Below are 137827 nucleotides of genomic sequence, written 5' to 3'. Positions count from 1 at the left end.
CTCCTCCTCCTTCTCCTTTCCTCTTAGCCCAGGACCTCATCTCCAGGGTCACCTGGAGATGGGCACTGCTGGGCACAGGTCAGTGCCCCTGCTGCCCCTGCTGGGCACGGGTCAGTGCCACCGCCAAAGGCCAAGGGTACCCACAGCTTTCCCTCTGCACAGTGCAGGCACTCACAGAGGTGGGACCTCGCCACAGTCCCATGACAGGACCATCGCTCTGCAGAGCCAGAGCTCCCCAGCCCAGCCCATCCCAGGCACCCTGGGAGCACCAGCTGTGCTGTCCAAGATGCTGCTGCAGCCCCTGCCCTGCCTGGGACTCCCAGGCTGGATTTCCACACTCTGCCTGCCCTGCTTCCCTGTCTCCAGGCTGGAAATCCCAACCATTGCAGCAGAGCGCGTAGGCTCCTTCCAGCCCAGCTCCACTTGGAGCCCAGCCCTCCCCTCTCCTAGGCCTTCATCCAGCAAAGCACTTAAGTGCTCACTCCTCCCTGAGTGAAACCAGTGCCCCACTCACGCCTTTAATTCCGAGGCGGGGAACTCCACAGCCACTGGCTCACAGATGTCCCCGCCAGATCCTATGTCCTGCTCCTTGGATACAGGTCCTTGAGGACTTGATTTGGTTTTGTCCAATTTTTGCTTCGTCCAGACCCATGAAAACAAGGAAGGTGCAGGACCCAGCCATGGCACAACACTGAGAAGCTCAGTACAGCTTCCGTGGTCAGGCCCACGTATTCCATGCCCACCTCTAGGGAAGCCCTGCTTGCCAGGCTCCTGTTGCCTGGTTTCTGTGTTCTCCAGGTGGCTGCAGCCCTCCAAGGCTCACGGCTCAAGGCCCTACCCCACCCCATTTGTGGGTGAGAGCTGAGCTTGTCCCCAGAGCTTCTCCCTCCCTGTGTGCTGCCATTTGGGCCTGGGCTGTTGTGCCCCAGCACATGTTTTTCACACATGTGTTCCCATTCCCCTCGAAGCCAGTGAAGGAGAAGTGCCAAGACGCTGCAGTCACAGCATCACTGAAGCCCATAAACATCACGCTTGCCCCGCTCCCAATGTGGACAAGAAAGGAGCTGTGACTCGGTCCAGCCCCATTTATCCTTCAGACACACAGACTGTGGAACATGCTCCTACTTTCAGCCAGATGTTCCGAGTTCTGCTCCTTTTATTGTTTATTTCTTGAGCCTCTGAGCCGGTCCCTGGCTGTGTGTCATGCTCAGCACAGCTCCTTGAAACCTTTGAGTCAAGGCTTTCAGATGTGCTCGTTTGGAAAGTGTTGGGCAAGCAAGGGAAAATTACTGCCCTAGAGATTACATCCTTGACCAGAAAGCTTGGAGCGAGGTCAGGCCTGGTGTGTTTGCACAAGGCTTGGAACACGTGGCCTGCTGCAGCAGCACGGTGCTGCTCGCTCGTGGTGCAGCCAGGGAATGATGCTGCTTCCAAAGGGAAGCATTCCTGCATCCCAGGCAGGGACCCCCAGCCCAGCACCATCCACGGGGACAGTGTTTCCAGCTCCAGCAAGGAGGAACTGAATGTGGAAACCTCTTCATTTCCAGATGGGAATGGAGATGTTCTGAATGAAAGGAGTTATCAGGGTTTTAGCCCTATGCAGTTTGGGGTGCTGCCCTTCTTCCCTGTGTTTTTCCTGCTCTCTCCACTCAGCCACTGCCTCACAGATGTCCCTGTGGCCGGTCTGGCGCTCAGACCCTTTCCCTGCACATGGTGAGCAGGTGAATGAGATACATCTGTGCACCAGGAGCTGCTGCAGGGACAGTGCTGGGGGACTTCTGGCCGCCAAGAAGCCCAAGGTTACCTCATTCTTAGCCCTAATCCCCTCCTGCTGTTGCTCTGAAGGATCTGCAAGGGCCAGAAGTTGGGGGGGGGGCTGTGGCTGCCCCACTGCTGTTGTTGGATTTCAGCAGCAGGGACTGCCTGTCTTCGAGGCTGCAGCCTTGGTGTGGATATCGATGCATTAAGGGGTGTGGATGCCTTTGAGCGTGGAACCATCCACCCACATTCCAGGGCAGCCAGAGCAGGAGCCCGGCAATGCTGGGCGTGGACAGGAGCTCCCCAGGCTGCCACACCTTTCCCCAGCACTGGCTGTGGGAAGGCTGCAGGTCCCCATCTCCTGGGCTGCTGGGTTTCCCTGGGATCACAGCAGGACCATGCTGGTGCCCATCAGAGGAGGAGGAGGAGTGTCCCCCACGCTGATGGGCACTGGCAGCGAGACAAGGTGCCCAGTGAGAGAGCCAGCACTGGGCTGAGCAGGGTCCTGGAGCCAGCCATGGCACCTTGTTGAGTCTGCATGGTACCTGGAGGTCTCCAGCGGCTGAGTTACAACTTGTGAACATTCAGGCTCACACAACTGACGAGACAAAGGGCTGGAGCAGCGTGGGAGGAGCGTGTCCATGGCTGCAGCAACATCTGCACGTGGGCTTCCCAAGCCAGCAGCGCCTGACACACACACGGGGCTGCCGGTCCCACAGACAGCTGGGGCTCCCAGGAGCCACAAAACCAGGCTGCAGCCACCGGAGCAGGTGATGCTGGTGGGGCTGGCAGAGCCCTGGTCTGCACAGGGTCCCCAGATTCGCTGCAGGGCAGCACGGTGCGGAGCCCAGCCTGCACACAGCGTCTGGCACAGGCACCGGGTGATTCATGTCCAGCCCTTCCCCAGTCTGGAAACATTCTTGGCATGTGGCAGCTCCCAGCCACCCCTCTGGTTAACCCTGGTTTAGCCCAGTCTGGCAGGAGATGGGGTACACTCAACCCTTTGGTCTGCCCAGAGCCAGAGCCCTGCAATGCCCCCAGAGCCCTCACCAGAGCCCCCAGCTCTCTCCTCTGCAGCCCCCAGCTTGAGAAGGAGCAAGGCAGTGCTGGCACGGGTAAAAAAGCAGGAGGAAGGAGCTTTCCCAGCTCTCAGAGATCCTGGTGGGGGCACAGGGGTGCGGCTGGTCTCCTCTGTGGTTGGATATAGGACAGAATCATGAGACGGGTGTTGGGGTGAGCGAAGGAGGATGTCCTGAGAGAAGGCAACGTCTCGTTTTATCTGATTGCACTGGGAAAATGCTACGAAACAGGCACTAGGCCCGTGCCTGGGCTCCCAACAGTTCCAACAAAACCCAGTGAGACCAGCAGGAGCACAAGGGCCGGGTGTGCTGATGTGCTGCATGCGCTGGTCAGCAGCACCCACAGCCTGACCTTCTCACCCCACACCAGCGCTGGCCAGAGGGGACAATGACCCTGGGGTGAAGGGCTGCAGCACCCACGTCTGCCCAGCCCTCTGGGGTGACCTGCCCTGCCCAGGGTGGCCCCAGCACTGGGAGCGGTGCCAGCCCCACGAACTCAGCCCTGCGAGGCGTCAGCTCATCTCCCCACTGCTCACAGGGCTTGGCAGACACCTTCCTTCCTCCCTGTTTGGGATCCAAAGGGATGACCCCAAGCCCAGGCTGGTCTTTCTCCATCCAGCGAGGGAAGACAAGCCCTACCTGGCACCCCACGCTCCCCGAGCCCATCAGGGTGTGGGTATCTGCCCCAGAAGGTTCCATGCCACGGGTTCAGTGCACCTGCCACAGAGGCAGCAGAGGGTGAGGCTCCAGCATCCCTCCTGGACACGGTCCTGGGATGGAGAGGCCAGCACCTGGACAGACACCTGTGCCCGGGGCGGAGCTGGACATGAGCAGCCAGCACACGGACACAGCTCTGAGCCAGGGCTCCTGCAAAGCTGAAAGCAGAACGTCCAGCAGTGCTCGGGCACAGGGGACAGGTGGCCGCTGTCCCCTCCACACCGGCCAGGCCAGGGTGGCCGGAGCAAAGAGAGCAGCCAGCGCAGGAGGAATGTGCTGTTGCATGGGAGGGAGGAGATCACAGCAAAGGAATGTGCTGTGCCACGGCCAGGGCTGGGGGGAGCGCGAGAGAAAGCAGCAGGCAGGAAAAATAAACTCTGTCTCTCCCAGGGCTACGGTCCTCTGGTCACAATTTTTTTCCCTTCTCCCTCTTAAATAAAAATGACGTCAGCCATTGTTCTGACTGCACAAGGGCTGCCAAGAGCTCTGGCTGTTCCTCAGTGTCCTCCAAGCTGTGCTCACCTCCCCAGGCCAGGACTGAGGACATGAGGCCATTGGTTGGGGTCACCCTGTCTGCTGGTCCCTGCAGGTCATGGGGTTCAGGATGCACCAGCATCAGCCAGAATCATCAACCCACTGCCCTGTCCTTCACCTGATCCATGAGCACCACCCTACTGTGGCAGGACATGTCACCAGCACCATCTCCACCAGCCTTCTTCAGATCCTCAGCAAGCCCGGAGCCTCCAAAACCTCCCGAGCTGGTGGCCCTGAGTGCCGAGCTGGGAACACTGCCCGGGCAGGAGTGAGGGGGGAGCTTGGCAGGTCCGAGATGGTCCCCAAGAGACTGTGCCTGGCACAGGCTGCTCTCTCCTCTCTCCACCCCTGCAAAGGCATGGGGGCTCTGCAGGAGCCCTCATTGGAGCAGAGCTGGCCAGAGGAGCTGGCAGGGAGTCACTGTGACAAATTCAGGATGAGTACAAAGCCCTGAGTGTACTGCAGGTGGAAGGAGGATGTCTGTGTGTGTGTGTGTGTCTGTGTGTGTGTGTGTGTGTGGAATGGGGGGGCTGCTCCAAGATCCTGACTCAGCCATACACAGTCCCGCAGATCCCAGGCTGTGCTCACGGGGTTCAGCTCCTGCTGCAAACACAGCCCCTCTCTGTGCCCTGGAGGAGGGAGCAGCCATGTCACAGCCCCTGACTGTCACGCAGGGGCTGGCTGTCACACGTAGAGGGCCAGCAGCCCACTCGGAGCACGGGGTCAGCCTGGCCCAGGCTGCTGTGAGCGCTGTGGATGCAGCCCAGAAAGCCAAAATCACAGGCAAAGAGCCCATGGGGGGCTTGGCCCATCCCTCCCCTGCATGTCCACCCCAGCTCATCTGCCAGCTCCAGGTGGGTGTCAGGCAAGCAGCATCCAGCTCAGGAGCTTGGGATAGTGCCATAAGGCCTTCCCCAGCACAACACGAGGGCCACTGTCCTTGGGAGAAACCTGGTCCAAGGCAGGAGGGACTGGGGATCCTCCAGAAGCAGGACTTGGCACACATCCAAGTGAAGACCCACCACTCCAGGAAGGCTGAATGCAGCCTATGGCCACAGCAACAAGTCAGGGTGGGCAGGTGCAGGAGGGAACGAGGCAGGTGGGAGAGCTGGACCCTGCTGCACCAAGCACAGCAGGAGTGGGGGTGCACAGGGAAGCGATTAGGGGAGAACCGCGGGGAGCTCTGCCTGTGGAGCTCCTCAAGGCCAGAGATGGATGGAAAACGTGTCTGAAAACAGCTGGGACACTGTGCCACCCTCTGGGCAGGGCTGGGCAGAGACAGCCATGGAGCAGATGGCACTAGGCAGGCCAGGCTGGTGCCATGAGCAGGGGTCAGGACTGGGCCCCTCTGGCGAGTGAGACAGGCTGGGCTGCACGAGCAGGGGCTGGGCAGCACACCAGCAGAGGCTGTCCTTGTCACCAGTGGGACCTGTCACCTGTGGGTGCTTCAGAGCCCACTCTACAGTTGGGGCAGGGGTCAGGGTGTCCCTTGATCACATCCAGTTCTGCCCTGTGCTCATGGGCACGTGGGACCAGGCTGGTCCTGAGCCCCCCTCCACTTCACCACTCGGTCATTTCCACAAGTGCCACCTCCTCTTGCCTGGGCATTTCCTTAAAGAAAAGCTCCGTGACACCAAGGAATTCTGGACTTGCTTTTCCACATCATTATCCATGAGCTGGTAACGTTGATTGCTTCCTGTGCCAAGCCCACCCATGTGCTCAGGCAGCTCTCTCTCACCCACGGACACTTCTCTCCCTCTAAAGCCAGGACAGTTTTCCATGGCTGTCGTGAGCTGCACGGTCTCCTCCACCTGCTGCCATGCCACAGGGTCCCTGTCCTCCTGTATCACTCTCAGGGTGAGAACCATCGTCTTCAGTCCAGTAGCAGCTGGGTTTTGTCACAGTTTGTCTCCATCGCCTCTTTTTCATGCCTTGGCCCAGCAGCCTCTCCCAACACCATCAGCTCTGGGCATCCTTGACCAGGCTGTGTTCCCACGTGGCACTGAGCATCCTCCCTGTGCCTCTCGCTGCCCCACCTTCACCCCAGCATGGGCAAGGGACTCTGTGCAAAGGGGGGACACCCCCAAAGTGCCACCACTCCTGCCACCGCATCCCTGACCCATTTCCAGCACCTACAGCCAGTCCCTCACCCGGCCACTGCACAGGACAGGTGTCATGTTCCCTCCACGTTCCCTGCTCCATCACCACTGTCCCTGTGGGACTCTGGCAGGGAACAGGGACATTGTGCTGACCTGCCATGGTGACTGTCTCTGGCTTGCCACCAGATCCACAGCAAGGAACTGGGGAGCTCAGCCACGTCTGGGTGTCCCCTCCACAGAGACCAGAATGTGTCCCACACTTTTTCCCTGAGATTCAGTCCCTTCCAGTCCCAAGGGCTGTCCTTTCCGGCCAGGGAAGCAGAACATTTCCTTCTGCCTCTACTCACTTGTTCATCCCCGGCAGCATCGGGATGTGTGGGATGGATGCACAGCCAGGATGGCCGTGCAGGGCAGCAGGAGCCCCACTGTGTCCCCAGACCAGGACTGTCACCCCAGCCCTGCTCCTCCTCTGTGTCCCCAGGCAAGGACTGTCACCCCAGCCCTGCTCCTCCTCTGTGTCCCCAGGCAAGGACTGTCACCCCAGCCCTGCTCCTCCTCTGTGTCCCCAGGCAAGGACTGTCACCCCAGCCCTCTGCCTCCGCTTGCATAACTGTGGTAAACAACTCCCCACATGAAAACCGGGTGGGAAGCATGGAAAGCAAAGGGAGCTGTTTCCAATTCCAGGCCTATTAAAACTTGTCCTTCCTGGAATGAGAAGAAAAATATGGTCTTGATCCTGGAGATAAGGCCAGCAACAGTTAACATGTGAGAAGTCTGTGAGGATTTGGGGCCATCCCGGTGTCTGAAGGGGAGCGAGGATGTCCCCAACAACCTGTGCAGGGCAGCTGGGTGCTGTGCTCTGCTGGGTGCCCAGGGACACATCTGCTGCTGTCCAGGATTGCAAGGGAAAGGTGATGGGGTGGAAACCTTGTCCAATAAGTGAGAAATTTGAGCATGGGAAAGAGACCTGGAGGTGTCCTTCAGTGAAGAGGATGTTCTGCGCTGCCCAGAGGTGCCAAGCACTCCTCGGGCTCTGCCAGAGCTCTCCCAGAGCCTCTGCCTGCACACTGAGCACACACTGAGCAGAGCAAGCCTGGGGACCGTATCCTTCCTTCTTCTTCCCAGGATGGAGCATCTCCCAAAACTCTGCCTGCGACCGCAGGCTTTGGGGAATTAGCAGTGGGACAGCAGCACCACCGTGGGCATCCCAGAGCCTGGGGCCCTGATGTTCCTCACGATCAGGAGCCCAGCATGCTGTAGGGGGAGCAGATCATTTGCTGTCCCACCTTCACCCAACAGAGACGCTTCTCCAGAGCTGGAGAGAAATTCTGGGTGCTCTCCAGCGGCGGCACAATCCCAGCCTAAAGCAGATGGAACTCACTGCAGTGTTTCCCCACGTGTGGCTCTGCCAACCTGCTCAAGGCTGTGTTACAGGCTAAGAAAAGTGATTTTCCTCGACCTTCTTGGGATAACTGATTTTTGCAGAAACATCCAAAGTCTCCAGTCAGCCATGCTCAGATCAGGTCTAATTCTAAAGCTGAATCCATTGGCTCAAGGCTTTGTCCACAAGCAACCTGAACTGGTCTCTCTGCCAGGCCTGCACGACAGTTGTTGTGTCCTTCCTTACCTCCAGCTCCTGCTTGTTGCCCATTTTCCTCTTATTCTTCACTCCTGAGGAAAGTCTGGCTCTGTCTCCTCTGTAGCTTCCCTTTAGTCAGAGGAAAACACAATCAGATCCCCCTTTCCACCTCTCTCCTCCAGGTGGAACAACCTCAACTCTCTGTCTCTTCTCACACATCTTCCCTGCAGATGTTCGCCGTGCTTTGGCTACCACGGCACACCAATTGGCTACCACAGCACACCAGTTGGCTTTCCTCATTAGAAAAGCTCACTGCTGATTCATGGTCATCTTCCCTTCCCTGTCTCCATGCTCTGTGCTGCAGAGCTCATGCACCTCTGCTGGTTGTTCTCCAGGCTCTCCTGGCACGTGGATTGCTCCATCCCAGACTCAGGACTTGGTACCTTTCTGTCTCTGTTGGCCCTCGTGACTTTCCCACTGTCCCACCCATTGAGCTTGTCAAAGACTGTGGGACCTCAAGGTCCCTTTGAGTGGCTCGATCTGAACCTGGACGATTGCTCCTTCCAGCGCTGCCGGACTATTCCCGGGATCATTGCTGCTGCTGTTTTTGCAGACCAGTACAACATTTGCTTCACTCCAGACTTCTGGAAAGCAGTAGCTTCCATGTTAAATTGTCTGCTCCAGCAGACAGAGCAGCTGCTGCATTCCTGGTCTCCCCAAGCTGTCTCAGCTCCACCACGTGGATCTGGCAGTTTCTTTCCTAACGTCTCATTTTGTTCCAGCGCTTTTCCTTCTGCTACCTCAGGACTGAGACCCACGTCTGCTTTGCAAACATCTGGGATGGCTTAAGGACGGATTTCTGCCTGCTCGTGGGATGGATCATGGAAGCACTGCTTCTCTGCTTCAGCACAAATTCACCCTGGTTAAGCTGAACTGTCAAAAGGACACAGCTGGGTTTCCAGGTGCTGCCCTAAAGCAAATCTGGGGGGTGCTCACACATCCTTTTCTATCCCTGAAGCCGCTGACAGGATCTTCCAATGGAATAAGGAAGGAGGCAGAGGTTATGATTCCATTTCAGTGCAGGCCAGTGTTCAGCACTCCCTCTCCAGTTAAATCATTCCTCCCACCCCAGGGCCCTGGAGATGCTGGTTTCTCACCAGGGAAGCCAAACTAGAGGTGCTGGAAGTTTTCGGGGGATCTTGTGGATCCAAGTGGTGCCGCTGCTCCAAGGAGCCATCTCGGGCTCACAGTAGCTCCAGGATGCTCGTGGTCTTCCCTTGGAGGCACCGAGATCTCCCTTTGGCTATGGATGCCTTTCCCTGCTTCTCCAGAACCCAAGTTGAGGACTTCAGTCAAATTCAAGATATTTCTGGAATCCCCTGATATAATTTTTTCCCTGCTCATGGTTTCAAAACCTTTTCCCTGCTGACAGGGATTCCTGTTTCTGCCCTCTTCCTTCACTCAAATTTTGTGAGCCCTTTGTGACTTGTACAGATGTTGAAGCAGCATCTACATTCAGCTGGAGGACTAATTTAATTCCTTTTGTGCTTCAGGCATTTTCATCAGCTTCCTGATCCTCTCTAAAATTTCCCTTCTCCAGCTCACAAGGATCCCTCTCATTTTTCCCATGGTTTCTCCACAGAACCCTGACAGGACATTGGAGCGCCTGTTCCTGGCACTCGGGGCTCGTTGCTGCAGCACTGTGTCTGTAGCTGCTTGAATGTCATTCCTTGAACAACTGCCCTGAGTTAAGAATCAGCACTTGGACAGAATTCCCTGGATTTCTGCAGGTGCTGGGCAAGGAATGACATCCCAGCCTCTGCCAGGCATTCAGGTATTTAACTCCTCTTCTCACTGGGAAGCAGCGAGACCCAGACACCTTGGAAACCCTCATTCCTTGGGGCACATCATGGGGTGAAGGTTCCCTCTTCATCCTTTCCTCCAGAGACAAAGTCCCAAGAGCCTGGGCCAAGGTCACCTCTCCACTGGCTTAGTGTGAGCTCCAGAAACTTGGGCAATGATCTCCTTCAGCCTTGGAGCTGGATTTCAAGGATATTTCTGTATTCACCTCCAACAGCTCTGCCCCACCCCAATGATGCTGGCGCAAAGTCTTCCCAACATCTGACTCATTCACCTCACCAGGGCCTGGCCTTCCTTCTGCAGTGCCCATCACCCATCACCTCTCTGCATCTGGGCACAATCTTGGAGTCAAAGAGTGTCTCCAAGGCTGCAAGCTCTCCTCCTTCATTTCTCCTCTCCCAAAAACATGATCCACCAAAACCAATGAGCACGGGCACAGCACAAAAACAGGCAGGGAGAAGCTCCAGCGCAACCTGCGCAGTGTGAGCTCCCCTGGAGCTGGGAGGTGGGTGGGGGGCCGGGCTGAGCCCTCCTCTTGCTGCATGGTCTGTGCACAGCACTGACCTCCCCTTCACGCAAAAACTTACGGCTCTTTTCCACAGCCTCGTTCAACACCTGTTTGTTTAACTCCCATTTGGCACTGGCCAATCTCTTCTCGTCAAACACTCTTGGAAAATGCCCGGCTGTGATCCAATGCCCCTGGAGATCACCTTTAAGGATGTCAAGCCTCACATGTAAGAGCTGTAGTCCCTCCTCGTTTTCTCACTCCTGAGGAGAGCTTGTCTGGCTGAGCAACAGGCTGGTCCCTCACCGAGAGCCAGGCATGGGCTAAGTGCAACTCCTCCAAATCATGAAGCTGATTTTGAGCTATCTGACAGCTAGTAAGGATGAGAAAAATGTTTGAAAATAGGAAAACATATTTATTCTGATGCTTACATAACACAGAAACAGTCAAACAGATTTTGTTCAAACCATCCCCAAATAATTCTTCGGTTTTTTGGGCTGAGATCAAGCATGAACAAATTCAATCCAAAAGGATATTTTCTGAGCAATGTATAAACAACTGCAAACAGGGGTTTCGGCTGGAATGTGTGTCTCAGCCGTAGCTCAAGTGTTGCAAGAGCAGTTCGTGAGTGCTCCTCCGGGGAGTGCGGTTTGGCGGCGACGGGCGGGACTGAGCTCCGCAGTCTTGCATCCTCCCCTGTTGGAGAGGGCTCCTTTACTCTAAACTTAGAAGTATCTTATGGGATCTGTTCCACTCGTGATGGGGCCTCACTGGCAAGCAGCTCCAGTGTGTAATTGTCCCGTCTGGTAGAAATGTTCCCAATGTTTGACTCCGGCCTGGCCCCCGCTCCGTGCCAGCACGTTGCTGCGATACCGTCTGCAGCCACCCCCGTCAGCCGCGCCCGGCCACATCCTCGCAGCTCTCCTTTTCCACTCATCGGCTTCACATCTCCCTTCATCTCTCCCCTCGTCGGCCGAGATCCAGGTCCTGGCTTGCCCTGCTTCTCTGGTTCTTGGAGGTGATGCTGAAGCAGGCGGACGGGCCATCTTAAGGGGCAGGAGTTTCCCAGAGGCATGGGCTGCCTGGTTCCCTGTAGCCAGCCTGGTGCCTCTTCTGTCTCCTGGGAGAGGCTGTTGGCATCATGGACGGGGCTGAGGTGGGATGGAGGAGGTCCCAAGCTGTGGTCCCCTCTGAAATGTCCAAATGGTTGACCATAATCTGAGCCGGAGAGCCCCTGATGAGCAGGGAGGTCACACCACTGCCTCCTCAAGTCCTCCTTCATCCACTGCACCCCAGGAGCCGAATGCCTTCACCAGCCCCTCTGCCAGGTCAGTCCCTGTCTACAGCCCCGTGAAGGCCCTGGGCAGGGCCAGCTCCAGTGACCACCAGCAGCTCCCACAGCTGGCCAGGTGTTGGGGTGTTAGACACAACCGCTGCCCTCCGCACAGGCTGAGCAGGTTCCTCTGTGCCTTCCCCAGAACAAGCACAGAGCAGTCCCGGCCACAATATTTTGCCTGGCATGGACATGCTCTAGACGAAGGCGCTTGTTATTCCTGTCGGCTCATCCTGACTTTGTAAGGGTGACTAATGCTTTTTCTGGCTGTGAGAGGGTTTAGGGGCATGTTAACAAAGTGACTGGAAGGAAACGGGCAGCTTCTCCCATACCCCATGGCTGGCAGCACCACCACTCATCCCGTTTATCCAGGCAGGAGAGCTCCGGCTGTCGGGCTCGTTGCTGGACCCACAGAAGTGATGCTTTAGGGGCCACACGAGGACATGGCACCCCCAGGCTGGCAGCCTGTTCTGTGTGGGGCAGCCTGCCCTCAGCAGCACGTCTGGGCAAACACTTTGTTCCTTGTCTGGGATGTCTCTGATACATCCAAAGAAACCAAATGTGGTCTCAGTCCAATGCTGAGATGGCGCTGGAGCCACGGGCTGAGCACAAGGCACGTTCTATTCGTGATTCCAAGGAGAAACTTGAGGCACAGCACTGGAAAACTGCAAAGCTCCTGGAGCTGCCTCCAAGCCCCATGGAGGCAGCAAACCCTGGCACAAGGTGGGGAGGTGGGGAGGAACAGGAGCCAAGAGGCCGCGCAACCAAGTGACCCCAGGCCGTGTCCTCCCCCTGTGCTCCTGTCCTGAGCCGTGCTGTCCTGGCAGAGCAATGGGGACAAGGAGGAAAGGCTCATCCCAGCAGAGAGGGCCTGGTGGAAGAGGCATCCAGCTGTCAGCAGGTGTCCTGTCACAACCAGGCATCCCATCACGGAGGAGAGATCAGATTTTGTTCCCTGTTTCCTTTTGAGAACGACTCCTTTGCTTCCAAACCCATTTCCATTGAGAACTTGGCCTGACACAGTGACAGATAAACATGACATTTTTTCACTCAGAAGACTGCCCAGCACCACAGGGCAAGGTGAATTCAGATGAAATCCAGGAACGGGGACAGCAGGGTGTCCTCTGCTCCGAGGTCATGTGGAGGAGGTGGAGTTTGGGTCTGCCCACTTTCCAAGCAGAGAGGTGATCCTCCTGCATGGAGGGCAAGACAGATTTTTGCCATGTTTACGAGAGCACATCTCCAGGCACATACCATGGTCTGGTTTTGGACCCCTCACCCCAAAGATTTCAGTTGGCTGGAGGCCCCTCAACCATTGCTGCAAGAGCTGGATCAGGAAAAGCCAGCAAAAGCAGATGTTTCTGGATCATCTGCCAGGACCTAAAGTCTGGCCAGGGGCCTGAGAGTGACAGGGGCACCGTTGTCCTCAGGGTGCAGCCACGTGCCAGCTGCAGCTGTCCAGGTGCTGCTGTTGAAATCTCCTCTCTGGTGGCCACTCTTGCCCACTGGTGGCCACCTCACAATCTGCTTTGGACTGTCCCCAACATGTCTGGGGTTGCTCTGCTGTCAGTGTGGCCTCCACTGGCTCTGGATCACTGCTTCCATTCCCAGTTCCTCTCCACAGAGGCCCGTGCTGAACAAAGCCCTTGGCTCCGTGACTGCCTTGGGCTGTCAAGAGGTGCACTCCAGGACGTCAGGCCTGCGAGGTCAGGATCTGCACTGCTGCCTGATTTCCAGGGGTTTTGTCCAGGAAAGCAGCAGCCCCGTGAATGTCCCCATCAGGAAAACCTGGGAGTCCCCATTCAGCCGAACTCATGCTGGTCTATGCACCTCTGACTCAGAGCCTGTGGAAAGGGAGGTCCATCCCTGCTGTTGGAGACAACCCCATGCCCAGCCCTGCCAGCTTCTCCTCCTGGCACGTCACCCCGGAGCCAGCAGCCAGCCAGGCTGTTAGCACCTCTCTCCTCCCTTCAAAGCAGCCCTGTGCCTGGCTGGCTTCTGCTCTTCCTATCTTCCCTTCCAGCATCCCTCCCATGGCCCCCCCAGTGTCCCCCACTTCAAGGACATCAGCAGCAGCTGCCACCAGACCCAGCACATCCCTCTTGTACGGTCCCAAATAATCCCCACAGTGCTCAGCGCCATCATGCAAGGCCTCCACATCCACAAAAACTGGTTTGAGTTACTCCTTCCTCTCCCCCAATCCCCTTTTGGCACTTCCAGATTTATTCTTCCCATTGCAGAAGTGTTTGGGATTCCTCCTATCTCTGAACACGGACTGCATTCGTATGCAGGGGATGTCATTTGATTACATCTGACCCAAGCTCTAATCCCTCTGTATAAAGTCTCTGTTGTGCTCAGTCTGTACTGTTTTCCTGTGTTAGGATCTTTTCTGAGTTTCATTAGAGGAAAGACTTGCTTAAATAATTTGGGAAACAATTTGGAAATACTTATAAAAGCACTGAGTTCAGTGCTGTCAGTCGTGGATTTATATCGCCTTTGTTTGTGAATATCCAGATGGTATTCTCTGACTATTAAAATGCTTTTCATGATGTTCACAATGATTATGCACTTAGAAATTCCCACAGGAAGCTGAAAATCCACAATCTGTCAGTCTCCTGCTTGAAAAGCCTGTCAGATGAGGGGCTGAACCCACTGCAGCCCTCCAGGTGACAGGACTGCTGACATCCAGCAGGACCACACCATGCACCTTGCAGGGTCAGTGCAGGGACCATCCCCTGGGTGACCGGCACCACCAGGCACTCCAGACAAGAGCCACGGAGGTCGGGCACTCATCTCCTTCACGAATGCGTCCAGACACGTCCCCGGGGAGCCCCAGCCAGCCCTGCTGCAAGCTCCGGATGGGATCTGGCTTTTTGCAAAGCCTGGCCCGGGCTGTGGTGCTGAGTGCTGGGAAACCTGGCACTGAGCTCCTCGAAATCTGACTCTTGACACTTAATGACTTTCTCTCATCCGACGTGCTCTGTTGTTTAACTAGGAATAAAAGTCGGACGTTGACTGCCAGACTCTCTCCATCCTTCTCTTTCTGAAGTGCTCCGCACCACCATCCCTCCCACGTCCTGCTGCTTTCACCATTGCTCATGTTTTTACACAAGTGCAGCAGTCAGCTCCTCGGGCACGCTCTGTGCTCCTCCAGAGTCTGTCCCTGGTCTCACTGCGCTGTGCTGGGATGGGTCGTGCACGCTCTGCCAGGTTTGCTCCCTGGCAGCCTGCCTGCTGTCTGGGTCACGGCAAGAGCACCTCCATGCCACCCGCACGTGGCCGGGAAGCCCAGAAGATGTCACACTGTGCAAAAGCCCTATTTGCCCTCCTGAGCCAGGCATGAGGAGCTGGTGGGTGCCCTGACTGCTCCTGCCAGAGCAGGGGTTGCTTTTCCGGACAGGTCACCCCTGCTGATGTACACCAGGAGCCAGCACCTGCTGTGTCCTCGCACTGTCCACCTGTCCTGGCCCTGGAGCAGCAGCAGTCCCTGTGCCACATCACTGGCTGATACCTCGGGGCTGCCTTACCATGCCCCAAGCCCAGGGAGCCGGGAGGGTTTGGCCCAGCTGCCCTCTCTGTGCAGCTGCAGCAGAGCTGGGGGCCTTTCTCCAGGGTTACTGCGGTGCATCTCCGCCTCCTCTCCCGCTCTGTCCCGTCTCATCCCTCAGCCTGGGCTCAGGATGGCTGAACTTTCGCCAGTGCTGGAAAGCGGCTTCACCGCCACGGAGACGGCGTTTCCGCCTCCGCAGAGAGCTATAAAGCCATGAGCTGGATGCTCAGTTCCCAGCCTGGCCCTTTCTGTCCAAGACCCAGGTGTGGTGCTGAGATGCCCCAGTGCAACCTCCCTGCACTTCATCCAGCTCCAAGCATCCCTGGACCAGCCAGCCAACCCACGGGACCACCCTTCCTTCCAGGGAAAGTGACCATCTCAGCCACCACACGAGGCCTTAGATGCCTTGTTTTTCCGCAGGCTCTGCCAGGTTGGGAATTGGCTCCAGGTGTTTTTGCTCAGGTCTCGTGCTGGGAAGGGTCGGACTGTCTGCTGGGCTCAGCTGCTCACCAGCACCCAAACCCTCACACTTCATCAGCTCCCCAGGGAGTGCGGCACGGTGGGGAGCACCGGGGGAGCGCCTCCCCCTTCACACATCCCAGTCGGGGTCAGCTCGTGGAGAGAGGGAGCACAGATCACTGCCCTAGGAGCCGCAGTCACATGGGGAAGAGGGTGCTCAGCCTCAAGCGAGTCTCCAGAAGGAGCAGGGCTCCAGGCTGGCCACGCGACGGAGTGCACACGCACGTGAGCATGTGAGCACGAGCCTCCCGTGGAGCTGAACACGGGCCCCGTTACACAAAGCCACGGCCGGCCAAGGAGCGCAGCAGCACCGGCCCTGGCGTGCCAGAGTGAACACACACAGCGCCGAGTGCACCTCATTTACAAAGCACCAGCAGACACACACTCTAAACACAAACCACATGTTGGCCGCCACACGGCCTGCGCCTGCGCCCCGCCAGCCACGTGCGGCCCCACGCGCCGGGAGAGCACACACCGTGTTCCAGGGAGCCTCGAGTGCCTGGGGAGCCTCACCGAGCTCCCAGTGAGCCTCTCCGTGTTCCCAGTGAGCCTGGACATGTTCCCTGTGAGCCTCATGTGCCCAGTGAGCCTCATGTTCCCAGTGAGCCTCGCCACCACGCGGGACCATGTGCCCCTCTGATCAGCCCCATGATGATGGGGGACCTGCCCTCCACGTGGGGACATCTCCCCTCCTGTCCAGGTACCCCCCACTGGCAATGCCAAAGGGCCGGGACATGCCCTTGGAGGGTCCTGGCTGTCCCCTGCTCCCTGGTGTGGTTGGTGTGGGCAGGATGACCCCTCCCTGAGGTGAGGGACACCTGTTCCAACAGTTCCCAGGCATCCAGACACCCTGTCCTGCTCTGCTGCTCATGCCAGGAGTGACAACAGGGCTGAGGGACATCTCTGATGAAGCAGCAGGAGTTTGAAGATCATTAGGAGCTCTCAGCAGAGGAAGAAACCCCAAGTCCCTCTGATGTGGATGCAGAGGAGCTGTCACTGCAGTGGGAGGCTGGGAACAAACACCCCTCACCAGAGCAGACCCTGGCACCGAGAGCTGGGACTTGTCCTGCTGTGGACAGGGCATCTTGTCCTCCACACGTCCAGCACACCTCAAGGCTGGCTCTCACCTGCAGCTGAGCATTACCTCAGCTCTTGGGCCTTGTGCACACACTGAGTCCAACCTCAGGGCTCCTCAGGATTCACCCCACTGCGGGAAGGACTGGTGGGGCTGTTCGACTCCTCAGACACCCACCCCATGCTCCTCTCGTGTCCAGTTAGGGCTCCTCGGGGTGCCCAGCACTGGTAAGGGTTCTTCTGTCTCCTCAGACCCCAGGGGAAGAGTCTGGACCTGGGCTGAGACAGCACAGTCACACCTACAGCATCCCAAGCCAAGGCTGTGCCTTTGAAGTGTTTTTTCCTTCAGAAACTCAGCCAGGAGGAAAAGTGAGAAAGCCGCCGCACGAGAGTTGGTCAGAAACGTTTAGACAAGACATTTCTCCATCGGAATGTGCTGGCTCATCGAGATGTTTTGTGGAGACGGTTTGATTGCCGTCAAACACTGCCAAGAAACTGCCAGACCTGCTGCCTGGCAATGCTCCGCCTCCGGAGCAGCTGCCTGGGGCACGGGCAGCCGCCCAAGCGCCTGCGGAGTCTGCGAGCCCCAGGTCTCCGCTCACTGCTCCAGGAGAAGCTCGGCTCCCATGGCTGGCCTGGCTTTTGGCTGGAGGACAGAGAAGCAAGAGGAGTAGCATGAAGTCAGCGCTCCCAGGAATTCCCTGGACCTGGGCGTCAGGGCAGCCGGCTTCGGATCCAGGCGCTCCCACCCTCCCAGAAAAATCTGTGGACAGGACAAACTGTGTATTGGGTTCATTCTATGTCCCAACAAAACCAAAGCTCTAAAGGTCAGATTTTTGGGGGAAAACAGACTTGGTTTGTGCACCAGACCCTGAGAGGGTCTGCCTTGACCCAGCTGCTGTGAGTGCTGTGTTGGTACCAGGTTCCAACCACCCCAGCAGCTCCAGCAGCTCCATCCTCAAGGAGAACTGGAGGGACCTGACAGGAAAAAGCTGTCCCCCTGTCCCCCTGCCAAAGGAATGACAGTCTTCCCCAGACAAGCTTTGGGTAAAAGGCATGGAAAAGCTGCACTAAGCATCACTATGTGCAGAAATTCTTCCTTCTGACATGAAAGGAGAGGTCCGTATGTGGCTGTGGCAGTGAAACAGGGATTGGATCCCCCTCTGAAAGTGCTTCACAGCACAGGAGAAAGCTTCCCCTGCCCTTGGTAGGAAAACAGAGACTGCAGCTTGTGGCCAGGATTTGGGGTGTTTGTTCCAAGGCGAGCTGTTGACTCTGGAAGGGCCCCAGCGTGGGGGCAAGCACGGGAGGTGGGGCAGCTCCGGTTTTGGAGGCTTTCAAACCTCAGGTAGATAAAGCCACATCCACCCTGACAGAGTGCTGGCAACAGCCCTGCTGGGAATCAGACTGGTCTGGAGCCCTCCAGGGGCCCCCTCCCGCCAAATCTTGGGGGGTTGTGGAGATCCAAGGGGATGCCTTCAAAGCTGGACCTTTCCTGCCAGGAGATGCAGGTGCTCTGCACACAGGATGAGGATCATGTCTCAGGCATCTGCTTCTCCACAGGCGCAGTCCTGCCAGCTTGACTTCAGTCACGGGCAGCCCCAGAGCAGGCAAAGGATCGGTGTTCCCTTCCAGAGGGACGGTGTTCCGTGGCACAGGGGTGGATGTCTGAGGGCCGAGTGCGATGCCGGCGCGGGATGGGCTCCAGCAAACACGAGGGCTCCGTGATGTCACCGGAGAGGCAGTGGCTGTGTCAGTGCACGGGGCTGTTGTGGGACAGGTAATTCAATCTGACCCCAGATTTCGATCAGAGACTAAACAATGCAAAAGCCACATGGCACACGCGGAGAGGAATGGAGCTCTGGCCAGCTGACAGCTCTCAGAAGCAGCTGAGCTGAGGCCCATCACTTGCGAGAGAGTTCCCGCAGTCCCAGTCCTCCGCTGTTCAACACGAAGACAACATGATTAATGTTAGAAATGATTAATGGCTGAAAAATATGATTAATGTTGGCTGCAGATGGCACAGACTGCAGTGGGAGAGAGCAGCCACTGTGCCCTGGGAGCAGCAGCATTTTTCTAGCCATGTGTGAAGCCACTTTGGCAGGAGCAGGGTACGGACCAGGGGCTCTGGCCCAGTATTCCCAGACTGAGGGTCAAGATTCCCTTTTCCACAGGCTGGGACTCCATGCCAGGAGGCAGCTTGAGGGTCTGGCAGGTGATCACAGCCCCCAAAACAGCGACACAGAGGAGCTGGGGCAGAAGCAGGAGGGCTGTGAGTGTCCTGGTGTGCCCCCACAGGGGGCCGGGCTCAGCTCCCACCCATCACGGGGGAGGGCTGGATGGAAGGTCTGGGAAGAGCCGCAGAACTGATTATAGAGGGAAGCAGAGAGCATCAGAAGCCACGGAGCTATGGGGGACAGACACTTCGTGGTGTCCACAATGGTGTTTTAATGGGCAGTACATGAGGGTTCCATGCCTTTATTTGCAGAGGGGTGTTTGCAATCCTTTAAGGGACCGGGCAGCCCCTCTTGAAGCAGAGGAAAAACTCGGTCCCTGGGGAGAGACAGGCAGGGCAGGTCACGGGTACAGCAGGGTGGACAGGAACCTGTGTCCCAGTAGGAATACGGGAAGAGACAGCCCACTGTGGTGAGATGTCAGTGCTGGAACCCCCCACGAGAAAAAGGGGTTAAGAGGCCATGGAAAATCCTTTGAAGGACCAGCAGGACAAGGATTCAGAGAGCAACATCTGCCGTGTGAAACGCAGCTTTTTTTCTCCCAGCAGTGGTGCAAGGGCTGGAAACAAAGGGCTCCTCTCTGGCGCGCTGGTCGATCCCCGGAGGTGCCAGTGCCAGGGCAGCTGGGCTGGCCCTGAGCTCCAGGAGGGGCCCTGCGGCTGCCCTCGGAGCACAGAGCCCTGCGAGCGGCGGCCACCCGCGGCACGGACACATCCGAGCGCCGGCGTCGCCTCCCCGGAGAGCGAGCGGTGCCCGGTCCGGGAGGTGGCCGGGGGGATTAGCAGCACATTCCAGCCCGGAGCGACGGCCGGGTCAGCCCGGCGTGCATCAGCGGGGCTTTGCCGGCTGCCCTCGGGGATTATCGGGGCTCAGGGACACGCTGTCAGAAATCAGATTCCTCCCTGCAGGAGCAGCGAGCTCGGCCGAGCCGCGCCCCGGGGAAGGCTGGTGGGGGCAGCGTCCGGAGGGATGCGCGGCTACCTGGGAGGGGAAGGGTCCCCCGCCCCGGGACGTGCAGGGAGCAGTCGTGGCACCGTCCCCGAGGCCCCGGCTCCCCGGGGACGGCAGGGCTGCCAGCGGGAAGCAGATGTGCGTGTGCAGGGAGGAATGTTTGCTCGGGCAGGTCCAGCCCCGGCGCTATTTCTGGTCCCAAGAGGCCCCGAGGGAGGGCTGTTTATCAGGGATAGACTGTACCAGATGGACTTGGCATCTCTAAAAAAAACACAAAGCTCATTTTTGGGGGTAGGTGGGGTTTTTTTGGACAAGGCAACTGCGAGGAAGGCTGAAGGAGAAGGAGGTGACGTGGGACCATTTGGGCTGTAAGGGACAGGACAGGGGTGCTGGAGGGCCAGCAGAGCAGCCAGCAGAGCTCCCTGCAGTACGCTCGTGCAGCCAGGTCATCGGCATCCCTGAACAACAAGAGGCACAACAAGGAATACAGTGGTCAAGAGGCTTCAGGAGAGCCAGGCACGGGCGACACAGAGAGCTGGAGTCAGGAATCGGGCACAGTGGGATGCTGCAAGAAGGTTTTGCACTCAAGAGGTCCATGGGGCTGTGCAGGAAGAGGGGACTTTGTCTGGTGGAAGCCCCCAAGGCAAAGGCAGGCTGCAGGTGTCACCCCCAAGCCAGCAATGAGACACGGCTGTGTCAAAGGGTCAAGAGGACGCTGGAGGGACCGAGGCTGGGCTCCTGGGATCCTGAGGGATGGGATTCGCCGCCTCTGTGCTGCTGCCAGTCCACCACGTGCCTTTGTCCTCTCCCTCTCCTGGGAAGCACAGTCCACAGGCCCTGGAGGTCCTGGAGGCTGCCCACTGTCTCATCTTCTGTCCAGCTGCGTGCTGGAGTGGCAGCTGATGTTGGGTGGGAGATCTGGAGCACTCAGAGGAGGGGACAGAAGTTCTACATGGCCTCAGGTCACTGGAGGGAGCTGGTGGTTGGGGAGTCATCACAGTTTCCAAAGGAACAAGACCTTGGCTACTGCCATGGGAGGTCTCAGGTGGGGAGTAGGTGCCTTTTAAGTGCCCCTGCAGGACTTCAGGTGTCTCTGGCCCATGGGATGGGTTCCTGGAGGATTCACACTGGGCATCCCAAGCATGTGGCAGGGCTGAGACAACCTGAACTGCTACCTGGTCATGGGGAGGCTGAAACAGGAGACACCTTCTTTTATCCCACTGGGAAGGAAGGGTGTGTGATCCCACCTTGCTGCTGGGAGCCCCAGAGGCACGAGAAGGAGCTACAGGGCTCCAAGCTATGTGACATTATCAGCCACAGGACATCCTGGCTGGCAGGTACCCGAGCCTGTGCCTGGGACAGGCTCCCAGGCAGGGAACAGGGCCAGAGAGGCACTGGGACGGTGATAACGGAGCTCTGGGCCCCACATCTGCAATAGCAAAGCCTGGGCAAGAGCTGGGTCTCCTCTGGGAGCCGAGCTCGTGGCAGGGATCGTGGGAGCAAGCGGGGGACATGCAGGGACAGCAGCCACCCCAGGACAGCCCATGGCAGGGCAAGAGCTGGCACGGGGCAGCTCCTTTCAGGAAGGTTCACCCGTGCAGCTCTCCAGGACTTGTTCTCTGGCATCAGGAGCCAACTTCCAGGAACTCCTGGCTGCCTGGGAAAGCCTCGGCTGCCTGCATGTCCAGCCTTTTAAGGAGTTTGTCCTCCCTAGCTGAACTCCCTCTGCCTTCCCCGAGCACCCTGGGCGGCGTGGGCATGGCCGGCAGCGCTCCAGCAGAGCACGGGCACGGGCTGCCTGCTCTGCTGGCACCGCTGGCACTGCTGGCACAGGCAGGGTGAGCCTCCGGCACCTGGGCATCAGAGGAAGCAGAGGAGAAGAGTTCGGGCAGGGATTTGAGGGTTTCCAGTCCTGAGCACACGGAGAGGAGTCGAGGTGCATCGAGGTGGCACCACGGAGCCTCAGGACCGCTGGGCTGGGGCTCAGAGCAGGAGGGCACCCATGGGTGTGTGACCACCTTCTCCTCTGCCCACGTGGGTGGACATGGTGCCTCTGGTGCGTGTCTGGGTGCTGCAGTGCCCAGCCCCGGGGTGGCTGTGTGTCCTGAGGCAGGGCAGCACTCGTGGCTGCACTAACACAGCTCCGTGTGCCTCTGTCTGCGTGTGCTGCAGTGGTGGCCGATGCTGGGCAGGTGTGTGAGCAGGGACGTGCTGTCCCCCTCCCTCATGGGGCTCTGCCATGGCCACAGGAAGCTGGTGACTCTCGTGTGGGACGCTGGCCAGGGTCACCTGCACCCTGCAGTGTGCACAGCCAGCTCCCCACCGCACCTGAGCCCTCCGGCAGCTGCGGGGCTGGGTTTGGGGCAGGGAGGGCACAGACCTGCCAGTCCCCACGCGTGGCCTCATCCCCTGCCAGTCCCCACGCGTGGCCTCATCCCCTGCCAGCCCTCCCAGCAGCTGTCACTTCCAGCAGAAATCTCAAGGTTTGCTGTGGGACACGGCTTCCTCCAATTGTTCCTGAGCCACTGGGCTGGGCACGGGGCAGCCTTGGCAGCGGGGACACCAGAGCCAGCACCGAGCGAGGTGGGGCAGAGAGATAAGGGGCCCAGACACAAAAAATAGCAAAGCCAAGGCTGCCAGGGCACACGGGAGAGTTCAAGACCTGCACCTTCCAAAGGAACACCTTGTCCTTACAGGGAGGTCGAGGCCACAGAAGATCCTGGCTGTGGCCTGGCGCTGTTGAACACAAAGGGACAGTGGCCTATAGGGCTGCACAGCAGGGTTAGGGTGGCACAAGATGGTGGAGCTGAGAAGCAGGGAGAAGCCATTCATGGAATCACAGAATCACTGAGGTTGGAAAAGCCCTTTAGGATTGTTAAATCCAACCATTATCCAGCCCTGCCAAGCCCACCACTACACCAAGGCCCTGGTGCCACCTCCACAGGGCTGTTAAATCACGCCAGGGATGGTGACTGCACCTCTGTCCTGGGCAGCTGTGCCAGGGCCTGACCACCCTTTCCAGGAAGAAATTTTCTCTAATATCCACCCTAAACTTCCCCTAGCACAGCTTGAGGTTTTTTCCTCTTATTTCTTGTTCCAAGCCCGACCCCCCCGGCTGCCCCCTCCTGTCAGGGACTTGTGCAGAGCCACAAGGTCCCCCCTGAGCCTCCTTTGCTCCAGCCTGAGCCCCTTTCCAGCTCCCTCAGCCACTCCTGGGGCTCCAGCCCCTTTCCAGCTCCATTCCCTGCCCTGGACACGCTCCAGCCCCTCAGTGTCCTTTCTTTAGTGGGGGACCCAAAACTGTCCCCAGGACTGAAGGTGCCCCAGCAGTGCCAGCACAGAGGGACAGACACTGCCCTGGTCCTGCTGGTCTCTGCTTCCCAGCTTGTGGCACAGAGCCCAGGGGTTGGGCACCTGTCCCACCTCCTCGTAGAAGTGACCTGGAGAAGTCTGGTATTTGGGCAGCTGGATGGGAGGATCTTGTGCCATGAGGCTGCCTGGACCTCAGCCCCTGGCAGGAGCCACCACGCCATCCCAGGGGGAGCAAGGACACCGGGTGCAAGGCTGTGGGCAGCCCCCAGCACCAAGGGGGTTTGGAGGAGGGAGAAGGCGTGGACGGGCTGAGTCCTCTCCAGCCATGGGAGGACGGGAGGTGCACGCACAGCCCAGGTGCAGGAGTCCAGCCAGCAGAGACCACATCCCTCATGTTCAGAGGCACAACTCATGGAAAAAGTGACCTGTGGGCTCCAGGTTTGTTTTCTCACCACGTCTTGTGCATGTTCTGAGGTTACTTTGGATTTTGATCAGCAGTTGGGAAAAGAAAGTTACTGAAAACTATTTCATTGAAAACTGCTTGTTTTGCATGACTCGTTATGACCGAGCACCCGTGTCCTCAGCCTGTGACTCGCTCCACAGGACAAGGTTTTGGTAGAAGTCACTCTGGGTCTCCCACTGGGATTTTCTGTGAAGGGCAGCAGCAACTCTCCAGCTTCCCAAAGGGCTGCCCAGCCCTGGCACAGCTGCCCAGGGCAGAGGTGGAGTCACCACCCCTGGAGGGGATTAACTGCCCTGTGGATGTGGCACTTGGGGACGTGGGTCAATGGTGGCCTTGGCAGCACTGGGGATGGTTGGACTCCATGGGCTCAGAGGGCTTTTCCAAACTAAATGGTTCTGTGACTGGTTTTGAGGGAACCAAACTCTGGGATCCAAATCCAGGGCTGCCCCATCCTCAGAGAGCTGGGACCAGACACACCCCACAGTGCCTTCTCCAAGTATTTTCTGGCATTCCCATCTACTCCTTGCCGCCTCCCTCTTCATCAGCAGTGTGTCCTTTAGCACCTGCTCTTGTCTCAGCCCAACCACTCCGTGCTGGCAGAAGCTTCTTAGGGGGCTGGAGGTGGCCCAGCAGTGCTTGGTCCTTCTGGCACAATTTGGGCATCCCATCCCATCCCATCCCATCCCATCCCATCCCATCCCATCCCATCCCATCTTCACTTCCTCTGAACAATGCCCATCCTGTCCCATCCACTGCTGGACAGTTTCTCATCCACAAACAGCTCCTGATAGTCGGGGTGACTTCTGGGCAGGGAGAGCTTCCTGCAGAGCCAGCCAGGGGCCGTGGGAAGGCAGAGAGTCTGGAAAGACCTGTCCTCTTCCAGGCAGTTGTGTTTCCAAGGCTGCTGGGCCCCAAGGTCCCCTCATGCAGGTAGCAGCCTCCTCACCCTGTGTCCCAGCCCTGCTGCCCCAAAAGTACCAGGAGCTTGCTGGGGGCTCGAGGTCCCGGTCCTGCTTGTCAGAGGTCTGCAGGACCAGCCCTGGTGCAATGGTGCCCCCGGTGTGGAACCTGCCAGCGCCTCCATCCCGGCCCCAGCTGGCAGCGGGCCCGGGCGGGCAGGGGGGGAAGGCTGCAGGAACTCGATAAGGGTGTGGAGGGTGGGGACACGGGGCTGGCTCCAGGCTGCCTGAGGACAGCCCTGCTCACATCAGGGTCCCAGGCTGGCAGCAGCCGAGGGGTGCTGGGCTGGGGGGTGAAGGTTGGGAACAGGCACAAGCCTGGCTGCGGCAGGGAGGAACCACGGTGCCCTGGTCAAGCAGAGAAAGGGTCCCTGCAGCCTGGGCCAGCTCAGGTGCACCTGCACCAGTGCCCAGCGAGCAGCCTGTGCCCAAGAGATGTGAAAGAGCCAGAGCAGAGAGGTCGTGCTCTGCCCAGGCACCACCTGCACGTTTCTGTGCCCTCCTGCTCACAGGGCCCCACGGTTTGGAGCTACAAGGGGCTTTCACTGGAGTCTGATGGTCCCTGAGCTGTCTCAGACACCAGAGCTTCCTCCTGAACCCCTCTGAGCGTGCCCCCAAGATTGTCCCCACCCTGGTGTCACACTGCCCATGGGCAATAGCTGGCCAAGCAGTCCAGCAGCAGCTGGGAGTGCTTAGCCCTTCATGGGCAAGCGAGTGGACTAGCACCAGAGAACCGTGGAATCATGGAATGGTTTGGGTTAAAACAGAAGCTCATCCAGTTCTACACCATGGGCAGGGACACCTCCCACTGTCCCAGGCTGCTCCAAGCCCCAATGTCCAGCCTGGCCTTGGGCACTGCCAGGGATCCAGGGGCAGCCACAGCTTCTCTGGGCAACCCATGCCAGGGCCTGCCCACCCTGCCAGGGAAGGATTTCTTCCTAACATCCAATCCAAATATCTCCTCTTTGTCCCCCTTGTCCTGTTTCTCTCTGCCTGTGTTGAAGTCCCTCTCCCTCTCTTGTGCTCTCCACACTCCATCCCTGCTCGGACCATGGGCTGGTGTGTCCCAGCAGCTCGTGTTTCCCCACAGCACATCCCGGAGGGATGCGGTGCCGGACAGCGGCTGCCTGGACCCCGCTGCCCGCCGGGCCGTGTCCGTGGCTGCACGGCACCACCTCCGACCCGCTCCGGCAGCCGCCGCAGCCGCAGCTTCGGAGCCTGCCCGCCCCCTCCTGTGACCCAGACAGGCCCTGCTGCGAGGGAACAGGGGGTCAGGGGCCACGGGAACATCTGGAGGGAGGCGCAGCCCATCCCGCACCCGAGGGGCTCGCCCCCCGGCCAGGCAGCGCTTGGGGGTCAGGGTGCCAGGGCCGTGCCCCAGCCCCATGCTGAGCCGTGCGAGGACTCCCGGCAGCGGCGCACAGCTGCTCACCGGCCACATCTGGAAGCGCTCAGGCGGGTCCGGGAGCTGCCCACGGAGCGCGGGGCAGCAGAGGCAGGGCTGTCACTCTGCCAGGGCAGGGCAGGCTGGGGGCACTGGGGGTGTCCCTGCACCCCACTAGAGCCACCCCAGGACACGCTGCTGTGCCCACCCACTCCCTCAGAGAGGAGCCACACGAGGAGTGGCTGAGGTCGCTTGGAATGTTCAGCTGTAGAAGAGGAGATTGAGGTCAGACCTCACCGGGTGCTGCAGCACCTCCCAAGGTGCAGCTCCGATCTCTGCTCCCTGTGACAGGGACAGGACCCAGGGAACGGCTGGAGCTGTGTCAGGGAGGGTCAGGCTGGATATCAGGGAAAGGTTCTTCCCCCAGAGGGTGCTGGGCACTGCCCAGGCTCCCCAGGGAATGGGCACGGCCCCGAGGCTGCCAGAGCTCCAGGAGCGTTTGGACAGCGCTGCCAGGGATGCCCAGGGTGGGGTTGTTGGGGTGTCTGGGCAGGGCCAGGAGCTGCACTGGGTGATCCCTGGGGTCCCTTCCCACTCGAGATATTCCAGGATTCTGTGAATCTTTGGTTCTGTGACTCTTGCTCCAGACCCCCAGGATCTCGTCCCTTTTCCCCAGGGCTGCAGAGACTGTCTGAGCAGCAGAGCCAGGGCAGGGTGCCACAGGGATGCCACAGCAGCCACCCAGGACAGGGGGAACAGCCTGCCAGCACCCTCTCACTGCCCACAGGTGTCTCCTGGAGGGGCACACGGGAGCGGTGGGCAGGAACAAGGGACACAAGCAGGCTGAGCAGGGAGGAAGCAAGGCATGGGAAGGGTCAGCCTGAGCAGCCCAGCCCTTGCTGGAGCTGGATGTTTGTAACAGCCATCCCTCTGGACCTCAGCATCCTCCTCCCATGCAGCCAGTGCACTTCTCATGGGATTCCTGCGCAGTCCCAAGCGAGAAGCCGGGAAGATCCCAGGCAGGCTTTGGAGCATCTCCTGGAGATGGTGACCGTAGGATGAGTGGCACGTGAGTGAGTGGGGCCACGAGCAGAAGGAAAACCCAGCCCCACTCATGCCCAGCAAATCCACCAGCAGCCCCGTAGAGAGTCCCAGCACAGCCCTTCTCTCCACCACTCCTCTTTAGGCACCCTGCCCCTTCCCCTGGCCAAGACCTCCGGCCAGGCAGGGTCTTCCCACACCAGCCTCCATCAGGGGATGGAGCAGGTGACACCTGGATGCTCTCCTGGAGCCTGGAGGGCCTGTCAGCAGCTGCTGCCAGTGCCACAAGCAGCACTTCTGTGTCAGAGGGGCTAGAGCACCAGAAACGGGGCACAGACCCCGAGGTGATACCCAGCGCCTCCCCTGCCCCTGCATTTCACTCTCCAAGGAATGTCTGTCTGCTTTCAAGCAGAGGTTCTCCATCCAGGTGCTTTCCCCAAGCCACTTTGGGCAATTTCCATCCAGCTCCAGCCCAGGGAGGCTCCTGCCTGAGCACATGTTGGAGTTTGTGCTGCTCACAGCTGGAGCATCTCCAGGGCATCTGCTGAGCACCAGCCCCTCCCCAGCCAGGGGCGACCACCACTGCCCACCAACACTCTGCTGAGGGAAGGGGAGAGGGGGAGTGGTGTCCTGGGGCTGGAGTCTAAAACATCACTAATGAAGCATCAGTAGCTCATCAGGGGAAAACAAGGCTGTTCCCAATTAGTGCAGATCTAGATTAGGCAAGAGAGGTGAGTAACAGTGTGGGCTGGACCCATGTAAAGTTGTTGGCTCAACTAAACCAAAAAATAAACTGGGAAAAGGGAAAAAAAAAAAAAAAAGGAAAGAGAAGAAATACCATATTTGGGTCTGGTTTGTTTATTCAGAAATAGAGAAAATTAAAACATAAGTACTAGGACAAAATATGCCAGCTCTAAATTCTGCCTGAGATGATGATTTTATTAGCAAAGAATCTGGATCTCAAGTTATGTCTCAAAACAACACAAAACCAGATGCAGAGGTCAATACTCTCCTAATAACAATGTTTTCAGTGACATCCTTAAGGAAGAGATGGGCTCATCAGCATTGCAAGAGACTTTTAAAACAAATTTGGAGAGCAAAACAACAAGATTTCACTCTTAGAATCTGCAGTTCAAGTTGAGACAGAGCATAATGGAAGCTCTGTTCCAAATACAATCCCATGACATCACGAAGACTCAACAATTAACATCAGCTGCTTCCCAAGTAGTTTGAAAAATGGAGATGAAGTCGTAACTCATCAGCTAAAGCCATCGCAGAAGAAAAACCAGCAGTACTCTGAAAAAAAGAACCTAAAGCCATTTCCAAGGGGAGTAATAGCACAACTAGAAGGAAATAAAGTAGGTAGAGACAAGACAAATGTCAAAAAAATAAAACTCTTGCAGCGAAATCAAGTCCTGTGGAGCACTACCAACCAAGGAAAAGATATCCAGAAGGTCAGCAGGAGCAGAGCTCAACTTTCCAGGTTTGGAAGAGATTACCCGGCTCCAGAGAATAATGTGGACATGACAATGGTGTAGTGGGAACAGCAACCAACAAAGCCCTGGGGAAGCGGTGGAGTTACATCCCTGGAAATGTTCCAAAAACACGTGGGCGTGGCCCTGGGGACGTGGTTAGTGGTGGCCTTGGCAGTGCTCGAGGAAAGGTTGGACCCAGTGATCTCAGAGGGCTTTTCCAACCTTAGCAACTCTACGATTTTATGATGAAAAGAAGATACTCAAAAAATAAAGGACAAAGACTGTCACAGAAAAGGTTAAGAAATCCTGCAAAAAACACCCAGGTACGGGGGCACTGGCACCAGCTGGCATCTGTTGTCTGAAAATCTTGTCCTCATTGCCCTCGCTTGTGTGCAAACCCCAAGTGTTTTGCATTTAATTGCAAAACATTCCAGGAAGTCGTACAAGGGGATTGCAAAGTGACACCCAGAAATAAAAATGGAGACAGGGAAAGGAGGCTGTGTGTCCATCGAGAGCATGGCTCTGCACGGCTGTGACAGGGATGACTCCATGGTTATCCCGACGGATGCGAGCAGCCTGCGAGCGCTGTCAGCGGTGCTGCACTTTGCTTTAACCCAAAACTGCAATTCCAACCCAAAACTGCGGTCAGGACACGGCTCACGGCTGACAGAACATCTCCCAGGAGGCCTCCTTGGCTTTGTGTGCTGTTGTCTGTCCTGGAGGAAAATGTGATGAGACTCCACCACAGAAGAATGCCATTATCAGTCCCTGGCATTTGAGATCCCAGAGCAACACGCCAAGTACCAAGATACCGAGACCTTCTGGAGTTTGGAACAGACAAATACGGCACTAAAACCGTGATAAAGGCTCCCAGTGAGAGTGGGAACAGAGTAGCCAATGCCATGGGAAACCCTCTCTTATCTTTAAAGAAAGCTACAAGTACATGGCATTTGGCATTTTGGAGAGTGTTTATCAGCGATGCTGATGGCAAATAGAAGCTCCTTTAGCTATTGAAAGACAAAAGTGAAAAACCCCTGGTTCGGACACTTTGTACTTCCAGTCATGTTTTGCATTTCAGTTCTCCCACTCCAGCCCCTGTCCCGGGGCCTGGCTCTGACAATGCCCTCTCTAAGAGGAGCACAAAACCCAGAGAAACCTTTTCCCACTTTAGAAAAGCCCACTTTGCCTGGGGAGGAAAGGAGAGCCCAGAAGATGGGAGGTGATCACTGGTCAGGAGGCACCAGGCAGCTCCAGGGCACTGACCTGTGCTTGGCATCTTTCAGATGCCCCAAATTCAAGGCCATGAGACCTAAACATGGCTTGGACAGGAGGGGCCTGAGAGCATTGTCCTGTGACCATCGAGACCAGGAATGATCTCTTGGCTTAAGCCCCTCTGCAAGAAAGGCAGCCAGGCTTCCTACAGAGCAGAATTCAACCTCTGCTCTCTGCAATTAGTTCCAGTCACGGTCAGTGTTGAAATATGTGCTAATCCACACTTGAGCAGGTCTAGCTTTAACTCCCAGCCTTTGGGTCTCGTTATTTTAATTTCTGTGCTAAATAAAAGGGCTCCCAAGTACTTACTTGGTGTTTGGATTTTGCAAGGCTGATGCAATCTTGTGTCTGTACCTCATCCCTTCCTGGTGCATGAAGCAGGCAAATTTGAACAACAGCTAGTGGCTTTATGAGGGAGCTTTTAAGGATTTGGGCCAGGTCAGACAGGGCTTGGAGCAACCTGGGCTAGTGGAAGGTGTCCCTGCCCATGGCAGGGGGTTGTAGCAAGTTCATCTTTAAGGTCCCTTCCAACCCAAACCATTCTGTGATTCTGTAGTTTTTAGATTTTTTTTTAATTGGGCAAATGTGTGGCAGGAAAGACCCTACTGTTTCCTCTTCCTACCCATACCATTTCTCCAGGGAAGGATGTGAACAAAGCTTTCATTGGTGCCCACAGGTTTATAGAAGAGATGATCCTGGAGGGGATCCATTGCTCAGACCTCCATTATCTCAGTTAAAATACTGACCCAGCAGGAGACATCCCCTTGGAACTTTGTGCATGGAACAGGACAGCCCTGTCAGTTCCTTATCACCATGGATGGATGCCCCATCCTAATACTCCCACCCAGCCCAGCCACCTGAGCAGCAGCTGCTGGCTCCTGCTCCTCTGTGTGCTGCCCCTCGTGCCTTTTCCGTCACAGGAGTCACTTGTACCCCAGGGATGACCCCAGAACTCAGGGCCAGGCTCTCTCCCTTCCCGGGACTCTGGTGCCAGTCCCCACTCCAGATCTCTGCATGCATCACTGCTTTTGCAGAGGGGGTTTCCAGGATAAACAGTTGAGATGAACTCATGGAAATCTCGGGCTTGTCAGCGCTGGTTAACGAGCCCTGGCACGAGCCCGGGCACTGGGAACCCCCTCAGGGACAGGGTGGGGCTGGGGAGGGCTGCTGGGCACAGGGGCTGCGCAGGTGACCGGGCAGAGGGGCTGGCAGGGCTGGACGTCCTGTTCTCCAGCCCAATTAACAGCACCTCGGAGAATGAGGTCATTGGAGCGGCCAGACAGTCTGGGAAAACACTTCCACAGCTCCAGGAGGATTTCCTTTTTCCTCTTTTCAATTGTTCCTCTGTGCTGCCTCCCTCTGCTCCCCCCCTCCATCCATGTCCTCAGGCCTCCTTTGCACTCGGGCAGAGGCAGCTCCTGGATGCTGCTCTCGCTGTTCCCTCGGGGAGGCAGGAGGGGAAGGGCCCTGCAGCAGGGCCACCGGCGTGCTGGGGACTCTGCCTGTGCTGGCACGTGGCTGTGGCAAGGAGGGGGCCACAGAGCTGCTCCTGGAAGCCTCTGGCCAGCCCCAAGCCTGTCCCATTCCTGGGTGAGGTGGCAGGGATGGCAGCTCTGTCCTTTTCCTCCTCTTGGTCACCTGTCACACAGCAAAGTGTGCTCAGCATGGCCGGCAGGAGAACCTCTGTATTTTGCCACCAAAAATATGGAAGCCCTTGAACAGATGGAAATCTTCAGAGTAAATATTTATCCAAAAGCATCTCTTGCACCAGCATGTGCCCGGATTGCAGTGAGGTTCCCTTTGCTTCCCCACTGTAGCTCTAGACTTGTCTCTCCAGGTCCATCTGCAGGTCCCTCCTGAAGCCACCTCAGGAATCCTGTGACCACAGCTGCTGTTGTCTCTCCCAGGACTCACTCTCCTGGCTCTCCACACACAGTGATGCTCTCACATCCCCCCCAGCCCCAGCACAGCCCCGAGTCCTCCCTGCTTCACCAAAATCTCCTGGGAGGGACCTCAGAGTTACTGTCCTATGTCACAGTGACCATCACGTCCTCCACCCACAGAGGGCAGGTGGTCCCTGCCCTGAGCAGGTGATGGGCGATGCAGGACCAGCCTGGAAGGGAACTCCCTGGAAAAGACTCCTGGGAGGGAGACAAATTGGATGTTGGGAAGGAGGGAGGAAGGGTCAGGGTGTGAGAGATGGACTGGGTTGCAGAGCAGCACGGCGAGGCTGCCCACGTCCCAGAGAAGATTCCCTCTGCCCCAGAAGGCCAGGATTGGGCACTTGGAAAGGATCCTTCCCTGATCCATCACAAACTTGTCCCTCAGGTTTGGGACATGACACAGCACCCACAAGGTGGGACAATGTTTGGAGAGCCTGTGTGCCCGTGGCTTTCTGAGGGATCAGTCTGGCTTTGGGGCACGTCTTCATTCAGACATTTAAGGGCAGCATTGGATGAGCAAGGCACCAAGTGGGAGGCACCCTCAGGACCTGGTGTGTGACATTCACCCTGGCAGAGAACGCTCTGACGCTGCTGGGCCAGGCTGGCCTCCGAGGGGAGATGGCCTGCAGCAAAACCCGCACCCCACAGTCACCGTCTGATGCTCCATGAAGCATCCAGAGGAGGAAGGTCTCCAAATCCACTTTTCCAAAGGAGCTGCCAGACTTGTCCATGGCTCCACCATGGCCCCAGGCTTTTGCACTCCCAAGCCACCGCTGCCTCATCCTTTCTGTGCCGCGATGTTTATTCCTGTCAGCATCCACTGTCCCTCCTGGCTTTGGAAACTGCTCCCATGTGCAGCATCACCCTCCCTCGCCTGCCCCACGCTCAGAGGGGACTTTGCCAGGCTGCCTTAGACATGACCTCAGGCCAATGTGCAACTTGCTCCAGAGGTGCCTGTTTTCCTCTGTGGGGAATCCACAGAACAGGGATACACAAACCCATCTGATATGTTCAAAGAATTAGCATCTGCAAGGAGAGGGAAAGAAAAACAAACACACGGATAAAAGGATTCCTAGAACATGACAAAGAGGAAAGAAAAGGAGACAGGGATGAATAAGGCCACCCAGACAGGTCCCAGGCTTTTCTGGGAGCCCACCATTCCTTGATGAGAGGGACCTCAGCTCAAACTGTCCCTGCCTGCCTGTCCCCCTTGTTCCTCCTGCTGGGAACACACACTCGGAGGACACATGGTGCAGCTTCACAGAATCGTGGAATGGTTTTGGTGGAAGGACCACAAAGGTCGTCCCATCCCACCCCCTGCCACGGGCAGGGACACCTACCACTATCCCAGGCTGCTCCAAGCCCGTCCAACCTGGCCTTGGACACTGCCAGGGATCCAGGGACATCCCTGGTGAAGAGCTCCTTTCTGCAAATCATGGACGTGTCTCCTTAACTCCCAGCCTGTGCCCTGACCACTTGGAGCAGCTCATGGATCTGCAGTTATAAAATGTGCCCCTTTGGCGTCCACCCTGAGCAATTCCCCTTTGCTTTCTTTGCATGAAACACAGCCCAGGGCAGGCTTTTCCTGCTGTCCTTGGCACCAATGACATCAGGCACATCCATCCATTTTCCAGTCCTCCGGGGCTCACTCCACTGACATTCAGAAGTCTTCCACATACTGTTCCTCAGCTATTTTTCCCTGCCCCAATATCCAGCACATGGTTTCATCCATCAAAAAAACAATGTGGGCAACCTGTGACCTTCCAGAACAGCCAGAGGAGCTACAGCTCTCACTCTGTCCAAGGAGAGGATGCTGAGACCAGCTCAGATCCCTTGGAGATGTTTAGAACTGGTGTACACACTCCACGCTGTAGTGCTGAGTGGCCGGGCAGGGAGGACACCCCGTTCCTGAGCTGTGGGAACCCCCATGGTCCCCAGGAAGAAGCAGTGATGGGCCTGCAGGTCCCCAGGAAAGCCATGTTTGGCAGCCTGAAGTCCTGCTTGCCCTGGTGGATCTCCTGCTGCAGCTCTGCCTTTCCAGGGAGCACAATCCCTGCTGAGGGAGGGATTGGTGTCACCTGCCCTCGGGTGTTCCTGTCCCTGGGGTTTGAAGTCACTGCTGTTTGCTGCTGTGAGGATCAGGCCAGCAGAGAGGGATGTCTGGCTCACAGGAGAGAGGGATGAGGGAGGATGATCTCCTTGGTCCCCAAGACTGAACCAGCAGGAAGCTCCCAGAACTGGGTGTGATGAGACAAGGAGGTGCAGTTGGGGTGGATGGGAACCAGCAGGGAAACAGAGCTCTCCAGGCAAGGGAGAGAGACAGACCCTGCCAGTGGCTTCAGCCTTTGGACAGACTTTGATGGCTCATGAAACAAATCACACCGGGCCTGAGAAGTGTCTGTTTGGGATCAGGGATCCTGTGGCAGATGGGATCACAGCACCAGCACAGCACAGGAATTAAAACAGGAAGGGAGCAGCACCAGAGGCTCTGGGACATGTGGAGAGCTCAGATGCCCACGTACCACCGCAGGGCTAATGCCAGGTCCTGGTCCAGATCTAGGCTCATGTCCAGGTCCATGCCCATGTCCACCTACTTTGACCTCACAAAGGTGAGACCAGCCAGAGCTCTCTCCTGGGAGGGAGGGCATGGGGAGGAATCGTGCCTGGGTGGGCTGTGCCAGCACAGGGCACCCCGAGCACACCAGCCCCAGCAGGAATCAGGGCACGGGCGGCCCAGGCAGAGACTGAAGCTCAGTGGCTCTTGCTGGGCTCCACACACATTCTTGCTGCTGGGTCCCAGGCTGAGCTCTGGAGTCAGCGAGTGCCAGGACCATTAATAGTGCAGTGACAGTGTTTAAATTGGAGCTGCCACCAGTGCAGACACAATAACTCCTGGTGCCCGAGGAACTGATTAGCAACGGCCCTGGGCTGCATTTTCCATCACCCTCTGCAGAGTGAGTGGGGGATTTGGCCCGGGGGCAGAAGGGTGAGAAGTGGACCTCTGGGGCTTTGGTCCACCCTGCCATGACCAGGCCCTTCCCTGAGGCTGTGCCCTGTCCCCTCTCCCTCATGTCCAGCTGCTGGAGCCCCTTGTGCAGAGCTCCAGGGCTGCGCTGACACTTATTGTCGAGTGTTTACTGTCATTGCCGGGGAGACATTAGTTCAGATTATGTCAAAACAAAGTTATTCCAAGCTCAATCCTAGAGAAAAATATTATTGTAAGCACTGATTGGCGAGGGGCGGCGTGTCCACCGCCAGCAGTCCCAAAGCCCAGGGGGTGGGGGGGAGATAGGATCTTTGTTTTCCAGTCAGGCTCCCAGCCAAGAGCAGCCAAAGCCGAGGTAGAAGAGAGATTTTGTGAGGCAGCCAGGAATTCAGGTCAAAGCTTCATTTTCTCCAAAAAAAAAAAAAAAAAAAATCCTTTAAACTGTAAAGAGAAAGTCTTGTTCCAGCCCCAGCCTTGGCCAGAGAGCATATGTGCCATATTGTCCAGGAATTGAATGTAAGGAATCCAGATATGCCATGTTATCCAAGAATCACATGTAGGAAATCCAGGAGTGACTTGTTATCTAGGAATCACATGCTGGGAAGCCAGACACAGCTTGTTAGACAGCGATTGTATGCAAGGAATCCAGATGTGGCACATCAGATGGGGACTGGATGCAAGGAATCCAGATGTTACCCCAGAGCTGCAGGGAGGGGTGAGAAACAGGCAACCACACAGAGGCTGCACCTACTTTGGGAGTGCAGGTACCCAGCTGGCCCTGGCCCTGGCTCAGGAACAGATGAAAAGACAAAAACAAGCTCAAAACCAAGGGCTGCTGTTGGGGACAGGTCAGGGACACGCCCGCAGGGTGGGGGACCTGGTGGCCAGCATGGAGCAGGGCAGGGAGGAACTGGCTGGGGGTGGAGGTGGGGTCAGAGATCAGCTCTGGGGATGGGGATCAGCAAGGAGAGGGGCCAGGTGGTGGATGGCCCTTCTCACCCGTGCCGGACAATGGCCCCAGGGCCACCAAGAGAGGTCCAGGAAGGGCCTTGAGTACAGCTGGCAGAGGGAAGGGGATGCACCAAGCGGAAGAGGAGACGATGTAAGGGTATAAATGAGCCTAAAGAGGTGCAAATAAGGACAGCAAAACGCAGACAAAGTCTCGGGAGAAATTCCCAGACAGTGAGATAGAGCGGGCAGTGGACACCTCTCCTGAGGCTGGAAGGGGATGGATGGGAGCTGTGGAGCAGCTCCCCGGGGAGGTGCAGGGCATGGAGGTGAGAGCCCGAGCTGGGCAGGGCCCCAGTGCTGCAGCCCGAACCCTGGGGAGTTCAGCCTCAGCGGGTGGCAGCGAGTCCACCCCGGGTCCCGTCCCAAGCACAGCTCCCTCATCCAGGGACGCGGGCATGGTGGGAAGCTGCCTCTGCATGGGTGAGCCAGCACCGATGCCACCACCAGCCCAGCACTCCAGGAACCCTTTCACAAACCTGGCAAGTGCTGGGAGGAAAGGAATCTTCCCCAGCACTTGTCCCCTGGGGCCACCACCTAGTATGGAACTCTCCAGACACACAGTCCCTTCCCATGCCGCCAGGACATCTTCCCAGGAGCTGGGCAGAGCTTCAAAGCAGCTGGTATCATCTCCTGGCAGTCTGGTGCCATCTGCAAGGGATATAGGGAGTAGGGAACAGGGAGTAGGGAATAGGGAGTAGGGAGTAGGGAGTAGGGAATAGGGAGTAGGGAGTAGGGAATAGGGAATAGGGAATAGGGAGTAGGGAGTAGGGAATAGGGAATAGGGAATAGGGAATAGGGAGTAGGGAATAGGGAATAGGGAGTAGGGAATAGGGAGTAGGGAATAGGGAATAGGGAATAGGGAATAGGTAGTGCGTCCATGACCCCACTGCTGGGGTGATTCAGTGCCAGCCCACGATCCAGTGCTGTGGATCCAATGCCCGTGATCCAATGCTTCCCACGAAGTGTGCCCTGGGGCTCAGGTGTGCTGCTCTGACACATCCCCTCCCCTCCAGGACGTGGTTTCTCATCTGCTCTCCTCTCAGGGTCTATTTTCATCCCTCCCTCCGTCCTGCCCGTTGAATGAGTGCCACGGAAACAAAGCTCTGGATGGCTCTGGGGACCGGCCAAAGCACAAGCTGTGCAAATGGCACCAGGCAAAATGCCCGGCATTATTCTGGCATGGAAATGGCCTCTTCAGAGCCCTCCTCTTCCCCAGAGCTCCTGCAGGAAGGGGCACCCACAAGGTGGAGGAGGAACGTGCCCCAGCCACAGGGCTGTACAGAATTAGCACGTTCTCCCTTGGGTTCAGGGAGGATGGAGCAGAGGAGGAGGGAGTGGGCAGTGGGGGGACCACAAGGGTGTTCCCAGGCAGAAGGGCAGCAAGTATCCAACTTTATCCTGGGTGTCCTGGGAAAAGATCCTGATCCTTCCCATGCCATCTCCTGGGTGGTTCTGGGCAGGTGGGAGAACATCTCACACACAAAGTGAGCTCCTTCTGCAGACACACGGGTGGTGTCAGCGCCACCAGCTGTACCCTCGTCCCCGGCATCGTCTGCCACCTGTGCATCGCCACCCTTGGTGGCTGAGACCTCTATCCCAAACAGCCTCCATCCCTCTGCACTGTCTTGTCCATCTCCTGTATCATATCCAATGTCCACCACCATCCTGGTTTCATCGTCCTCCATGGGTGGCCTGTGGTCTGCACAGCTTTTTGGTGCTGCACATGGAACTGGACCCACTTTCCTGTGAGCATTCTGCTCCTTTCTTTGCTGGGTGCCCCCTACTAAAGGGCAAAGACCCGACAGGAGGGGGCAGTCGGTGGGTGAGGGTCGGGTTCTGCTCCCAGGGAACAGGGACAGGACAAGAGGAAATGGCCTCAAGCTGTGCCAGGGGAGGGTCAGGCTGGATATTGGGGAAAACTTTTTCACGGAAACGGTGATCAGGCATTGGAACTGCCCAGGGCAGTGGTGGAGTCACCACTCCTGAGGGGATTTGACAGATGTGTGGATGTGGCACTTGGGGACACGGGTTATGGTGGCCTTGGCAGTGCTTGGGGAACAGCTGGACTCGATGATCTCAGAGGGCTTTCCCAACCTCAAGGATTCAGTGATTCTGAGATTCTAAGGAGCCATACACACACCAGCTGGTTCCCACAAGGGCCACAAAGGAATGGGATGAACACCTTGATTTGGTCCTTGCCAGCAAAGCTTACCTGAAGAATTTCCCCTGCACCCTGGCCCGGAGCCTGACTCACAGAAAAACTTTGTGCAGCAGAGCTCCAGGCAATGGTGAATCCTCCCAGGATCCAGAATCTCCTCCAGTGCCTGGTGGCCCCCAAAGAGTGGGAAACTGCAGCTTGTTTCAAGGCTGAGCTTGTCTAAATTAGATTTGCAGCCAGTGGACCGTGGCGTGCATTTGTCAACACTGGCCAAAGTGTCCCCCATCAGGAAATATCTTCATGTGCAAGTACCTATAAAAATGGTGACATCACCACCCAGGCTCCTCCGAGCAAGTGGGACAAACCACGCCCTGCATGCTGCAGTTCATTCCCAGCCCCTGGGACCAGGGTCCATGACGAGTGGACAACCGCGTCCGGCTGCACGGCCCCTCCTGGGCCATCAAGCCCTGGCTCATGGCAGGTATCCAAGACCTCGGCGTTGTCCGGTCTTTCCAAGGCTTGTTCAATGTCAGTGTCAGCATTTCAGGGACTCTTCCAGCAGCTCATTCCCAGCTCCAGGGTATCAGTGAGCCGGGCCTGGTCTGCAGTTGCACAGCCTCCCTCGTTACAGATGTAATTGCTTTACCCCAGTCTCCCTCATTGCAGATTTAATTACTTTACCCTGCCAGGATCGAACGTGTCTCTCTGCTTTGACCTAGCACAGGGTGGAGTTGTTTGTTGAACACTGATGGATTTTCTTGTTAGGATTAGGCCCCATTTGTTTTACGTAGGGCTGGGACTTGGGGTTGGCTTCCCTTGGTTGTCCTAAATGTATGTTCTCCAAGGCTTCTCACTGCCATCAGCCAGTGACAGCTCACTGATTTCTTTGGCTCCCCCTCCTACCACCAACAGTTCTGTACATCGCTGGAGGCCTCCCTGTTCCTCATCCTCCCTGGGATGCTCCTCCTTCTCCAGCCCAAGTGTTGGACCCTGGGTTTTGACACATACCAGGCTCTCAGCAGAAACCTTCTCTGTGTTGGAGTTGTCTCCCCCAGGACAGATGGGAGTGTCCCATGGGCCAGATGGACTCTGCTTGAATTGCCAACCCTGGGCGTTCCATCACCACTCCTACAGCCTTCTCCTGTCTCTGTCTGGAGCTGCTCCCAGGTGGATGGAGCAGCCCAGCCAGGACCTGGGTGCTCTGCTGGGTCTAAGGCAGATCCCTCCCAAGGTCTTCACCAGCTGCTATCATCCCTCTGTCCCAGGACGTGCCACCAAGGTCTCTTTTCCCATCCAATGGCCGTTCAGCTCCACACCACCAGCCTCCCCACCATGTGACACGGCCTGTCAGCGTGAGTCACCCCTCCAGAAACCATGGCTGAGGCAGAAGGATGAGGAAGAAGGGAAGGCACGCTACCCTCTCCAAGGCAGCAAAACAAAGTCAACACCTTGGCCTTCGTTCAGTTCCTTGCCTCTGCCCCAGATGCCGGCCAGGCCCCCGCCTGGTTCCCACCTGCTGCAGCACTCGGGCAACGTGGTCCTCCCCCTGCAGCTGCAGGCCACCACACTTACACGTCCAAACCGCCTCTGACAGCTTCTTCCCTGGGAGAATTATTTTGGGCTATGAAATCATGGCTTTTGGGGCACTGTTGAGATGTCCTTGAACGAGTCCCAGTTTTTGCTAACACCTCCCACTCTAAATTTACAGTCCCAGTCGGCCACGCCAGCAATTGTTTCGAATTTTAGCAAACTGACCTTTCAGATGTCCAAATAAACACTCTGTTCATTGATGGCCAAGGCGAGCACAGGCGTGCTGCTCTCCGGTGCCTACGGATCCCCCGTCCCAAACCCAGGAATTCACCTGTCACCACAGAGCCCCCTCACTCCTTACCCTGACAGTCTCCAGAGCTCTGTGCACAGACCAGTTCTTGTCTGATTTTTAGAAACTCTGGAGAAGTTGTGCTGCTGACTGCACAGCAGAGCCCTTAAGCTTCTGCCCAGACTTTCCTTCCCAGAGCCCTTCCTAAAAGATGCAGTCACCTTTCACCTGAACGACTCTGTCTAATGAGAGAAGCCCGGCTGCCTGCAGGGCTGCCTTTGGAATCCAGGGCCATCAGCGAGGTGTCAGCTCCTGTTCTGCCCCTAGGCTGAGCCAGCACATCTCCCCGAGCCGCTGCTGCCCGGGGTCACAGTGCTCATCCAGCTGTTGCAGGGCTTGAACAGCCCCTCCTGGCAGCAGCATTTCATTCATTCCTCCTCCCATTTTCCCTCCTTGTGAGGCACTTAAAAACTTTACCTTTGAGGCTGGGGTTTTCTAATTCATTGTTCACCTCGGAATCCTTCGCCACATTTTTGGCAGCCCTGAATCCCTCCCAGCCACCTTCATTCCTGGAGCCGGTTTGTTAGCCGAAACTCGCGCTGTTTCTGGCCATAGTTTCACTGGACTGAGCTGCCACTACATTTGCAAGGAGTGTTGGGCAGCAGGACAAGCAGACTTTGTGTTTCTAAACCCAGCTATTTTTGAGACTCGTGCGTGGCACTGCTGTGGCTGAGGTCACCATCCCACCACGTGCACACCCTGGACACTCCCCTGCTCCATCCTGCCTCGTGGGACATGCTCGGACACTCAGGTGCCCCAAACCTGTGCCAAGGGGCTCAGCTCATCAGCAGAGGTCACTCACAGCAGGCACCACCCAGCCCGGGGTCAGCCTTCTGCCCACACCATGCTCCAGGGCCTCTGTGGTCTCCCATGCTGGGATCATTTGCAGGAGGAACCTCGACAAGGTTTGGGTGCCACACTGGCACACTTTGGAGGTGATGTGGATCATCCCTGCTTGTTGGTCACACCAAGATCTGCTGCTCCAGGAGGTGCCAGTCCAGCTCTGGCTGTCTCCCACCCCAGGTACCCAGCTGGTGCATCAGCAGTGGTGCGAACCTGGCTCCCAGCAGGTTCCACAGACCATTCCCTCTCAACACATCTCCCACAGCAATGGGATGACTCCATGGGGATCAGCCAGGGCAGGGGTGCGGGCACCTCCTCCCCGTGGAGCCACATCTCCAGAACGAGGGTCTACATCAGGCCAAGCTTCCTGCACGGTGTGGGAGGGGCCAGATCCCACCACTCCAAGTGGGCGTTGTTGAGAGATGTTCCCACAGGTGGAAGGACAGAGGCCATAGCATCCCTTGGATCTCCTTCCCATCAAGGCAGGGGGGATGGGAATGGCCACTGGCTCCAGATGGCCTCCTCCTGGAGAGCCCTTGTCCCATGGGACAGCTGCTTTCCCTCGGAGATGCTGTCCAATTCAGACCCTTGGAGGAAGACCCAGGTCCAGAGGACAGGGTGACCAGGGCTGTCCAGGCTGCAGAGGTGTCTGGGGGCCTTGTGGATCCTGACAGACACCAGTGCCAAGCTGAGCTCCCCATGGATGTGGAGCAGCTCTGCTCCAGGTGTCCACGGCAGAGCCGGCACGGAGCAGCTCCGGGCACCGCACGGGATTTCGGAGGTGCCGCCAGTTGGTGACTCACGGAGTGAGAACAGGCAGTTCTGCAGGACCGGGGAGCCCGGGGAGACAACAACAGTCTGAGATTTATTCCGCAAAGCAGCCTGAAAACAAACCCGAGGAATGTTTATTATTTTTCCTATGTGGCAGGGAAATAAAGCCTGATTGTCTCTCGCCTGGAAATGCTGGCACCCCCACACACAGCTCCTCCGCGGAGATAGCGGCCGCAGCTGGACACTCCCAGCCCTGAGTCAGGGCTGCCTCGCCGTGGTGAGCACAGCAGAGGAAGGGAGATTTATGGAGTGACCGAATCGCTGGGCCGGAGCGCACTGGGAGAGGTCACAGCGAGCCGCGGGAGCACCTGCCACAGCCTCGGACACCTGGGCTTTCCTTCCGTCCAGCACAGCCCCCGGGCTGAGTGATGGACACACACGAGGAGGGAGTCACCAGCCCCTCTCCAGAGCTGTTTGTCCCCTCCCCATGGGGATGCACTGGTGGCACAGGAGGGCTGGGACCTGCTGTGGGGCCACTCATGTCGAGTCCGCACTTTGCACCCCAGCTGTGTGCCCCCTTGACATTCTCACCCAGAACCGCTACCTGCCCTCTCCAGCATCCCCAAACACCCTCCCGGCTCCAGAAAGGCTGGACAAGGTGGCACTTGGGGTCTCACTGATCAAACACCCAGCCCAGATCCTCTGTAAGAGCAGCCAGCAGTGCTGGAGTCACTAGGCGAGATGTCAGAGACCATGAGGACTAGGACATACCCAGCACTGTGCCCAGTCGCCCCACAGAGAGCACAGAGGCACCCCAAAACCCAACTGGTGTCACCCTACACCACACCCCATCCAGATGCTCTCCTGTTCCTCCAATACTCCGCTACCAAGAGCTGCCAGCCTCCCTGGGGGTGCTGCTCCCAACAGAGCCAGTGCTGAACCATTCGCCAGGGCCACTGCCTTTCCTAGGAGCAGGAACATCTGCCCTGAGACTGGTGCAGGTGGCAGGGGCGTGGGGATGGGGCAAACACTGCTGGGAGCAGGGCCCTGGGAAGGGCAGGTGTGGGCAGCACACGGGTGAGCAGCTCCTCAGAATCCCAGCACATTTTGGATGAGCAGCTCCTCAGAATCCCAGCACAGCTCGTGCAGCCTCAGCGGGCCCAGGCTGGGGAAGCAAGGTCTGGGCTCCCCCGAAGGAGGAATTGGAGCCACTAAAAGTGGGTGGCAGCAAGGTGGAGTCACAAAGCTCCCAGGTGATGGGACAAAGGACTGTGAGCCCCCCAGCAGCCTCAGGATTTCATGGGTGGGCAGGGATGAAGGGGGCACTGTGGGCAGTGCCAGCCCATGCCCCCACTGCAGCCACCCCCAGCCCATGTCTTCCACGTCTGGCAGGGGCCCTGCTCTGTGATCCCGCCTTGCAAGTTTTTCCAGCTTTGACCTCAGTCCCACTGCAGAACACGCAGCCTCTGCAGGCTTGGGAGGGCTGGAGCCCATCCCGTTCCCTGCCCTGTCTCACAGGGCCCAGCCCTTTGCAAATCAAGAATGTTTATTTGAATTTTTTTTTTTTTAATGAAACAAAAAACCCCCTCACATACAGTTAGGGAAGCCCTGAGACAACAAACAAACATGAGTGTGATACAGAGCTTCAAAAGGGCAGGAAGAACCAGTCTGTGCCTCATAAAATAATGAGTGAGTATTAGGAAAAGATCCTTAAATACCACAGATAAAAAAAGCAAATGCATCTGGCACAGACCATTTGCAAAGAACATCTCTTGCCTGAGAAGCTTAATTGTTTTGTCAGGAAGAATTACTGGAAGAGGCCAATTAGAGCTGGATTTTGGTTCAGCGCCTGGCCTGATGGCCCCAAAGATTAGCACCCACACGCATCTCAGTGTCCCGAGCAGCGTCACACCAGCCCTGGCCCAGTGTGTGGAGCAGTGCCTGGGAACTGCCGGGGACACAGCGATGTGTCCTGTTTTGTGTGACCACCAGCCATCCTAGGAGGGGGTCAGGGGCCATTCCCAAGCCCTGGGGATGCTGGAACCAGAGGGGCTGGGCTGCTGTTGAATAGGGAGATGTGAGGGCAGCAAAGTGAAGCCCTTGAATCCTGGGATCCCAAGGGTGGTCCCTGGGGAACGTCCTCTGAAGGGTCTGAGAAACCAAACTGAGGGGATTGACCCTGAGATCAGGAGAGAACTGCGAGGGAAGAGGAGCCTTCACCACGATGGGGCAGCAGGCACCACATCTGGGATCAGCCTGACACAGCCTGCTCTGGCACGTGGGAGAGGCTGTGCAGTTCCATCAGCTCCAGGAGCCAGGACCAGCCTGGTGCCAGGTCAGGTGCTGGAGCCAGACAAGGGTCACATGCCAGGGAAATGTCCGAGCTTTGACCAGAGCCTGCAGTGAAAAGCTCAGAGCTCAGCAGGGAGGTCAAGGTCCCAGGGCAGACCCATTCTGCATCTTCTCCCCTCCTTTTCTGCAAACCTCCTTCATGATTTGGACCTTCTTCTACAGCCCTGCTTGGTGCCATCTCTCGGAGCCTTCAGCCCCTCAGGGACTGTCACAGGCATTGCTGTGCACAAGCAGAACATTCCAGAGTACCTGAGCTGGGAGAGGCCTTGTGGAGATGTCCGGCCCAGCCCCCTTCCCCCAGCGCAGCAGGTCTGAGGTGGTGATGCTCCTTGGGACCAGTCAAGGTCTGAAGATGTCCAAGAGCAAAGCCCCACCCACTGCTCCGCTCCCATGTTTTGTGACCACCCCAGGGGAAGAAGTTCCATCAGGACAAACTGAGGCATTCCCCGTGTTGCAGGCCACAGCTGTCACCTCGGGGCCTGTGGCACCCTGGCAAGCGCCGGTGAATCGGAGCAGCCTCCAGGGGCCCTTCCCTGTCCTGCTCCCCCTCAGCCCCTGTCCTGCTCCCCCTCAGCCCCTGTCCTGCTCCATCGTCCCTGTGCCTGCTGAGGGACAGGGGCTGCTGGGGCGCTCAGGCTCAGGGCTGCAGGTGCTTCCCAGGAGCCTTCGCCCTGCAGGGCCTGGGGCTCGGGGCAGAGGGAAGTGCAGAGGGCAGCAAGGGCACCACAGGAAGGGGGAGAGGGCAGAGGCAGGGAAAGCTTTGGAACAGCCCTAAGGGAGCCATCCATTCACTCACAGAGACCCCAGGCATGAGTGAAACCAGACCCTGGGGGAGAGATAACAGCACAATTACAGCCAAACTGGAATCCAGACTGTGGCTTGCCTGCTCTGCTGGGGAAAAAAGCTGAAAAAATAACAAAATACCTCCACAGGCACCGGCTCCTGCCTTCTGGACACAGCTCTGGAGAGCTGGGCCGTGGCAGGATCCAGGGGCACAGGGTCATGCCTACAATTGGATGGGGCTGCTGGCACTCAGGGTGCTTTTGTAGGGTCCTTATGGCACCCAACCTCTGCAGAGCACTGCCAGCCTGGGGGGATCCCACAGACTGGGGAAACAGGAGTCTGGGATCCCACACATCCCAGCATGTCCCACAACAGCTTGGGATGGGATTTTATTGCAGTCATGGAGTCCTGGCAAGATGCATCCCTGGTCACAAGAGTGGACATGAGGCAATTCCCTCTCTTGGGGTGCATCCCGTAAGTGCAGAAATCCCTGGATGAGCAGGAGGCTGAAGGCCCATCCAGGAGGGAACAGGACACCAAGCCCCGTCACCAGGGGCTAGCAGGATGGGATCTGGAGGCACGTGGAGAAACACCCTGTCCCACATCCCAGCGTCAGCCTCAGAGCACTCAGACACACAGTCCTGCCTCCAGCCTGTCCTGGCCTTCCCATGGGATGTCTGGCTGGGCACGAGGAAACCACTGCTCCCACCAGCTCAAAATACAGCAATGCCAGTGGCCATCAAGTCCCCAGTGCTTGCCCTTGCCCCCACTGCCATGTCCATTCCCCACCAATATCAGCCACATTTGCTGAGAGCAGCTGGGGACAAGCCCAGGGATGGCAAATCCCCTCAGTGACCCTGGTCCCAGCGGAGGAGCAGAGAGCCTGCTGGGCTGTGCTGCCCCGAGCTGCACATCCCAGGGGGTTTAGGCAGGGTTTAGGCTCTCAGGACACGCTCTGGGCCCTGCAGCCAAGTCCAGCAGCCCCAGCCTGGCCCCAGCCAGCAAAGGTGCTGAGCAATGGCCAGCCTGGCACAGCCTGGCATCCCCTGCATGAGGCAGTACCCCTCACACCCGCCTGGGAACAGGGCAGCAAGGGCTGCCAGTTTGGGATTACGGAGTGTAATCCTGGGATGTTGGACCCCCGGCACTCATCACGAGACTGAAAACATGAAGGAGTCCCTGGGAAATGAGGGGGGTCCCTCCTCGCCCCGGACTCCACCGGCAGCACTGGTGGAAGCTGCCCCTCTCTGCCAGGGTCAGGGCAGCTCCAGGGGACAGCGGCAGCCCCAGACACCCCAGTCCCTCTCTGCAGGCGGTGCAGGAGCACAGCATCCCAGGATGTGCCTGTCAGGAGCAGAACACAGGCCAGAAATCTTTCGGGCTGCGATGGGAGCTGGCTCCAGGCCACGTCCATGGCAGCCCCTCGTGCTCCCCTCGCCAAAGGGAACAGGCAGGGCACGGGGTGCTGGCGGCGCTGCCATCACACGCAATCCGTCTGCAATGCTGCAGCCTGGATTTGTATCAAACAGGGCCAAAGGTTGGATGATTTAATTTTTTCATTTTTTCTTGCAGTACAACAGGAAATAGCTGGGATAGTTACATACCTGGCGAGATGGCCAAGGAGCCGGGGGCCAAGAAACACAGAGGGTCTGGCACGGCCTGGAGCATCTGTGCTGCACACAGAGCCTGCAGGCACCCGGGGCTGGGGGCTGCACACCTGACCAGAGAGTGGGAGGTCACAGCAAGGGCCCCCACACTGGCCAAGGCTTCAGGAATTGGTGGAGAGTGACCAGCATGACCTGGGTGGCTTAGAAGCACAGAATCGTGGAATGGGCTGGGTTGGAAGAGACCTCAGAGCTCATCCATGAGCCATGGGCAGGGACACCTCCCACTGTCCCAGGCTGCTCCAAGCCCCAATGTCCAGCCTGGCCTTGGGCACTGCCAGGGATCCAGGGGCAGCCCCAGCTGCTCTGGGCACCCTGTGCCAGGGCCTGCCCACCCTCCCAGGGAACAATTCCTTCCCAATATCCCATCCAGCCCTGCCCTCTGGCAGTGGGAAGCCATTCCCCTTGTCCTGGCATAGAAATCTTCTCTGACACTGGTACTTTGTGCCACCTTGATCCCAAATCCTTGTCCTACCAGCAGAGCAATTGTCCTTCCCTTGCTGAGGCTGATCAGACCCAGTTCCTCCTCATCCTGATCCTCATCTTGATCCTGATCCTGCTCTCCAGCCTCTGTAGGGCTCCTCCAGTCCCTGCTCTCCACCAGGGTCAGCCTTAAAGTTTCCTCTTATGGCATCTCCCTTACTGAGGTGGGTTGTGGGGTGTCTTTTTTAGAAGATCATTTCTTCAACAAGTCAGGCTCACTTTGAGCTGGTCCCTCAAGGCTTCTCAGGTGGCTGTGGAGTGGCTGTGGAGTCTGTGGATTCCAGGGTGTTGAGGGTTTTGGGAACCACACCTGCACACACGTTATAACAGTGCAGGAAAGTCGTGGTCCTGTGAAACAGCCTCAAACCCCTTCCTGCAGTCACGGCTCGGAGACGCGTCCTTCCCAGCTGTTCCCTGCCTTGCCCTGCGCTGGGGGGGGGGCAGTGCCCAAGGCTCCCCTGCACCTCACCCCAACAGCAGAAACACAGCACCCACACAGGGTGACACAGCCTCAAATTCCTTCCCAGTTTACAGCACTTTTTATGGACCTCCTGAGCCGGAGCTGAGCCTTTGGCTGTGATAATCCCTGGTGGATTTTTCTTCCATGAACTCGAGCTGAACCCACCCTTTGAACACACGTGAGCTCCCCGTTTAATTGTTACTTGAGATAATCCACAGATGAGATTTCTTCAGCCAGTGTTCAAAGTGCTGTTAAGACAAAAGCCCATCATCAGGCTTTTGGGAATATGGGATTTATTCAAGCTCCCTGTGCTTCCAGCCCAGCCTAGGCTGAGCTCAGCCCTGTGGGAGAACTTTACCTGCACTCCCCACCCCATGTAGAAAAGGAAGGTAACCAAGCAGGCATGCCAGACCCAGCCATGGTCACACCTCCCCAGAACCACAGGGGCCACCACGGGTCACCAGGACCACCAGGGGTCACCTTCACCTTCCCTTTGGACCCTGGGAAATCCATCAGCCACCCCCAGCAGGCCGCGCTGCCTCTGCCCCCGCACTCCTGTTACCCTGTCTCGAATGATTTAAAGTTGTTTCCGCTGTCTGGACTCCTCCTCCTTGTTCTTGAGATAATTCCCAAGATTTCCATTTTGCCAGATTCCTGGCCTCTCCCTGAACTTACTCCCTTAGATCTGTTTCTGGAGGAGCGGGCGGCTCCCCGCGGGATCCTCCCTCACACGTGCTTCCCGGGAGCTGTGACGGAGCAGCTCCCAGCCTGCAGCCTTCGCTTTGCTGCTCTCCCTCCCTTTTCCATGACTGATTGCACACCCTCTTCCAGCTGCGACTGTGAGTTCGGAGAGACCCACCACTGCCTGCCTAACCAGGTCAACTGGATCAGCGCAGGCTGGAGAGCATTCAGAGGAGCGGCTCCGCCAGGAAATCCAAAGATGCAATCCTCAGCAAAGGGAGGGCAAGACTCAACAGCCAGGAGCGATGGGTTGACATCATTTCAACAACAAGTGAAGATGTCATCGAGCTCTAGGATGGATGAACTCAGGGGTGTGGAACGAGTTGGTCCTTAAGGTCCCTTCCAACCCAAACTTTTCTAGGATTCTAGGAACTCTCAGCCCATGGTCATCATCACCCAACCCACTGACACCTTCCCACTCCACTGCTCTCACTCCAAACCACTTGTGCAACTTCTCTGCTTGCTTTCCCTGGATGTGTGACATGGTCTAAGTCTGGTGATTCGGTTCCAGTTGGAATTGGCAAAGCTCAGCTCAGGTTCAGCTCAGTTCAAGAAAGTGATAATGGTTTGACCTTTTTTGCCTCCACTCCCACAGGGACCCTCCCAAATCCTCATTTGGGCAGGACGAGTAGGGGATGAAGCAGCACAGGGATTCTCCATCCCTCCTGCCAATGGCAATCTGTTGGGCTCACAGCGGAGCTGGGATTCAGGGATGCCCCGCAGAAAGGAAGGACTGGGCTCCAGGAAATACTGCAAGAGCCTGAGGATAAAATAAATAACAGCAATTGGACACAGCAGCCCATCCTCCTTCTTGAATATCCATAGAGTTGGGAGTTGGTGGAGGAAGTTACAAACTGCTTTTTAGGATTCAGATACCCAAATACCACCTCAGCCCTTGTGCAGACAGCGTTGAGGTGGCTTGACCTCACCACGTGTCCAGAAGTGCTTTAGGATCATCAGGATGAAGCTCAACAGGTAAGGTCCAGACTGCCCTGGCATCACCAGGATCACTTGGAGAGCAGCCAGCCTTCCCAGAAGCACTGAGTCATCTTTTACAAGTCACAAGAAATCCTCTGTTTATTTACAGCCACTAATCTACTCACTTATTCCTGCTCCAGTGAAAGTTTGCACCTTATTACTGAGCTGGGCTTTATTGACTTCAACTTCCACCTCCTGAATCTCACCCAGCCTGTGCCTTGCTCTTCCCAGGAGGTGGCAGTCACTTCCCAAGATGCAGGGACGGAACAGGAGAATCCCAGGGAGGAGATCTGGAGCTGGGCTGAGTCTCACAAGAGTGATCTGGGCAGCCAGGCTGGTGGCAGGGCAGGTGCTCGGGGGGGTTTGGGGCCGTGGGCAGGTGGATTTGCACGGAGCCGAGGGGTTGTGGTGCAGCCACACCTGGAATGCCAGGAGTGGCAGGGATGTGGCCAGGGAGTAACATTGTGTCCCAGGGCGGGAACAGGGAGCTCCTAGGGTGGACCTGAGGACACTGAGTCCCGAAGGTGCTGTTCCATGAAGGATGATGAGTTCAGAGGTGCTGTCCCAGGAGGGACGCTGAATCACAGGGCTGAGTTGTGCCAAGGTGTGCCAAGGTGTCAGTGATGTCATGGCACTGCCTGTGGGAATGGGAACGGGGCACAGCACCGGGGGAACTCACCTCGCTGTGGGAAGGGCTGTGAGGGGCAGGGAATGGGTCCGGGAGGTGATGGGGTGTGACCGAGCAACGGGGGACATGTGGCTGTGGGTGGGACCTGAGCTCCCACACTGGGAAGTGTGTTAGACATGGTCAGGGTGGGAAGTCCGCAGACAGGGGAAAGGAGCAGGTGACAATGGGGACTAGAGGGAACAAGGGGGAATGGGGACAAGGAGTGAGATCCATGAGCTGGGGGTGTGGATGGTTTGTGGGGCTGCTCAGAGACGAGGAAGAGGCTGAGCTCAGATGAGAACTGCAGCCAGAGCACACCCTGTGAATGGAGCCACTGGCATCTGGGATGGGGATAGGGAGGAATGGGAATGTCACCAGTGTGGGAGCCCCTGTGATGTGCTGGCGTGGGACTGCTGTGTCCTGGGGGGCAGGGGGGGTGCGGGGGCTCTGTGCTCCAGGAGCACAAAGGGGGATTGGAGCCCACGCACGGGAGGTTCAGGGAAAAGGAGCACCGAGGGTTGGGGATGCAAGAGGGATGGAAGCAGCACGCCCTGGGGGTGCGGGAGGGAGGGGAGCACCGCACACCGGGGCTGCAGGTAAGGTGGGATGCGGGTGACACGTGCACAGGCTGGGACTGATGCAGGAGCACGGAGGCCAGGGAATATTCTCAGCATGGCAGGGACGCCTCGCTGCTCCTGGTCCCGGGCACCAGCCATGGCCGGTGCCCTGCGGGGCGACAGTCACAGTCAGGGAGCAGCCCAGGTGCCGGGGGCCCGTGGAACACGGGCAGCGTGGCCCGCTGGAGGCAGCACAGCCCTTCCCGGCCGTGTGAGGCTCCTGAGTCAGCCCCGTGAGCTGCTCCCGCCACCCCGATCTCCGCCCAGCTCCGCGCCTGCAGCGCTGATTCACAGCTCAGCCCCTCCTTGTCACCCGGTCCGGGCCCTGCGGGCGGTGGGGACCCGCGCAGGAGGTTTGGTGACAGCAGCCCCGGGCACCATCAGCGACAGAAACACCGAGATTGACAGACTCAGAAGTAGGGCAGGAGCCCAGCGACCCAGGCGAGCTCCTGTGCCTGAGCGGGGTTCAGGGGGCAAAATCCACAGTCCTTGGACACCAGAGAGATGGGGGCTGGGGGAGAAGTGGACAAATTCCAGTCACGTTTGGATGCTGGGAAAGGAAAATGCTCTGTCCTCTAAGGATGTGAGTGCAGAGCAATCCCAGCCAGGGTGTGTGAAACCCCACCAGCCACCCCTGCCTTGTCCTGCCATCTGTCACCTCCTCGGCCATGGAAAGATCACAGAATCGTTAAGGTTGGAAAAGCCCTTCAAGATCATTGAATCCAACCACTCCCCCAGCACTGCCACGGCCAGCACTGCCCCACGTCCCCAAATGCCACTGCCACACGGCTGTTAAACCCCTCCGGGGATGGGGACTCCACCCCTGCCCTGGGCAGCTGTGCCAGGGCCTGACCACCCTTTCTGTGAAGAAATTTTTCCTAATGTCCAACCTGAACCTCCCTCCTGCCTCTGTCTCCCCACGGGGGCTCTCCAGATCCCACCTGGCTGTCACCCCACAGGGTTTTCCTTCCTTGCTCTGCCCAGGTCTGCACCCAGCAGAGCATTGTGCCCCATGGGATGGTTGTCTGTGCTCTCCCAGCTCAGGAAATGCAGCAGAGAGCTCAGGGGACCATGAAGGGCCCTTTCCCAGAGCTGTGAATGTCTTGGGATGCCCTGAGGACATTCCCGGGTGCTGGTGTGCTCCTGCACCACCAAGAAGCTACAGCAGGGACACAGAGATGCAGCCCATGACCCTGACAGCCTGCAGTGACAGTACCATGACTGTCCCCAAAGTCCTCTGAGCCAGAAGCTGCCAAGTCGGCAGTTGTCCCCCTCTAAGCATCTGTCCCCTTTCCCCAGGGAACACATCCACCCCACAGCTGGACTCACGGGCTGTGTGGGCCACCCAGAAAGTCTCTGAGGCACACAGGGCCATGAGACCGAGCATTCTGTCACTCCAGCCTGATGAAGAAGCTTAGAGACATTCCAACATCATTGGGATGTCCAGGGGGACAGCATCAGTCCCACCCCAAGGGCCAAGGACATGCCAGGGATGCCCTGCACAGGCCCTGAGCCATGCAAGCCCACCTACCCAGGGTACCAGTGCCACCACACTCTTCACCCAGGGGTCCAGGAAGGCTCAGAGGGAGGACCTGCAGGCAGGTTTGCTGCCAGGGGAGATCGCCCACCCTGGAGATGCCTGGCCCAAACCCAGCACAGACCTGGGCTCCCCCATCTCCTGTCCCAGTTTAGCGGCAGATTTGAAGGCAAGGGACCCACCTAAGCTACCCTTCCACCCCTGCACCAGCTCCTTGGGGAGGGAAGGCAGGCGAGGTCTCACCAGAGGTCTGTGGGCTCGGGGGGCTCAGCCCCTGCCTTGGGGACACATGTCCCCCCAGCTCCCTTTGAGGGGTGGTGGGGACACTCCAGCAGGGCAGCTGAACTGGGCTCCAGGGTCCCAGCATCCCATCAGGGCACAGACAGAGCCCTGTCCCCAGGCAGGGGACAAGGACAGCGCCCCAGGGAGCTGCGCCACAGGAACAGGATGTTCTGTGACCCAAAGGGAGCCCGCCAGCACCAGGCCACGTGTCAGGACAAAGTCCAGCCTCACACCGGCACTGGCCGTGGGACGCTCCAACCCGCCACAGCCTGCTGCCACCTCTGTCCCCTGCGGTCAGCGGGGACAGCCCAGGGTATCCAGAGCTGGCAGCAGGTCCGGTGCAGACCCCGGCTGGCTCCAGCTGGGTGGCAGTCAGCCCAGAGCCGTGGTGGCGGTGACACAGGGTGCAGATGTGTGCACAGCTGTGCTGTGACAGGGCCAGCCAGCCCCGGAAGGGGATGCCTGGGAAAGCACCGGCTAATTCGGGGCTGGGTCCGTGCGGGTCAAGGCTGTGGAAGGCAAGGCCCAGTGGCCCCTGGGGCCAGCAGAGACAGGGGCAGCGTTTGTAAAGGAAGGTTCAATTAGTGGTGGGAACCACGATGAGCTGTGAGGGCCGTTGTTGGAGGCCACAGCCCTCCCGGGGACGCCAGGCACGAGGGACAGGATTGGGCCCACGCTGGTGGCAGCAGAGGGGACAAAATGCTCATGAACAGTGGCAGGAGCTGCCACAGGGCTGCAGCCCCCTGGACGCCGCTTGGGAGCCATCCCGGTGTCCTCAGGTGTGGGGGGACGGTCCCCGCTGTCCCGGGGCCGAGGCCTTGCCGCCCCCCAGCCCCGCACTGTCCGCTGTCGCTCCGCCAGGAATTCTCCGAGGCCGTCCCCGGGCGTGACACCGGAGCCCGGCGGGGCCCGGGGTCGGTCCCGCGGGCGCAGGGCTCCCTCTCGAGGGCCCCGGCCAGCACTGCCCGCCGCGGGGCTGGGCTGGCCCCCCGTGCGACCGCGGGCAGGTCCCCAGCCACGGAAGGGCAGAGGAGCAGGAGGACACGGGGACCGCAGAGGAGGTGACGAAGCCACCAACGCGGCCTCGGGGCAGCCACCGGCTCCATCGGGGAACCGCATTTTCTTCCTGTCATTAATTAGCAGCTGAACCCGTCACTAACTAGCGGCTGGGTCCGTCTGTTTCGCTGCTGGAAACAGCCAGAGGCGATGGGCACAGCTGTGGCTTGTCCCAGAGCTTGTCCCTCGTCCTCGCTGCGGCACCAAAGGTTGGTCTGACAGGGGACTCCGGCAGTGACCTGACAGGGCCAGCCCTTCGGGAGATAACGCAGCTGGATGCGGAACGTGCATCGGGCATTCCAGAGAATTGTGATCCGGAGGGGACATCCCACCCCCCCTGTGCATCGTGCTGCTTCTCGGGGGTGTTTCTTGCTCTGAGCAAAACCCAAACTCCACGTAGATTATACATCATGGCACACCTCGGGCTGGAAGGGACCCAGCAGGGATCATCAGTTCCAACTCCCCGCTCCTCGCAGGAGCCAGAATGTGCCTTCTCCTTCCCAGCCACTGCCCGCTCCTGTCCCCTGTCGCCGAGGGGCAGCGCAGAATGACCCCCGCCCCGCGGGAGCGGGATGGGCAGGTCAGGTCAAGGAGGGCCTGTCCCGGCGGTGGGTGGCCCCTCCCCGGGGCAGTCCCGGGCTCTCCCTGCCGCACACGGTGGGACACGACGGGCTCGGGTGCTGGCCGAGCTGTGTGACGGTCGGAGTGGGGGAAGAAGATGCGGATGCAGGATGGGGCCGTGTGGGGCTGGGGCCCGGGGCCGGGCAGAAGGTGACCTGTCCAGAGCACTGTCACTGGGACATGAGTGACGCAATGGGAACTGACCCCTCTAAGTGACAGAGCAGCAGAAACAGTGGACACTGCTGGGAGAAAGTGGTAGCCCTTGGGCTCCTGGGGCCACCCGCCGTGGGAATTCGGTGCCACGCCCCCAGGGCATTTGATGTCATCGTCCCTGGAGTTGGTCATCCCCCCAGGGCACTTGACACCGTCCTGGGGCCCTTGGTCACCGCTCAGACACTTGGCCGAATCACAGGACACCCGGCCCTTCCCCCCCCTTTGCCCTGCGCACTTGGTCGCTCCCAACGCCCCGATCCCGCTCTGGGGGCGGCTCCGGCGCCCAATGGAGCGCGGGGGGCGTGGCCGGGGCGGGCGCTCGGAGCCAATGGAGGGCGAGGGGGCGTGGCCTAGACGGGGATCGCGTGTTCTGTGGGGGTGTGTCCTGGGCGGGGTCATTGACAAAACGCGCTTGGGGGCGTGCCCTGGGCGGGCGGAGAAGCCAATGAGGCGCTGGGGGCGTGTCTCGAGCGGGGGTGGAGCCAATGGGCTGCGGGGGGCGTGTCTCGATCGGGGGTGGAGCCAATGGGCTGCGGGGGGCGTGTCCCGAGCAGAGCCCCGCCGGTGGGCGCGGGGGCCCGGCCGGTACCGGGATGGGGCTGCCGGCGGCGCTCCGGGGCCGGGTGGCCGCGGTGCACCGGCGCTCGGCGCTGCCCGAGCGGCTGCGGCTCTACGACGGCTGGGCCGCCCGCTACGAGCAGGTACCGGGGACCCCGCGGGGACGGGAGCGCCGGGGGGCCGCGGCCGTCCCCGCTGACCGCCGTGTCCCCGCAGGATGTGGCGGCTCTGGAGTACCGGGCACCGCATCTCGCCGCCGCCTCGCTCTCCTTCGCTTTCCCCGCGCCGCGCGCCGAGGCGCGGCTGCTGGACGTGGCCTGCGGCACCGGGCTCGTAGCGCGGGAGGTACCGGCGGGACGGGACGGGGCGGGCCAGAGATAACGGGACGGGGCGGGGGTGACGGTGCCTCTGTCCCCGCAGCTCCACCGGCGCGGGTTCCGCTGCCTGCACGGCGTGGACGGCAGCGCGGGGATGCTGGAGCAGGCGCGGAGCACCGGGCTCTACCAGGAGCTGCGGCTCTGCGTCCTGGGCACGGAGCCGCTGCCCGCGCCCGCAGGTAACGGGAGGGGCCGGACCCCGGAGGGACCTCTCGGTGACACCCGCGTGTCCCGCAGGTTACGGGCCGGCACCGGGCGGGGGGAGCCCCGGAGGGCCCCCGGTGACGCCCCGTGTCCTCGCAGAGCACTACGACGCCGTGACGGTGGTGGGGGCCCTGGGAGAGGGGCAGGTGCGGAGCACGGTGCTGCCGGAGCTGCTGCGGGTCACCAAGCCGGGTAGGGAGCCTGTGTCCCCCCCCCGCCGCGACCCCCGGGGTGGTGGGATGAGGACACCGGGCTCCGGTGGATGTGGGTCCCCATCCCGCTGGACGCTGGACCCGTGGCCTTGTCCCTGCTGCCAAAGGACGGGCGATGGCACGGGTCCCTGACCTTGCCCACTGCCAGGTCCGGGCAGCGGGACAAGGTAGGAGGTGGCAGTAGCAGTGCTGGTGTGTGACAACCTGTGCTCAGGCGTGACATCCCGCCCATCCGCTGCCCACTGGCCCCCTGTCCTGCCCATCTCTGCCTGCTGTCCTGTCTGTGCCCTGCCCACTGCCTTGTCCATGCCCTGTCTGTGCCCCTGCCCTGCCTGTCCCCTGCGCGCTGACACCTGGCAGGCTCTCAGTGCCTCTCCGTGTCCCCACCCTTGCCAGGGGGTGCCATCCCCAGAGAGGGACACGCTGTGTCAGCGTTACCTGTCTCCTGTCCTGCAGGCGGTTTCCTGTGTCTGACGACGAGGAGCAACCCCTCGAACCTGCGGTACAAGGCGGAGCTGGAGGCGGCGATGGGGCAGCTGGAGCAGAGCGGAGCCTGGCAGAAGCTGCTGGCCCAGGAGGTGGAATACTGGGAGAGGGCCACCACCGAGGAGGAGAGCACCCAGGGCACCGGCTACATCTCCGGGGTGGTCTACATCTACCAGAAGTGCCCTGTGCCGCACCTGGAGGAAGGCTGAGAGCCAGCATGGCTCTGGAGGGGGGGTGAGCACTGGGCCCCTTGTAAAACTGAGCCCAGTGACCCCCTCCTGGAGCAGGGCAGCTGCTGAGGGGTGACAACATTTTGGGGGAGTTTCCCCATTCCCTTTCTTGGTTCCTTCTCCCCCAGGTCTGGGCTTGGGGCCGTTGTCTTCTCCTTGGCATGGGGAGGGTCTCCTGGATTTGCCAGGGTCACCGGGGCACCACCTTTAGCTCTGACATTCATGCATTGTCCCCAGCACCTCAGCGCTCACCACGACATCTCACAGACCCACATGGCTGCTTTCCAAGGCATGTCCAGTCCAGGATGTCTTCTCCCCACCTCACCCACCTCAGCACTCATGGTCAAAATCTGGATCCTCCTTCATCTCCCACCCCCAGAGTCTTTACCTGGGGACTGTTAGGGGTGGGTCCCCATCACTGTGTGCTGTGGCCTCCCATCCTCATCCTTCCCAGGGCTGAACCCAGCCCTGAGGTGCAGGAGCCTCCACATCCAGAGCCGGAGCAGCAATGCCGAGGTGGCTCCCAGCTGGAGAGGCTTTCCAAGTGCCACATCCGCCTTTCATCCCACAACAGCTGCTGGAATCTCTCATTTTCCCACAGCTTTGTAGTTAATGGTCTGGGTGGAAAATGAGTTTGGAAGGGATTTGGGGAGCTGGTGGCTGCTCCCCACCCAGCACTGCCTGCCCAGCCTGTTCCCCCAGCCCCTTGCTGGGCTGCCTCCACAATTCCTCCTCCACTGCTCCCTTGGGAAGTTTTTTACCCAAATTTCTTGCTAGAATATTTGGGCTTTTTTCATTTTTCCCTTCCCTCAGACCTGTTCCTGCTCATCCTGTTCCCATGTTCCTGGGAACAGGTTGCATCCTTCCCCTCAGGAGCTCTTCCCCAATGTGAGGCAATGGCTGTGTCTGTCCCTGTCCCTCACCCAGGGCATCCCACATCTTCCACACTCACCCTCCCCATGGCTCTTGTCACCCTTGTGCTTTGTCCCCCGTGTTTTGGGGTCCCTGTGCCCATCCGTAGCTGCCCTACTTCTCCCTCCCCATTCATCCCCTGAGCAGCCAGGGATTGTGGCTGTCCCCAGCCCTGCACTTGCCTGTTCAATAAACCCTGTCCCTGCTGTCTGCCTGCTGTGTGCTGTTCCCAGAGCAGGGGGAATGTAGACCCTCCAGGGTGGGTGGCCAGGAGCCCGGGAGGGGGGGGTTCAAGCCTTTCTCTGGGGTCCCCTCCCAGTCCACGGGGGCTGAGAGCCCCTGGTGTCCCCCTGTGCCTCTCTCAGCTCTCAGCATCTTCTCCCTGCCTCAGTTTCCTGCTGCAGGGAACACCAGGAGCTGATCCCCATGGGAACATGGGATGTTCCAGGTGCTGGAACACAGCAGCTGGCGGGGCGCAGCACCCCCAGGACGCGTCACCATCCTCCCCACACCGCGCTGTTCAAAATGAGCCCAGACAGCCTTGGTGGCACCAGGATGTTTATAGTCCCTGCCCTGGGGAAGGGCACACATGGGGACCGTGCTGGGGGTCAGCCAGCGTGGGGATGGGCAGGAGGAGGCAGTGCATGGGTAGGGGTGGCATGGGGACATGGGACAGGGACAGTGGTGCTCTGCCTTGGGCTGGCACCTGGGCACAGTGGCTCACACATAGTCCTTCATGGCATAGCCCATCGGGCCGCAGGTTTTCACTGCCCGGTACTTCTTGGGGTAGTGGTCCTGCTGGGACTGGGATCCCGAGCAGCACAGGACACCGCCACCGAAGAGCTGCAGGGCACTGGAGGCCCAGCCAATGTAGAGGGCAGCCCCCAGCTCTCTCTTGAGGGCCTCAGGCACCATGGGGTTGTAGAAGTTGCTGACGATGCTGTTGGCGGACCAGGAGACGGGGATGAGCAGCATGATGCTAGCCATGATGAAGATGACACCTGACACCGCAGAGATCCTGGTCTTGGTGCCATTGTCGTCCACGCAGCGGGTGCAGTCAGCTCCCGAGAGGGCCATGAGGAAGGCAAGGAAGGCCACGAAGATGGAGGTGACCACCAGGGCACGAGCAGCCTGCAGGTCGGAGGTGAGCTCCAGCAGGGAGTCGTAGGCCTTGCACTGCATCTGCCCCGTGCTCTCGTAGACGCAGTTCATCCACAGCCCCTCCCAGAACACCTGGGCCACCACGATGTTGGAGCCGATGAAGGCAGTCACCTTCCACATGGGCAGGGCACAGGTGAGGATGGAGCCCAGCCAGCCCAGTGCGGCCATCATCAGCCCTCCCATCTGCATGGTCATCATCGCCATCGGCAGCTCCTGCGGGACAGGGCACAGGTGTCACAGGCACAGCCCCCAGCCAGGGACAGCTTGGGCTTTGTTTGTATGTCCTGCTCCCCACCGGGGTGGGAATGGCTGCAGGACAGCATGGGGACATGAGTGACACGGGGACTCAAGGGACATGGGGGCATGAATGCCATGGGGCGGTGCTGCAGGACAGGATGGGGACACGTGTGGCTCTGAGGACCCAGGCCCCGAGCAGGCCAAGGTGCAGGAGCCCCTGTGTGTCACACTGGCCCCCACACTGTCCCCACAGCACAGCGCAGCCTCTGCCATTGCCCCTTCCCAGGGCATGGCAAGTGTCAGGGAAGGGATGGGTTTTGGGGAGTAGGATAGGGGGCTCGCTGTGCCCATCCCCCAGTGCTCCAGAGGGCAAAATCCCCACCCCACACTCACCCCATGTCACTGGCCAACCCCCAATCCCCACCCCATGTCCCACTCCACCACTGGTGCTCAGCCTCCCTGGCCCCGAGCCTCATGCCAGGGACACGGGCACGGAAGGCAGCCCCCCACCCCCCTCAGCAGTGCCTGCTCCCGGTTTGGCTTTGCCCTCACAGCCATGCTGCAGTGACCTTTGGACCCGGGATCTCCTCTCCAGGAGGAAATGGAAACGGATCAGAGCTCAGGTCTGCTCTGATCCCGGCTCTGGGTCTCAGCGCCTTCTGCGATACCACCCTGGAGCAGCCCCGAGAGGGCAAACCCTGGTGAGGGGCTATGGGATCACACAGGTGGTGTCCCTGGGAGAGGGGTGGCTGGTACAGGGACACATGTTGGACACACCAGCAGCTCCATCATGGTCACATGTGACCGCTGTGGCCCTGGCTCAGCCCAAACCCAGCTCAGCCCCTCACGGAGCAGAGTTCACCCATGGGTGCCTGCGCTGCGCTTGGTGGCTGGGACCAGACGGGTTTTTATGGCCCTGAGCTCAGCGGGTATCGGTTGTGCCTGGCACACCCTGCGGCTCTTGCCAGAGGTTTCACCATCATTTCCCCTGTCCCGGTTTCGGTTACTTCAGCCTCTCCTCTCCCGTTGTATCCCCACTCCTTCCCCAGCACCTTTCATCCCTCAGCAGCCTGATGGACACCCAGCACTGGCACTTTGCATCCCCTGGGCCGTGAAAGACCCTTTGGGCTAAAATCACAGTCCCTCTCCCCGCGCTCCAGGCAGGCAGGGGCCGGGATGATGGGACCCATCTCGGGCACCCTTCCCCAGCCAGCGGGACCTGGGCCACAGGAGACACCCAAACCAGGGTGTGTGACCGCCTGCAGGGGGACAGGTGGTGGCTCCATGGTTCCCCAGGGGTCCTCGAGAGAGCATTGTGCTCACATTCCCACCTGGCCGCCGGCACCACAGGGCTACAGGCACATTTTCCACCATTCCCGTGCCCCACGAAGGGACTGGGGCGCTGGGAGCCCTCAAGCCCTCAGATCCAGATGAGACACCCAGAGCCAGGCGGAGTCGCCCCTCGTCCCCACGATCCCCGAGGTGGGAAGGAAGGATGTTCCCAAGCCAGAGGAGCACTTGCCGTGCCCGAAGCGAGTTAGGCAAAACACCCGGCGCTGCCCACGCCGGCCCCGGGGCGCTCCCAGCCGGGGTTGTGGGGTGGCCCCGGGGCCAGCGCGCCCCGACCCGCCCCGGTCGGCGCCCGCCACCTTCTTCCTGCTCGGGTGGGAAGATCGCGGCGGGTCAGGCGTGGGACAGGCGTGGGACAGGCTTTGTGCCGTGCAAGCAGCCGCTGTCACCTCCGGGGCCGCTCGGGAGGGGAGCGGCGAGTGATGCCAGGGCTGGAACAGGCGGCGGGGATCTCACGAGGCTCCGAGGAGCAGATTTGGGTGATCTCTCAGGGGGGCGGGAGCCCAGGGCATAGAGCACCGGGCTGTCCCACCACCCAGGCGGGTGTTGGAGAGGGTAAAGAACACGAGGCACAGCAGGGTCTGAGCAGCTGCCGTTTAATGCGGGAAGGCTGGACACGCGGACGGACGGCAGCACAGCCAGGGGTACTGTGAGACCCCACTCCCGGCCCCAGGCACCCCACTCTGGGGCGATGGAGTCGGGTCCGGGAGTCGCCCCCTCCATGCGGGGGCACAGCCCCGCTCCGGTCCCACCTCCCCGACCGGTTCTCCCAGCCCGGCCGCTGCCTTCCCACTCCCAGGATAATGATGCCCCCGCCCTGGGGAGCTGCCGCGAGAAATCACACTCGGTACGGCCGCTCCGAGCCCCGAAAGTAGGTCATAGTCAAAATTTAGGGAACAGGCAGGTGAGAGCCCCTGTCACCCCTCAAGACCCTGCCGGGGTCTGCAGAGCCACCACGTCCCCGTGACCACGTGGAACAGGTTCGCTGTCCCTGCCAGCACCGACACCGCCACCCACCCCGACAGACATGTCCCGGGGAGCTCCACGCGGGGCGACAGAGCCCCGTGCCACCCGCGGGACGGGCTCCTGCGAGCTGTGTCACCACATGGCGCACCCCGATACCGGGAGCCAGGAAATGCTCGAGGAGGGGATCAGGCGGTGTCTCGGAGAAGATGCCTCAGCTGGATGCTCCGGGGGGAGCACTACTCCCACCGCGGGCAGCCAGGACAGGATCTCCTTGTTCCCTGTCTCAGCCGAGACTAAAGAACCGGCTTGAATCCCGGTGGAACAAAGGCGGCTCTGTCTGCCCTCCCTCGCACCGCGCCGGCGCCCGGCCAGTCCCAGCCGGGGAGGTTGAGTGTCCCGGGAGGTCCCCGCTCCCCGGAGCGGCCGGGGCGTCCAGGCAGGCGCGGCGGCTCCTACACGTAGTTGCTGGCTGGCAGCGAGCGAGCAGCCGTGAACTTGGCGGAGTAGGGCTTCTCTCCGCGGGGGGGGCAGGTGCAGCACAGGATCCCCCCCCCCAGCAGCAGCAGCGCCGAGGCCGCCCAGCCCACGTAGAGGGACGAGCCCAGGTCCCGCTTCTGCGAGTCGGAGACCAGCGGGTTGTAGAAGTCCTGGATGATGCTGTTGGCCGACCAAGAGATGGGGATGAGGATGAGGATACCGGCGACGATGAAGATGATGCCGGAGAGGATCATGACCTTGGCTTTGGCGGTGTCGTCCTCCACGCAATTGGTGCACTTGCCGCCGGCAACGGCCAGCAGGGTGCCCAGGATGGCCAGGACGATGGCCACCACCACCATGGCACGAGCAGCTTGCAGGTCCTGCGGCAGGGCCAGCAGCGAGTCGTACACCTTGCACTGCATCTGCCCCGTGCTCTGCACCACGCAGCTCATCCACAGCCCTTCCCAGATGATCTGGGCCACCACGATGTTGTTCCCGACGAAGGCCGTCTCCCGCCACATGGGCAGCGCGCAGCAGAGAATGGAGGCCAACCAGCCGATGACGGAGAGGGCGATGCCCAGCACCTGCATCCCCATGGAGGCCATCGCTCGCTGCCCGCTCCCCTGCCCGCCTCCCGCCGCGCAGTGCCGGCTGCCGGGACCATGGCAGGCATTATATGCCTTTGCCGAGGGAGGAGCGCCGCCGCAGCCGCCGGCCTGCCGCCGGCACCGGACGGAGGGGTAGAACCAGTTTCCCGGGATTCTTCCACTTGTATTTTTCCCTGCAGCGATGACACTTAATATCCCGGTTGCTCCCACGGAGGAGGATGCAGGGGACCGGGATCAGGCCACCCAGGTGCAGGAGTGCATCCCATTGCTGCGGGCAGGCAGGACATGCCCAGGGCAGTGCTGGGGCTCAGCCCGTGATACCAGAGGGGAAGAGCCGGTGTCCAGGCACCGGGATATCTCTGCCATCACTGCCAGCACCTTCTGCTCCATCACTAGTATGGGGTCCCTTCACGCCTTCATGCCTCAGTTTCCCTCCAGCTCATGATGACTGCTCCAACATCAGCCCGGCCTCTGGCCCCGCCATGGCCCTGTGCTGGGGGAGCAGCACATTGTCCTCCCTGGCTGCTGGGCTCTGTGCCCGGCAGGACACAAGCAGCCCTTGTTTGCTCCTTGGCGTCCGTACCAGCACTTCCCTGCCCTCCATTAGGCCTGGGGCAGGAGGTGTCACCGCCCAGACCCACAAACCGGTTGGAGCAGCTGCCGGTTCCCCACGAAGGAGAGACAGCACTGCCTGGGGCAATGGGGGGTGCAGACCCCAAACCCAGCCCACCGGTGCTCCAGTGCTGAGCCAGGGTTCACACAGCCACCCTCAGCCGCAGCTCTGCCCACGTCCCACTGCCTGCCGGGTGGGGCTGGGTGGGTTGGGGCTGTGAGGGGCAGATCTGGCCTTGCGGTGCCCCAGTGCCGTACCCACTGATCCCAGTGCCGAGGCCAGTCCAGTGCCAGCACTGATGCCATACTGCAGCTGACCTGTCCTCCTTTAATCCATGACTCCCACAGAGGTCCCCTCCCCGCTCCCTCCGAGCCCCTGCAGCACCTGCACAGGTGCAGCACAACACCAGACAGACGGCACAGACGGACAGATGGACATTGCACTGTTTCATCACCCCAGCTTAATCCTGGGCCTCTTAAAAGATAAGAGGCACTAAGATAATCTTAGTTTTCCCGAACTCTGGCGTTACCATCACGATCCAACCACTTGTGGTCTGCTTGGTATGACGGACTCTGGAGCTGCTGCTGCTGGTGCCAGGATGTCCCTGGGCATCACGTCCCAGTGTGCTGAGACAAGCCTGGTGGCCCATGCACTGCAGTGCCAGGAGGATGCCTGGGGACACCCCTGTCTCACAGCAGACCCCAGCCTAAGGGGATGGTCAGGGTCCTGTCTGCCTGACTTGTGCTCTGTCCTGCTGGAATGCCCGCATTGCTCACATACCAGAGTGTCCACCCTGCGGCCAGAGCCTTGTGGTCAAGGGCTCCCTTTAATCTACAAGGCTCCAGAGCATCCCCACCGGGGCCAGACTCTGCCTGAGGCTTTCACCTCCCAGCCAGCTGCTGCAACCACCACATTATTTGAGGTTGGAGAGAAGCACACGCCCACATGTGTGTGTGGCTTGCATGGGCCGTGTCCCCACAGACACGTGGGGACATGTCTCTGGGCTGGGGACAAATGGCAAGGTGGGGACAGGGACTCCCCCACGCACAGAGCATCAAAGCTTGAGCTGCTCATACTCCCCCTCGGAGGCAGAGCAGGCACCAGCACGGCCTCTGACAGCCAATTACTGTAATTAATGCTGGAACGTGACAGATATTCCAACTGGCAGCTGCCACACAGGGGCAGCCCCTGTGCCCTTCCCCAGTGACACACCTGCCCAGACAGCACCGCCAGCCCCATGTGCCCAGCACTGCCGGCCAGCAAGGCCAACAGGCACCGGCTCAGCACAGAGCAGAGGAGCATCAGCCAACCCCAGTGCCCTTGGAGCCTGAGGATGGTGCTGCAGCACAGGTGGGACCACCGAGCACCTCAGGACATGCCATCCAGGGCAACCACTCATGGACACCAGCCCCACAGCCCCATCCCAGTGCTCATTCCCAGTCCATCCTGCAGGACCCCAGTCCCAGCTTTGCCCCAGTGTCATCTGCAAGGAGCCATGGCACAGGCACATGTCCTGGTGGGACCACAGCCCACTTGCTCAGCAGGGAGCTCCTCCACCCCAAAATGGGGTACTCAACACACTCAACCCATCCCAAGCCTTCACCCCCCACCACCTGCCCCAGCACCCAGACAGGTGTGGATTCCCACCCCCAAATCCAGTGGGATTTGAAGGACATGTGAGAGCCTGGGGTCCCATCCCTGTTCCACTGCACTACGAGGACTGGTGAGGGCAGAGCTCCCATCCTGGCATATCCATCAGGAAACACCTTCGGACACCTGTGTGTCCCCATGTTCACCAGCATGGGGACACACTGCAGCCCCTCAGCTGGGCAATGAGGCCATTCCCAGGCAGGGAGGTGACACTAAACCCAGTGTCACCACAATGCCAGGCACTGCTGGGTGCACAGCAGAGGCTGTGTCACCCTGACCTTGCTCAGGGTAGAGGACACCCTGCAGAGAGAGAGGGCTTGGGGCATGAACCTCCTGCCAAAAAGGGTTTGGGGACATCCCCACCCCGGACACAGGTGACAGTCCCACCTCACACACCCCGTGTCACTGAGCCGAGAGCCCCTCATCCCCCAGGACCCACGCATGGACCCACCAACCCGGCTACCTCAAGGTCCCAAAAAGGCAGGTGAGACTTGCCAGCAAACGATATTCCACCGGGATCTCTGGCTTCACATCTGCCAAGCAAGGCACGGCCAACAGCCCTCCCACTCAGCCCGTGAGGAGCGGGGCAGCCTCTCCCCACCAGGGCCGAGGATTAGTTACCGGCAGCCCAGAGATTGAATGTTCCCAAGAAACATCCTTGCCCAACATAAACCCCTCCGACTGACTCAAATATGCACAGTCAGGTTGTTTCTCACTATGGGAAAGCAAAGTCTTATCGGGAGGGGAGCCGAGCGCCGGGACCTGCGGGGTCCCTGCGGGGAGAGACGGGACCTTCGGCCTGAAGTCGCTCTGAAAGTCAAAACTCTGTCCAATTTCTGAGCAACAAGTGGCTCCCAACAGGGACAACAGCCCCAAGCGCTGCCAAGGTGGTTGGCGAAGGGATGGGGGAGATGATGGATCAGGGAGGGGGTCACGGGCGGTGCAATGGGGGTCTCCCAGGGGCGATGCTCAGAGGAAGCGGGATGCCACGGCAAAGCCGTGGGGAAGCCGATCAGAGCTGTCGGGGTGGGGATGCCCCAGGCATGGCCCAACATCCCCCAGCGAGCCACCAGCCCCCTGCCACATCCCGCTGGTCCATGTCCCCCGCCGCCCCCCAGCCCCCGTGTGCCGCAGCTCCCTCCCCGCCCCGCCGGCAGACAGAGCTGCCATTGATGCTCGGAGCCGCCTCACCTGCTCCCGCCGCGCCGAAGGGGCTCCAACAATGGGCTGCCTGTGTGCCCTGGCCGGGGCAGAGCCAGCAGCCCCGCGCCTGAAATATAAGCAGCCGAGGCGGCATTTACCGGCCCGGCCCCGCTCCCCCGGGGGGGAACGCGCCGGAACTCCCGACCGCAGCGGCGGGGAACACCCCAGCCCCGGCGGGGAACACCCCGGCCCCGCCGCGCACGTGAGTGGGACGCGGCCCCGCGGCGCCCGGAGCGGTTTCTGCCGTCACCTCCTGCTCACCCCCGGGGTGCTGCCGGGTGCTGGATGCAAGGATGGGGGATGCTGCAGTGGGTGTCCCCCGTGTCAGCGCAGGGGCCCTTCCTTTGGGGCCTCCAAACCGGGGATGCTCCTGTGACCTTTGGGTCTGACATTTGTTTGGGGTCTCTGCATCACAGTGGAGCAAACCTGTCCCTGTGTCACCACTGACTTCCTGCAGCCACCACACTTTGTCCCCATCCCGAGGGACTCGGATACTCCTCATCCCTCCCCAGCTGTGCGGGAGTGCAGAGGGACCACACCAGGGAGGGAGATGCAGCAGCTGGGATGGGGGTGCTCCCAGGAATCCCCCAGCGATGCCGGCCCTGCTCAACTCCTCAGTAAACACCAGTGACTGGTTTGCTCACCACAAGAATGTGTCCTGCCGGGGGTGGCCGGCACCCCGAAACCCCGGTGATTTGCCCCTTCCTCCATCGTGAGTCAGGCAGCAGCAGCTGCCCCAGGCCGGCACGACACTGGACACAGCCTGTACTTTGGGCAATTTGGGATGATGAAGTGGGGACGCCGCGTGCAGAGCTCTGATTGCAGGGTCGGGGGCTGCGGTGTTTCGCTGCCCCGTCCCACCCCAGCTCTGCCCCAGTAGCTCCTACCCCATACACCTGCCTCGAGTATCTCACTCTTCCCCTGCCCCACAGCCCTACTTGGGGTATCCCCCCTGTCCCATATTCCTACCCAGAGGTATCCCTCCCTTCTACCCCCCACCCCTACGTGGGTTATCTCTCCTGCCCAGTGCCCTGGTATTGAGTATTCCCATTGTCCCACAGACCTGGGGTATAACCCTGCCCCTACCCCTGTGCCCCACAGCCCTGTCTGGGGTGCCACCCCCTCTTCCCCAGAGCCCTGTTTGGGGTATAACCCTACCCCAAAGCCCTGCTTGGCACATCCTCACACTCCACAGCCCTGCCTGGGGTCCCCCCTGCCCCAGAGCCCTGCCAGGGTAACCCCTGCCCGCAGCCCCGCAGCCACTTGTGCACTGGGTGCGGGTGCGGGTGTGGGTGTGCACCCACACCAGCAGAGCGTGCCTGCTCACCTCTGCCACTGTGTGTGTGTCTGAGTCTGTGTGTGCGTCCGTAAGTCTGTCTGTCACTCTGTCTGTCTGTGTCCATGAGTCTGTGTGCGTCTGTGTGTCTGGGAATCTGTCTGTGAGTCTCTGTGTGTCTGTGAGTCTGTGTGTCTGGCTGTGTGTCTGACTGTCTGTATGGCTGTGTGTGTCTGTGTGTCCGTCAGTCCACATGTCTGTGTGTCCGTCAGTCCACATGTCTGTGTGTGTGTCTGTGTGTCTGGCTGCATGTCTGTCCATCCATGTGTCTGTGTGTGCAGCTGTGTGTCCGTGTGTCTGTCTCTGTGTCTGTCCCTGTGTCTTTGTGTGTCTGTGCGTCTGGCTGCATTACTATCTGTGTGTCTGTCTGTGTCTGTCCATGTGTCTGTGTGTCCGTGAGTCTGTCGGTGTCTGTGTGTCTGTCCATGTGACTATGAGTCTGTGTGTCTTTGTGTGAGGTTGCATGCCTGGGCGTCACTGCCGGCAGAGGGGGTGTGTGTGTCTGTGTGTCTGTGTACATCTGTGTGTGTGTGTCTGTGTGTCTATGTGTCTGTGTGTGTATCTGTGTGTGTGTTTCTGGTGTGTGTGTGTGTGTGTTTCTGGTGAGTGCGTGTGTTTCTGGTGTTTGTGTGCATGTGTTTGTGGTGTGTGCGTGTCTGTATGGTGTGTGTGTGTGTTTGTGGTGTGTGTGTGTCTGTATGGTGTGTGTGTGTGTTTGTGGTGTGTCTGTATGGTGTGTGTGTGTCTGTATGGTGTGCGTGTGTGTGTTTGCGGTGTGTATGTAGTGTGTGTGTGTTTGTGGTGTGTGTCTGTATGGTGTGTGTGTGGTGTGTGTGTTCACCTGTGTGCCTGTGCACTCTGCACTCCGGGGCTGTGGGGACTCCCCTCCCTGCACACGTGGGGGCACTTGGCAGCCCAACCCCCCTGTTTGCTGCTGGCAGCCCAGCGAGCCTGGCCCTGTGCCCACCATCACTGTGACAGCACTGGACCATGGACACCCACCCCCAGGTGCCCCCGAGGGCCGGGACCCCCAGCACCCCCAGCAACAAGGGCACAGGACCCTGGGGGCTGCTTGCACGGGCTCCCCCCAGCAGCACAGACAGGGTCAGCCTCGCAACCCCCCGGCTGGCTGTGGGGATTTTGGGTGCCCTCGGGGGGTGATCATGTTACAGTGGGGTGGCAGAAGCTCACCCAGCCAAGTACAGGGTATTTTGGGGATGCTGTGGGTTGGCAGAGGATGGATACGGGGTTATCGGGGCGCCACCACATGGTGGAGGTCAGACATGGGGTGCTGAAGGGGCTGGAGGTCAGGCTGGGTGGATATGGGGTGCTGCGGTGACATGGGGTGACAACAGCTGACCCAGCCATACATGGGGTATCAGGGTGCTGTGGGGTGACCCCACTGGCTATGGGGGTTCAGAGTGCTGCTGGGCAATAGAAGGTGGCTCACCAGACACCAGGCATCAGGGCACTGTGGGACACCCAAATACAACCCCCCTGGCTATGGGGTGTTGGGATACTCTGGGGCACCCAAATCCAACCCCGCTGGCTGTTGGCTGTCGGGATAATATGGGAGCACCCAACTCCAACCCCTCTGGCTGTGGGGTGTCAGGGTACCGTGGGGCACAGCCAGGCAGTTGCAGGGCTCCCCCCCATCCCAGCTGCACGGCGCCAGCTGCCAGCATCCCACCGCGCTCTTGAGTAGTTAATAAGTTGTAGAGGAGATTTTTGGAGCAGGCAGGGAACAGGTAGGAGCAAGCCTGTGTCCAGCAACCACATTCCTGGGGGAGGGGGACTGAAAGTACTGGCACTACCCCCGGCATGCAAGGGTAGGGGGGGAAACATGCACCCCACAGCCATGGGACTCTTGCTGCCCGGCCTGAAGGGATTGCTCATGCCTTGGGATATTTTTCCCTTTGCCAGGTGCCAGCTCAGGTTGTCGGGGTGACACTGCCGGGGTGGTTACGTGCATTATCTGCTTCCTTCAAGGCCACAAGACTTGTGCAGGATGAGTAAAGATATTTATCAGTCAGTCAGAGGATCTCTGATAGTGCTCCTGGCCCAGCAGGGTGGGAACAGGGGGGCCAGGCTGGAGGGGTTCCTGCTGGGCCGGGAGCACCCGCAGGTCCCCTGGAATGGTGACACAAACCTCATGGCACAGTGAAGGGGTTGCACTTTGCACGGCGATGCAAAGGTGCCCAACGGTCACCGAACCCCAGTTAAACGTGAGCACTGATACCACGCTCCAGAAATCAACCAAACCCTGACCTGCTAGCACCTCTGTGGGGGAAAGGTAAACCCTTGCCATTTCCAGGTCAACAGAAGGGGTTTGGTGGGAATGAGCACGGTGGTAGTGCTTCCCGATACCCATCGGCCGAAACCAGGGAACGGCTGTGGCAGGTGGCGTTTCTCCTCCTCCCGCCCTTCTCTGGTTACCTGGCTCCATCTCTGCAAACAAAGGGGAGGGTGTGGGACGCAGGTGATGGTGACGGAGGAGCGGAGAGGAGCGTCCAGCAGAGGCACTGAAACCCCACCCCGGGGCCAGCCTGCATAAATAGCGCTGCGCACAGGTGTAAGCCGATCCCCCGGCTGCGAGTGGCGGCGGGTGACGGCGACGGTCTCGGTCCGTGGGTTCTTCTCCGCCATCGCCTGGAGCACGTCACTGAACCGTCCACCACCATGTCGATGGGGCTGGAGATCGGCGGCGTGGCCTTGTCCGTGCTGGGTTGGTTGTGCAGCATCATCTGCTGCGCGTTGCCCATGTGGAGGGTGTCGGCCTTCATCGGGAACAACATCGTGACGGCCCAGATCATCTGGGAAGGGCTGTGGATGAACTGTGTGGTGCAGAGCACGGGGCAGATGCAGTGCAAGGTGTACGACTCCATGTTGGCGTTGCCGCAGGACCTGCAAGCCGCCCGCGCCCTGCTGGTGGTGGCCATCATCTTGGCCGTCATAGGCTTAATGGTGGCCATCGTGGGAGCCCAGTGCACCCGCTGCGTGGAGGACGAGAGCACCAAAGCCAAGATCACCATCGTCTCCGGCGTCATTTTCCTCCTGTCTGGTGTCATGACCCTCATTCCTGTCTGCTGGTCAGCCAACACCATCATCCGGGATTTCTACAACCCGCTGGTGATCGAAGCGCAGAAGCGGGAGCTGGGCACCTCGCTCTACGTGGGCTGGGCGGCTTCTGCACTCCTGATGCTGGGGGGGGCCCTGCTTTGCTGTTCCTGCCCCCCCAAAGACGACAGGTACCCCACGGGAAAGGTGGCCTACTCTGCCCCACGCTCCGCCGTCACCAGCTACGACAAGAGGAACTATGTCTGAGCCCCCCAGGGTCCCCCGGAACCCCCCGACATCCCCCACCCCACCGACCCACCCTGGGACTCTCATCGCCCTCCGTGGGGCCCGGGGACGGCAGCGCCGGGGCGGGGGGGGGCGCGAAGGAAGGGTTGGGGACGGCCGCGGGGTCAGGGCCGGGCTGTGTAAATAGAGACAGTTTCGGTTAAACACGAGGCAGTTTCGGGTCGGCGGGAGAAGCGGCGCCCGGCGAGGTCCTGCCACGCCGACGGGGCAGGATGAGGACGGGATGGGGACGGGATGGGGACGGTGCCTCCCTGCTGTAGCCCCCCATCGCTGCTGGCCCGGCACCGTCTGTCCCTGTTACGCGTGGTCTGTACCGGTTACATTTGTCAATAAACGTGTCCTGTTTTGGTACCCGAGTGTCGTTGGGATGTGGGGCACGATCCAGGTGGGCACGGGAGGGGGGACACTGGGGTACAGCCCCCCAAGTCACCCTACACACCCTGCTACGGCAGCCCCCGAGTGGCACCGGGCTGAGGACAGAGGGCTCAGCCGCAGCCCCTCTCCCTCCCGCTCCGGGAGGCCCTGCTCGGGGTGCGGACCCGCTGTCCCCCTGCATTCCAGGGGCAGCTCTCCGGGATCGGTCGGGGTGGGAAGCAGCGCAGGAGCCGCTGGATGCCGCAGGGACACTCCCTGCCCGCAGTCCAAAGTCTGGGGCCGCCGGGGGGGCCGCGGGGCGCTTCCCCCGCCCGGGAGCCGCGCTGGGGCGAGGCCGCCCTGCTCGGCCGCTCCCTCCCGCCCGCCGCCACGCTCCAGCGGGCAGGGACAAAGGGGCAGGAGAGGCCGCAGGAGCGCGGGGCCGGTCCTGGGGGAAGCGCGGCCGGGGGCGGCGAGTGCGGGACTGCGCCGCCCGGTCCCGTTGTGCCTGCGGGCGGCAGCGGGCGGCAGCGGGCGGCAGAGCCCTGCGGAACCCCCGCCCGCAGGGAGCCGCCCCGCCCGGCTCACGTTCCCCGGGCCCCCACCCCCGTGTCCCGCCGCCCGCTCCGCTGCCCGCGGGGGAAGCGCCGGCACCGGCCCCGCCGTGACCTTCCCGGAGCGCGCACTGCCGCGCTCCTGCCGCGGGGGGGCGCCCGGCGGGGCGGGGCAGGGGCGGGGCCCCCGCGCACGTCGCGTCACGGCCCGCGCGCCGCCGCCGCTGCCGCCATGATGCTCCGCCGGCTGCCCCGCGCCCCCGCCCCGCCGCCCCGCCCGCGCTCCCGCCCGCCGCCCGCTGCCGCCGCCGCCCGCTCCGTGGGGACGTAAGGGCCCGGCCTTGCGCGGGGCGGGGGCGGGGGCGGGCGCGGCGGGAGCGGTACCGGTACCGGGAAGGGTCCCGGGGGGCACACCGCGAGAAGGGGCGTGTCCGTCCCACGAGGCTGGCCACGCCTCCCGCAAGCCGCGCCTCCCGGTCGCGCGGCCCCGTGCGGGCGGCGGGGCGGTTGTGACCACGCCCCCTGTGACCACGCCCTTCTCCGGCTGTGGCCACGCCCCCCCGTTCCCCGTCGTGCCCTTGGCCCGGCCGTGGTCGCGCTCCCTCGGAATCCCAGGCTGGGCCAGGCTGGAGGGGACCCCAGAGGGTCCCTGGTGCCACCTCCCTGCTCAGGCAGGGCCATCGCAGAGCACAGGGCACAGGATTGTGCCCAGAGGGCTCTGCAATATCCCCGCTGAGGGAGACTCCAGCCCCTCCCTGGGCAGCCTGTTCAGGGCTGGGCCCTGCCCAGGGCAGCAGTTCTGCCTCCTGGGCAGGGCAATTGCTGGGCTCAGGCCCTGCCCGGTGCTCTGGTGCCACTGCCGGGCCCCGGAGCAGAGCCTGGGCCCTGCCCTGAGCCCTCCCTGCAGCCAGGGGCACCCAGGCCTGAGGGCCCCTCTCAGCTGGGGCTCCTCTCGAGGCTGAGCAGCCCCGGCTCCCTCAGCCTGTCCTCAGGGCTCCAGGCCCTCCTCATCCTCACAGCCGGCGCCGGCCCCGCTCCAGGAGCTCCATGTCTCCCTTTTCCTGAGGAGCCCAGGGCTGCACACAACACTCCAAATGTGCCTCACCAGGACTGGGCAGAGGGGCAGGGCTCACTTCCCTCCCACCCCTCTGGCCATACCCCGTGCCCCTCTCTCCCTGCAGTGCAGTGCCCCTGGCCCATGTGGAGGTGGAAGGTCGCAGGGACCGGCCACCTCTTGTCCTGCTCCACGGGCTCTTTGGCAGCCATGGCAACTTCCAGACGGTGGCCAAGACACTGGTACGCCGTGGTAGCGGCAAGGTGAGACCCAGGGGGTGTGGGGAGGAGCAGCACCCAGGGAGCAGTGCAGGGTGCTCTGGCAGTGCCTGGGGTGACACGGTGCCCCTGCCCAGGCAGGTGCTGACAGTGGACGCCCGGAACCATGGCAGCAGCCCCCACAGCCCTGTGATGACGTATGAAGCAATGAGCCTGGACGTGCAGCACCTCCTGAGCCGCCTGGGCATCAACAAGTGCATCCTCGTGGGACACAGCATGGGGGGCAAGACGGCCATGACGCTGGCCTTGCAGCGGGTCGGCAGGCACGGGGATGGGAGTGGGGTCACAGGCTCAGGAAGTTCCAGGGGGGGCTTTAGGGAGGGGGTGGCACCTTCGGAGGCTGTTCACCGGTGCCAGCCTTGCCCCCAGCTCCACAGGGACTTGTCTGTATCAGGGTGGGTGCTGTGCCACACAGAGCTGTAAGCCAGGCTGTGGGAGCAGGAGTAAATCTGTGTCCACCAGCCCATGCTCTGCCCTGTCCCTCCAGCACCAATTGCAGGGGAGCTTAGAGATCTCTGCCAAGCACAAGGACTCTGGGAAGGGCATGTGGAGGTCTCTGCTGAGGCAGGATGGAGCTAAGAGCCTCCAGAGAAGCGGATTGGGAGCAGAGCCCTGTGCCCACTCCCACTGGGGAGATCTTGGGAGATCCTGGCATCTGATCTGCCCTGCTTGTGTCTCCAGCCAGACCTGGTGGAGCGCCTCATCTCCGTAGACATCAGTCCTGGCTCAACCACCTCCGTGTCCGAATTCTCCGCCTACATCTCGGCCATGAAGGAAGTGAAGGTCCCGGTGGGGCTGTCCCGCTCGGCAGCACGCCAGCTGGCTGACGACCAGCTGCAGCCCGTGGTCAAGGTAGGAAATCCTGTGGGAGATGGGGGTAGAGGGGAGGACAGAGGGTGCCAGGGCATCCTGCTTTGTTGCTCTTACTGAAGAGCGCACGATCCCCTTCCGTGACAGCTCCCACAGCTGAGACAGTTCCTCCTCACCAACCTGGTGGAGGTGGAGGGCCGCTACATGTGGCGGGTGAACCTGGAGGCTATTTCCCGGCACCTGGCAGACATCATGAACTTCCCTGTTTTCCACAAGCCATATCCTGGTCCTGCACTCTTCTTGGGAGGGTCCGACTCACCCTATATCAGGTGAGACTGGAGAGAAGTGGTTCCAGGTCTGACATCTTGTGCTCTTTGCAGCTGCCAAGGGTGGGAGGGGAATTCTCCCCCTGGGATGCGGAGGGTCCTGAGCAAGGGCTGTGCCTCCAGCCGCCAGTGACACCCACACACTGGAGCAAGGGGGAACCTGGGGGCCCCCCTGGGCTTTCCTAGCAGGGAAGGAGCCATACCTGGGATCACTCTCTGCTTGGGGAGGTGAGGGAAGACACCAGGAGGGACCTCTGACCATGGTGTGTTCCCTTGTCCTGCAGCTCCAGAGACTACCCAGAGATCCAACGCCTCTTCCCCAAGGCAGAGATCCAGTACATTAAAGGTGCAGGCCACATAGTCCATCAGGATAAATTTGAAGAATTCATCACTGCTGTCCTCAATTTCCTGCCACAGCTGTAGCACTGAGGACCAGGGTTTCTGCAAGGACCGTGTGGGTCCTGAGGAGCTCTGGGCAGTGACGCAGGGCTGAGGTTCTGAGGATGGGCTCAGCTGGGCCTGGTTGCCCTCACTGCAGTCTGATTCTGCCTGCAAGACCTTCTCCCATCCTGGTTCTCCTGCAGCCAGAGCAGAGACGCACCTGCATCCTGCTGAGACCTGCCACCTCGCAGGGACACGGGGTGGCACTGGCTCAGGACAGTGTCCTACCTGCACAGGAGAGTCAGGCACATGGAGGGGGCAGGAGAGCCCTCTCGTTTTCCTGCTGCCAGACCCTTCCATGGATCTGCAGAATGTGCAATAAAGCTGAATCCATGCAAAGGCAGAACAGGAACTGGACGTGGCCATGGAGGGCAGGGCATGTGCGGGGGGCACAGGAAGGGGTTCTCACTTGCCAGGAGGGCTGCTGGTGGAAGGTGACAGCTGGACTGGGCCCTAAAGTGACAAGCTGTGGAAGCAGTGCATGTGAGACACAGGTTTGAGGATCTTTCTTGGCTCCCAGGGGGAATTGCATCCTTGCTCTATGCCTGGGGCAGTGTAAGGATTGAGGTGTGGGGGAATCTGCCTCCTGAGCAAGGCGTGTGTCTGCCCAGCCTGTCCCAAAGACAGGTGTCCCTTTGTCCCTGAGCTCCTGACAATTTCTCCCCTCCCACCTGCTTTGCATCCTCCCGCGGCAGCATAACGCCCACACACCACGGGTTGGAGGCAGAGGAGCAAGGTGTCTGCTGCAAAAATCCCTTATTGGACAACTGGGAAATCCGGGGACAGGGCAGAAGGGACTAGGGGGGTGACAGATCATCTCTGTCACAGCTGGGGATACGCTTTGTGTGGGGACAATAGAGACACTAACCATCTCTGCTTCTGCTGCTCCCTGGGATGAGTTTGCTTAATTTGGGGTTGTTTAGAGGCCCCAAAAGGGAGGGAGGGCAGGAGACTCAGGATATTTTATTCTAGGTCTGGCTGTAGTTGCCTGGCAGAGTGGGCACCAGGGACTGCTCTGGAGATTTGTTGTGTTTCTGCAGAGCTGTTCTTTTCTCTTCCCCTTGTCCTTTCTTTTCCTTTTTCCTTTCCTTTCTTTTCCTTTTTCCTTTTTCCTTTCCTTTCCTTTCCTTTCCTTTCCTTTCCTTTCCTTTCCTTTCCTTTCCTTTCCTTTCCTTTCCTTTCCTTTCCTTTCCTTTCCTTTCCTTTCCTTTCCTTTCCTTTCCTTTCCTTTCCTTTCCTTTCCTTTCCTTTCCTTTCCTTTCCTGATACAGTGCATCTCAGGAGCTGGGCTGCACTGGCCTTGAGCTTTCTGCTATATCACCCTCAAATTCACACACTTTTGCTCTCTGTGTATTATTTGTTTCATGTGAAGAACATCAGACCAATAAGCTCCAGAGTCACTGACTACTGAAATGAGTTCCTTGGGTGCCACCAGCCAGCTGGGGGTGGGGTCTGGCCCCAGCTATCAGCACACAAGACCTTTGGACCGAGCCACAAGCTCTGGAGCCCAGGATCAGCGGGGGATTTCTCCCCACTCCTTCCTGCTGGCCAGGTACCAGGTTTGGGGCACAGACAAAAGGCTGCCACGAGATGCAAGGTCAAGAGTGTCACCATGGCAGGGCATCAGTGGCCTGAGAAGAGGTAGAGCTTCCAGAACGTTGTAGTCCATTCTTGTGATGGCATCTGCTGAGGGAACATAGGGAAGCACTGTCGGACCTAGGGTGAGAGATAGCAGGGAGAAATGAGTGCAGCTCTGTTTCCTGCATGGGAAGGGTGCAGGGAATCAAGAGACATCCCAGGGGCACATCCAGGCATGTGTCTGGTGGCACGAGGGATGCCATGGGCTGCACCAACACGCTGGGCTCTGTGCCCGTGGTGTCAGGGTGCTGATGCCTCCAGATATCCAGCTGACGCCCCAGGCAAAACCAGACCCCTTTCTGACAACCTGCTCCCTCCCAAGGGGCCTGCCAAAAAATGACCTCTCCCAGCCTGAGCTCTGCTCCAAGCAGGATTTCTGACCCTTGGCACAGCTGCAGTTAACCACAAACCCCGCCTTTAGGAAGACCTCTATGTGGCTGTTGCAGGCAGGGTTTCAAAACTGCTCTGTCAGGCATTGGGTAGAAATGGAGCCTGTTGATGACCTGCAGGACGTGGTATCTGGGGAGACAGAGGATGTCAAGTGTGACTTCACTGGTGTCCCTCACTGCAGCAGTGATTAATGCTGGGTGCCAGGCCTGGAGACTGGGGCACCTTCTCCAAGATCATTCTATTTGGCCCATCTGACCAACAGCATGGAAAAAGGACAGGGCATCCCAGGGAAGACACAAGTGATACGAATATTTTCTTCAAGGCTCTGCTCTCCTCCCAGCTGCCACGCTGGCATGGCCTGGAGCCATCTGAGACCCAGCAGGAGAAGGCAATTTCCACCGCGGTGGTTAGCGGGGGAGGTAAAATTGGCAGGAGGAGTGCAGGCAGAGCTAGGGAGGGCGGGAGCCCCGCCTCCAGAGAGGCTCTAGGGAAGGCGGTGACAAAGCTCTGGCCCTGGTGCTGCTTAGAGGGATCTGCAGGTGTCCTGAAGAGCCGTGTACCCTGGCGGTGGCGTTCCCTGCAGTTAAGGTTGGACTCAATGATCTCAAAGGTCTGTTCCAATCTAATTGGTTCTGTGATTCTGTGACCTCCTGCCCTGCTCTTGGTCGGCAAGCCCCTGGCTCCCCTCAGCACGCCCCTGCCTGCTCCATCAGGTTGGCTGGGCTATGCTCCTGCCCTTCTCTCGTCTACTCTGCCACAGCACGTGGGCTCCCTCTCTGTCCCTGATGCCGCAGTACTCACTCAGGGAGCACTGCCGGATCCACTGCTGGCCCTGGATACCAACGAGGGCCACGGGGGTACCTCAGCGTCAGGAAGGGCCAGTGGCACAGCAGACGACCCTGCAAGCAGAAAGCCCCTCAGTTACACTGGGAAGCGCCTGCAGCAAGAGGGGCTGTTGCAGGGCCCTTGGGGACCCCTGTTCAGCCCCACAGGGGACAGTCACCCCCAAAAGCTCTGTCATCACAGGGTGGCAAGGGGGTCTCAGAGCAGTGATACCCAACTGCTCCTTGCCTTTGAGCCCTGGACACTCCCCAGGGCTGGACCCTGCTCCAGCATCCCAGTGGAGGCTCTGGCCAGGAGCAGACCACGGCCCTTCATCTCTCACCTGAGTCAGCTCAGACCCAGCTGCTCCACCATCCTGAGGCTGTCAGTGAAGATCTGGCTGGCCTTGGTGCCCTTCTGGAGCACAATGTTTATGAGGAGTCAAGGCTTATCCACGTGCATCCTGCATTGATCCTGCACCTCTTCCACCTGACTGAGTCTTAGAATCCAGTGGGTCAGCAGGCTGTCCAGCAGCCCAGAGATCAGAGGGTTGCTCACATGCTCCACAAACTCTTCCTGCACATTCTGGAGGAGCTCCTCTTCAGGATGGCACCATCTGCCCCATGCCATAGCTCCAGCTGCCCCACCACTCCCTCCAGGTGCTCCCTCCTCCCCATCACCTCTCTACCTGCTCCCCCTGCCCTACTGCCAACCCAGGGTGTTGCCCCCTCCTTAATTTTCCAGCCCAGCGGCTTTCCATCACCCACCTCCCCATTTCCCACACATTTTTCCCAGAGAAATCGCCCGAAGCAATGCAATTGCAAAGATTCAGCATCCACGGGACGAGAAGGAAGCTCGCTCCTGCACCTCTGAGAGCCAGGCCCGGGACAGCTCCACTCGCAGCTGGCACCAGGCAGGGATGGTTGTCCTCTGTCGAGGACCAAAATCCCTTTGTCCACACCCCCAAACTCTCCAGGCCTGTCTGGGGCTGGGCTCAGCTCATCCTTTCCAGGGGATGCAGGGAGACACCGCCTCGGGCAGCAGCATCTCATCCTGGCAGCTGGGAGCACGGGAGCACGGGAGCACGGGAGCAGCTGCCCAGGGAGGCGCGGAGTCTCCCGCTCCGGGCACATTCCGAACCCACCCGGACGCGTTCCTGTCACCTGCTCTGGGTCACCCTGTCTTGGCAGGGGAGTTGGACTGGGTGATCCCCACAGGTCCCTTCCAGCTTCAACTATTCTGTGATGCAGAATGTAAAACCTGGGCTGTGAGAAAGCTTGGGATTGCCCCCTAACTCACTCCACTAGCGGGGCTGTGCCGCAGGGCAGGCTGAGGATGGCAGGGGTAGGAGTAACGCCACGGACCGGGAAACGCAGGCACGAGGCGGGGGGCAGAGGCCATCCAGCCCCAGGGGAGGCACATCCAGGCAGAGAAAAGCAGCAGCGGCCCGAGGCTGAGAGGGGCGGTGGAACGGGGAGGCCTCACGATCTCTCTACCATTCCGGTGGCCCCGCAGGCCGCGGAGGCGGCGACCCCGCGCCATCCTGCCCCGGCTGGGGCACCGGAGGCGACCCCACCCCCCCGATGGCCGCGGGCTGGTCCCTGCGCGCTGCCTGGGACGGCCGTCCCTCAGCTCCGGGACCCGCCGGGCGCTCCCGGCCCCGCGGCGCTGAGGGGAACCCGTCACCGGGCGGTCACGTGACGGGACAGCCCACCGTGCCCCCCCCGCCCCATTCCCGCCGCCCTTTCCTGCGGGGAGGCGCTGCGCGGGCGCCGATTGGCTGCGGCGGGACGCGCTGTGATTTCTCATTGGCCGCCGGCCGCCGGGTGCCGCCCCCTCCCGTGTCACGGGATAGGCCTGGCGGGAGAGCGGGTGGGCGTGGCCCGGCGGCCGGTGGCGCTGGGCGGGGACGCGTTCCTTCCGCTGATTGGTCGGTGGCGCCGGCGGTGCCGGGCGCTGATTGGCCGGGGCGCGCGGGCCGGCGGGGGGGGCCGGGCGGGAGCCGCACGCGGCAGAGGCGGGAGTGGCGCGGCCGGAGCCGGGCGGGACCCGCCGGGACAGGTGAGACCGGGGCTGCCCGGGACCCCCCGCCCCCGCTGCCCTCCCGCCGCCCCGGCACCCAGCGCCGCTCCTCGGGCCGCCGCCCGCCGCGGCCCCGCTCCTTCCCTCCGCCACCCAAAGAGCGCGGCCTCCCCGGGGCCTGTCCGTGAGGGGCGGCACCGCCCGGTGGCGGCAGCGCTGAGGCGGCGGGGGCCCTGCGGGCCGGGCCCGGGCCAGGCTGCACCGGAGGTTTCGCGGTGTCACCGGCGGGCGGAGGCGGGGTCGCAGTCAGACCGAGGAGGGGAGCGCGGGGCTCCCGCTGGGGCCGGCCCTGCCCGCTCCGGCCCTGCCGCGGGGCCTGAGCCCTTCCCCGGCCGAGGCTGCGGGCGCGGCTCGCCTCCCTCCCTCTGCCGTCCCCCCGCGCTGGGTCCGTGCAGATCTCGCCTAGAAGCGCCTGGCGGGTGGGAGATTCTTGTGCTGCAGAGAGCCGGGGTAGCGGCACGGAGCTGGTTCTTCTTCTCACTCGGTGGGGTTTGCCCGGTGCCCCGCGAAGGCCACACACGGCTGTGTTTGGAGCAGGTGCCTCCCCTCCGTGTTGGGTAGGAGCTGGTTCTGTGCTGGTTTGGAACGGCGGGTGGCTGAAGTTTGGTGTGGACATGGTGTTGTTGCAGGTTTGACATTTATTTAGAACCCCCTCAGCTAACTGTTGTAAACACTGGCTTCCCTAAAGCAGTTGCTCTGATGCCTTTGGTTTTCCTGCTGAATTAACTGAAACGGGATGAACTCCAAATAATCCATGTTAAATTGTGGGTCCCTAGAACATTATTGGCCACGTTATGTTAACCGTCTTGTAAGGATCCTGATGGTGATTTTGGCAATGACTTGAAGGAAGATGACAGCTAAAAGCTGAGGAAGTGTATGGGCAACTCAAGAGTGCTGATTAGAAAATGGGAAATGAGAATCTGACACTGTGGCCTGGCTAGTTTGGCGCTGGACTTTGGGGAGACCATGCATGTTTTACCAGAGAAAACAAACTGCAGGAAGAGTCCATAATGGGAACAGAGAAACGGGGGAGGGAGAAGTGGGTTCTGTCCTGGGAAGCAGGAATTTTTGCCTGGGTTCATGAATATGTTGAACACAGGCAGGCTGGAGGTGGTCTTTGGTGCCTCACTGAGGAGGAGGAGGAGAGGGAGTGTTAACTCAGCTCCCACACTGGTGCAAAAGCTGCTGTGCCCAGGTTTGGTGCCTGTGTGTGGTTCAAAGCTGGTGGAAAGCTGGGCAGAGTTTGGAGATGTATGAGGTGGGATTAAAGGTGAAAAAAGCTGCCATGTGGTGCCGAGAGAACTCCATCTGCTTCCTCCAGCAAGAACTTGAGAGAAGATCTGGCCAGTCTGCGTCTGCTTGTGGAGAACAGAGGTTGGACACTGGGAATTCAGTCTAGCTGGTGAGAGTATGTGTACATGGAAACCAAAACCTGTATCTTTAGGTGATAGAGATGCGAGCATGAGAAGAAACTTCCCTCAGTCAGTGATGACTTTGTATTGGTTGCCAGCTTTTACATGGAGGCTCCATATTTTTCTTTTTTTAATAAAAGCAGCTGGGCTCACAGCCCCAGGAGTTTGGGGGTCTGCTCTGCTTGGGGGTCTGTGAGGTGGCTGTGATGACTTTCAGGGAGTTTGCTGGAAGATGGACATCTAAGTAAACTGGGAAATAAATGTAAAAGTTTCGCTTATAAATTTCTTGGAACATCTGGGTTCCCCTTTCCTGTGCTGTGTTCTCAGGAATCTTTTTATCTGGCTGTGATGGTTATTTAATTTTTCTGAGAGAGCCTTTAGTGGGACATTTCCTCAGAGGTGTCATTGCTGTGGGTTTTGTGGCAGGATCCTTCCAGCCCATGTGTCTCAACAACAGTGTCACTTACCTGTCAGATTTAGTTGTAACAAGCTGAAAGAAAAAAAATCCAAACCCAAAACCCAAATCAAGGGAAGCTTTAGGGGCAGATCTTGCCACAGAGGCTTTGGAGAATGCTGCTGTGCCAGCTTTTATTGTGATCTCAATCTGCCAAATATGCACTGGCCTGCTTTTGTTTTTTGTTTACGTGGGGCTTCTCAAAGTCTCCCTTGTCCCAGCGCTGAGGGAGCGCAGGGATGATGTGAGCAGCCTTTCCTCGGCCTGGTGCCTGTGTCTGGCTGGGCTTTGCTCACCTGGAGGCAGGTGCCAGGCCTGGATGACTCTAGTCTGCTCTGTTTTTGAGGATTGCTCTGGGAATCGGGCCTTCTCCTCCAAGAGAAGTAGTTTTAGTCTGTGCTGTTTGAGTCAGAGCTACTTCCATTCTTCTTCTCTGTCCTCAGTTTGTTTTAGAGGCTGCTGTCAGTGGAGGGAGAGGGTTGTTCTCAGTAATACTTTGGTAAGTGAAGAAAAAGGAGGGTAGAGAGAACTGAGATTGTTTTGGGGGATGTGAGGTTGCACTGAGTGTGTGCAGTGGCGTTGGAAATGACTGAGCATTGTTTCACAGGAAAATCCAGCAGTGTCATCTAACCCAGGTTATTTTTATCAGAGAGAAATGTGAACAGAAGGAAAAAAATCAGTGTTGCATACTTGCACATCACACTCAGCTTCCCAGGACAGGTATGCTCCCCCAAGGAATTAATAATTATCAAACAGTTATGAAAGCTCATACCTTTCTCTTCCCCCTTCCGAGGCAGCTCCAGCCAACCAATTTCCCATGTGATTTTGGATATCAAGTGGGCTCTTACCATGAGACTTGTCGCTCTGTGCTGAACTAGATCAGGGCCCTTTTTAGATAATGATGAATGGAGATGAGAGCTATTTAAAAAATTACTTTGCTCTTAGCAAATTAGCATAACAGATTAATCCCTGCTCGTAATCCCTGGCCTGTTCTCCAGGAGGATGCTGGGGCTGTGATGGAGCAGGGAGGAATTTTATCTGGTCACTTAGAGCATGCTCCTGGCCGATGTAATTGCTTCCCGTCTGTTCCTCCCCGGTGCTCCCGCAGTTCCACGCACTCCCAACAGCCCCAAAGGATAGGATTTCCCTCCAGAGGGATCAGATGATTAGCTTATAAATAGCAAATACCTGCTCAGGCCTACTTTCCAGGGTGGTTTGGTCCCTGTCCTGTTTGAAGCAATGAGTACAACTGTGTCTGCACCTTGTGGCCCGGAGCTGAATCCAAGGAAAGGGGGATGCTTTCCCTTGAGATGGCGAATTTCTGCGCGGAAGGAAACTGCCCTGGTGCGAGGTGCTTTGGCTTTGCAGCCAGAGCCTCAGAGGGGGGGATTGACTGGGAGGCTCTGGCAGCAGCAGCGCACTGTGCTGCTAGATGTGCTGGCACGGCACAGGGAAACCGGCTCTTTTCTCTGGGAATGTGAGCTGAAATGGAACTGAAACATGTTCGGTGGCTGAATCGTGTTTGAGATGAGCCTGTGTTCCTGCCAGGAAGCCTGTGCTGGTAGTGGGGCACCCTTGTCTCAAAGCCTGAGCTCTTGGAGTCCTCTTTGAGTTGCACACATTCCCCCTTACCCATTTCCTTCCAACCTTCCTTCCTTTCTCTCTATTTTGGTCGGTCCTGGGCTGCTGAGAGAGTCTGACACACATCAAGGTTTAGGGTCTGTCAGGACTCCTTCCAACACAGCTTCCCCACAGCTCTCTCAAGAGAGCTTCGTTCGTGCTTGGCCTTCCTCGTGCTGAGGTTTGAAGTGCAGCCTCAGGTTGCTCTGACATACCTGGGTTTGCCTCGGAGCTGAGGAGCCCCTTCCCAGCAGGGTGGGAATCGATTTGTGGGGATAGTTTTCATGGGATTTGTTTTGCAATGTCGTTGTGCAGTGATTTGTGTGTGGTGGGTCTGGGAGCAGCCTTGGCCTTTCCAGACAGAGGTAACTTTAGTGGGACAGAGCATCAGCAGAACTAAACTGACAGTTCCCACTCGTAACAGTGGTAAGGCCTTTGTTGTTACTTACTACTTTGTCTGTGTTGCTCTTTCTCAATTGAGAGATACCCTCAAATTTCTTTTTCAAGAGGGAGAAGCCTGCCCAGGGCCTATCCCAAGAGAGGAGAGTTATGTGTCAGTATATTCTGTTTCAACATGTATCAGGTTTCTGGCCTCAGAGGTTTCCTTTTATGTTGTGAGCATTTGTAGGCGCTTTATTCCCTTCAGTCTCTGATGGAGAGCATTCCTGATCTGCCTTCCCTCGTGGATCCTATTGCTTAACTTCTAGGTGGAGTGTTTGCTCAGCAGCGTGTGTGCTACAGCTGATCTCAGGGCCTGCACACCCGAGAAGGTCGGAGTTTTGCTTTTGCCAACAATTATTTTCCAGGGGGACAGAAACACTGCAGTGTCTCTTGCAAGGGTGCGGGTGTGATCCCACCGCAGAGATGCGCACAGTGCTCACAGGAAGGATGGTAGTTAGGACTGAGGTTTTCCTAAGCCTTTGGAACAGGGTTTGTTAGAAATAAGATAGGTGGGAATGTTCTGATAGCAAAGTACAGGTGACATATTGGGTTCCTCAGTCTGTATGGTGACTCTTGCTGAGGTTGCTGACCACTGTCAGCTCCTCCCCGCTTTGGAGGAGCCTGTGCTGGCAGCAGGGACACAGGTAGACACGGCTCACAATTTATCTGCTCGGGGGCAAAGTCTTGTAGCTGAACTTAAGCCCAGAATTGCAGTGGGGTATTCTCTGGAGCTCAGCTTTCTGCCGTTTCATGCTGTCTGAACAGCACTGGCTGGGAAGCAGAGTCCTTGTTCCTTTTCCAACCTGACCAGTTCTTCGCTGAAAAATGAAATTGTGGAATTGTTCTCAGAACGTGCTTGGACATGGCACTGCCTGTGAGTGACAGCTTTATGGTAAGGACCCTCAAAGCATTTCTGCTCTACAGTCAGTTCAATTGCTTAGGCTCTGCCAGCCTTTCTCTGATGGTCCCTGCTGAAGCCGAGGACTGCTCTGAGCGAGCGAGGGCTGCAGTTTGCATTGTTCCTTCTGGAAGCTTCAGAGGGTTTTGTTGGTTTGTTTTATTGTAGAAACTTGTTGAAGTAGACAGCTTCCCCTGAGTGGATGAGTGCCTTGTGGCAATCCAGCATGAATCTATTCAGTTGTCTCTGTTGTTTCAACTGTGCTGCCTGGATTCATAATAAATTTTTTTTTTTAATCTTTCAAAGGATTCGGCGGAAGTCTCCTTATTGCAGGAGCATGACTGGCATGTAACACTCAGGGCCACCAGTGTGACAGAGCCAGGTGGGATCTGTTTCACTGTTCTAATGGGAATGAGAGCAGCCGTTGTCCTGTTTAGTAACTCGTTTATGAGGCACCTGCACCCAGTTTGGAGAACATCTCACCGAGGGTACCCTGGGAGAGCCTGGCTGGCTGCCAGCCCAGAGCCTGGGTCATGCCCATGCTTCCTGCAGCTCAGCTTGGCTGCCAGCACCACCTGGCAGCTTCATCACCCTGCAGGCTCCTTGTGACCCAGGGTGCTCAGAAGGAGTTTTAAGAGGATGTGAGGAGCCCTGGAGTTGTTGCTTCTCATCCCAGTCGGCACCGTTTGGGCTTATACTCACTTCTGCTTTCCAGCCAGACAGCACCCCCTTCCTGCCTCCCCCAGGTCAGGGCTGCAGCTGCCCCCGTGCCAGAGGCACTTCTGCCTTCCTTCCCAAATAGCAGACTGAACTTCCCAAAGGCTAAAATGTTCTGTTCTTGCTGAAAACTTCAGAGCAAGCCCATGGCATCTGGGCACAGGCCAGAAAGCCTGTGCTGCCCTGGAGGTCAAACTTGGGGCAGTGGAAATGAGTCTCTTCAGGCACGAGGCCTGGGGAGGCTGAAGTTGGATGTGGGACAGAGCAGCCTGTGTGTGCCAGGACAGAGCCTGTGTTTGGATGGGGAAAGAACAGCTGTGAGGTATTTGGGGGGTTGGTGGGAAGAAACACAGCAAAGTCGGAGTCAGTGAGCTCCTCTAGAAACACCAGAGATTTTTTTCAAGCTGCTTTACGTACCACTGAGGAGGCTGTGCCTGCAGTACATTCCCAGTGACCCGGGTGTTAAACTTTCCTCTGGCTGTGCTGAAGTACAGTTCATGGTTTGTGTGCTCTTGTCAGCTTTCCTGTGCCCTTGGATAGGTCTGGATCCTTGTCAGCCACACATTCCCTCTCCAGTGCCCCTCCAGGATGACTCCAGGGTTTGTCACAGCCTGAGACATTTATGTCCTCTGTATGTGGCATTTATTTCCTTTGATGCTGTAGTTCAGTGCTGCTTTAGTTTTTAAAAGATGTGGCCCTTGTGACTTGGGGAACTGCTGCTAACTTCTGGTGTGAGGAGTGTCTGTCTGCTGTGCTCTGGGGCAGCCACTTCCCTCCAGTCGCAGTGGACAGCGGGATGGCTGGGAGCCCTGCAGAGGGATTAACTCTGGCACCTCTTTCTGGGGTATCAGTTTTTCCTTCTGTGTATTTGGATCCTTTGTGCTCCTAAACAATGTGCCTGGTTCTCTCGTTTCCAGCCCTCTGCAAATGTCTGTCTCACCTGCACAGGGCTCTTCATTGCCTGTCTGCTGTGGAGGGGAGATCTGCTGCTCCTGGAAAGTGCCAATGCTTAATATTTCGCTGTCAGGAAATCCTGGCTTGTGCTTTTCACATCCACCCCTTCACAAGAGGTAATTTTTCTAGGAAAAGAAAGTTCCCTGTGTCTACACACCTCCTCTGACAGCCAGGTGATATCTCAAGACCATGGATGTGTGTGCAAACCTAGCCAGGGGAAATGGATACAGTGAGAGGGAGTCTGGGCAACGAGAATTCTCATCTTGCTTGCAGCAAGGAAACGTCTCTTCTAGACCTGGTTTCCATGAAGTGCCAGGGGCTCTGCCTGCTGCCCCTTTCCCTTCTGCAGAAAGAGGGATAACACCCTGTCTGGGAAGAGGGACAAGAGCTGAGGTCAGCAGTGGCTCTTCCCAAAGAAGTCGTAGCCTAGCTGAGCTGATTGGTAACCAGCTGATTGGGAATTTTGGTACTACTGATGCCAGCTCTGACACTGCCAGCCTTGGTTGATGCTACAGCTCAAAGGGTGCAGTGCCTTTATAAAGTAATTTTGTTACTGCATTGGGGGAGTTTTATCATACCCAGGATAACCACATCCTTCCTGCTCCCACTCCAGCTCCCACACTGCTGCCCTGCTCAGGGCCTTGCTGCCTCTTAACTCAGATGAATCTCAGGTGAAATTGCACTGGCCTCTGAATGTTTGTTATCGCTGTGCCCTGAGCTTTCATGTTTGGATATAGCTGCCTACGGGAAGAGAAAGTCCCTTGATTTCCAAGGAGAACTGCTTGTTTGTGCTGTGAAGTCCCTGTTTTCTGGGGGGCATTGAAGCTGTGGTGCATCCTAAAGGGCACATAATGGCAAGAATAGAGGATCTTTTCTTTAGAAGTGCTGTGGTGGGAGATTCCCCGGCACTGGAGGTGAGTGCAGAAATCCCCGAGCAGACACAAGAGCAAGTCCCAGACGTTCCCTGCAGCTTTGCTGGATTGCACCATCCCTCAGGGCCGTGTCAACGGCTCCTGCCCGCAGGGGAAACAGTCCCTTGAGCAAAGCTGTTGCTGCAGCAGCTTTGCTTTGTGACAGCTCCACTTCTGCTTCTCCTGGCGCTTGGGATCCTTGGAGTGGGTGTTCGCCGTGCCTGGTGAGAACAGTGGGGGGGAGTTCGGGGGCAGCATCTTTTGGAGGGGTGACCTGGGCACAGTTTGTCTTTGCCATAAACACTCACAGGGATGCTGGCTGTTTCTGTGTGATGTGGTGATACTGGGGATTATCGCCCTGGAGAGCAGATGCTTTGTTTGTGTCCCACAGCTGGCTGGGAGCACAAAGAACCGAAGAACCATGTTGGAGAGGAGCTCTGCTGCTTGCTGAAGGTGCAGGAAGGGGTAATTAGTGGAGCTGCCTCAGGCTGAGATTTGATGGATGTAGGGAGGAGCAGGGCCTGCAGAGAAACCTCTGCAGGACTTTGAGACAATACGTGATCAGAAGAACTGAATGAACGGGCCTGCTTTGGCCTGAAGAATTGGTCACGTCCTTTCTGCTGCCTGTGGCTGACTCATACCACTGAGCGTTCCTCAGGGAGCCGGTAGCTCCCAGCATCCAAGGTACTGTGCTCGTTATAGGGCAGCCTGGAGACATATTGCAGGCAGCTGCCCGAGGGAATGCCACGTTACCGGCAGGCAGCCAGCACAGGCTGGATGCAGATCCATGGGGAGTGCATGCCAGGGCTGGGATGTGCCAGCGAGCAACTCATATCCCTCCCTGCTGTCCTTTGCACTTCCTTGGGCTGGCACGAGGTCTTGTCTTCCTTACCCTGTTCTTTGCTCTTTCCCCTTTCTGGAATTGGAAAGTTAATCTATGGGGACTCTCCAGGGAGTGCCACTCTTCCCAGTATGCCAGTGAGCAGATGGATCCCTCTCTGCTGCCTCATGTCTGCATTTCCAAATGAAAGTGGGTAGCTAAGCACCTTTGGATGCTGCATAAGATGATCCTAGACAGAGCCTGTTTTGTTCAGCAAGGAGACCAAACTGAGATTATTTTTTAATGTGAAACTCTTGAGTGCAGAGGTTCTGTGCAGATCTGGCTCATTAGGAAACTCTGCAGAGCTTTTGTTGCCATTGCTAAATGAGGCAAAAGAGGAAGTAAAAGTGGTTCTGTTCTGTAAAGTGGATTCATAGTTTTGTTTTATAATAAACCACAGACTTAGTGACAAGCGAATCTCCCACCTCCCTCTCTTTGTTCCACTGCATCGTTCTTTCCTCAATAGTTGTTTTTACTAGAGGAATTCCCAGAAGTATGAGAGGAACTGTTCTTCCTGTAAGCTTGTCTTTTATTGAAACATAAGAGGAAGTTCCTTAGAGTTCTGTGAAAAGGTTCAATAGGTCTCGTGGCACAGGAAGTCACATTTTCAGCATGTTTTACTAATGATGAAGTACTCAAAACTGAAGCCGGAATGAGCAGCCGGTTCCTCTGTTGGAATTCCCTGGGGAGCAGCAGCCCAGCAGGTGGGATCCCACTGCCCTTGTGCTGCCGCTCCTGCTTCCTCTCACCCCCCAAAATCCCACAGAAAAGGGCTGATACTGGAGCGATAGAAGCTGGGAAGTGGGATGTCTCACTGAGTGCTGCGACTCCAGCTTTCCATTCTGCCTGTTCCGGAGCTGGGGGGCTGGAGCCCAGGATGCTGGCCTGCATGGCAGCGTGGGCTGGAGTGAAAACACAGTGCTGGGGAAAACCTGGAGTCAGCTGGAATTGTTGATAGAGCTGCCACTGGTTTCGGTGACCCTGGGGTTCCATCTGTGTGTGTCAGTGATGCACTGTCAGGAGGAAGGGAACTGCCTCGTGTTTGGGCAAAGATGATAAAAATCCCAGTGCTTCCTGAGATTTGTCTTTGTGTTAGAGTAAGTCTGATGCATTGCAGTCTTGTCCTAAAACTTGTAGAGGTAGGAATTTGATCCTTAATGAGTTTTATTATGGTCGGTTATTAAGCGGAAGAAATCCCAGGCTGTGTTCCCTGTGCGAATTGCAGCAGATGAGAATAAATCCTCCGGCTCCTCTTGGTACCGAGCTCAGCATGTGGCCACCTTCATCCCTCATCCTATTGGAAGCTGCCAGCAGGGAAGGGACAGTGTGTGTGAATTTGAGCAGCTCTTGCTGCTAGATAAGCTGGGGACTTGCTATATATATCAAGTTGCCTTCTCTTCCCTTGTATCGATTGGCTGGGGATTTCCCTTTCTAAGAGTGCCTTTGGAGCAGCCAGCATGGCCAGCGCTGTTTTTAGAAGCAGTTAAGCTCGTGCTTAGGGAGAGCACGAGATGGGAGCACTTAAGCTCAGCTGAACTTGCTGACCTGCCCACATCCTTTGAGGTGAGGTTACTAATGAAAGCAGGTCAGTGTGCGAGGCAGTACCTTCATGGGATTTTCCATTGCTGAAGTGCAAACCAGTTTTGAAGGCTCTAGATATCTGGAAATAAAAGACCAAAGGCTCTGGTTTAACCCCCTTAAGCTTTGGGGGCTTGGGGTGGGAGAAGGGGTTTGTTAAACACTAGGTGAGGTATTGCTTGGTTTTAGGAGGGATACCACCTCCAGAAAGGTTTCATGAAGGGCAAGTTTCCACGTTCGCTGCCTGGTTGTGAAGAACAGCAGTGGCAACACAAAGCCCTGAGAGGGTTCCTTGGGAAGGAGGATGTCGAGGCAGTCAACATAACAAACCTCCAGGACAGTGCCTGCAAACCCAGGGTTTCTATGGGAGCCAACAGCTCTGACCACGCTCAGGTTGGACATGCAATCGAAAGGGAGCTCTTAACTTATTAATTACAGCTCTTAAGGGTTTTCATCTGCTCTTGTGGTCTTCTGTAGCTTGATGGTAAAAACCCTGAGCAAATGTTCATTGCTCTGTTTTAGGGGTTCTTCCTGTGAAGGGGGGAGCTGGGAACTTAATGTGATGATGGCACAATTATTGCAAGTTTTGGAGAGGACCTGGCTTTCCCCCAGGAGCGGGGAGGAGTGTTCAGCAGAGCCATGTGTTCCCAGCCACGTTTGAAGGGTCAGTGCTGCAGGGCCTGGCACGAGATCCTCCTCGTCGCTTGTGAGGAGGCTGCTGGGGAAACTGGGCTTGGTTTGGGTGAGTCAAGAGAATAAATCCTGGTGCTTCCTTGTCCTCTCAAACCTGCTGGTGGTTTCGGTCGTAGCTTTCTCACATACATGCTTTTATGTGGGTTACTAAAAGACGCTTCATTTTATTCCCATGGAAGAAAACTACCCTTGGAGAAAACAGGCTCTCCTAGAAATTTTGCCAGTGGTGAATATAGTGGCACTTGAGCTCTGGCCTGGGGTCTGCCTCCAGCCAGCAGGACGTGGTTCCAGAGGTGAGGAGCCTCAGCCGGAGCTGGAAGTGTGGCTGTCGCAGGGCTGTGAACCCCAGTAGTGTTACAGGACAGTTACAGGGCATGTGATCACCTGGAATAACAGCAGTATTTTTTGCTTTCAGACACTGTTTCTATTGACTGTCTGCCCCAGGAGAGATTCCAGATCCTTGCAGGCAGGCACCACTTTAGATGCCCAAGGTGTCCTGGCTGCCCTTTACCAAGGGCTATAGTTCCCCCCATCTACCCTGTCCTCCGGCTACAGGAACATGCCTCAGAAACCTTAGGACTCCTAAAGTAATACCACATGGGTATGTTTATGCACCTGTGTAAAAGAATAATAGTTATATTTGTAACAACAACAGGGCTGAAGTTGTGTTGCTGCTGTTTGGTTGAAATTATTTTAAAATACCCACATGTTGAGTGCCAGGACATGGGTGCTTGGGAAAGCCCTGAGCTTGGCTGGGAAAAGCTGTAGTGGGGTGGAGAGGGGAAGTGGCACACTTCAGGACTTTATCTTTGGATTTCAGGGCCTTCTGGTGCATTTGGGTCACATCTCTCAGGTTTTTTCTGCAGTCGCAAAGATTGCCTTTCAGAAACAACTGGCGTCAGAGACTGCCCGAGTTGATGGGAGTTAAAGGTGAGTTCTCCTGGTGCATAACGAGAATGGAGTGTTTGCACAGAGACCAGTTTAGACAGCACTTCTCTGGCCTGGAGACTTGGGATGTGACCTCAGCAGTGCAAGCACTGTTTCCTTGAAGCTGCTGCCTTCCTGAGACTGAGTTGAAGTCAGTGCACGGTGCGGAGGGAGGCACCAGGGCTGCCAGGGCAGCATGAGAGGGAGCCCAGCACCCACACATCCCTCCCTCCGGAGCTGCAGGGCCCCCAGGAACCGGCAGGAGCCTGGACTGCAGCTGGGATGGGTCCATCTGCACTGCTTTGGGTAGGGACCAGGCAATTGTGTGTACTTGAATAAAGGCTTAATTGTGACTTGAAATGTCCCAACTGCCTTTTTAAAGAAAAGCAAACAAAGCTGGAGAACAACAGGCTGGAGTTACAGGGAACTTTGGAAATGTTTGCCAAAGCTGTGCTTCCTGTCTGTGTCAGTCCGATGGTTATGGAGTTCAGCTTGGAGCCTTGCTTTGAATTCCTTCTCTGCCAGCTTGGGATGAAAGGCCTGGAGGGTGGGCATGGCACGGGGGCAGCAGGGCTCTCTCGGTCCGTGGATCCTCCATGTCCCTCTCTGCGGCTGCCTCGGGCTGGCAGGGATGGGGAATGATGGCAGCGCCTCCGCCAGGCCCCGCTCCTGTCCCCGCTCCTGCCGGCGGCTTCGGAACATGGAGGAGGAGAGGAGGCAGACGCTGACCTGGCAGGGGACCATCCCCGGGGTGCTGCTGCCACCTGGTGCCACCGGCTGCCCCAGCCCCGTGCCACCAGAGCCACAGCCCTGGGAGGAGAGGGGAGATGAGCTGGGAAACTCCTGCCTGGTCCTAGCTCTGCTTCCTTCACCATCAGTGTGTTCCCCTTGAAACTCCGATTTCACTGTCATTAATGTAAAGAGCAGAGTCAGCTGGCAGGCAGGCAGGCTGCTGAAATTAATTATGCTTAAAATCATTGCAGAGATGGATAGCAGTGCTTGTTAGGGGTCTGGCAAAGTGCCGAGCTCTGCTCTCTTCCCTCATTATCCCGTACACCTTGATGGCATCTCGGTGACACTGCTGGACCCTCCAGCTGGGGTCTGTCAGAATCTGCCTGTGTACCCCCATCTCACAGAATGCCTGGGTTGAAAGAGGCCTTAAAGATCATTTTGTTCCATCTTGCAAGTGATATAAGCTGTTTTCTGGCTCCTCTGTGGATCCATCTCTCCTGACTCCTGGCTGAGCAAGATGTGGCAGAGGAAAGGATGGGACAGACAAAATGCTGCTGGGGACATGGTCCTGCAGCTTGGATGCACCATAAGGATCTCCCCCTCTCCTTTTTCTTCACTCTTCTGCAAAACAAGTTGTCATTAGACTGCTTTTTTAGTCCCCAGGCTAAGCTGTCCCCTGAGCCCGACACAGAGGTGGCTGGCAGGTCTTGGCTCCAGGTGCGTCCCTGGCCCAGCCTATCGAGTTCAGCATTTTTTGAATTCTGGTGGTGTTTTCCTCCCCCAGGCTCTGGTCTTGTTTGCCTGTTTCCCCCCCCCCCAGCTCTCTCCACACCCTATTCTACATTCCTGCATCCTTCTGTCCATGGCTTCCACTGTTCCTTCCACCCGCAGCAGGCCTCATTTCTACACTGTTCAGCAGCACGAACCCCCAAACTGCCTGTACCCCAGTGCTGCTCCTGCCCCGGTGACCCCTGCTCAGCTCAGTGACCCCTGTTCCCACCAGCAGCTCTGCCCCAGGTCTGCACTGCTCTTCCCAAGCTCTGTGATCCCCAGCCCATCTCTCCTCTTACATATTTCCTTTTCCAAAATTTCTCCTGTTTGCTCTCCCTTTTGGCAGTGTGCATCCAGGGCAGCTCTGGGGTCTGGGCCTGCCCACAGCCGTGCGGGCTCAGGGCTTGTGGCAGAGCTACTCTGGACTTTGCCAAACCAGAGCTTTGCTTGTATTGGGTATTAAGCCTGTGGCTGCTCCAGGCACACCTCTGATTTCTCCAGCCTTCTTTCCTCTTCTTTTTTACTGCAGAGGGCCTTGTTTCTTTAGAGGGGAAAGGACAAAATACGGTGTCAGCATCCCCTCCTGCCTCTCTGCATTCCTTCTGGCACTCTGCTCCTTTCCCTGTACCAGGCACAAGTTCTCCTCTGGTTTGTCCTCTCCTCTCTGCCTCTGTGCTGTCTCTTCCTCCCTGTTGCACTATTCCTCTTCCCCCCTTGCTCAGTTTCTCACCTGCCTCTCAGTCCTTCCCCGTGCCATGTACTTTCTGCCCTGTTAAAAGCAAAGCTCACCTCTGCTCCTACTCACCTCCTGTGCCTAATTTTTTTTCCCCACTTCCAGGATAAGTCCCTTGGACACAGCCCAGTCAAAGTGAAGTCCCTCATCTCCTCAGCCTGGAACTGCTGCTGCAAAAACCCTGAGCTTGGCAAAATCTCCATGTTATTCTCCCCTCCTTCACCATTTGGAAGGTTTGACTCCGTGGCAGTTGTGCTCCTGAAACCCTGAACTCGCTCTGCCCATTCTCTCCTTTGCTCTGCTGCTCCTCCTGCATTTCCTTGGGCATTTGCTGTCCCAGCAGGGCTCTGGTTTCTGTCCTGTTGCTCTGTGTAACCTTATCCTCACATGCATCCCCAGCTCTCCTTTGCAGCTGGCACAGGCATATTCTGTCCCTCTCCCCCTGTGCCTGGCTGTCAGTCACAGGCCTGGATAATCTGTCCCTGTGTTCCCTGTGTCCCTCCGTGGCTGATCCCAGCCTCCAGCATCCTCCCTGTACAGCTGTATGGGCTTGCCCTGGGAATAGGCACGAGGACCAGCCCAGCACTGGCCACATGTGGGTGTGTTTTTGAGGGCTTTTCTCCTGTAGAATGGTGCAGTCAGGAGCATTCCTGGCTATGGTAGCTTTCCCTGAACCCTGCAGTCCTGCAGAGAGCTGACTGATGTGTCCTGGCCTGAGCTCTTGGGAACAATCCCACATTTGAAACCTAGCTGTTCCCACCTGGAATGCTACGGGAGCCTCATCAGCCTTCAAAGAGGTCACGATTGCTTTTAAATATGAAATGCTTTCAAGATACTTTAATCATGACCTGACTCTTCAGTTGGACAACCAGGAAGGGTTTGCAAGCTGTGACCTTCTCCTGGTGGCTGTGGGTGAGGCGGGGTGGGATGTGGTTCTGTGCCAGGGCTGAGTGAGGCCATGGCCATGCCTTGCTCTGTGTTGGCCTGGGACCATCCCCTGGGACTCAGGACGGGCCATGCAGTGTGATGGCAGGTGGCCCCCTCCCCTGGGGTAATTCCTCTTGCCCTCCCCACATCTCCCAGGTAGGATAACTTTGAACATGAGACTCAGTCTGTGACCCTGAGCCCCTGGTCCTGGGAAGAGCAACTGGAGGTTGGGGTGTGCTGAGGGCACCGAGGGCAGCTCTGCTTACCCAGAGCCTGTGGAGATTCATGTATTCAGACCTGGACTAAAAACAACCATTTAATGAAGTTTTAAATACTCCAAGCAACAAAAAGGACAACTTTTCCCATAAGCTTGATGGAATTTATTCCATTCTGAAACTTCATCTACCAGTAATTGGTTTGAGATCTGTCCTTTTCAGGGACTGATACTTTGCATAAATAGTGCAGTATATTGAAGAATTCTTTTATTATCTTTGGGTTTTTAAGCTGCATAGGTGAGCTGGTTTTGCTTTGGATCAGTACATGGGATTGGTCTTCCTGCTCCAAGTGTGCTGGCTGAGCTCTGGCAGTTGTAGCCATGGTCCCAGCAGTGCTGGGGACAGAAGTGCCACCAATCTGTCACCTCTGCCATCACTGCTATTATATATTTTTGCAGTAGACTTATGCCAGTCTCTGTTGAGCAGCTCATGTGGAGGTGCCTGTGAGATCCTCTAAGCTGCACTTTCAGCAGCCCTTCATCCGTGGGTAATTCTGCATCTTGGAATTCAGCCCTTCCCCCTGGTTAGACCATAAATTATGATCCCTTCATGCCGCAGAGCAATCTGAATACTTTGGCAACTCGTCACCATCATCTGGTATTGCTGTGACATTCCTGGGCTCTGGTAGCCCGATCTTTTCGTTTTAATGGTTAATCAGCAGCAAAGGAGTTTTGTTGTTGAAGAGCAGCTGGTCGTGGCCTTCATTAGAAACAGCCCTCTGAGCTGTAATTTTGTTTAAAATAACAAAGACCGGCCCATACAATTTGCTTTGCATGTAACTGTGGGGTCTGACAATTATATTTTTAGCCTCTAATTAGTCGGGAGGCTTGAGATGGCTGTTTCTGTTTCGTTTGGGATCACAGTAAGGCTAATAGGTTTCCTGGTTTTTTCCTTCTAACATTCCCTGTATAATATTGGACTTATTCTTCCCCTTTAAGTGCACCAGGACCAACTCCACAATTTTAGCTGAAGTTAAAGCAGAAATCTCTGCCTGGGGCAGATGCTGAGCGCAGAGAGCTCTGCTCCAACTGCAAACAATTGCTGGAGTTTTATGAGCAATTAAAATCGAGTCTCCTAGCAGGGAGCGAGGAGGTGCCAGGGGCCACCCACCTCGCCTGGGGCACCCACGACACCCCTGCAGCTGGGAAGCCTTAGCCAGCTCTTGCTCCTTTTCCCAGCTTTCCAAAGCTCCATGTGTGAATGTGCCCCGATGGGCATCCTCCCTCCTTCCCACAGGATCTCTGCTCCGTGTTGTGCTGGCAGGAGCGGGTGCTGTTCCTCATTATTCCGTGTTCCCTGCGCCCAGCTCACCATTCCTTGTTGTTCTGTGTTCCCTGTGCCCAGCTCACCGTTGTTAATCCCACTGTGCTGGAGGCAGGACTCCCAGCTTTTTTCAGAGGTTCCCGTAAATCCGCAGCCCTGTGCTTTCATGGCACCTCCGTGAGAGCTGGGGAGGCGGAGGGAGAGGAAGTGATTCTCCTGGGTTTTGAGAGCCCGGTTGTTTGTGTGGATTGCTGGGATTCCCGGCTCCTGTTGCATCCTGGCTGCAGTTGCAGCTGAGAGGGGACCTGGGTGTTGCAGTCCAGAGCTGCAGTTCGGAAAAGGAACAGTCCTTTCGTGGTGTTTGTGACAGTCTGGCTGGGGCCAAGGCTGAGCATCCTGGAGGATGCAGGCAGAGCTTGGTCCTGGCCAGGTTGTTCCATCAGCCTCTTCTGCCATCTGCAGGAAACGGGGACAGGGGTTTGCAGACACTGCTCCAGTCCCTGCCACTGTTCCACACCAGGAGGGGCAAAGATCCCTGCAGGCAGTATCGTGGTTGCATAAGGAAGTGTGGTGTGAGTCACATGAGCAGGAGGCTATGGGAGAGCAAATGAAGGGTTTTACGAGTGTTCTCAACTCTGACACAGCTTTATTATCTGAGGGCTTGGCTCCCAGATCGAGAGTTCCAGAGGAGGTTACAAGCTATAAAAATGCTCAAGAGGAGTGAGTTATTTTCTGTACTTCCCCCAGCCCAGGTGTGTCAGGTGGCATCACCTCACCAGCCCCACCAGCAGCACCAGTGCTGTCCTGTGTCTCCCTCCAGCGAGCGATGGGGAGGGCAGGCAGCTGCTGGCCCCACGCTCTGCCCATGACTGCGCAGCAGCAGAACAGCCTGAAGCTCTGGGCTTTGGGGTGACTTGGGGCTGAGAAAACTCAACATGAGCTGTCAGTGTGCACTGGCACCCAGAAACCAGTGAGGGGACAAGGGGGAATGGGGTCAAACTGAGAGAGGACATTTAGGTTGGATATATTGGGAAGGAATTCTTCTCTGTGAGGGTGGGGAGGCCCTGGCACAGGGTGCCCAGAGAAGCTGTGCCTGCGCGTGGATCCCTGCAAGTGTCCAGGGCCAGGCTGGACTTGGAGCAACCTGGTCTTGCCCATGGTACGGGCTGGAACAAGATGAGCTTTAAAGTCCCTTGTAACCCAAAGCATTTTGTGATTCAGTGATTCCATCTGTGTGTGAAAGGCAATTGTTCTCTTTTATCTTCTTTCCAGTGCCATCCTTTTTGTCTTTGCATTCTCTATCCCTGGTCCCCTCTTCATTTAATTCTGTAGCATCAGCCTCCACCTTGGCATAGCAGGTGGCCAACCCCAGCCCATCCCCTGTGACCAAGATTTTAAGGGGAGCTTCTGACCTGGATTTTGGGGTAATCCAGCCTCCTGCATGGGAAGCAGCTCCTTGAGCAGCTGCCAAACCTGACTTCCACAGGAGAAGTTGTTGGGTCCAGCCCAGAGAGGTGCTGGACAGCATTGCTGTGGGCAGCTGCCACCTCTTTCCCAAGGGCTAGAGACCCTGGGCTGGAAGCCACAGGGGCAGAGCCAGCAGCCAGTGGGACATGGCAGCCTTTGCAAAGAGGAGGGCCATGGCCAGCCCTGAAACAGGGGGGTGCATCTGAGGTGCCAGCACAGGAGCACGTGGAACTGCACTAGTGCTCGAGCGAGGCTGCCTCCTTGGGGTAAGGCTGCAGGTCCTCAGAGGTACAAGCAACACTTGGGGTTTTGTGGTATCTCCTGGCTTTTTCTCACCCCATAAATCCTCAGGAACCCCTTCAGCTTTGTCCCTGCTCCCACAGGAGGAGGAAGGCCCTGGGGACACAGGAGCAGCAGCATTCCAGCAGGCTGAGCTCATGGGGCTGGAGCCCCTTGCCTTCCTCTCGGGCAACTGGCTGTCCAGAGGAGCTGGGGGATGGGAGCGAGGAAGAACCTCCTCACCCATGATGAAGCCACAGAGTTTCAGTTTCTGGTCATTACTGACTTGTACAAGGAAGGAACTGAGGAGCTGCACTGGCCAGTAGCAGTGATTGGATGCATTGGCACAAAGCACACTGCAGGAACTGTACTCCTGTTGTTCAGAGTTGTCAATAACTCAAGTATCTTCAGATTCAGTGACAAAAGCATATTTAACATTTTTCTTCCCCACAAACTAATTGTGCTTCTCATGTCACTTGCAAGTCACTAGTTAGCAGTAACTCTCCTGGTGGCTCCTGCTGGAGGCTCTCCTCTGTGAAGGCTGATGTGTGAGATCTTTTGCAAAGTAGTGGGAAAAAGGCTTTTACAGTTCAAAAGGGCCAGACTGATCTGGGTTTGAAGGGTGATAGTGCAGTATTTGGCTTTTTCTGTTTTCATTGAAAATTTGATTCCCAGTGTGGGGGTTTTTTTTCATAGTTTCCTGGAACTTGGTGGTCTGCTTTTAAATATGACAGAATGGTTTGGGTTGGAAGGGACCTTCCAGACCATCTCATTCCACCCCCCCTGCCATGGGCAGGGACACCTCCCACTGTCCCAGGCTGCTCCCAGCCCCAATGTCCAGCCTGGCCTTGGGCACTGCCAGGGATCCAGGGGCAGCCCCAGCTGCTCTGGGCACCCTGTGCCAGGGCCTGCCCACCCTCCCAGGGAACAATTCCTTCCCAATATCCCATCCAGTCCTGCCCTCTGGCAGTGGGAAGCCATTCCCTGTGTCCTGTCCCTCCATCCCTTGTCCCCAGTCCCTCTCCAGCTCTCCTGGAGCCCCTTTAGGCCCTGCAAGGGGCTCTGAGCTCTCCCTGGAGCCTTCTCCTCTCCAGGTGAGCACCCCCAGCTCTCCCAGCCTGGCTCCAGAGAAGAGGCGCTCCAGCCCTGGGAGCATCTCCATGGCCCCATAAAGATAAGAATTAAATAAGAGATATATTGCACAAGTCTGGAGTCCTTTCTGGCCTCCCATTCCTTTCTCCTGTCCTTTCCTGTTGAGTGCATGGTGGGATGTGAGAGATGAACTGAAAGGCCAAGGATAAGGATTCCAACCTGGGCACGGCAGCAGCAGGGTGGGAGCAGCTGTGTCATGGTGGGAATCACATCTCAACAATGACTCCTCAGTGCTGGCATTCAGCTTGGCCTTCTGACATGTGGGTGTCAAACCTGACTTAATTCTGGGCTGGGAAGGAAATCCCTGAGCGAAGGAAAGCCTTGGGCAGGTATTCAAAGCTCCTCTGTAGCCAACAAAATTCCTGAGTGGCGGAAGGAGGGGGATTCCCAGCTGGGGTGTGTTGTGTGAGATGTTTAGATAATCTTCAGTTGCACATTTGTTGGCATTTGTATTTCATCTGAGGAGGAAAAAGGTTAAAATTAATGGTGGCAAAATTTATGGAAGACCTTGAGCATTCCCAGAGCTCTGATGTGCTACAGGGGACTAGCAGAAATCAGGCTTGGTTGGTGAGCTGAGCCATCCTTGAGCTACACCAAAATACTGAAGATCCCTGCTTAAAATATCATTGTATTTAAAAAACACTGGGACACACATGTGCAGATTTCTGTGCTGCTTCACAGAATCCCAGAATGGTTTGGGTCAGAAAGGCCCTTAAAGGCCATCCAGTGCCACCCTGCCATGGGCAGGGACACCTCCCACTGTCCCAGGCTGCTCCCAGCCCCAATGTCCAGCCTGACCTTGGGCACTGCCAGGCCAGTGAGAGGCTGCTCAGGCAGGTCAGTGGTATCAGGACAGGAGTGCCCAGGGCTCAGCCCATCCCTGGTCCCGGTGTTTAATTGTGGATAATTCCATCCCCTGTGTGGGGCTGGAAGAGCAAAGCAGAGGCAAAATGTGGGCAGATGAGAGAGATGTTGGTGATCAACTGATTTTGTATTGGAGACACCTGAAAACCTTGAGGAAGGGTCTCTTCCTCCATGGAGCTCCCAGGATCCCCTGTGGGACCATCTGGTCCTGTTGGGAAAGATCTTCTTGGAGCAGGACCTTGTTCAAGTCTTGCTGTTTGGCTTTTCCCTTCCTACAAATGCCTCCTGTGACCTCCCTCGAGCGGGGAACTGCTGGTTTTTCCTGGTACTTGGAGTGTTTGCATCCTGCCCCACCTCCCAGGCATGACCAGATTGGATTTTAGAGGTGTTTTCCTCCCACGACCACAGAAATTTTCTCCAAACGCTCAAGTTCCCTGTGAAGCATCTTCCACAGGTCCTTGAACCACAATGACCAAGTCTGTCTTCCTTCAGCTCCCTCCTGTGGGCTTTGTACCTGTGGGCCACTGGATGCTGTGTGCTTATGTGACAAGTCCTGGGTGCTGTGTTGGTGAGTGACTGAAAGGATTTGGTGTCTCCCCATGATGCTGAATCTGATTTCCAGCAGCTCCTGGAAAGGGCACGAAGCAGAGGTTGGCAGGGATAGGTACAGACAGGGCACTGGCCTCAGGGCTTTTGATTTTTTCCCCTCTATGTTCACACTGGAGTACCATTCCTGTAAATTAAACTTCTAAACTAAATTCCTGTAGGTTAAACTTCTGCTCTGGGTTGTCTCCTCTTTGCTGCAGGTGAGACTTGTGGAGGAACAAGAAGAGACTGAGCTGTGATTGAACCAGAAGGCTTTGGACAGTGTCTGAGGATGGTGAGTCCATGTCCTCTCTACAGGATGGACCCTGAGGGGCTGGAGCGTGTGCAGGGCAGGGAAGGGAGCTGGGAAGGGGCTGGAGCCCCAGGAGCGGCTGAGGGAGCTGGAAAGGGGCTCAGGCTGGAGCAAAGGAGGCTCAGGGGGGACCTTGTGGCTCTGCACAAGTCCCTGACAGGAGGGGGCAGCCGGGGGGGTCAGGCTCTGCTGCCAGGGAACAGGGCCAGGAGGAGAGGGAACGGCCTCAGGCTGGGCCAGGGCAGGCTCAGGGTGGGCAGCAGCAGCAGGAATTTCTTCACTGAAAGGGCTGCCCAGCCCTGGCACAGCTGCCCAGGGCAGGGCTGAGTCCCCGTCCCTGGAGGGGTTTAACAGCCCTGTGGATGTGGCATTTGGGGACATGGGGCAGTGGTGGCCTTGGCAGTGCTTTGGGGATGGTTGGACTCAATGATCTCAGAGAGCTTTTCTAACCCAAATGATTCCATGATTCTGGTCTGCCTCTGTCCTTTGTGGGTGGTCTTGTTCTTTGTGTGTCCAAATCTTGTACTGCAGCTAAACGTAGAAGAAATACAAGAATGAGCAAGAAGGGTGGAACAGTATTGTGTATTATATGCAATAATGTAACAGAGAGGATTTATCACTGTGATCGAGATGCTGTTAATAGGATACATTTACCCCTAAACCTCTTATTGGAATATATTGGGAAAAAAAGTTAATAAGACTGGAACCCCCTTCTGTCTCCCTGGACTACTGACATAGTCATCCAGTTTTTGTGGCTTACTGATTTATTTTTTCTTTAAATCTTACTGCTGGGGTTTCTCATTGTGTTCCTCTGTCGCCTCTCAGTGAAGGATTTCACACCATGTTAATAACAGCTCTGGTGCCACCAAAGGAGCAGAAATTTCACAAGAATTAGTCACAGAAAAATGTGGTAGAAAAGAATCTGAACCACAGCCAAAGCAGCCAGATTGCTGATAAACTCGGATAAAGGGCCTCTAATGCCTCCGGCAAGAAATAACCCAAAATACAAGGGATCTGCTGGGAGGAAAAAAGCTGGAGACTGGGAATGTTGAAAGATATGCTGAGAGTGTCCTGAGGGGGGTAGTTTGAAGAGGGGTGATCTGCATGTGGGCTGTGGGTGGGCAGAGCCTGAACTTGCTGCAGTGACATGGATCAGCACCAGCTCCGTGTTGTTGTGGGGGACAGAGTGCTGAGGAGAACAGCAGAGACACACAAAGGGCTGGAAATTCAGATCGAGGACATGAAAATTTAGGTTAACCATGTTAGAAAAAGTAAAAGATAAAAATCTGGCAGAGTGCTCGAGGAAATGGTGACGTCCCCTGAGGGATTGTCCCCGATGTGTTTTGTTAACAACTGGAATAGGAAAGGAAACGTGCTCTCTGCATTAGCTGAACTCTCAGCTCGAGTAGTTACACACACAGCATTTTTGCTGTAGTCCCTGTCCTTGTGCTCCTGGTGCTGCCTCAAGATCTCCTGTGCTTCCCACTGGAAGAGCTGATCCCCACGTGAAGGGTGAAGAACTTGCTCTGGGGTGGAGAGGTGAATGTCCTCTCCTGTCATAACCTGATAAAGGATCTCACACTTCAGCTTGGAGCTGCCCTGGTGCCCCATTGGAGGTGTAAAACCCAACAGCTTCTCTGGGTGGGACTGAGTTGAGAGGGATGCGGATGTACCCAGATATGAATGAAAAAAAAGGGAACAAACTCATGGAAAATGCATCAAAAATCCCTGCAGGAAACACAGAGAAGGCCAGGCTGGGCCCCCTGAGGACAAGGCTGGTCAGACATTGAAATGACAGGGCCCAGTGAGTGCTGCAGGGGAGCGTGGCTCAAGTGTGTGCCCTCACCTGGCAGGACCTACAGCTCAGGGACTTGGTATTGCAGAAACTATTTACTGATGTTTTATGAGTCCTTGGTAGGTTTTCCTTCCATGAATTCCTCAGGCTTTCAAAAACCAGGTGAAGATTTGCAGTTGTGTCAGAGCTGTGCTGCCGAGCACCTCTTGCTTTGTTTTGGAACCAGCCCAGTGTTGTTTTGGGTGGTTCTTGTATTGGGAATAACAGTAAGGTGTGGTGCTGCCTGTGAGCATCTCCTGCCCTTCAGGACTTTGTAGATCTCCACACATTCCCCTCGGACATCTGAAGAGCACTAGTCCTTTAAATTCTCTGCAGCGAAGCCACCTTTAGTTCTCATCACCCCTCCCTGGACCTGTTTTGGGTTTTGTTTGAGTGCACAGACTGGAATTTTGGATTTACTAAAACACAGAAGCTTTTCCCTGTACTCCTTTCCTGTGTCTGGACAGACCTTACCCTGCCATGGCCCTGCCCACCCTTATGTGTAATCATTGTTCGGATTCTTCTACATGAGAGGGTTTCCTGCTCCTTATGAGTACCCAAAGATTACTTTTACTGTTTCACAGGACCTTCTGAAAAGGTTGTTTTATATTTTATTTAAATGCTCCTGTGATTTTTTGAAAATTTTTTCATTTTGGAAAAAATAAAGCAACCAACAAAAGTGCCCCGCCCCCAATTTCACCCACTATTTTGGGAAGAGACACTGGGCTTTTTGTCTCCCATGACAAGGGAGAGAAAGTGACTTGTAATTGCAAGCTGTAGAAATAAGCACTTACCTCCACCTCCTTACCTGAGCTTCTGTCAGCAGCTGAAGGCAGAGAGCTGCTGGAAGCTCCTACAGCCTCCTTGGAGTCCTTCTGTGACCTCTCTGGAGGGCTGTGGCTCCCGAGTTAGACACAGGGAGGGCTGGAGGTGGGCTGTGGGTTAAGGGCTGCTTCGGGGCTGGCTGGAATCCCTGTTCCCTGCAGGCATGCTCAGTGCTTCCTTAACACCCTGCGCTCCCTGCAGGCTGAGGCCACAGCCCCCGTGCCCTCTGGTTAGCAAGGGCACCCCCAAAAGCTTTGCCTCTACTCAGCAGCACCCCAGATGTGCCTCACCAGCTGCTCTCCCCTTCCTGCTGCTCCAGGTGCTTGGTTAAGTGTCAGCAGCTTGGATTGCACTACTCTTCCCATTTTTCCCCAAAACAGCCGCTGATGGGAATGACCTTGAAGGCAGCACTAGTGCTGGTTTAATCCTTAACTAATGGAGCCCTAACGAGCACCTTGGTACCTTAATACATTACTTAAAACTGGCAGGTGGGGTGGTGCAGGTGCTGTGCTGGCAGCTCAGTGCTCAGCTCCCACAGCAGCCTTCCCTCTCCTGGCTGCTGGGATGCTGGCTCTGTGGGCATCTGGTTCTTACCCCGGGGGGGCCATGATTTATCCCAGGTGGGGATTTGCAGCCAGCCCTCATCCCCTCCTGTTGGGGCATGGAGTTGACAGCCCGTGACTTGGGCCCTTTTGTCCCTGTCCTCAAAGGTTTCTTGCTGCATAATCAGTTCCATGCTCACCTCTGGGCACCTTTCTGAACAAACACCAAATGCACTATTACAGATCTGTAAGCTCTTCTATCATCCTATCCCGATTAAAAGATGACACTCACCATCCCAGTCCTGACTTACAGGGTATATAAGCAGTAACTTCTCTTCACACAGGTTTAGGGTTTTATTTCCACCTCAGGCTCAGCAGCCTGCCAGTTCACCCACAAACATCCCTAGGCTTTGAGGAAATGAACTATTTATGTAGGGGGACCTGAAACAAAGACGCCCTTTGTGCAACAGAAGTAGGGGAGGCAGAACAAGAAGTGCCTTTGGCCACAGCTCGTCAGTTCCAGCATCAGCTTATGGAGAGAGAGAGAGACATACGTGTCTGAGTGCAGCTCATCTCACCCAATGTGGGCATCTGCCAGGCAGAAGGAGAATAAATTTTAACTTTTAGAATGAGATAAATGATACAAGCCTCTCCCTTCCCCTCCTTACCTGGAAAAAAAAAATCTAGATAACCAGTTCCTAGCTTGATAGTCACTGAAAAGAAATATTCAGACCTGGAAGGATCTAAAGTAGAGTATCCTGATGGCCCCTCTGCTGCTGGAGCCCCTGGCTGTCGGACAGAGCTGCCCTGGCTCCTGCTGACTTGCTTCTCATGTCCTGGAATTCCCTTCCCAGGGCAATCACCTCCTCCTGCCAATTTTTCTGTTGGTTTTCTCCAGCCTGGAGCAGGGCAGTCTGTGCAGTGGATGTGCTACCAGGGACAGGGCTGCACATTCGGATTTCTGCCAGCCCTTGCCTTCCCTCCCCTCCATCTGTGGGGTGATGCCCTGTGCTGGGGTGATGAAAAGCTCACCCTTAATCTATAGAAGGGATGGGTGCGGTGCCTTCTGCCTCAGGAGAGCGTAATTTTATTTGTGGTGCCAAAGAGAAATAGAGGATAAAGCTATGTCAGGGTTGGGACGGGTGAACGTGTCTGTGGACAGCTGAGTCAGGTGTGCTGGCAGCTCCCTGCAGTGAATGGGACCAGTTTTTCTCTTGGAATCATGGAATGGTTTGGGTTGGAAGGGACCCGGCCAGGTGGGAATTAGCTGCTCCCTGGCCCACACTTTCCCAAACTTGCAGAATGCTGGACCAGCCACTGGCAAAATGGTTCATTTCAGGATGCTGACTGGCTCCAGACTGTGAGAGAGCTTTCAGCATCCTGATGCCTGTCCCGTGCTCCCAATGCAGATTCATTGGGCAAGTGGGACCAAATGTTCCCTGGGAAGCCTGTGCTGCAGGCTGGGCTCCTGGTGCATGCAGGTGTGTCTCCACAGGGAACATCATCTCCTTTGGAGGCTGCAGGATGGCCCCTTGAGTGCCAGTCCTATCTTTGCCAAGCCTCCAAATCCCTTTTGGGACCTTCAGGAGAAGTCTGCAAGGTGTTTGCCTGCAGTGTGGACCCAGGGATGCCTGGAGGGGTGGGAGGAGCAGCACAGACAGTGGGCAGTGCTAGTGGGAGGGAAAAGGGGCTGCCCTTAAAAACATGCTGCCCATGTTATATTCAGCTCCTCTTCCTCAGAATTGGGAAACACTTTGGATTTTGGTTGGGAGATGATGAGGGAGATTTCTCTCTCTGCCCACATGAACACACACACTGAGAACACTCAGAAGCCCAGTTCTGTAAAATAACCTTCTCTTCCTCAGTGGTCTGTGGCAGTGGAGCAGACCCCAGCTGGGGAGGCGTCTGAGGTGGCAGTTGGGAGATCCCTCTGGCTAAGCCAGCTAAGGAGTGTGGAGCACTCTGCAGTCCTATGCTGGACCACTCCTGCCCTTGCCTGAGTCACTGGAGGGAAAGGAGGGCAGGTATTTTGGGAACTCTTGAAGGAAGTGAAAGCAGAGTCTGAATCAAGTTCCTCTTGAAAGTCCGTGAAGCCACTGAACTTCAGAGCAAGGTTTCTGCTCTGCACCAGGCTCAATGTTTGGGCAGAAGTTTCTAAGTCATGTATGAGTCTTTTTATGATACCAAAAGTGCAAAAATATTTCAGTGAAAGCAGAAGAAGTTCTATTTGTGGCTGTTCAGGTCAGCTTAGGTTGGAAATTCAAAGTACTGATCTGACGAGCAGCCCTTTAACTCTGCACAGCTGCAGCTTAGGGGGGTTACAAAGGTCCTTCTGCAAACAATCCCTGTGCCAGGCCCTGAACTGAACTTGGCCCTAAAAACCTCACTGTGGGTTGGAGCAAACCTCTTACCTACCTTGTCTGTGGTTTTGTGTGTTATAAACTCCGGTCTTGTGCTGTGTGCACTTAACAGCAGTGTGTGCTCACACCCTGCCCAAGAGACTCCCAGCCTTCAGCTGTTCCCCGGATGTGCTGTGTTGCTTTTCCCCTGACACATGTCAGGAAAAAGAATAAATATTGGCTTTACAGTGTTTATGGCCACACTCTCTCTCCAGTATAAAAGGTTCTTTCAGCTTTAGCTGCTCTGGTTTCTCAGCATTCCCTCCAGAGGGGAACCTGCAGCAAGCAGAGCACCTCTCCTGCCACTCACTTTTGGCCAAGACAAATCAGTCACCTCATCCATAACCCTGTCCTTATCTGTAACCCTCTGTTCGTGTCCATAACCCTCTGTTCTCCTTGTGTTTTGGTTTTTGGGTGCCAGCTGGAGTCAGTTGCCCCAAGGATGGGCAATGCCTGACATTCACCCACTGTGCTCCATGTAAATGGTGGAGTGGGACAGAGCGGGGGTGAAATGGGATTTCATGGCTTATCTCCAGGTGTGGCTGTGTGTTCTTCTAAGTCTTCTTTCCTAAGTGGTGAAGCTGGTGTAACTATGGGAGTCTGTGGGATTGTTTTGTCAGCAGGGGAGTTCATGGAACTGAATTTTGCCCTGCAGTGACAGTGGGCAGCATGTCTGGGTGTCACAAAGCTGTCCCTTTAGTTGAGGCAGCTCTAAATAATCTAACCCTGAACAATTTTGCAGAGAAATGCCAAAATATTTTATCTGACTCAAGAAAAACCCTTTGAGATCCCGTTGGTATTGCTGGGGAGAGCTGTCTGTGGTGTCTTCGGGGCAGCCACATCTAAGAGGAGCTCAATGGCTACAGGCTGTGCTCTGTTTGGGTTTGTGTTTCGAGAGCAAAAAGCTGGTGTGGTTTGAGCAAAATAGTGGGGCCTTTGAGGATTGATGAAGGGTCAGGTTTTAATTTTGCATTTTAACAAAGAGATTCTCCCTCTGGCTCAGTGGTGGGGGCAGAGCAGCTGTTGATGGTGGAAATGGAGATGGCTTTGCCCGGGAAGCTGCTCCTGTGGTTCCCGGGATAGGCTGTGACCTGGGAGCTGTTTGCTCCCGGGCTTGATGAACAGCAGGTTGTAAAGGTGAGCTCATAGGGGGCTGGGGTGGGGAGGTGGGTGCTCAACCACAGCATTTCCTGCACCCATGGCCTTACCCTGTGTCTGCGAGCATTGCCAACAGGAGCTGGGGAAACTTCCCACGGGAGCTAAGTGTCCAAGCAGTCAGCGAGAGGAGCCTTGTCCTCTCCAGGACCCAGGCTCCAGCACACAGGTGCTGGTGGGAGCCAGGGACATCCAGCTACTCCCTGCACACATGAAGCTCCTGGGAAGGAGGGCTTGAAGTCTCGGGAGTGTTGAGTGGAGAGATGCAGCAGGGCAGTCCCTTTATCCTCATCTCCCTGGCCAGGCACAGAGGACTGCGGGAGGATAGCGGCCTCAGGGGTGCAGTGACAGATCCTGGCTGAGCTGCTGGGAGCAGGGCTGGGGGCTCGGCATTGGAGTGGAGGGCTGGGGACAGAGGGGCCAGTGCTGGTGCAGAGGCCTCGGGGCAAACGGCTTGATGCTGGGGTGGAGGGGTCGGCACAGGGTGGAAGAGCTCAGGGACAGGGCTCAATGCCAGGGTGGAGGGCTTGGAGCAGAGGGCATGGAGCTGGGGCAGGGGTCTTGGAGCAGAGGGCTCGCTGCTGGTGCGGAGGTGTTGGTGTAGGGTCTATGGGCTCGTGGCAGAAGGCTCCGTGCCGGGCTGGAGGGGTCGGTGAGGGGCTCGGAGCAGAGGACTCGGTGCCGGGGCGCAGGACTCGGGGCAGAGGACTCGGTGCCGGGGCGCAGGACTCGGGGCAGAGGGCTCGGTGCCGGGGCACGAAGCCGCCTTCCCGCTATTGTTCCCGGCGCTCCCACTGCCGCCATCCCTGCGGCACGAGGCCGGTGCCAGCAGCGCCATGGGCCGGGAATGCCGCTCCCGGCCGAGGAAGGGGCCGTGGCCGCGGCCCCGCGGTCCCGCCGCCCGCTCCATTTTCTGTCTCGCCCGTCACGGAGACGCTCAGATGGCAGAGCCGCGCTCGGCGGCCCTGGGAGGGAGGTGGAGTCTGCCCGTCCTCCGCCCGCCCTCCCTCCATTGTCAGCGGCGGCGGCGGCACCTGCTCGGGCCGCCGGCGGCCGGGATGCTCCTGCCCTTCCCGGCGGAGCGGGGACGCTGCCGCAGTGCCGGGGCCGCGGCCGCAGCTCGCAGCCGGAGGGAGGAAATGCTGCTTGTGCCTGCCCGGCCCTGCTGCCGCCTCGGGAAATGAACATGAGTCTGCCAGGCCGCGTCTCCTGCTCCATGCTCAACTGCTTTGTAAGTGCTGCTTTTTATTCCCCTTCTCTCCTCCATGGAAGCGGGGCCGTACGCCAGCTGCGCTCTCCAGCTCACATGCCGGTGGAGGCATCCTCTGGATCTGCCCAGGGAGAAGGGGGATCCCCTTCTCCTCGCTCCCACATGCCGCCGGAGGACACCGCGGCCCGTCCCTGCTGCCCGGGCCGGGCCCAAGGGCACAGCAGTGCCCGGCGCCGCGGGCCGAGCCCGGCAGGCCCCGGTCACTGAGCTGGGCCCCGCAGGCTCCGCGCCTTGTCCGGAGCTGGAAAATTACCGTGCGAGAGCAGCCGACCCCCGGGGAGCTGCACACCCCTCCCTGCCTGGGGCTGGGCAGGACCCTCCGCTGCTGCTGCTGCTGCTGCTGCTGCTGCTGCTGCTGCTGCTGAGAGGGGGGTCCTGCGCTCCTCGCCTTTCATACCTTCCGGGAGAGGGGGTTTCCTGCAGACCCACCCTCGGCCCCCCAGGGCACTCCTGGCCGAATGGGCTCCGAGGGCTTCAGGAGACTTGTGAAGAGAGCAGGGTGCTGACCCCCGCCCTGCCGGTACCCAGGATGGGGCTGTGGCAGGAGGGGATGCTCAGCCTCTGCCCGCCCTGTGCTGCAGGCGAGGAGGGACTCAAGGACACCCAGGCTGATGGAGAGCTTAGGCTGCCTTGTTCCAGTTCCTGGTGCTCCCTGGGATTTCTCTGTGAACTGCAAAGTGATGATGGGAGAGGATCTCTGCTCCCCTAGCTCCTACCCCGGCACGCGGGCACACACCTTCCCTTTGTGCTCCCCTGGGCTGGTGCCTCACTCGGAGTGAGCCACTGGCAGGAGGGGCCCCAAGCCCCCCGTGGTCTGCAGTCAGCATCGGCTGCTGCTGGAGCAGGTGCTGTGCCCTGTGTCCCTCACAGCATGATGACAGGGCCAGTGCCTTTGCCTCCAGCTGGGGCTGGTGCTGAGTTTTATGAAGGCTCTAACAGCATGTTACATGCGTGCAGGTTCCTTGGATATGGGGTGGGAGGGGTCTGGCTGCCCCTGTCTGAGGTCCAGGGATCACCTCAGGCCAGCCTGTTCCCGTGGGCGCTGAGGCTTCAGCTCCCATCAGTAACACAAGAGGATTCAGCAGCATTTTAAATATTCCTGAGCCAGAAGGATTGGGATCTCCTTTCTTCAGGTTGAAATTGGGATTCTGGCTTGGGTGACATATCCAGAAAGATATGTCATTTTAAAATATTAGTCAATGCTTACAGAACACGGTGTTTCCTGGTAAATGCTAGAGCCTAGTGCTAGAGTTAGAGAGCAAGCAGCATTCTGAAGAAAACATTCCCACACCAAATATATGTGGAATTAGCACCATCCTGGACTCCCAGCAGTGAGCATCTGCAGCTGAGTGTCCGGGTGCCACTCCTTCGGTCAGCATCTCGGTGATGTGACAGGGCCTGAGTGAGGGCTGGTGAAAATTGGCACCAAGAGTTCATGCCAGAGCTCAAGGAGCATTGGGACAATGCACTGAGACACATGGTGGGGTGCAGGGCCAGGAGTGGGACTTTATGATCCTTATCCCTTCCAGCTCAGGATACTCTGATTGTATGAGTGAATGAAGATTCCCGTGTTCCAAACTGAGGCATACACTCCACTTGTCAAGGATGGCATGTGCAGGTTCCATGTGACCTCTCAGACCATCCTGAGGCCTCTGGGTTTTCTGGGATGTCCACCTGAGCAGGCTGGACATGTCCAGCTGCCCTGGGCTTGGTGCTGGCACCAGTCAGTAGTGCCTATTGTGAATAGGGTGCACTGGGGTGCAGTTGTTGTAGGGTTATGTTTCACAGTTGTATCTTCTCCTCCAAAAGATTCAGGATCTTCCCAGATTTCTTTGGTCTGAGAGTGAAAACAAAAACTCCCAAAAAAAAGCGGTCCTTAAGAGGAGGAAGAGTAGGCTGACATTGGACTGTAGATGGAAACCCTCTGTGTCACAGGGTGTCTGCCCTGGTGCCATGGAGCAGGTAACGGGAACAGCTGACGTGACAAGTTACTGTCACATCAGTCCCCTGTGGCCAAGGTGTGTCTGCTGGGCTTTCCAAACACCACTCAGCTGGAAGAGGTGGGACTTGGAGGCTTCAGCATTTCACTGTGCTGTGGGCATTCTGCAACAGCCAGAGGAACTGCTGGGGTCTGCAGGCAGAACAGGCATTTCCATGCACAGGTATCCCCAAGCTCCTGGGGTGCCAAGAGTATCCATCAGCTTCAATTTTTGGCTTTCACAGCACGTGCTGGCTGAGGCTGTCTGACTGTGTGCTCTGTTTGCAATGCAGGGTGAGGAAGGCCCTCCCAGTTTGGAGTACATCCAGGCCAAGGACTTGTTCCCCCCGAAGGAGCTCATAAAGGAGGAGGAGTCACTGCAGGTAAGGAAGTAAAAACACCCAAACAGCTCTGGGATGTGTCAGGCTGGGCTCTGCAGAGCAGCTCTTCAGCCCAGCACATCCTGGAGGCCATGGGCTGGCCGGTGCCAGGGGCACAGTCGGAGCAGCAGGTCCTTGTGTGTGGGGGCCAAGCCGGCTGTTCCCACAGCCCTGTCCCCGCCTGCCCAGCCCTGGCAGGATGTGTCTGGCATCGCCAGCTGCTGCCAGCACGGCTGGAGCTGGTGCAGTGCTCGGCCAGCCCGGGCATTCCCTGTCGGAATGTGCCACTGCCAGTGCAGCTGGAGCTGGTGCAGTGCTCGGCCAGCCCGGGCATTCCCTGTCGGAATGTGCCGCTGCCTGCCCAGCCTGGGCATTCCCTGTCGGAATGTGCCACTGCCTGCCCAGCCCGGGCATTCCCTGTCGGAATGTGCCACTGCCAGTGCAGCTGGAGCTGGTGCAGTGCTCGGCCAGCCCGGGCATTCCCTGTCGGAATGTGCCACTGCCAGTGCAGCTGGAGCTGGTGCAGTGCTCGGCCAGCCCGGGCATTCCCTGTCGGAATGTGCCGCTGCCTGCCCAGCCTGGCAGCCTGCAGCAGGGAGCCTCCCCGGGACGGGAGCACGGGGCTGTGCTCCGCAGCCACAGCGTGCGGTTGCTCTGCCTGCTCTCCCCCCGGACACGTTGCTCCTGCCGTTTCCTGCTGCACAGTGGCTGGAAGAAGGAGCCTCCATATGGTGCCAGCCTCCTGCTGCAGAAAGCCCTGGGAAGAGCCCCGCGTGCTGTTTCTGCTGTGCAGCAAGGGCAGCATTCCCTCCTGGGGATTGGTGCTTCCTTTAACATCATCCAGTGCTCATCATCCTCCTCTGGGGCTGGAGCCAGGCTCACCTTGTTCTTGCTGCTGCTGCAGTGTCTGAGTTTGTTCTGAGGCTGTCACTGCCTTGGCAAATGGTGCTGGGAAAAGCAAGGGCTGGGAGCTGTTGGCTTGAAGGAACAGCCACAGGCTGGGGACTTGTGCAGGGTCAGGGCTGCAGGGCTGTGGCTTTGGGGGGGTGAAGCTGCTAAGGTGACTCTGAGCCGAGGCTCCTGGAGAAGAGCAGACTCTGCCTTAGTTTGCTGCGTGGAGAAGTAAAGTTCAACCCTCCCAAGCGTAATTTGCCTTCAGTAAATTGTTAATTCGTTGTAAAGCGGAGTGTTCAAGGCCAGGTTGGATGGGGCTTGGAGCAGCCTGGCCTAGTGGAAGGTGTCTGCCGATGGCAGGGGTGGAATTGGATGAGCTTGGGTTGGGATATCACTCCCAGCCCAAACCATTCCAGGATCCTGTGACTCTAGAAGGCGGCCATCAGTTGATAACAAGCCGTATTCAGGCACCTGCTGGTTTATTCCAGGATTTCCCTCTGTCCGTTCTTGCAGCCTTACCAGCCCCTTTCTGTTCTGTCTCCCTTCTGTTGCTGTGTGAAAGAGCCACGTAAGCAGGAGAAACACATGCCAGATAAAAACAGCTCTGGCAAGCGTGCAGAAATCAACTGCAGAAATAAAAAGAGGATATTCTCTTAGGCAAATAATTAATATTTTTCAAGAGTGTTCAGACATATGCCAGTCTAAGCTGGTTATTTTTGTACAAAGAAAGGAGAAGTTGTTAGTACAGTTGTCACTTGAAATCCAGGAAATTCAGGTTTTTATACCCAACCCATAGAAACAACTTCGAAATAAAGAGAAGGTGGTCTGACTTGTACTAATTACAGTGTAATGAATTGTGTCATCAGCTGCCCTGTCTGGCAGGTTTCAGCTGTGTCGTGACACTTTTTGCATAATGGGTTACCGACATCACCTGGTGTAGGTGGCATTCAGAGAACAGGAGGAGCCTGATTAGCTAAGGACAAAGGGGCCTGGTGAATTTTAGGCTGTTCTGCCTTCTTTTTTTTAATATAAGAGAAGTCAAACCTGACTGTCTGCCAGGATCCCCTGTTCTAAAAATAACTATGGCGTGTCCAGACTGATGGGGAAAAACAGACACTTGATTATCTAGATATTTTATAAAATGGAATACAGGTAACTTTAATGAAGCTTTCTTGCAGTTTAATCAGGACAAGCTTCCTCAGTCATATAAATCACTGTACACAGAGAATCCCTGAGAGCTTTGTTAGCAGAAACTGGGCACATCTTTGGTTCATTTGCTTACCTGGATGGTACTGCTGAGTCTCACAGTGCTGCTGAGGGCCCCCCATGTTTAAATAGCACAGCAGGATCACATAGGTGACACTGCCCTGAGGCAGAGGCTTCTGATCAGCCCCAGAATCCCAGAATCACTGAGGTTGAAAAAGACCCCCGAGACCATTGAGCCCAACCTGTGCCTGATCCCCACCTTGTCACCCAGCCTAGAGCACTGAGTGCTCCATCCAGTTGTTCCTTGGACACCTCCAGGGATGGTGACACCACCACCTCCCTGGGCAGCCCCTTCCAGTGCTTCCCCATGGTGTTGGGCTCTTTCAGGAGCTGTGCCGAGTGCTCCCCATCCTCTCTGTGAGCTGTCCTGCAGTCACGTCCCTCTCCATGCTTCTTGTGCCAGGGCTGGTTTCCCCTGTCTGAAGAGCAGGGCCCGTCAGCCCCTCTGTCCCCAGGCCAGCCCTCGCTGCCAGGTGTGCATGGCACACACGTGATCCTGCAGGAGGTGCTCGCTGGCTCCGAGGCGTCCTTGGGAAGAGCTCAGTGTGTGGGGCTGGGCAGTGGGCGCTGTCTGTGCTGCTCTCGGGGCACGAGGAGCACATTGCTGGGAACGGTTCCTTGGGAGAGGAGGAGGCAATGGGAGAGTGGCTCTGGGAGTTGCAGTGCACAAAGTGGCTGTGTGACCTGACCTGGTGCTGTCTCCCTTCCAGGTGCCATTCACTGTGTTGCAGGGCGAGGGGGTGGAGTACCTGGGCCATGCCAACGACGCCGTGATCGCCATCTCTAACTACCGCCTGCATATCAAATTCAAGGACTCTGTGATCAATGTGAGTCTGGCCCTGCCTGCACCATCAGCTCTCGCAGGGTCTCGGAGCAGGGAGGGGTGGGAATACCCCGTTCCTGGGGGCTGTGGCACAGGAAGGTGCCTCTTGGAGGATGCCAGGCCTGGGCGTGCGGTTGCTGTTTTGCTGCTGCATTTAGGTGTGAGGATGGCGTTTTCCTTTAGACAGTAATTAGGTTTTTCCTTTGCTGTTTTCTTTAAATTCAGCCATTACCCTTGGGTGGTTTTAAGGCTGTTGAGGTCTCTTGCAGACCAGTTTTAATGAGATTTCTCACCAACACAGTCAGGCAGTGGGAGCCTGAGGCTTTCCCTCACTGCCTTAACTTGCCATCTCTTCCTGCAGCTCTGGCTTGGCTCAGTTACCTGTGCTTGGCTGGATGTGATTGAGTCAGGAACTGGCCCCAAGTGGGAGATTACCGAGGGAGAGGACAGAAATCAGAATAGTAATCATGGAAGGAGCTCTGTGCTGACTCACAGAGCTCCCTAACCCTGGGAGTGGGTTTGTAGTTCACAGAAGCAGCTCGTGACTGGTGGAGCTGTGCTGGAGTGTGAGGAGCCTGCGGGCACGGCTGCTGGGGCTGCTCTGGCCTGTGGTGTGCCTTGTCATGCCCTACATCTGTCCCTCCCTCGCAGGTGCCTTTGAGGATGATGGAAAGCGTGGAGTGTCGGGATATGTTCCAGCTTCACATTGTCTGCAAGGACTCCAAAGTGATCAGGTATCTGGTTTATTGCTGTGCTGCAGCTGCTGCAGGCTGTGACCAGCTCTGGTGGCTCCCTCTATGCTGTCCGTGGTCAGGGTTCTAAGGCCTGGGGCCGTGTTCCTTTTCCTGGCTCAGTCCTGGCTGGATGAGTGTCCCCACTGAGGGTGGCTTGCCTTTGGGTTTGCAGGTGCCATTTCTCCACCTTCAAGCAGTGCCAGGAGTGGCTGAAGAGGCTGACTCGAGCCATCGCCCGCCCCGCCAAGCCCGAGGACCTCTTTGCGTTCGCCTACCACGCCTGGTGCCTGGGGGTGTGTGTGGATGAGGAGGATCAACATGCACATCTCTGCCGTCCCGGTGAGCTCCTGGCCTGGCTCTTCCTGCTCCTCTGGCCAGCAGCACTGCAGTGCAATTGAGCTCTTGTTCATAAACCCTGTCTGATTTCAAATTTGCCTGGCTAGGTCATCCTGAGCCTGGCCTAGAGATCCAGCTGATGGCCAGATGGTACTGGATAAGAAGCACAGTGAAAGGAATTAGTTATAAACACAACAAGAAACTTTCAGAGCCAGCAGCACAGAAGCAGCTTTTCCCTTTCTCCTCATGAGAAAACATCCCATACTTAAGTTCCCTCATCAAGGTGATGGAGACCCCAGGCAGTCCTGTCCTGGAGTGGCAAACAGCATCAGTTTTGAGGCAGCCTAATTAATATGAGCCCATCTGCATCTCTTCTCCAACACCCAAAAATGCTGTGACACTCCCAGGATCAGGTCTGTGGAGAGCTTTGGCTCATCCTTACACAGGCACAAATCAAATCTTTGGGTCCATGAAGAGAAAACCAGAGCTGTGTTGGTGCCCTCGTGTGGACTGGGAGTTTCCCTTCCCTGGGAACACAAAGTTTGCTTGCAGTTGCTTTGTCTTATCCATGATGAAGCTGTTTAAAAAAGGAATTAAAATGAGTGAGAAACCTGGCTTTGGACTGAAAAATGTGCTGAGCCTAGAGGAGAGCAGCAGTAGCCTGAATGGAATGTCCAAAGACAGGCTGGGTGGAGGGATGGGGTTCAACAGTACAGCTATCCCAGGAGAAGCTGATAGGGGAAAAGTAAGCTCTGTGTCCTTACCACGCCCCAAACCCCAGCAGTCAGAGATATTTGCTGTGTTTCCTTTAGGGAAAGTATTATTCTCTAGTATAAATAAACTCACCTGTGCAAGTTGTTGCCGCAGGATAGGACTGAGGCGAAGAGCTCTGCAGTATTTATTTATTAACAAGATTTGACACTGGAGCAACAAAGGCCTCCAGAATTTGTGAGGCAAGGCTTAAACCATGAGAGAGGAAACCCTGAGTCAGCATCTGAGAGCAGTCTGGAGGAAGGAACTGCCTGGGGTGGGTGCTCAGTGCTCCTTGCCATGGGGTTCCTGACATCCACTTTGGAAGCTGTCTCTGCCAGAAGGGCAGAAGTGGATTAAATTAACCCCCACACCCCCCTTGACATGGAGAGGCTGTTTCTGTGCCCTGAGATGAGTTCTGACTTGATAAAACAAGCAGAGGAACCCCTGTGAGGGACAAGTCTTTCTGGCTCCTGAAGCCACCCAGCTGCCCAGGAGTTTCTCCTTTGCCAAAAAGATGCTCCGAGGGCTGGAGCCCCTCTGCTCTGGAGCCAGGCTGAGAGAGCTGGGGGTGTTCACCTGGAGAAGAGAAGGCTCCAGGGAGAGACCTTAGAGCCCCTTCCAGTGCCTAAAGGAGCTTATTAAAAAGAGGCAGAGATTTTTTGTATGGGTGGATAGTGACAGGACAAGGGGGAATAGTGTTAAAGTGACAGAGGGGAGGGTTTGATGGGATGTTTCTTTAATGAGGATGGAGAGGCAGCTGTGGCTGCCCCTGGATCCCTGGCAGTGCCCAAGGCCAGGCTGGACACTGGGGCTGGGAGCAGCCTGGGACAGTGGGAGGTGTCCCTGCCCATGGCAGGGGGTGGAACAGGATAACCTTTAAGGCCCCTTCTGACCCAAAGGTTTCTGTGGTTTTGTGACTCTCTCCAGCCTGTGTCAGTTGCCGTGGAGCTCCACAAACATGTTCAGGTTTCCTCAGTGCTGTCAGTAACTCCCTGTGCTCTGCTCCTCAGGGGACCACGTGAGGTTCCGGTTTGAGATGGAGCTGGTGAGGATGGGCTTCGACCTGCAGAACGTCTGGCGCGTCTCTGACATCAACAACAACTACAAGTGAGTGTTCATGGCCGGGCTCTCCCCACTCTCCTCTTGCCTTGCCTTTCCCTTGGTGATCCCCATGCAGAGCAGTGGGTGAGTCAGACTCCAGCTAATCCTCCTTCCTGGCCTTGACAAGCCCCCAGGCAGATCAGAAGATGAGCCAGATCCCTTTTCTTTCTGCCTTCCACATCGTGGAATTGGAGAGGGAATACAGCCCAAACATCAGAGCTAGCAGGAATTGTAAATGCTGACTCAGGTAGTTTATAATGTGGTGGCTCTAATTCCTCATGGAAGACATTTGGAAGTCTGGAGGTCCATCCATTGTGGGTTTGTCTTTCTGGTCAGTCCTTCTCCGTAGAATGCTCCGTTTGACATAACAACCACAGTTTTCATACACTCAGGCAGCTGTTCAGCTCTGTGATGAGCTGGGGGTGAGCCAGTGGAGAGCTGTGAGGATGCTCAGGAGCCTGGGAATGCGTGAGGCTCATTCAGTCAGAGCAGGAGAAGCTAAAGGGTGATCTGCCTCCAGCTGCTGGCAGGGCATTCACAAAGGGATGGAGTAAAACTCCTGGCAGTGGCACGTGACAGAACAAGAGGTGATGGCCCCAAAGTGCAGCTTGGGAGGTTCACAATATGGAAAGGAAAAGAGCATTCCCTGGGAACGTGGTGGTGTGCTGGGCACATCCCCAGCAGGGGGGGGGTTCTCCATCTTTGTGGTGTCACATTTCAGGTGAGCCAGTGTTGGAGGTGGTCCCTGTGAGCAGGGCATTGGAGTGGAGATCTCCACAAGATTTTGCCACTGTCACAGTGGAAGAGACCTTTTTGCACCAGTCAGTGTTCCCAGCCCATCCTCTATTCCTGCAGGAGCACAGGACTCTCGGAGAAGGGCAGCTGCACTGTGTTGCAGTAGGTGGCATTAAGTCACTGGGGTTTGATGGACATACTCATTTGTGCATTCGCTATAATCCTGTTCTTGAAACTACTGGTATCCCTCAGCCTTTCCTCTCTGTCCCAGCCAGTCCAGGCACCCCATCACCTATGGATTGGACAGTTCCAGGTCACTGCTTTCCTGTGGAGACTGTGAGAAACCTCGGACACACTGGACTGGGGAAATCCCAGTCTGGGAGCTTGCTGTCTGTTCTCTCTTCCTGAAGAATCCAGGCCACAAGCACTAAATTTGGGGGGTGGTTTCCATTTTCCCTCTGCCCTACTGACCATGTTGTTGCTTTGGGACTGTTCATGTGACTTTTCTGGCATTTGCACAGTTTCTCCAAGGATGCCAAGTAAAAGTTGCTCTGAACTGCTCAGTTTTGGAGTGCACAGCCTGTGGGTCCCTGCCCTCAGCATGTCAGGCTTTCTTCTCTGCTGGATCTTGGGGTGTGGTTCCCTCTGACTATTTCAGGAAGTTCAGCTTCCACTGACCATCTGTGCTTTGCTTCCTGGCCAGTAATCCACAGCCATTAGCCACCTTCTCTGAAGACAGGTGTTTGATTTCCAAGCAAACCAGGGAAGAAAGGACTTAAAACAAACCTCAGCCAGCTGGGTGTGGGCCTGGCTTTGCTTCCCTCCACCTGCCGAGTTCCTCCCTGGGGTTCCTCGCAGGTCCCAGCTTCCTGCAGACATCCCAGGATCTCAGGGGTGGTGTAATTGCCTTGTGCAACTCAAACCAGTTCTCTCTTGCTGCTGGGGGAGTGTGGCTTTAAATCCTGCCTTGGCTTTTGATCATAACCACCTGCCTCTATTCACAGGGATCAGGTTACTTTTTAACTGTTTATAGTCCTTTTATCTTTTATTTCCCTGCATTTGCAAAACAGTGTTGTTAAAGACAGGATACTCCAAGGTAATGGCTTTGTTGCTTGTCTTTCAAGTCTGTTCCGAGATGTCCTTATCTGGGAACTATTATCTTCTTTCTGGCGACAGCCATCATAAAATGAGAGCAATACAAGCTTATAATAACCACTCCTTGAGTCTTGATAAAAGTATACAGTGATAATAAAATTATTACACGGTCTCTCCCTGGCTCTCACATCTTCAGGGATCTTATACCCAGGGAAATGGGATCACTCCAGCATTTCCCATCTGGTGCACACAGGCCATCTGAGGTGGGAGTTGTTTCATATCAGCCTTGGTGCTGGTGGGTTTGGTACACGTGTAGTTCCTTCAAATAAAGGAAAAAAAAAACCCACTTTTCCTTCAGTGTTGATGCTCATTTTCAGGTTTCATCTTTTTATGGTTGTGGTTTTATTTAACTTTGAGTTTATGAGGAAAAAGTTGCTTGGAGTTCTGTTACTGCTTTAGCCAGATGGTGTTTCCTACTGGTTTCTGGGACTGCTCTTAATTCACATTTTGTCTTTTTTACACTTCTCTATACATTTTAATACTATCCATACCATTGGGAAGTGATAATTAGTGTCCTTGCTCGGATTTGCCACAGGAACATGTGGACAATAAGTCCAGTGAGGACTGTTAGTGGTCCATGTGTTTGCCTTCTGTGCAGGAGGAGCTTGGACAAGGCTCCTGGGGACAGGATGGGATTGTTGGGGTGTCCTGTGCGGGGCCAGGAGGTGGACTCGATCCTCTTGGGTCCCTTCCAAATCAGGATATTCCCTGATTCCACAATCTCTTTCACTGTTAGCTTTGTGGGAAGAAGGTTGTCCATCGATCCATGTTCACAGGTGCTCATTCCTGTGTCTGTGTTCCAGCCACCCTTTCCTGCCATCAGCCCTCACAGTTCAAGGCTGTTTCCCTTGGTGCTCTGGCTCAGCCTGGTCCCAGGGCTTTCCAGGCCACCCCACTGCAGGTGGTTCCCTTTAGAGCTCCCGTTGTGGTGAAAAATGATCGTTGAGGTTCTGAACTATTTCTTGTCTTCTCAAGAGCAGCTGTTTCCTAAGAGAAGCATCCTTCAGCTCTGTGGGGAGACACCTGCTAAAAAACACAGGCACACAAAAAATTTCAAAAATTTAACCCCCTTCTGAAAATTCGAGTCTGCCCTATCTGCTCGTTCACTGACGTTTCAGGTAGCTCTCACACATGAGGGTGACCTCCCTCCCAAAAGCCACGTTCACTCTTCCCAAGTGCACTGAACGCAGCCTTTTTTTGTTGTTGCTGTTGTGGGAGCCTTATCCCCTCTGGAAACATTGTTGAATCTGCTGAGTGATGAATGCTGTAACAAAGGGATTTTTCAGTTATTCTACTTTGGAGCAGCTTAGGCCCAAAGGAAGAGTCAGGGACTTCTGTATAGTTTTGCTGGTAGCACCAAGAAACACCTGGATGTGTCTGAAAATGTCACCTTTGGTTCAGACACTGGTGCGTTCTGTGTGGAAGCAACACAAGTCTCCCATGGGAATTTCTGCCCTCGCAGCCTTTCTGCATCTTTTCCAGTGGCTGTGGATGTCATTCCTGTCACTCCAGGGCTTGGTAGTATAGCCTCAACGCTGTCCTGTTTCTCTTTAGGCCTGGGATTTGATCCCTGCTCATTCTGGTGGATGCTGGTCACTCTGAGCATCACACTTTTACCTCCACCTTCCCCTGGAAGTTGCCCACACTTAGTTCACAAGCTTAGCCTATTTCAGCCTTCTTAGAAAGCTTGTGCTCTGAAATTTAGGGTGCCACAAATGTTTTTCCTTGTATCAGTTTATAAGATACTGTTAAGCCAACAGAGTTCCTCATCCTGGGTTTTCATTTCCTCTACTGTATTCCTCTGGAATTCTAGCGTAGAAAGACATGTCTCTTTGTCTTGACCTCATTGCCTGTGTCTATGCACCCTGCTTGAATTTGGCTTAGCTTCTTAAAGATGTCCCATTTCCTACCTGAATTTCATTGATTTCTATCTTACTGTTTTCCTAAGGCTACAGAGTTTTAGTGATTTAACTCTTGGAAGATACAATCCTGAGCCTCTCCTGGACTACCTCTCCCCAGTTTGTACTTTAAGACATCACCCATGTTTCATCTGAGGTGCCAGGGAACTCTTTGCACTTCAGGGAAGCCTGTTCATGTATAGACTCAGCTATTCCAGAAGTTCCTCCAGACCTGAACAGGTGCTAACCCTCTCCCACATTCCTGCATCCTCAGTCACACTTCACTGCTTCTCTAATTTCCTGACCACCTTTACTCATGGAATCTGAGGCATTTCAGAGGTGTCCAAGCCCAGACATCCTCCCACAGACAACCTGGTCTTCCCCTTCTTAACTGACAGCTTTAATTTTGCTTCCTGAATTCCTCATCCTCACCCAGTTGTTTTTATCCCTTAGCCACCCTTGCTTTCTGCCTGGGGCTCTCGGTGGAGCTGTCTAGACACTGAAGTGCCCTTTTCCAACGTGGCTGGAAGTTCTTCACTAGCACCATAAACTAATACTGGATTGTGCCTGTTGCCATCAGCTGGAATAGCCAGGGCTCAGGAACACCAGACCACCCTCTGGAGCGTACTGTCTGCATCCTTTCACCCCCTCACTTTGCTCCCTATCTGCCCTGAAACATTCCTGCTAAATGATGTGGGATAGCCTTGGGCCAGAGCTGCTCTTTGATGTTCCCTGCCACGTACCCACCTGTGCCTGCCTGGGCTGTGGGGGCTCAGCTGGTCCAGCTCCCAGCACTGCTGTGCCTGAGCCTGCCCTCGGCGTGTGCTGGGAGCAGCAGGGGCAGGGGAAGAGCTGCAGGAGCCAGAAACCCACCCTGCACTCCTGGAATTTTGTGTGTGCTTCATGCCATCCCAAAATGGTTTGGGTCGAAGGGACCTTAAAGCCCATCCCATTCCAGCCCCTGCCATGGGCAGGGACACCTTCCACTGTCCCAGGCTGCTCCAAGCCCCATCCAGCCTGGCCTTGGGCACTGCCAGGGATGGGGCACCCTCAGCTGCTCTGGGCCAGGGCCTCCCCACCGTCACAGGGAAGGATTCCTTCCCCATATCCCATCTAACGCTGCCCTCTGGCAGTGCTCTCTGCTCTCAGTGTTCTCTTCTCACTGCTGGTACATGTTCAGGTATCTTTATAAGAATTTGATTTCCAACACCCCACCAAGCAAGATATGATTTAGATCTCACTCCTGTCACTTTATTTGCATACCCCCAGTCCCCACTGCTAAATTTCTGGGCAGATTTGTGTCTTCCTCACTGAGCAATGTGTGGAGTTGAGCAGTGGTACCTGTGTTCTGCAGGGCAGACAGGGGCAGGCCATTCTTTACCAGAAGCTCTGTGTCCTGCTACAAGAAAACAAAAACTCCATGTAAATTATTGACTGTTCCCCTAAACCCTCATGAATTCTTAAATCCAGAGGCTGTTCCAAAGGCATCCTGGGAGGTACTAGGATACTTAGTATGAGCCCAGAGGTGAGGCCTGAGGTGAAAGGAGGTTGTCTTCTCTCAGCTCGTTCCTGACAGCACTTTTTGGGTCACTTGTTGAGGCTGCACTGAGACAGATATGAGGAGGAAGAGCCAAAGTCCTGCATGTTGAGTTTGGGGAAATGTGAGCTGCTCTGAGGCAGATTTCTGATTGCTCAGTCCTCATCTTGCCTTTCGTACTTTCTCTTCGCCAGGCTTTGTTCCAGTTATCCCCAGAAGCTGCTGGTCCCTGTCTGGATCACTGACAAGGAGCTGGAGAATGTGGCTTCGTTCAGGTCATGGAAAAGGATCCCTGTGGTGGTGTACAGGTAAATGTAAACCCAAATTCCCTCCCCCAAACCCATGACAGTCCTGCAGGGGCTGTGGGACAGGGATGGCAGGAGAGCTGTTCATCCTTTTGCCTCCTGCCTGCAAACGTGGTGCTCCCAGGGCTCCTTCTCCCAGCACTGTCTGCAGCAGGGTGTTTTCCAGAAGAGAGAAGCAGTGCTCCAGAACTGTCCTTTCCTGCTTCCAGTTAGATTGGAAGGTGTGGGTGACTTTCTTCCTATGGGAGATGTTGCAAAATAAGGTCAAATTAAAGTTCTCTCAGAGTTTCAAAATCTTTCCACACATTGGTCCTTGTCTGGCTGCTACTTCGAAAAGAAATCTGAGCCAAGAGGAGCCTGCTGGGTGCCCTGTGCTCAGCAGGGTGTGCAGGCCTGGACAGACCTGGGAATGCCCAAACCTGCAGCTTCTCACGAGGGGCAGTGGAGGGGCAGCTCTGATCTCTGCTCTCTGTGACCAGGGACAGGACCCGAGGGAACAGCTGGAGCTGTGTCAGGGAGGTTTAGGTTGGATTTTAGGAAAAGGCTCTTCCCCCAGAGGGTGCTGGGCACTGCCCAGGCTCCCCAGGGAATGGGCACAGCCCCGAGGCTGCCAGAGCTCCAGGAGCGTTGGGACAGCGCTGCCAGGGATGCCCAGGGTGGGGTTGTTGGGGTGTCTGGGCAGGGCCAGGGGCTGGGCTGGGTGATCCCTGGGGGTCCCTTCCCATTTAGGATAATCTGTAATTCTATGAAATATTCCCTGACCAGCCTTCCAGAAATAATCTAGAGGGGGATGCAGGAGGCCAGGCAGCCAGTGGAGCAGGGCTCTGCAGGGTAGGGGCTGGTTCCTCATTAAATGTGTCTCCTGGGAGAGTGACGTGTTTGAAACCAACAGGAGGCTGATGGAAAGGGGTACCCAGGCAGCTGTGCTGTTGTAAAATGTACATCATGGTTTGTAGCCTTAGACTCTGTGTTAGCAGTTACCAAATCCAAATATAAAAAACCTTAAAATATCAGAGCTGTATTGGAAAATACAAAAGTCAGGAAGCAACACCAGTGAATTTACAGGTACCTTACTCTGCATCTTCACATTTCACAGCTTGCTGTTGGGTGTGGCAAAACACTGTTCCTGCTAGAACTCAGTTCTGCAGCAGAGCGGGAATGAGCACAGCTTATCGGATGGAGCCTTTCCCTCCTTGTAGCCAGCTCAGCTAAGAAGTTAATTGTATTTGTGATTCCTTTTGCTAAAAATGGCCTGGTGCTGGAGCCTGTCCCACTGTACCTCCCCACCTGAGGGCAAAGCCGTGTCTTTCCTACTCCAGCAATTATTTTGTTCCTTGCTTTATATCTCTGTAATGGTACCCAGTAATTTACAAGCTGAGTGCAACCCTTTGCAGCCTGGGATCAGATTAGAAGACGCTGACAAGTGATGTTACAGGGTGGGGCAAGTGCTTGCCCGTGTGTCTCTGATTTTCATGCACTTTTTTTAGCCTTTGTCCTCAAGATTGAAGTCTTTGGGGCAAGAGGGTCCTTGAGGGTCGTGGCTGCTTGTGCAGTGCCTCGTGCTGTGTGGAACTGAAAAACCTCACACTCAGCTCCTCCTCCTCACTCAGAGTTCAGGAGAGAGTGGATGGGTGCCTGTATCCCAGGGACTCTGATAGACCTCAGAGCTTTTGGATAAGGCTCATCTCACTGGGTCACAGTCAGAGCTGTAAAACATGACACCAAAGGTACCACGTTATCAGATTTCTTTAAAAAAGTATAATTTAGCTATTAAGCAAAGCAGAAATTCAGGTCTCCATCTCAGTTCTCGGTGGAGATGCACGGGAGAGATGCAGGAGCCTCCAGCACAATCCAGGCACTTCTAAAACAAGGCAAAGGATGCAATCAATTATTTAGCTGAGTACAGAGGCAGATGGGCAGGGCCTGGCAGTTCTGGCTCTGTCTGCTCAGCCACCTTGAGGAGACCTTGGGGCTGTGGCAGCAGGAGTGCTCCTCCATCACCTGCCAGGGGAGCAGCAGGGGACAGCGGGCACTGCTCCAGCCCCACGGCTGAGCGCTCACCCTGGGGCTCTCACATCGTGCCGCAGTGAGACGGGAGTTTATCCCAAACATTTGGGAAATGGAGGCACCTAGACACTCACACATCTCAGTTGGGAACCTTTGGGCTCTGCTCAGTAAACCCTCTCCAAGCTCTTTCTTGTGCTTTAAGCCAAGCTCCTTGACTTCCGAGTGCTCATCCATGTCCAGGAAATAACAGAGAGGAGACCTGGGAGATCAGAGAGTCACGGAATGGTTTGGGTTGGAAGGGACCTTGAGAATCATCTACTTCCAACCCCCCTGCTACCTTCCACTAAACCAGATATTAATGAATCCATTGTGGAGGATTGTTGGGGGTTAAATGGCATGTGCTGACAGTATCAGATGTGCTCTAGCCTTGTGCTCAGAAGGGATCTGTGAGGAAAAACTCAACTGATGAACTACAGAGGCACCTCATATTGCAGCTTTGGATCATGAAAGGGTCTTGAGTGATTGAAACTAAACTGAGGATCCCTAAAGAATAATTTGCTCCACGTAAATTAAAACACTCTGGCACTTTCTGCCATTCCAGTCTCAAGAATGCAACTTTTTCCTTTGAGGAAAACCTCCCCAAAACTTCCAGGTAAGAAAAGGCTTTAAATAGTTCCTGTGCTCATGCTGGGGATGTGCAGGGAAGGCAAAGTGAGGCTCTGGTGCTCCCCTGCCCTGGGAAGCTCCTGGCAAGCTCAGCTGTGGTTTTGGTTCCTCTGCTGGCACCTGCTGTACTTTCTGCTTGCTGGTGGCTTCACACTCATTGGTGCTGCCACATTTCCTCGTTCACTGGCAGGTCAACGTGTCCCTTGAAGGTTCCCAGCAGTTGTTCAGTGCTCAGAGGTTTGTGTTACCAAGAGTTTTGTGAGTTCAGCATGACCCTGGTGATGCGGGCGGCTTTGCAGGGAGCAGCTGCCGTATCCCCCAAGCTGCCTGCTGGGAGCAGTCCCTGGCACAGCACCTGCCTTTCCCAAAAATGTGCTCAGGCGCTGTCTGGGAAAGTGCTGCTTGGCACAGGCCAGGAGCTGTGGGTGGCTCACAAACAGGCTTGGATGATCACAGGCTGGTGCTTAAGTCCACACCTTGGCTCTGTTTCATTTACTACTATAAACAAAGCCTTTGCTGCTCTCTGTTATCCATCCTTGAGTGATCCTGAAGGCAGGAACGGATCTCCTGGGAGTGACTGCTTTGCAAGTCACCTTGCAAAACAGAGCAGCACTGAAAGTAAAGGGTCCCTATGGTGTTTTGACTTGGCCAAACATGAACATTATTTCTTTGGAAGGCTTCAGTTTAAAGTCTTCGTTGTTACTATCTGTGAGATGTCATTAAGGACACTACATAAACAGCCAGAAGGCAGGGTTAGATGGGATATTGGGAAGGAATTGTTCTTTAATGAGGGTGGGAGGCCCTGGCACAGGGTGACCAGAGCAGCTGTGGCTGCCCCTGGATCCCTGGCAGTGGCCAAGGCCAGGCTGGACATTGGGGCTGGGAGCAGCCTGGGACAGGGGAAGGTGTCCCTGCCCATGGCAGGGGCTGGAAGGAGATGGGCTTTAAGGTCCCTTCTGACCCAAACCATTCCTCGACTCTGTGATCTGCAGAGAAATGCTGCAAGAGGGGTGGTGGGCTGGTTCAGCATGGTTGGTGTGTGAGTCTGGTTCAGGGCTGTCCAGTTCCTTTTCCCATCTCCAAGAAGGACCAGGCACCAGGAGCAGCACCTCAGGGAAATGTAACAAATGGGATGGGGATGCAGATGCTCTTTCCTGGTGCATCTTTGGAGCATCTGCTATCTTAGGTTTCCTACACCCATCTGGGGGAGTGGGTGACTGTGTCTCATGGTCACTTGGTGAACCTGCCACTGAGTGCTTTGGAACCAATTAGTGGATTCCACATTACACCGTGGCAGTGAGTCCACTCTTTGTTTTGCTTGTTGTTGAAGAAACACTTGTGCTTCTGAAACATATGGCATAACCATTCCAGTGCTTGCTTGTGTCTGTGCCACCCATCTCTGAAGCCTGGTTTGACTACAACATGATCCTTTTTGAGATGGATTGTTGGGGAGTTTGTGTCATTTTAGGGTGGCTAAGATGTGGAGCCGTAATATTTTCTGTCTTACTTCTTTCCCAATAACTGTTAGCACGTCCTTAACCTTTGTGCTTCTCTTGAGCACAGAGCTGAGGCTTTTGAGAGCTCCCCAGAGACTTCAGAGCCTTTGGGATGTGGCTGCTGATCTGCACCAAAACGGCTCCATATCACAGCTGGGGTTATGTTCTGATCATCTGTAAATACTCTTCACTTATTAGTACTAAATTTCACATTCTCTGGGTCATTCTCTATCACCAGCAGCTTTGTCACCTCACAGTCCCTTCCCTCTCCAGGCCAATTGGGAATGACTGTGTGTTGGTGTGAGAAATGCACTGATTCCTGCTTCAGGCCTCCTGCCAGGTGTCAGTGAGCACAGCCAGGGTAGGCTTCACATTTAGGGGTTGTTGATAAACACCAGCTCAGGCCTCCACCCAGAAACTCTCTGGTCTGATGCTGAGTGAGCTCATCTTCCCAACTAACAGGTGATAAGTGAAATGGTTTAACAACGGATCTGTAATTTAAGGGAGGAAAAAAAGAAAGAGAAGGAGAAAACAGAACAGCATTAAAATCAAGTGGAAGGTGTCCCTGCCCATGGCAGGGGGGTGGAACAAGATGATCTTCAACATCCCTTCCAACCCAAACCATGCCGTGATTCTATGAAATAACTATTACTTTCCCAAAATATGACCATAATGATTTAAAGTTCTTCTCTCTGGTTTATATAAATATAAATATTGACTTATCTATATACAATATAATCTATTTTATTTATTATATATCTATGGGTTACAGGATATAGTTATATATATAAATAGAAGTCAGAGGTTGGACTTGGGGATCTTGAAGCTCTTTTCCAACCTAAATGATTCTATATTATTGTAAATAAGAATATGAGGCTGGTTTAGCCTCTGGGTCAGTGCTGTAGCAGTGAAAAATGGTTATTTGAGATTGCCTGCTCTCTTTCCCTTTTTGATGAGGGAGTCAGTGCTGTAGACAAAGCAGTGCTCCAGCAGATAGAGCAGCGCAGCCGGGAGCAGCTCAGGTGCTGCGCGGGGAGCGGCTCCTGGGCCGGCCCGCGCTCCGCAGGGGCTCCACGAGGCTCTGTCCCCGCAGACACGTGCGCAACGGGGCGGTGATCGCGCGCTGCAGCCAGCCCGAGATCAGCTGGTGGGGCTGGCGGAACGCCGACGACGAGTACCTGGTGACATCCATTGCCAAAGCCTGTGCCTTGAACCCCGGAGCGAGGCCGTCGGGCGCCGCGCCGCACGCCGGGAGCAGCGAGGGCAGCGAGCCCTGCGACGCCGACTTCGGTGAGACGGCTCCCGCCAGCCCTCCCATATGGGCGAGCTCCTCGGTGCTCCCAACGCCACAGAGTGGCTGCCAGGGCTGTCCCAGGGCAGGATTCTACCCCAGTGTCCAGCTGGAGAACCTGGGCCCCATCGTGCCACGCCTGTGGTGGGTGGGTGGCTCTCTGGGCTCGCTCACGGTGGCACTGTGGTGGTGGCAGGGAGGGAGGTGCCAGGAGCTCAGTCCCTGTGTGTCCCTGCAGACTCGTCCCTGACGGCGTGTTCGGGCGTGGAGAACGCGGGAACCCCTCAGAAGCTGCTGATCCTCGATGCCAGGTCCTATACGGCAGCCGTGGCCAACAGGGCCAAGGGAGGCGGCTGCGAATGCGAAGGTACCAAGGGCCAAGAACATCCCAGAGCATCTTCCTCTTGGGCCTGGCAGTGGGTCCTAGGGCACAGCTGGGGGTCAGGTCAGCATTTGGTACTTGGTCTGTGGGAGCATGTCCCTACACTGGGATCTGGATGGGCTGGATCAGCAGGCCAAGGTCAGTTGGCTGAGGTTGAGTAAGGCAAAGTGCTGGGTCCTGCTTTTGGGTCACAACAGCCCCATTGGAATGCTCCAGGCTGGGCCAGAGTGGCTGGAAAGCTGCCCAGTGGAAAAGGACCTGGGGGTGCTGGTTGGCAGCAGCTGAACATGGGCCTGCGTGTGCCCAGGTGAGCAAGAGGTCAATGACACCTGAGCTGTACCAGCAGTAGCGTGGTCACAGGGCAGTGACTGTCCCCCGTATCTGGCCACTGCTGAGGCACCTCCAGTCCTGGGGTCAGTTTTGTGCCCCTCAGGATGAGAAGAGAATGGAGCTGGGGAAGGGTCTGGAGCACCAGAAGTAGCTGAGGGAGCTGGGGGAGCTCAGCCTGGAGCAAAGGAGGCTCTGCACAAGTCCCTGACAGGAGGGTGGAGCCAGGTGGGGGTTGGGGTTTGCTCACAGGGAACAAGGCACAGGATGAGTGGAAATGGCTTCAAGCTGTGCCAGGGGAGGGTCAGGTTGGATACTGTGAAAATTTCTTCATGAAAGGGTGGTCAGGCCTGGCACAGCTGCCCAGGACAGTGCTAGAGTCCCCATCCCTGGAGGGCTTTAACAGACGTGTGGATGTGGCCTTGGCAGTGCTGGGAAATGGTTGGACTCAGTAACCCTGGAGGTTTTTCCCAACCTTAGTGACTCCACCAACACCAGGAGTGGTGTGTGCAGGGCGGCTGCCCTGGGGGATGGAGGAGGTTGCTGCAGTAGCAGCAGAGTTGCATTCGATGGCCCTTGTGGGTCCCTTCCAGCTCAGAATGTTCTGTAGCTCCTGTAGCTCTCTCTGAGTGTTCTGTCTCTCGTGTCAGAGTATTACCCCAACTGTGAAGTCGTGTTCATGGGCATGGCCAACATCCACTCCATCCGGAACAGCTTCCAGTATCTGCGTGCTGTCTGCAGTCAGGTGCCAGACCCCAGCAAGTAAGTGACCTTCTCTAGCTGAGTTTGATGCCATATCTGTCAGTGACCTGGGGGGGTTTCCCTCTGTTTTCCCTTTTTAATCCCAGGTTTCTACCTGAGAAAACGGAGGGATAGGAAAGTGCTCACAGTGCTTGAATGCTGTTAGTTTTGATCCATTAATCCAGAAGGGATTGTGGCACTGTCTCAGTGTCACTTGGTTGTGTGTGTCCTGTGGGGGTTTCTAAAATGTGGCTGTATTTGAGAAAAACTAAATTCGGGGTTGGATTCTTTGCCCTTCTTTCCAGGCTGCCTGGCTCCTCTGGGGGGACATGTTTTAGAAAAGACTGATTTTCACTGAGGACTCCAAGAAAACAGAAGTTAAAATGTACCTTTTTTGCTTCAGTGGAGAGCTAAGCAACCATTTTCTTGCTTTTTCTGTTCCAGCTGGCTTTCGGCCCTGGAGAGCACCAAGTGGCTGCAGCACCTGTCAGTCATGCTGAAGGCAGCAGTGCTGGTCTCCAGTGCGGTCGACAGAGAAGGACGTCCAGTGCTGGTTCACTGCTCCGACGGCTGGGACAGGACTCCACAGATTGTGGCACTGGCAAAGATTCTCCTGGATCCTTACTACAGGACCATGGAGGTAGGAGTGCACTCTGCTGCGATTCACGTCTGTTCAAAGGCAGCTTTTGTCTCGGAATCCCCATGGAAAGGAGCAGGATTGCATTTGGGAATAAGCTTAGTGGTGTTTCTGAGCTGCTGTGGTGGGTGTTGAGTTTTCCTTGTTCTCTTCCTGCCTGGTTTGGGTGAACTGTTCCTCACTCCTCTGCCCAGCCTGGGGAAGTGCCGTGGGAAATACCAGCTTGTGCTCAAAGTTCAGCTGCTTCCCTACTCTGAATTCTCCGAGCTGGTTACTGCATAGACACAACAACTGTTGGTTTGTGTCTGGAAACCTCTAACCCTGCTGAGCTTTGCTCCCACACCAGGCACCGCAGCATCCTCCTTCCCAGCCCTTCCTGGTGGATGGGGCTTGCTTTGTCCTGCCACATGTCCTCAGCAAAGTCTCTGCAATTGTTTTTTCTTTTATTCCCAGGGCTTCCAGGTGCTCGTTGAATCAGACTGGCTGGATTTTGGTCACAAGTTTGGGGATCGCTGTGGACACCAGGAAAAGGTGGAAGATCAGAACGAGCAGTGCCCAGTTTTTCTCCAGTGGCTGGATGCTGTTCATCAGCTTCTGAAGCAATTTCCCTGCCTCTTTGAATTTAATGAAGCTTTTCTGGTAAGGAATACATGTGCAAACATGCCTTTATGCCAGATGTGAGCAGAGACAGAGGGAAGGGTGTGATGTTTTACAGTACTGGAGTTGAAAGAAGAGGTCTGCAGAACCTGGGAGATTGTGATGTGATCACAGAATCCCAGAATGGTTTGGGTTGGAAGGGAACTTAAAACCATCTTGTTCCATCCATCCCCTGCCATGGGCAGGGACACCTTCCACTTCCCCAGATTGCTCCGTCCAACCTGGCCTTGGACACTTCCAGGGATGGGACAGCCACAGCTTCTCTGGGCAACCTGTGCTAGGGCCTCAGCACCCTCACAAGGAACAATTTCTCCCTAACATCTCATCTAGATCTGTTTTCTTTTAGTTTAAAACTGCTGTCCCATGAGGGGGTGGTGAAGGGTTTATATACTGTGGTTTTTCTGCATCCCTTCTCCAGTCCCTGTCCAGCCCAGGGAATTCAGATACCAGCAGCAGCACTGGTTTGATTTGCATCAAATCTCAGAGCTGTATGGGTCTGAAACATTTGAAAAAAAAAAAAAAATAGGAAAAAAAAAGTTAATCTCTGTCTTACCAAAAAATGCGGGAGAGGGTTCTAGAGGGTCATTTGGTTCTAGATGGATGGGTTTGGTATCAGCTGAGTGTTGCTTTCCCTTCAATTTAAGTGATCCCTGTCCTGCCCAGTGTGGAAGCAGTGAGGTCACCCAGGGCAGGCAGTGCATGAGCCCTCCCAGAGGACGGGGAGATGTGTCCCCCGTAGGCAGGAGCCCCCTTTTGCCCATGGCTCTGAGCATTGCTCCCCCTCCTGCCACAGGTGAAGCTGGTGCAGCACACGTATTCCTGCCTCTACGGGACCTTCCTGGGGAACAGCCCCTGCGAGCGGGAGATGCACAACATCTACAAGCGCACGTGCTCTGTGTGGTCCCTGCTGCGGGCTGGCAACAAGAACTTCCACAACCTGCTCTATATGCCCGGATCCGAGCAGGTCAGTAGAGCTCCTGGCCCAGCTTTCCAGGCTTTGCCCCTGGCAGGCACTGGGGAGGGCCTGGAGGGGTTCCCTCGGCGTTGGGCTCTGACACGGGCGGTGTCGCAGGTGCTGCATCCCGTGTGCCACGTGCGCGCCCTGCACCTCTGGACAGCCGTGTACCTCCCGGCCTCCTCGCCACATCCTCTGGGACAGGAGGACATGGACATCTACATGCCCCCCGGATCTCAGAGCCAGGACTTCAGTGGCAGGTGTTTGGACAGGTAGGAGCTTAGAGCTTCAGGCTCAGGGTGTTGCCTACCCACAGATCTTCCTGCCCTTCCTGTAGTTTCTTGTTGTTTCCCTGCTGTTCTCATCTTCCTTGTGGGAGCAAGAGCTCCGTAGTAGTGTCACAGCTACTCGGAGAAGGAGTTGAGGTCCCTGCTGCGCCTCAAAGGCAGGAGGCCAAACTGTGGTGGTGTGCATTTCAGCTCCTGCAACTGCACTGCCCCTCTCCACCCACCCCCAGAGCTGTAATGGGGAGTATTTCCCTGCCCTCATCTCAGTTTTGACTGAAACTAGGGAAGTTTTGGGGGGTTTATTGTGAGATTTGCTTTGTTTTTGGGTTCTAGATTACCAAAGACAAGATCTATGGATGACCTGCTCTCAGCCTGTGACTCCAGCAGCCCTCTGACCCGCACATCCAGTGACCCCAACCTGAACAACCACTGTCAGGAGGTGCGGGTGGGCTTGGAAGCCCGGCATGCCAGCACTGAAGGGGCTGAAGGTGCTGCAGTGGCCACAGGAGAGGCATGGCCCACAGAGGAGAGGGAGGAGAGCCCTCCCCTGCAAGGCAGCAGCCGTGCTGAGCACGAAGGGCTGAGCAGGCAGCTGGGCAGCCAGGCTGCTGTGCCAGCCAGCAGTGTCCCTGTGGAGGCAGAAAAGGGAAATGGAACACACACGGAGGAAGTGGATGGCACAGGTCCAGCTCCAAATCCTTCCGGACAGGACAATGGTGACAAGGTTTCCACCAGTTCTGGAAAGCATTTGGAAACCTGTCCCGAGGAACCTTTGAAGGCTGCTGGCACAGTGTCCAACGGAGGAGGCTGCCCCAAGAGAATCACCACCCACCAAGACATTCCCAGCCAGGAGTCCCTGGCACCAGGCACCCCTTCTCAGGACATCCCAGGCCCTGCCCTGGGTATCCCATGCCCAGATGCAGACAGGGGCAGAGGTGATGCTGGCTGTAGCGTGCCCTTCGAGGAGCCTGGCCGGCCGGGGAGGGTCCTGCTGGAGCAATGGCGCAAGCCCATTTCCCAGAGCCAGAGCAGCGAGTTCTCCTTCCTGGGGTCCAACTGGGACAGTTTTCAAGGCATGGTGACATCGCTCCCCAATGGGGAGCCCACACCCAGACACCTCCTCTCCTATGGCTGCTGCAGCAAGAGGCTGAGCAGCAAACCCCTGCGGGCCCCAGGCCTGTGCCTCAGTGGCCCGTGGTCCGGCAGGGAAGGTGGGAAGCCCCTGGCCTGTGCTGGCCATGCGGGCACACATTTCGGGAAGCCCAGCCGTTTGTGGCTGCCCTGCCACCTGAAACAAGCCTCTGGTCCCAAGCACATGCCACCAAAATGTCCTTCTCCTGTGCCTCCTCTCTACCTGGATGACGACGGACTCCCCTTCCCCACGGACGTGATCCAGCACCGGCTGCGGCAGATCGAGGCCAGCTACAAGCAGGAGGTGGAGCAGCTGCGCCGGCAGGTGCGGGAGCTGCAGCTGCGCCTGGACATTCGCCACTTCTGCGCCCCTCCGGCCGAGCCCCCCATGGACTACGAGGATGACTTTGTGAGTACAGGCCGCTCACACCCCACGCCAGGTCCCTGCACCCCCTCACACCTTCTCCAACCCACAGCTCTCCATCCCTTTGGGAGGGGGTGGGCAAGATTGTTCCTCTGTTTCCTCAGCTGTGTCCCCATCCTGGCCATGTCCTCATCCACCCAGAGGTATCTCTGCTGCTCAAGGGCCAAACTCCTGGACACTCATGGATGCTTTGCCCCCTGTCTGGGTGCTCGGGAACCACCCGGGTGCCCTTCACCAGCATGGAGTGTGCAGAGCAGGGAGTGCCCTGGAGTGTGTGCCCAGCAGCAGAGGGGATTGGTGACCTGGTCTCGCTTTGCAGACGTGTCTGAAGGAATCGGATGGCAGCGACACGGAGGATTTCTGTTCTGACCGCAGTGAGGACTGTTTGTCGGAAGCAAGCTGGGAGCCTGTGGATAAGAAGGAGACTGAGGTGCGTGTCCCATCGTGGAGCTGGGATGCAGTGGGAGGGAATGTTCTTTGCAGCTGACCTGGGTGGGCACAGCAGCAGAAGTGGTCTGAAAGTGAGGCAGTGAGCAGCCTCCCATGTCCTTGACACATCCTCTGCTGCTGCTGGCTCGGGTGGGGTGGGCTCACTGTGAGGCGTGGCCCAAAGCCACCCCAGCCTGCCCAGAGCTGTCACTGGGGGTTACAGATGGGAGCTGACTGGTGTCTGCCCTAGGTCACGCGGTGGGTCCCAGACCACATGGCCTCACACTGCTTCAGCTGCGACTGTGAGTTCTGGCTGGCCAAACGGAGGCACCATTGCAGGTAAAAATGTCAGCGCTCTGGGCCCTTCCTCTCCTCAGCCTGGTGTCACAAAATGCCCCTTTGCCAGGTCTGTTCCCTCCAGCTCCCAGGAGAAAGTTTTAGGTCTTTCCACTACATGCCAGGCCTCATCAGTTCCCTGCAGAGTTCCATTCTACATTGTTCTTGTTTCTATTTTTCCAAGGCCTTTGATCCCTCTCCTGGACAGCAATGAGTCCCTGTCAGCACTAGCAGTTTGCTTGTACTGCAGATGACAGTATAAGAAACACGTCTACAGTCCTCAGTCAGGCTGGTGCTTTGCCCTGACCTGGACCCTTTGTGCTTTCTGAAGTTCTGCTGTGGTGGTCCCAGCTCTCTTCTCACTGTTTTTCTTGCTCTTTGACAGGAACTGTGGGAATGTGTTCTGTGCTAGTTGCTGCCATCTGAAGCTGCCCATCCCTGATCAACAGTTGTATGACCCTGTCCTCGTTTGTAACTCCTGTTATGACCATATCCAAGTGTCTCGTGCCAGGGAGCTCATGAGCCAACATATGAAGAAACCCATTGCCACAGCTTCCAGCTGAATGCCAGACAAGGGACCTGTCTAAGCCCAGCCTTTTCTCTCGTGGGTTTGAAGGGTGACTCTGCCTCCAGGGTAACTGTGAAGGCCTTTGGTGCAACACTTGAACACCAAGCTCGAATGCACTGTCTGCAGCAGCCTCGCTGCCGGGCTGGAGCAGAGGAGCTCAGATCAGAGAGTTCGCTGTGTCCCCACCCCAGAGCCGGTGGGCCTGTGTGTTGTAGCCCGGATGACCTAAGGCTGAGAGGATCACAGCCTCTTCCTTTTGTGGGCTGGAAAGCAACGTTTTCACAACTCTTGCCTGTGCAAAGTCCCCCCAAAGCAATAGAAAGGCATGTTTAGAACCACCTCCCCCTCCAAAGGCAGGCTGCTGTATGAGAAGGAAGAGGGCAAGCTCCCGATGGTCCCGCAGGCGTTGGAAGGGCCTCAGCCTGGAGCAGATCTGTAGATTCTCTTTCCATGAGTGTGATTTGTGATCAGCTTGGTGAACAAGACTCAGCCATCACTAACTGATTTTCTCTCGGGCTCTGAAGAGAAATTCATTCCAGCTGAAAATGGCCGAGCAGATCGTGCCCATTTTCAGGCTCCGCTGGGATTGGTGTCGCACTGGACCTTGTCCTTGCCCCCAGCACCATGGGGAGATGGGAGACTGGCTTCTCACTTCTGCTCTGCCCGTCTGCGTTGTCTGCGGTCGTGTCACAGCCTGGTGCTAACACAGGAATGGCACCCTGATCCTCTCCTGGCATGGAAACAGAACTCGTGTTCCTGTGTTGCTCCTCCTCCCCTTTTCTGCCCTCAGCTCTCCACTTCCTACTGCTCTTTATCCTGAAAACTTGATACCTTGAGGGTATAGGCCATAATGTGTTGTTTTACCTCCTGGAATGTGCTGTCTGGTGTATGTGAGGGTTTCAGTCCAAATGCTGCTATATATTTCTGTGCACTTAATGTAACCCGAAGAGGGAGAATGAAGCATCGATACCAAAACGGGGGTGGGGAAGGACACTGGCTGACGTAGACACTACGGTCTGTGCTTTTCACTTTAGGATGTGCAGCCGCGCTGCAGTGATAACCCTGATGTGTGGCATCTGTTCAGTGGTGGAAACAATCTCTCTGACTTGCCCCAGTGCTACCTGAATTGCCTCTTGAATTTGACTTTTTTGGTCTCCTGTACAGCGGTCAAAGTTCAGAGTTGCCAACTTGTAATTGCCTCTCTGCTTCTCCTTTAAACTAGAGAGCAGGAATCCCAACTCATCCTATGGACAAGGAACTGGGTTTAGAGAGAAAGAAAGATTTATAAAGTGGGCTTCAGTGCGCTTGTAATCCCTAGATCCCTCCGGGAGCATCCATCCTGCCTCCTCTGTAAGGCATGTGCGGATACTAGTGAGGAAGAAGAGTTTGAAAGTGGGGCATTTCTTTGCAGAAATGTAGGTTTTCTTTCCAATATATGCTGCACCTCAGAATATGAGGTGCTGAGACTCAGTATGTGGCAGGGAGGACCTGTGAGGACATTGATCTGCTAACAAGGCGAAGGACTTGACACAGTTGGGATATCCCAGATCTTGTGGTAATGGTTTGTCATCTCCGTCGGAAGGAATGAAATAAGGACCCTTTCCTGCACTTTGACTGCCAGCCTCTGGTTTTGTAAATCCTGATGTGTGAGTGAAGCTCATCCTCTGAAGACCCTGTACTTAATTAGACTCTGCTTCTTTTCCATACTGGGAACAACCAACACGGCTCTGGGAAGAGAAGGCACCTTGCTTCAGATTCTCCCCTGCCTTGTACCTTGCAGTCATTGCCGGACATGGAAGAGTGACCATTGGCCTGGCAGAAGAGACTGGATTTGCTCCTGTTTTGCACGTGTTTGGAATGACTGCAAGTGATGAGGAAGCCAGAAACCAGGTACTGCTGGCCCTTCCATTCAGGCCATTAGTCCAAACTGCTTTTAGCTCTTGTGAGTTTCAGCGTCACAATGTGCTGGCCAAAAACTCTCCAATCAGTTTGATGGCATTGTGACAAACAAAATGTGCTGTACAACTCAATACAGTTGAAATAAAATCTCTATATTAGTGCTGCTGGGTTTGGCCCCTTCTTTCCAAGTGTGGGGAGTTCTTCTGCTTGCACAGAGGGTTTCAGGCTGCTGAATCACTACCTTTTCCCTTGATTAAGTTGTGTTAGGGATTTAAAATATCCCTTCTCACAATCAGAATCACAGCTGGGGCACAGAACATCTCTGCCCTCTTCCAAACAAACTTGCAGGATGTCCTTCCCAGGATAACCAGGGCCTTCAGCCTCTCCTGTAATGACTTAAGGAGAAGTTGTTTTCTTTCTAAGGAAGAATTGTTAGGCAGGATTCCCTGCTATGAGGAAAGGCTGAGAGAGTTGGGATTGTTCACCTGGAGAAGAGAAGGCTTCAGGGAGACCTTAAAGCCCCTCCCAGTGTCTAAGGGAGCTACAGGAGAGCTGGAGAGGGACTTGGGACAAGGGCTGGAGGGACAGGACACAGGGAATGGCTTCCCAGTGCCAGAGGGCAGGGATGGATGGGATCTTGGGAAGGAATTGCTCCCTAGGAGGGTGGGCAGGCCCTGGCACAGGGTGCCCAGAGCAGCTGGGGCTGTCCCTGGATCCTTGGCAGTGCCCAAGGCCAGGCTGGACATTGGAGCTTAGAGCAGCCTGGGACAGTGGGAGGTGTCCCTGCCCCTGGCAGGGGTGGCACTGGATGGGCTTCAAGGTCCTTCCAACCAAACCATTCCATGATTCTGTGATCCCCTCACGTCTCGCTGATGTTTTCCTAGCACCTGCTCCAGGTAGGTGTGTGGGTGGTTCCTCTGTGCAGGATGGTGGGTGGGACTGTTGTGCTTTGTCAGCTGGATGGTGCTGCAGGTCAGTTACAGTTTGTGATGGAGCCAGAGAGAGTCTCCTGGAAAGCCTGTCCTCGATTCAGACATCCAGGGATCTTGAAATTGAGCAGATCCCTGGTAACTACTCCCACAGTTCGGCTCAGGTGTTCCTGTCAGGTGGTATCTAAAGGCCTCGTATTAGAAATGCGGGGAACAGGACAGTGTCACACTGGAACATGAACCATTGTTCCTCACAGTCACACAAGGTCCGCTTGGGAGGCTGTATTTGCAGGAGACTGTAAAACTGAGACAAAGAAGGTATTTAAATGAGATTCTTTTTAGAAACCAGATAAATCAGTGAAATTATAGCCCTGCCAACACTTGAATACAGTTTGATGCGAAATGGAATTGGTACTACCTGACTGACATGAGAGTTATGAAGAGTGGAGAGGGGTACCCTCTCTGTGGAATGTGCAGTCACTGCCCCAGTGAGGCGAGGGCTCAGCTTTGAGGAATTCCCTCAGGCCTGACCCTCAGCTGCTGACCCTCAGAGAGAATCCCTGACTGCTGACCCAAGGATGAGACTCCACTGACCCTTGGCAGGACTCCAGCCCAGTCCAGTCTGATCCGTGGTCAAACAGTCACATTAACTGTGGCTGGCCGGGGTCTGACCTGCTGCCCACCACAGCCACCACAGGTGTGACAGGCTGGTCACACTGGGACTGCCTGTGGCAGGACCCTGGCTGGAGGGGCTGGTCCCAGCTGTGGTGGGTGCTCTGCCACAGCAACACTGTTCAATGTTAGTCATGAACAACATTTTCAGAAGAAAAGACCATTTATTGTTAACTTCCATCTTTAGCAGTTCCAGTGTCAGAGAGGCAGAGGAAGGCTGACTGCTGGGACACAGGTGTGACCTGCTGGCTTCTTATCCCCAGCAGGGAAAACCCCACAGCAGAATTCCCCCATGCACAGTTGCAAGATAAATAATTATTTATAAATAATATTTATTAAATTACAAGCTGCTGGGACACTTGTGGCCAGTGTCACGTCATCCTGGCCACCCCAGTGAGGGGCACTGAACGCTCCTGGTTATTAAGCATGGAGGGAAGTGTTATCACTAAAGGAACATAAAGCCATCGTTGCCAACATGTTCAGCCTGAGGTAATCGATATCTGCCGAAATGGGTCTGAACCCAGCACAAAGAGGGACATCAAAGCCTTCCCCATCCATGCACCAACTGCCGGGAATTCTTGGTGAATTAACAACCGGGGCTTCGTGTGATGTGCTACGCTATCTCAGCAGCCACTGAACAAAATAAACACACATTTCGGTGTAGGGAGAAGCCAGGTCAGGCTGGCGATGGTTGGGTTATTCAGGTGTGTTAATGGATAACGCTAAAACGGCTGGGGATGTGGAGGAAAAAGAGGAAGAGGAAGGTGATGTGTGGCCTTGTGAACCCTGCAA

At 56.7% G+C, this 137827-nt stretch overlaps 6 protein-coding genes across 9 annotated transcripts; 4 read left to right on the top strand and 2 right to left on the bottom strand.

Moving 5' to 3' along the window:
• Window positions 1-54299: 54299 nt before the first annotated feature.
• Window positions 54300-56932, top strand: METTL27 (methyltransferase like 27). 2 transcript variants are annotated; one of them, XM_082294550.1, is made up of 6 exons: window positions 54300-54444; window positions 54518-54646; window positions 54722-54857; window positions 54982-55074; window positions 55551-55814; window positions 56048-56932. In XM_082294550.1, the coding sequence occupies exons 1-5, from the start codon at window positions 54337-54339 to the stop codon at window positions 55787-55789; spliced, it is 705 nt and encodes a 234-aa protein (XP_082150676.1). In that variant the 5' UTR covers window positions 54300-54336; the 3' UTR covers window positions 55790-55814; window positions 56048-56932. The 2 variants fall into 2 exon arrangements, with proteins under 2 accessions (XP_082150676.1, XP_082150675.1); XM_082294549.1 differs by having other exon boundaries at window positions 55551-56932.
• Window positions 56933-57442: 510 nt separating this feature from the next.
• LOC309580541 (claudin-3-like) lies at window positions 57443-58087 on the bottom strand (the record flags this gene model as incomplete). The annotated part of the gene is made up of 1 exon (XM_082294573.1): window positions 57443-58087. The coding sequence occupies one exon, from the start codon at window positions 58085-58087 to the stop codon at window positions 57443-57445; it is 645 nt and encodes a 214-aa protein (XP_082150699.1).
• Window positions 58088-60888: 2801 nt separating this feature from the next.
• Window positions 60889-61518, bottom strand: LOC309580467 (claudin-4-like; the record flags this gene model as incomplete). The annotated part of the gene is made up of 1 exon (XM_082294472.1): window positions 60889-61518. The coding sequence occupies one exon, from the start codon at window positions 61516-61518 to the stop codon at window positions 60889-60891; it is 630 nt and encodes a 209-aa protein (XP_082150598.1).
• A 7484-nt stretch (window positions 61519-69002) lies between these two features.
• CLDN3 (claudin 3) lies at window positions 69003-69647 on the top strand (the record flags this gene model as incomplete). The annotated part of the gene is made up of 1 exon (XM_082294626.1): window positions 69003-69647. The coding sequence occupies one exon, from the start codon at window positions 69003-69005 to the stop codon at window positions 69645-69647; it is 645 nt and encodes a 214-aa protein (XP_082150752.1).
• Window positions 69648-70807: 1160 nt separating this feature from the next.
• Window positions 70808-74089, top strand: ABHD11 (abhydrolase domain containing 11). 3 transcript variants are annotated; one of them, XM_082294632.1, is made up of 6 exons: window positions 70808-70921; window positions 71776-71911; window positions 72004-72181; window positions 72608-72778; window positions 72884-73065; window positions 73347-74089. In XM_082294632.1, the coding sequence occupies exons 2-6, from the start codon at window positions 71793-71795 to the stop codon at window positions 73483-73485; spliced, it is 789 nt and encodes a 262-aa protein (XP_082150758.1). In that variant the 5' UTR covers window positions 70808-70921; window positions 71776-71792; the 3' UTR covers window positions 73486-74089. The 3 variants fall into 3 exon arrangements, with proteins under 3 accessions (XP_082150758.1, XP_082150757.1, XP_082150759.1); XM_082294631.1 differs by having other exon boundaries at window positions 70814-70921; window positions 72008-72181; XM_082294633.1 differs by lacking the exon at window positions 72004-72181 and having other exon boundaries at window positions 70814-70921.
• Window positions 74090-78332: 4243 nt separating this feature from the next.
• Window positions 78333-135525, top strand: MTMR4 (myotubularin related protein 4). Its single transcript, XM_082294812.1, has 19 exons — window positions 78333-78414; window positions 99190-99263; window positions 109578-109667; window positions 112535-112651; window positions 113299-113381; window positions 113554-113720; window positions 115481-115577; window positions 121091-121204; window positions 126464-126660; window positions 126900-127028; window positions 128021-128132; window positions 128556-128751; window positions 129202-129387; window positions 130199-130369; window positions 130478-130632; window positions 130981-132187; window positions 132522-132632; window positions 132882-132970; window positions 133353-135525. Exons 2-19 carry the CDS (start codon window positions 99261-99263, stop codon window positions 133528-133530), a joined length of 3402 nt encoding a protein of 1133 aa, XP_082150938.1. The 5' UTR covers window positions 78333-78414; window positions 99190-99260; the 3' UTR covers window positions 133531-135525.
• Window positions 135526-137827: the final 2302 nt, after the last annotated feature.

The sequence above is a fragment of the Coloeus monedula genome (assembly GCF_965178545.1).
Source record: "Coloeus monedula genome assembly, chromosome: 20".
NCBI classification, from domain to species: domain Eukaryota; kingdom Metazoa; phylum Chordata; class Aves; order Passeriformes; family Corvidae; genus Coloeus; species Coloeus monedula.
The sequence above is the reverse complement of the archived record's forward strand: the minus strand, read 5'-3'. Positions and strand labels throughout refer to the sequence as shown.

Excerpts from the sequence above, each read along its gene's own strand:
- METTL27 (XM_082294550.1), top strand. The coding sequence starts at position 54,337 with ATGGGGCTGCCGGCGGCGCTCCGGGGCCGGGTGGCCGCGGTGCACCGG. Across the intron at positions 54,647-54,721 it reads CCGGGCTCGTAGCGCGGGAG|CTCCACCGGCGCGGGTTCCG; the intron begins GTACCGGCGGGA and ends CTGTCCCCGCAG. Across the intron at positions 54,858-54,981 it reads GCCGCTGCCCGCGCCCGCAG|AGCACTACGACGCCGTGACG; the intron begins GTAACGGGAGGG and ends GTGTCCTCGCAG.
- ABHD11 (XM_082294631.1), top strand. The coding sequence starts at position 70,827 with ATGATGCTCCGCCGGCTGCCCCGCGCCCCCGCCCCGCCGCCCCGCCCG. Across the intron at positions 70,922-71,775 it reads GCCGCCCGCTCCGTGGGGAC|TGCAGTGCCCCTGGCCCATG; the intron begins GTAAGGGCCCGG and ends CTCTCCCTGCAG. Across the intron at positions 72,779-72,883 it reads AGCTGCAGCCCGTGGTCAAG|CTCCCACAGCTGAGACAGTT; the intron begins GTAGGAAATCCT and ends CTTCCGTGACAG.
- MTMR4 (XM_082294812.1), top strand. Across the intron at positions 128,133-128,555 it reads CAGGTGCCAGACCCCAGCAA|CTGGCTTTCGGCCCTGGAGA; the intron begins GTAAGTGACCTT and ends TTTCTGTTCCAG. Across the intron at positions 128,752-129,201 it reads CTTACTACAGGACCATGGAG|GGCTTCCAGGTGCTCGTTGA; the intron begins GTAGGAGTGCAC and ends TTTTATTCCCAG.